The 120,221-nt window shown below is 47.8% G+C and overlaps 7 protein-coding genes across 32 annotated transcripts in view; 1 reads left to right on the plus strand and 6 right to left on the minus strand.

Moving 5' to 3' along the window:
* The window catches only part of TIMM17B (translocase of inner mitochondrial membrane 17B), a 4,154-nt gene extending 3,049 nt beyond the window's left edge, over positions 1-1,105 (minus strand). Inside the window, exons 1-2 of one of the 2 annotated variants that reach the window (XM_045471702.1) lie at positions 992-1,105; positions 29-128 (exon numbers count right to left, since the gene is read on the minus strand). In XM_045471702.1, the coding sequence (XP_045327658.1) occupies positions 29-125 (97 nt within the window). In that variant the 5' untranslated portion in view covers positions 126-128; positions 992-1,105. The remainder of the gene's footprint in view (positions 1-28; positions 129-991) is intronic. The other variant, XM_045471701.1, reaches the window with a different exon arrangement.
* Positions 1,106-1,201: 96 nt separating this feature from the next.
* On the plus strand, positions 1,202-5,241 carry PQBP1 (polyglutamine binding protein 1). 2 transcript variants are annotated; one of them, XM_045471698.1, is made up of 7 exons: positions 1,202-1,350; positions 1,789-1,873; positions 3,598-3,709; positions 3,972-4,084; positions 4,265-4,549; positions 4,779-4,842; positions 5,025-5,241. In XM_045471698.1, the coding sequence occupies exons 2-7, from the start codon at positions 1,807-1,809 to the stop codon at positions 5,179-5,181; spliced, it is 798 nt and encodes a 265-aa protein (XP_045327654.1). In that variant the 5' UTR covers positions 1,202-1,350; positions 1,789-1,806; the 3' UTR covers positions 5,182-5,241. The 2 variants fall into 2 exon arrangements, with proteins under 2 accessions (XP_045327654.1, XP_045327655.1); XM_045471699.1 differs by having other exon boundaries at positions 1,218-1,576.
* Positions 5,242-5,296: 55 nt separating this feature from the next.
* On the minus strand, positions 5,297-14,119 carry SLC35A2 (solute carrier family 35 member A2). Of its 2 annotated transcripts, none has more exons than XM_045471697.1 (5): positions 13,554-14,119; positions 11,824-12,006; positions 8,530-8,681; positions 6,927-7,079; positions 5,297-5,602 (listed from the first exon to the last, which is right to left on the minus strand). In XM_045471697.1, the coding sequence occupies exons 1-5, from the start codon at positions 13,642-13,644 to the stop codon at positions 5,507-5,509; spliced, it is 675 nt and encodes a 224-aa protein (XP_045327653.1). In that variant the 5' UTR covers positions 13,645-14,119; the 3' UTR covers positions 5,297-5,506. The 2 variants fall into 2 exon arrangements, with proteins under 2 accessions (XP_045327653.1, XP_045327652.1); XM_045471696.1 differs by having other exon boundaries at positions 6,927-7,669; positions 13,554-14,093.
* A 1,193-nt stretch (positions 14,120-15,312) lies between these two features.
* Positions 15,313-20,407, minus strand: PIM2 (Pim-2 proto-oncogene, serine/threonine kinase). Its single transcript, XM_045471700.1, has 6 exons — positions 20,138-20,407; positions 19,893-20,002; positions 19,119-19,169; positions 17,278-17,650; positions 16,606-16,782; positions 15,313-16,507 (listed from the first exon to the last, which is right to left on the minus strand). Exons 1-6 carry the CDS (start codon positions 20,196-20,198, stop codon positions 16,344-16,346), a joined length of 936 nt encoding a protein of 311 aa, XP_045327656.1. The 5' UTR covers positions 20,199-20,407; the 3' UTR covers positions 15,313-16,343.
* Positions 20,408-23,342: 2,935 nt separating this feature from the next.
* On the minus strand, positions 23,343-53,843 carry OTUD5 (OTU deubiquitinase 5). 17 transcript variants are annotated; one of them, XM_045471681.1, is made up of 10 exons: positions 50,141-53,843; positions 49,568-49,618; positions 39,390-39,483; positions 31,813-31,877; positions 31,569-31,725; positions 31,322-31,470; positions 26,558-26,761; positions 24,972-25,173; positions 24,769-24,882; positions 23,343-24,461 (listed from the first exon to the last, which is right to left on the minus strand). In XM_045471681.1, the coding sequence occupies exons 1-10, from the start codon at positions 50,732-50,734 to the stop codon at positions 24,340-24,342; spliced, it is 1,752 nt and encodes a 583-aa protein (XP_045327637.1). In that variant the 5' UTR covers positions 50,735-53,843; the 3' UTR covers positions 23,343-24,339. The 17 variants fall into 17 exon arrangements, with proteins under 17 accessions (XP_045327637.1, XP_045327636.1, XP_045327638.1 ...); XM_045471680.1 differs by having other exon boundaries at positions 23,343-24,464; XM_045471682.1 differs by having other exon boundaries at positions 23,343-24,464; positions 26,576-26,761; positions 31,554-31,725.
* A 768-nt stretch (positions 53,844-54,611) lies between these two features.
* On the minus strand, positions 54,612-63,137 carry KCND1 (potassium voltage-gated channel subfamily D member 1). 3 transcript variants are annotated; one of them, XM_045471623.1, is made up of 8 exons: positions 62,910-63,136; positions 60,349-62,731; positions 58,242-58,404; positions 58,056-58,139; positions 57,866-57,964; positions 57,344-57,594; positions 55,807-56,028; positions 54,612-55,481 (listed from the first exon to the last, which is right to left on the minus strand). In XM_045471623.1, the coding sequence occupies exons 2-8, from the start codon at positions 61,467-61,469 to the stop codon at positions 55,463-55,465; spliced, it is 1,959 nt and encodes a 652-aa protein (XP_045327579.1). In that variant the 5' UTR covers positions 61,470-62,731; positions 62,910-63,136; the 3' UTR covers positions 54,612-55,462. The 3 variants fall into 3 exon arrangements, with proteins under 3 accessions (XP_045327579.1, XP_045327578.1, XP_045327580.1); XM_045471622.1 differs by having other exon boundaries at positions 60,349-63,137; XM_045471624.1 differs by having other exon boundaries at positions 54,612-56,028; positions 60,349-63,137.
* Positions 63,138-64,930: 1,793 nt separating this feature from the next.
* GRIPAP1 (GRIP1 associated protein 1) lies at positions 64,931-87,056 on the minus strand. 5 transcript variants are annotated; one of them, XM_045470865.1, is made up of 26 exons: positions 86,946-87,056; positions 84,819-84,885; positions 84,616-84,677; positions 83,086-83,112; positions 82,190-82,297; positions 79,193-79,343; positions 78,033-78,217; positions 77,790-77,837; positions 77,070-77,101; positions 76,918-76,965; positions 76,686-76,785; positions 75,081-75,158; positions 74,786-74,878; positions 73,933-74,067; positions 73,033-73,128; positions 72,563-72,775; positions 72,333-72,446; positions 71,230-71,307; positions 71,030-71,125; positions 70,849-70,905; positions 70,664-70,763; positions 68,759-68,889; positions 67,273-67,395; positions 67,051-67,144; positions 66,154-66,308; positions 64,931-65,470 (listed from the first exon to the last, which is right to left on the minus strand). In XM_045470865.1, exons 1-26 carry the CDS (start codon positions 86,985-86,987, stop codon positions 65,378-65,380), a joined length of 2,526 nt encoding a protein of 841 aa, XP_045326821.1. In that variant the 5' UTR covers positions 86,988-87,056; the 3' UTR covers positions 64,931-65,377. The 5 variants fall into 5 exon arrangements, with proteins under 5 accessions (XP_045326821.1, XP_045326819.1, XP_045326822.1 ...); XM_045470863.1 differs by lacking the exon at positions 86,946-87,056 and adding an exon at positions 86,414-86,491; XM_045470866.1 differs by lacking the exon at positions 77,790-77,837.
* Between the last annotated feature and the right edge of the window lie 33,165 nt (positions 87,057-120,221).

The following is a 120,221-nucleotide window of genomic DNA, read 5'->3' on the forward strand; positions in this document are numbered from 1 at the left end:
GCACCACCCACGGAAGGCCACAACTCACGACAGGGGCGTTGCGGAAGCCCTTGATGGCCTGGAAAACTCCGCCGCCGATGACGCCCATAGTGAAGGCTCCACCGCAATCGTCCACAATTCGCCATGGGCTGCAAGCCAGAAGGGGAAGATGGGGTTAAGTGAGCCCCTCGACCCCCGCCAGGTCACATGGACTCTTTCCAACTGGGAGAAACCAAGTCACCCGAATGAGAAGCAGCACTTCAGATAATGAGATTATTTTCCCCCTCATTTATGCAAGAAATGGTGCAAAAGGGGAAAAGTATTAGTCTTTGCCCTGTCCGCACCTCCCCCTATAGCCAACTAAGGAATCTGCCAACTGCTTTACTACCATCAAAAGATTAAATGAACTCATACAAGCAGAGTGGGCGCGTGTAAATCAGCGTTACGTGTTAATTTGCTAATGTTATTAAAGCGGGAAATGGTCTCACCCCCGTCTCCGACAATGAGCACGTCCAACCAAACCCCGCCTCCTTCCCTCCTTTTTTTAACCGGCTGCAGCTGGTAAAAACCAAGAGCGGACCGTGGGGAGGATCCAGCTTGTCTACAATAGGCTCACCCAGGCCCCGCCCCCAACAACTCAAGAGACAGGAGAAAAGCCACGCGTGGCAACCCTGGGGATTTCCGCTCGACACCGCGCCACCCCTCGGCCGCAATGGACTCGGCCCGCGTGTCTCTTTTAGTTAACAAAGAGGCACTGGGGAGATACGGAGTCGAGGGAAACGTGGAGTGGTTGGTCCTGCACAGCATCTTCTCCAGGCACATGCCTGTGGCTCCTCTTAACGGAGCCCGCGTGGGAGGAACGAAACTGGGGGAGCGGAAGGATACCACAAATGTCTCAGAGTCTCCCGAGTCTGGGACGTGGCGCGGTGGGGCCAGCACCTCTCCCGCCCGCCTCCCCCAGCTGGCCGTGGCGCCGCGGCAACAGTCCCGAGGCCTGTGCCCATCGCCGTACCAAGGCTCCCGAGCGTACTCCTCCATGGCGCCGGCGTCCGGCCGCGCAGTCTGGCTAAAACCTGGCCCGGCCACGCCCCCACTGTAAACGCACACAGGCGCCCGAGCTTGCCACCTATTCCAAGACAGCGATTGGGTCGCTTTGCCGCTCGTCACGACAGGGTCGCACTGTCATTGGCCACCCAGGTTTGCGTCATCTGCACTGCAGCCCGAGCGTCGTCCAGTTACTTCAAGGCTCGGGGAGAGACGAGCTCGTTCTGTGCTTTGGGAGAAGGCAGTCGTATGGCCCTGGCGGTCTTAGTGGCGACAAGAGAGAGGCGGCCGGTCTGACAGCCTTCCGCTACTCGCGTGACTGTATTGGTAATGTCGGGGTGGGCGCATTTTTTGGAGCTGGAGGAAGTGCTGCGCTTTGCTCCCCCATCCCCAGCGCTTTGGTTCCTCCTACCCAGCAGTCTTTGGGGGAAGTTGGGTGAGCCCATTTCTAGGGCGCGGGTGAACCGAGCTTGGCCCCTTCGGCGGTGGGCGGAGCCTGGGCCCGGGAGAGCTATGCTGGGTCCTGGAACACCAAGCCTGGAGTGAAGGGTTGGTGAGTTTTGGTGGCATTGCCACCTATCTTCCATCTTTTAGCACGTAGATTCCGTCCACCCAGCTATTGGTGCAGGTGGGCGTGAGCACATGCCGGGAGGAGGCGCTTGGTTTTAGGATTTGGATTTGAATCCTCACTTGAGCTGTTTTTTGGGTTTTTTTGTTTTGTTTTGTTTTGTTTTGTTTTTTTGCCTGCATGTCCGTCCATCCTAGGTCCGTCTGCTATCCGCTATGCCGCTGCCTGTTGCACTGCAGACCCGACTGGCCAAGAGAGGCATCCTTAAACATCTGGAGCCTGGTGAGCGAACTAAGAGCAGATGGGCCTACCATGTGCCAGGCTTGACAGGCACTTTGTTGTTGATACTTCACTTGATACCTAGTATGGGCCTACCGCGAACCAATCAGTAGGGTGGCAGGCATTTCACTGATAACAATATGGGTTCCTGGTGTCCATTCCTATTTCATCCGTAATACTGGCACCTAATGGCACGTGCAGTCCATCAAAAAATCCGTGGAAGTGATTACAAAGTATGTAACGCTAAGGGCAGCTGACAAGGGTAATAGGATAATAAGATACTGATAACTTTGTTCTTTATCTTACTGGTCGATACCATTATCTCAGACCTATTGTGGCGCTAGTAGTGATCTATACCTTATTGGTCACCATATCAGTAGCTGACCTGTATTTGGGGCCTAAGTGTTTGGTATACACATTATGGTTAACAGTATAAAATAATGATAGGAACTATCATTTACACGCTTACTCTGCTGCTGCTAATGTTTACACCTCATTGTCAATAATAGTAAAAACTGACATTTGTTTTGGGCTGCAGTGTGCTAGGCACTGGAAAGTACATCTTATTTTCATCTTACTGATAAATGACATCTGTCACCAGCGAATGTGTGCCAGGCATAGATCTTGTAGTTAACAATACTGATAATGATCATTGATCATCTATTTTAAGCCTATTGAGTACCAAGTCTTGTGCTGATGGTATATATATCTTACTAATAATACTGATGCTTACAGCTGACATCTTTGGGCCTATTGTGTGACAGGCAGTATGCTGTTGCTGACATATACGTTTCATCGTTAGTTATATCCACAGCTGAAATGTGTGGTAGGCCTACTGAGGGTCACATACTGAGCTGACAACCTACACCTTTTTTTATTTTACTGATAGTGACAACTGTTGCAGGCCTACTGTGTGTCAGGCTTAGGAACTGAATGGATTCAGAGCAGTGTTTGGACAGATCCCTTGCTATCCAGACCTGCTACTCAGTATACACAGTCCGAGGGGTGCCTGGGTGGCTTTGTCGGTTGGGTGTCTGACTTCAGCTCAGGTCATGATCTCATGGCCTGTGAGTCGAAGCCCCGCGTCAGGCTCTGTGCTGACACCTCAGAACCTGGAGCCTGCTTCAGATTCTGTGTCTCCCTCTCTCTCTGCCCTTCCCCTGTTCATGCGTTCTCGCTCTTTCTCTCTCTCTCTCTCAAGAATAAACACTAAAAACATTTTTAAAAAAGGATTAAAAATACACACACACACACACACACACACACACACACACACACACACACAGGGTCTGAAACTCTGTATTTGCCAAGCTTGGGAGCTGAATAGATTTGGACTATTTTCAGCTAAACCCCTTACTTTGCAAGCTCATTTTACCCAAATAGATTTGGATAGCATGGTGTCACGTGCTTCCTGAACTCAGGAACTGGAGGATACATTTGTTTTGATGAATCCCTATCTAAACTCTGAAACCAGATAGGTTTGGGTGACAGTATCAAATTTCAAATCTTATCTGAAGCCAGAAACAAAGGATTTAGGTAAACTTTTTTGCAAATCTTCAGATTTGGAATGTGACATCTGCCACAGCAGGTGAGATGCGGAACACACACATGTGTGTGTGCACACACACACATGGTCCATGTGAATCTGAGTGTCTCACCAGGCTCTGACTGTAGGATGAGAATCCCTCTGGCCCTTACTGCTTTTCTCAACCTCGCTGTCCTGCCAGAACCAGAGGAAGAGATCATTGCTGAGGACTATGATGATGATCCTGTGGATTATGAGGCCACCCGCTTGGAGGGTCTGCCACCAAGCTGGTACAAGGTGTTTGACCCTTCCTGGTGAGCCTGGGGGACTTGTGGGGGGGGGGTGCTGACTTCTGACTTCACCCTTCCTGTGCTGTCCCTGGCCTTGGGGTAAATGGGGAACACAGGGAAGAGGTTTGGGGGTCCTCCCTCCGGGGTCCTGACATGGGGCAGGTCTAGGCAGAGATCGGGGGAAGACAAGAGTTGAGGCTACAAGGAGAGGACATCTGTGCTCACTCCTTCCCTCCCTCTTTCCCTCCCCTCCTTCTCTCCTTCCTTCCCTCCCACTGCCCTGTAGTGGGCTCCCTTACTACTGGAACGTGGACACAGACCTCGTGTCCTGGCTCTCCCCACATGACCCCAACTCGGTCGTTACCAAATCTGCCAAGAAGCTCAGGAGCACTAATGCAGGTGGGTTGATAGATCCAAGGGTGCCTCACATGCTTCTGCAGCTCTCACAGAGGGGTCAGGTAAATGATTGTGGATCAAGAAGGGGCAGGTGAGGCAGGCAGGCCCAACCCCCGGCAGGGGAGGTTGTTGAAGGCAGAGGCTGCTGGGTCCCGAGTCATTTCAAGGATTTTGTGTCCCCAGACACTGAGGAGAAGTTGGATCGGGGCCACGAAAAACCAGAGCGGGGCCACGAAAAACCAGAGCGGGGCCACGAAAAACCAGAGCGGGGCCATGAAAAACCAGAGCGGGGCCACGAGAAGTCTGACAGAGATCGAGAGCGTGGTTATGACAAGGTGGAAAGAGAGAGAGAGCGCGACAGGGATCGGGATCGTGACCGCGGTTATGACAAAGTAGACCGGGAAGAGAGCAAAGAACGGCGCCATCATCGCCGAGAGGAGCTGGCTCCCTACCCCAAGAGCAAGAAAGGTAAGCAGAGCAGCAGGACCAGGAGTCGGGGAAGGCAAGTGAGGCACCACAGGTGAGCCGCGTAAAGGAAGTCCTCACTTTGCTCATGCGACTGCCTGAACCTGGGTCCTGCGCCAAGGTGCTGCCATGGCAGCCATATGCTCCATTCCTTCCTGGGATGAGGGAGCTTGGTGATCAGGCGCTCCTTCTGCCTCCACTGAAGATCTCACTCTTTCACCTATTTCCACAGTGGCGAGCCGGAAGGATGAAGAGTTAGACCCCATGGACCCCAGCTCATACTCGGATGCACCTCGGTAAGTGACAACGCCTCATGAGCCCTTCCTTCTCTTTCCTCGTGACTTACTTGTGTCAATGACCATTCCTTTTCTCCTGTCTCCTTTCCCCATTTGTCAGTTGTTGGGAGTTGGGGAGAGTGCCTACCACAACCCACATTCCCAACCGCTGACCCATATTCCCTAACCCTTGTCACCCCCAGGGGCACGTGGTCAACAGGACTCCCCAAGCGGAATGAGGCCAAGACGGGTGCAGACACGACAGCAGCTGGGCCCCTCTTCCAGCAGCGCCCCTACCCATCACCAGGGGCTGTGCTCCGGGCCAATGCTGAGGCCTCCCGAACCAAGCAGCAGGACTGAGCCTCCCCGCCACCCTACCACCCCGGGGATTTTTAATAAAGGCTTTTCAATGGATTGTGACCATGAGACCTGAGTGCTTCCTTCCCATGCACTTTTGAGGCTTCCCAACCCAAACTGGCAAGATGCAAAACACATTTTATTTGTAAAAACTCACCTAAGAAAGTGCGGGAGTGGCAGGGATAGGGGGGTGGGGATGGGGCCGGAGGCAGGGGTGGGTTCCTTCTGTGCCCTCATTACCAGAGTTTGGCTGTGTTAGCCTTGCGTGGGGGTGGGGGGTGGGGCCATGGAGGGTTCAGTGTCTACCTCCCCCCACCGCTAATACTGATCAGAGTTTGGTCCTGGCTGGGCCAGGGCAAGAAGGGAGAACGAGGCCAGCGTCTTCAATCCCAGCAGCTACGAACCCTTCACCTTGGTGAGCAACCTGTGGTGGGAACGGGGAGGAAAGAAAAACACAGAGAGCTGGGGTGGGCTGGCAGGCGGGTGTCCTGAGCAAGCGAGGGTGACAGTTGTGAGGCTGGTAGTTCCTGGGGTTAGTAATAGAGCCCCCACAGAGTCCCCTGGGTCAGAAAGCTACACGTGGACTAAATAAATACAACATCTTTATTTGGCATTGGGTATCCTGACATTTGTTCATTACAGTTCCTTAGAAAACAACCAAAAAATCAGAACAAATTAATCAAAAATAAAGATCCAATGACCCTATTTACACATAGCAAAGACAGCCCAGGCATCTCCCACGCGTGCATGTGCGCACGCAAATGCACGCACACATGTGCACACACATCCTGGGAGACAGTTAAGGGGTTAATAAGCTTTGAGGAGTGCAGGGGCAGGTTCCACATTCCAGCCATTTTTAAGACACCCTTGGCCCTGTTACAAAGTAAGGGTGCCTCATACAGCCAGTGCGTATCAAGAGTGTGGTTGGCAGCTTTATTTTCCCTCTCAGAAAATAACCCTGCGTCCAGCAACTGACAGTGTCTTAGGTTCAGTGAGATTCAATCACCCCAGTGACCTCGCCTGCCTGCTTTTCCCACACCCTGGATCATTAATTACCCGATTACACCACAAATTCCCAAACCTCTAAAAAACCGATGGCCCCCTGCTGCACCCTCCCCTGGACCAGGCAAAAAATCTCAGCTCCTACCCCTTCCTCCCCGGGGTGCTCACAACAGGCCCATTTTTCAAGGGTTTCCTGTCAGGAAAGCTGCCCCAAGGCCACACACAAAAAAAGACTGAGCGGCTAACACCATCCATTGTGGTTGTGAGGGAGGCAAGAAGGCCTCAAGCCATGGGAAGCTGAGCCCCACAGATCAGCATCTGTCACTAAAGAGCTGTAGGATTTTTGTCCAATTTGTCCTTACAAAGGTGGAGGGATTGCTGGGAGGGACTCTCCCAGTCATGGAAGACAGGACACCTCTGGCTAAGGGCAGGCAGACAAAAAAAGGCCTTGAATGACAATACTGCCAACCTGGTCCCCAAGGGGTTAACTTGGGGCAGAGGAGGCAGCTCTTAAGAACCCCCTCCAGGGGAGGGGGAGGTCAGTCTACAAGGAAGGGTTCATGTGATACCCTGCCCAGTTCCACGCCCCTCCAGAAGTCTCCATGACCGGGGAGAAAAGACTCGTCCAACCCCAGAGGAGCCAGGCCCAGTGGCGACTCAGGTCCTGCAGATGCCCAACACCCTCCACCCAGTCCCCCTCCCTGTCTCCCCCCACCACCACCAGCCCTCACTTCACCAGCACTGACTTTGGCAGAAAGGGCTCCGTGCTGAGGTCTCCACGATGGGAAGACAGCTTCGGTGGCGGCGGCTGCCCTGGAGGCTGCTGGTGAGTGCAGGGCCCGGAGGTGGAAGTGGAGGCAGAGGTGGAAGCTATGGCTTTGGCTGCACCTCGGGGAAGGCTGTAGAGGTAGACGGCACCGATGACCAGCCCAGCGCCAAGGGCAAACAACGGGTCCACATGGAAGCCAAAAAGGCGGATGGAGGCAACAGTGGACAGCACGATGGACAGGGAGGTGGCAAAGCCCTTGAGGATGTTGTCGGCGTACTTGACGACAACAGCCACCAGCAGCCCGCCAAAGGCCTGGTTGAGCACCACGCCCCAGACAGCAGGTGTATACCCGAAAAAGAAGCCACGGCGGGCCACGGCAGTGCCCTCAGCCCACCAGAGCCCCACCAGGCCCAGGGCTGTGCCGAAGAGGCCCAGCTGCAGGTTGCGCAGCCACACCGAGCCTGAGCTGCCCTTGAGGATCTTCTCGAAGTAGACACCTGCGAATCCCGAGGACAGACACGAGGCCACCACAGCTGCTAGGCCCGCCCCAGGGTTCTGATCCAGCGGCCGAGGGCCCCCACCACCGGCTTGCTGTGCCTGGACGATGGCGACGCCAGTGAAGAGGAGCAGCAGGGAGGCCCACTGTAGCCGGGAAAGGCTGCGGTTCAGCATGAGCACGGAGAACAGTGCTGTGGTCAGGATCTTCAGCTGGTACGTCACCTGCGAGCGGTATGTGGAAGGCACTAAGGGGTGTTCCCAACCCCCGACACGTGTACAATGGAGGGACGGGGTGGGACAGACAACAATAAAAATATCCAGCCACTGGCCACTGACTGGCATGCAGCATGACATGCCTCCCAGAAAGTCCACAGCTGTGGAAGTCCCGGGCCACACCCAGGTCGACATCCCAACCCCATTTTCTGGCTGTGTGATGAGGAACAAAGCACTTGCCCTGTCTTGGCCCAGACATGATCTATAAAACACAGCTGTTGTATGTGAACCACTTCCCACGGTAGGTAAAGAATGGGCAACAGGCTCTTTGACGAGGGCGTTCGTGATAAATATGTGCTGAAACAAACAAATCCGCCACAATGACATCAGCAAACGTTTTGTGTGCCAGTGTGGGTCTAAGTACTTTGCATGAATCCATTCACTTAATGCTCATGTATGAAGTGGGCACTATCATAACGTCCAACAGAAAGAGGAGAAAACTAATTAAGGCACAGAGAGGTTAAGTGATTTGCCCAAGATCACACAGCTGGAAAGTAGCAGAGCTGGCATTTGAACCCAGGCAGCCTGGCCCCAGAATCCAGGCTCTTCAACCATTTTCCAAGGCCGAAAGCTCACCTATTGCCAACCAAGGGCACTTCCTGGGCATCATTTCTTTTAGCTGTCCCAGCCTCCTGGCGAGGCGGCATTCCCATTCTCAGTTCTCACAGATGAAGAAACCGAGGTTGAGGGAGAGCCAAGGCCATTTCAAAGGTGACACGGCTCCTGCTCTCTGCAGCCCTCCCTTGCCAGCAGCACACATCCCCCACCCTGGCCAGTTCCTCCGAGGCCATGCTGGGCATGGGGCTCACCTGGAAAGTGGCAGCTGGCAGGTTGGAGATGGCAACATACTGGAGGTTATTCTGCAAGGTGTAGATGAGAGACGGCACTGCGAGCTTGAGTGTGTCCACATACTGCACCAGGACAGCCTCATGGAGGAAGAGAGCCAGGTGCTTCACGTTACCTGGGTGGGGTGAAACACAGCCCCTTTTAGCACTGACTACACCAAAGAAGAAGATCCTCTGAGGGCCAGGACTGGGCCTGGGCCTGTGTCTCCCAGTCCCCTGCTCTGACTCCCTGAGGGCCATTATGAGGTCTGTGTTATCAGTTTCCTGACAGTACAACCATGTCCCTAGCGGGTGTCTCAGGTACCAGTTTGATGGACACAAAACAATCATCCTTAACACTGCGCCTGAGAATCAGAGACCGTATTCACTCAGCTTACAGCCTACCTCTGTGGCAGAGTCCCATTCAGGGCAATCACTCAGTAAATGTCTGTACAAGGAAATAATCAGCATGAACTAGCTTGTGAAGCAGAAACCTTAGAAGTATGAAAGCAAGACTGTTTGCCAGAGGGGAAGTTTTAGACTCGACTTTTACACTTATCCTAGCTCCTTACTGGCTGGCGAACTGCCTGAGGGCAGGGGCCACCTCCCAGTTAGACACTTCTCTCTGTCAGCCCCACACACAATTATGTGGTTGCCCTTGCCGCAGGGAAGAGTGGAAGCTTAACTATTAAGCAGAAAGTCTGTTTGGGATCTGCTCCCACCAATACATGAGAACACCTTCCTGTGTCATAAGGCCTTTGCAAAGCTCACCCCATTTTTTTCAGTTCATCTTTAAAAAAATAAAAGATTTTAGGGGTGCCTGGGTGGCTCAGTTGGGTGCCTTCAGCCGAAGGGTCCAACTTCGGCTCAAGTCATGTTCTCATGGCTCGTGGGTTCGAGCCCTGTGTCGGGCTCTGTGCTGACAGCTCAGAGCCTGGAGCCTGCTTCGGATTCTGTGTCTCCACCTGTCTCTGTCCCTCCCCCACTTGCAGTCTATCTCTCTCTCAAAAATAAACATTAAAAAAAATTTTTTTTAAATACCAGCCCTATGAGGGCAAGATGCAGACTGCATTACTAACGCATCCACCTCCACAGCTGGAGCAGGGCCTGCTGCAGTGAGCACTTGAACTGTCTCAGAGTCAATCAAAAACAGAGCAGATGGCCTGGCAGGGCATTATGTTAAGGGAAAGAAGTTAGACCAAGAAAGAGAAATACTGTATGATTTCATTTATTCGTGGAATGTAAAAAAAAAAACAAAAAAAAAAAAACAGACAACAAAAACAGCCTCAGGGAACTGGTGGTTGTCAGGGCAATGGCGGGGAGGATGGGCGGAATAGGTGAAGGGGATTAAGAGGCACAAACTCCCAGCTATAAAATAAATAAGTCACGGGATGAAAAGTACAGCATAAGGAATGTAGTCAATAATATTGTAACAACATTGTATGGTGACAGATGGTAACTACACTTACCACAGTGAACACCGTGTAATATACAGAATTGTTGAATCACTATGTTGTACACCTGAAACTAATAGAATATTACAGTTGCCCCTTGAGCAACCAATAGGAGGTTGGGGCACCAACCTCGCGCACAGTCAAAAATCCATGTATAGAGGGGCCTGGATGGCTGTCTGTTGGGCATACAACTTCGGCTCAGGTCATGATCTCACAGTTCCTGGGTTCGAGCTCTGTGTCTGCCTCTGTGCTGACAGCTCAGAGCCTGGGGCCTGCTTCAGATTCTGTCTCCCTTTCTCTCTGCCCCTCCCACTTGTGCTCTCTCTCTCTCTCTCAAAAAAAAAAAACATTAAATGTTTTTTTAAATCCACGTATAACTTTTGATTTCCCCCAAACTTAACTCCAATAGCCTACTGTTGACTGGAAGCCTTATCGATAACATAGTCAATTGATACGTATTTTGTATGTTAATATGTATTATATGCTGTATTCTTACAATAAAGTAAGCTAGAAAAAAATAATAAGGAAAATGCATTTTCAATACTGTAGTGTATTTCTAAGAAAAAAAACTTGGGGCACCTAGGTGGTTCAGTCGGTTAAGCATTTGACTTCGGCTCAGGTCAAGTTCTCATGGTTCCTGAGTCCCGCCCGCATTTAGCTCTGTGCTGACAGCACGGAGCCTGCTTGGGATTCTCTCTCCCTCCTTCCGCCCCTCCCCAACTCGTGTGCTCTGTTTCTCTCTCTCAAAATAAATAAATAAACTTAATTTTAAAAATATACTGAGGGCAGAGCTAGATCATACATCTATATCCTTTACACATGCAAGGCCTTTATAGAGAAATGATTGGTAACGTTATAAAGGAGGGCTTTAAATTAGTAGATAAATCCACCTTACAGGAAGTACAGAGGATAAAAGAACATGTTAAATGATACACAGGGAGGCAGCCAGCAAAATCCAGGCCACCCAAAATCTACAAGACATACAACCTGCTCTCTTCAACAAATTAACTGCATATCAAAAAGAGCTGGAGGGGAGCCCTGAGGTTGACAGACCCAGAAGCCATCAACCAACTACAAGATACTGACCATATATAAACCTGACTGAGACAAATTCTTAAGACCTGTTAGGATATTTGAGAAACCATTATAAATGTGAACACTTGACTGGATATGTGATTATTTTATTAACTTTAAAAATTATTAATTTTCTGGTGTATGATTTTTAGATATCACAGTAATTTTTTTAACGTACAAAAATATTTATTCAGGACTGTAAGAGGGGATTTACTGCAAAATAATACTTACTTCATGTGGGACATACTGTAGTATAATAAGGCAGGGGGTGGGTACGTGGGCAGACATGTAGACTGGCAGTGAGTGGATAATCACTGATGCTGTTTAATGGTAGAGTGGTCATGGGTTGATAATTGATGAATCTGGGTGATGGGTACATGGACATTTTATTACTACCTCGGATTTTGTGTATGTTTAACATTATCCATAATGCAAAGTAAAAGGGAAATAACTGAATCACTATGTAATGGTCACCTGATACCTTATGGGCACAGATGGTCTCACTCCTACAGTCCACACAGGCCAGCTCCCAGGGGATTAGGGATATAAAAGTGTGGGTGCAGCTACTCATACCTGGAGGGACAAGGCAGCTTAGCTACACATATATATTCTCCAGGCAATTTCACGGACACAGTGATACTCCCCCAGCAAACCCGAAACTCCCCCAGCAAACCCTCCATGTGGGGATGGGTACACACCCACACAGTCCCACCCGCCAACTCCAGTGCAGCACCCCCTTTCTGGTTCATACCCCTCTTTTGTGCGAAGAGCAGCAGCAGGCAGGTGAGACCTTTGAGCACTTCGGCCATGACCACAGCAGTGGTGGCAAAGAAGCGGTCCCCAGGCAGTGTGCGGGCATAACGGATGCTGAGGATGAGGGAGGCATTCTGGACCACCAGCACAGCTAGGGATATGTATTTGAGGCGCCGGTGAGCTGTGGGGAATGGAATGAGCAAAGGGGAAGAAGGGATCAGAAGCTGCAGGGGCACAGCCACACCACCATCTTCCCCCTCACTCCTTTCTCAACCAAGATCTTCCTAGCCACTTGCCACTTCCTCCCTCTGCCTCCTTCTCCTAACCCAATGAGGGTATGACTCCCATATACTTCTACTGCCTCAACAGGCAGGAAGGGCCACAAAGGGAGAAATGGGCCTCACCCTGTCCAGCGCATACTTGGAATCCTTGGTGACGTATCAGGAAATGGCTGGGGCAGGTTCTGGACACACTCTGGCCCCCTCTCCCCCTCTTCTGTGTAAGAAGCAACTCATGCCCAGACAGAATACCAACTACATTCTCAACATCTGAGTGCTGACCGTCTGCCTATCACTGGGCTAAAGGATTTTATATGCATTACCTCAACAGACCTCTATATTGCTCTGATCTCTGAATGAGCTACAAGGATTCCATTCTATGGATGAGCAAACCAAAGACTTATATGAAATGATGCTTCTATTTAATGAGACGCTGTCCTATGTAAAGAATGATACCTCAATACAGGGATCACTGTATAAGGCATGTCCACCCCCTAGTAACAGTCTTTCTCCCATCTAAAATATCATTTCATCCCCTTCAACTATGAATGGTCTCTCCAACTCCTACCTTATATGACCACCAGAGTCCACCTGACCCAGAATGGTTTCATAAACATAAGAAATAATTCCTCCACAGTCCCTAGGACTGAACCCCATATAATAAATGGTTATTGCACCAAGAATGGTCTGGTTCCCTCTAGACATAAGGAAATATTTTTCTATACTCCACATGGTCCAGTCATCCTCCAACCACCGCACCACCCCTACCTCCAGCCAAGGAATCATTCCTGTTCTACTCACACTCATAACGAACTCTCCCCGCTATAAAGAAGGGCCCTGCACCCTTAGAAAGTCTTTTCTCTGCCATATAAGGACCCTCCCACTCCAACCTGCAATGAATTCTACCTCCACTAGGAAGGCCCCCCCCCGCAATGGTCCTCTCCCCTTATGACAGACATACCAATCCTCAAAATGGACCCTCTTAAGTTGTGTAAGGAAGGACCCGCCCCACCCTAACTCACAATAGCCCCTATCCCTTTATAAGGAAGAAATCACCACTCTCAGAATAGCTTTTCTCTTCTATAAGGAAGAACTTCCCCACCCTCAGAATGCTCTCTCCCTTCTATAAGGACGGACCCCCCCCCCACACACACACACTCAGAATGGTCTTAATGATCTTAGCCTCCACCAAAGGGAATAACCCCCCAGACTCAGAATGATTTCTGCTCTCCATATGCGGAAGGAACCCTCCATCACCTTCAGAATGGTCTCTTCCCCGCCTTCCAACACACTCACGACAGTCCGTTCCGTCCTCCATCCCCCACCCCCCCAACACACATAGGTCGGTCCATATGGGATGCTCCCTCTAGCTTCAGTGAGGAACCTTCCTGACCCCCCAGCGGTCTTGACTCTCGCCCCGCCGCCCCTGCTCGGTCACAACCTGTCTCACCCGCACTCGCTGTCCCAGGCTCCAACGCCCCCGCGGAGACCGCCCCAGGTCCTGCCGCCGCGGTGGAACCGCCAGACCCAACCGCTGCCATGTTGGCATCTGCCTGGTCCGTCCCCTCGGCAACAGCAGGCCACTTCCGTGTCCCTCACTTCCGCTTCCGGGCCTCTTGGGTGGAGCTGGGACAAGCGAGGGGCTGGCCGGAGCCGGGGCTTTCCTCGTCCGCTCCCGAACAGTGAATCTAAGACCGCGGCCTTGGGATTTCCAGATTTAGTCGGGAACAGGCGGCCGGCTCAGCCTCTTGATGGCTCTACAGAGCCTCATTGGCTTATTCCCGTTACCAGACCCGCCCTCATCTTCATTGATCCTGCTTTCCAGATCACCCGCCCATCCTATGTCCTCGTCTCATTGGTTCAGCTGACCCTCTTCTATCTCGGCTCTTTATTGGCACCTTCTACAAGAGGATACCGCCCTTTCCGCATCAAAACTCCTGGGTCCTTTCTGGTTGGACTGAAGTTCCCCTTTCCCCCACCTCCAGCGAGGTCCCGCCTCCTGGAGAGCCCGCGGGCATCTGGGAGGAAAACGAGACTGAGGGGGCGGGGCGGGTGTGCGTCAAGTTTCATCAAGCAGATGAAAGCAGAGCGGTAGAGGCCACACAAGTGACAGGGCATAGGAGAATTGAGACTGGAGGATAAATGAGCCCCTATTGAGGGTGCGAAGGAGACCCGTAAGCCAGCAGGTGGGGCGGTGTTCAGGTTAGCTTTTGAAAGAGGGGGAGGGGGCGCACCTGGGTGGCTCAGTCAGTTAAACCAAGCGTCCCACTTCGGCTCAGGTCATGATCTCATGGCTCCTGAGTTCGGGCCCCGCGTCAGCTGGGAAGCCTAGAGCCTGCTTCAGATTCTGTGTCTCCCTCTCTCTCTCAAAAAAGAAAAAAAAAAAAAAAAAAGAGGGGCAAGAGAGGGTTCAGCTGAGGTCAGGACAAGTGAAACCAAGACAGAACAGGGCAGGTATGTCAAAAAGTGAGGACTGAGGGGCGCCTGGGTGCCTTAGTCAGTTAAGCGTTGGGCTTTGGCTCAGGTCACGATCTCCAGGTTCGTGAATTTGTGCCCCGCAACTGGCTCTGTGTTGACAGCCTGGAGCCTGCTTCAGATTCTGTGTCTCCCTCTCTCTGAACTCTACCCGTTTGCACACTCTGTCTCTCTCAAAAATAAACCAATTTAAAAAAATTAAAAAAATAGAAGTGAGGAATGAGAGAGGAGAGGGATGAACAAGTTAAGACTGCAAGGGAGACATGAGAATGTAGGGGCAAAACATGTGACTTACACCCTGAATGTTACAAGGAAACAAGGAAAGGCTGGGAAGGTTTTTGTCTGTGCCCAACCCTGGCCCCTCCCTCATCAGTGCCCTGAAAGGCATTTTCTCTTGTGGGAGGATTTTATCTCCTCCCCTGGGGGTGAGGAAAGCAGTTTTCTCTACCTGAGCAAGCCCATTTTTGATTTGGGAAGTGTCCCAAACATCTTCAGTGTCTATGGTATCTCTAATGGAGCCCTTCTGCACATCCTGGGAGCTATATAAGAGCTGAAAAGGGGGAAATCAAGTTTTTCTTTGTGGTCCTGCTTAAATGAACCCTAAAGGAGCTTTAGGATGGTACCACAAGGCTAAGAATCCCCAAGAGCTGAGGAGAGCTCCAGCCCACCTCCCTCTTGGCTCAGCATACAGATGCTCCATAATTGCCTCACTGTATCTACAAATGGCCAGTCGCTTCTGATTCTATAACATTTATTAAGTAGTGGGTTTCCTTGCTGCATCTACAGTGGCCAGTCGCTTCTGATTCTGTAACATTTATTAAATAGTGGGTTTCCACACATGGCTTTTTAAATAATCCAGGCAGGGGGAGAAGGAAGAGGAGGACACAGTTGGAGTTCCCCTCCCACCAATACATAAGTATTTACATTTCAGCAACTGGACAATCCTGGCTCAGAAGGAGGCAGCAAGAATCCGAAAAAGATGGAGAGGGGGGGGCCCCAGGAGAACAAACAAGACTTATTTCCCCCACCCCATCCCCCAAAAAACCATCCACCCCATCCTAGCGGACTCTGGTGGTGTCCATCTTCCATTCCTTCCCCAAATCATGGAAGAAGGGTTCTCCTCACCAGAATAAGAGCACTTGGGATAACAGAGTAGGGTCCCCTCACCAAAAAAAAAAAAATAATAATAATAATAAAATAAAATAATAATAAAAAAAATTTTTAAAAAGTCCTGGAATAACAATAGGGCATTACCTCCCCCAGAATTAACAACCCTGGGCTGAGGTAGGCAAGCAGCTTGACTGAATATAGACCCTGGGCTAGGGGAAAGGGTCCCTTTGCTAAAATAAGAGCTGCTGGGGCATTGGAAGGAAAGCACCCTTGCCCAAGTGAGAGCATTTAAACTAAGTGTGTGCGGTGGTAGCAGGAGGTGCCAGTGTAGGGGTTACAACTTATCAGAATAAGAGTCCTGGGGCTCAGAATGGAAGTAACTTCAAACCAAATAAACATCCTTAGCAAAATGAGAAATATGGAAGTCCCCCCCCTCCAGAATAAGAGACCGTAAGTTCTGGGAGGAAGGGTCCTTAGCAGGATTGGGATGGGGACTGGGCAGACTTGGCTTATGTCTTCTGATCCCTGATCCCCAATCTCTGACCCTAGTAACACTGGATTTTTACTGACCTGTATAACCAGGTCAACAGATGTCCATCTATCCCTGTGGCATGCCATGGGACGGGTATTTAAACTAGTGGGGGCCTGGCCAGGACTAGGGCAGCAGGGACCAGGCCAAAGGGGTGGGACCCCCCGTGGGGGCATTGAGGGATGCATCCTCAGCTGGTGTCTGCATCCAGGGGTCCAGCAGTATCTCCTCCAGTGAGGGTCGGGCAGAGGGTTTGGGGGCCAGGCACCGGCGGATTAGGGCACAGCAGTCTGCAGATCAGAAGTACACAGAAGATTAGCAGCCAGTTGGGGGCACTAGTCCCTGGGAAGGATGCAGTCCACTGGGATGGGACCAGTGAAGGCCTCACCTGGGGAGACATGGGCAGGGAAGTGGAGCTCAGCCTCCAGAATCTCCTGGTCCCTCTCAAAGGGAATGTCCCCACACACCATGTCATAGAGGAGGATGCCCAGTGACCAGACAGTGGCTGGGAGCGCGTGGTACTGGTGACGAGAGATCCACTCTGGGGGGCTGTACACCCTTGTTCCTGCACACAAGCCAGAGATTAGACCACTCTCTGATAATGCCCTTCCCCCATCTCACCCTCCCCAGGAAGTGTGGTCCCCTCACCAGAATTAAGAGAACTCAGTACACGAGCAGGGTTCCCTCACCAGAATAGGAGCTCTTTAAAAATAACAGCAGAGTCTCATCATTAGAAAAAGGTAATAGCAGAGTGCCCTCAACAGAACAAAAGCACTTAAAAGTAACAGTAGGATCCCTTTACCAGATAGAAAAGGAATATTCAGGATAACACAATCCCCTTACCAGAATAAGAACCCTGAACAAGGTCTAGGCATTGTCAGAAGATGGACTTTATCAGAGGACAAGGCTTGAGCATTCCCAGTATTAAAGATCAAGAACCTTACAAAGGTGCAATACAGATCAAGGATTACAGGACACCCCAGCACTAGGGGCCAATGATCAAGAGACCACAAAGATAAAAGGTAAAAAATCCCCCCACTGAGATTTAGGGAAGACTTACCATCAAAATCAGTATAGGGTTCATCATGAAGTAGGGCACCAGAACCAAAATCAATGAGTTTGGCACAGCCCCGGCGAAGGTCCATCAAGATGTTCTCATCCTTGATGTCACGATGGACAACTCCACGAGCATGGCAATGCCGAACAGCTGCCACTACCTGGGCAAAGAGGCAGCGGCTTCGGCCTTCACCTAATGGGCCCTGCTCTGTGATGTAGTCAAAGAGATCCTGGGCAGGCAAAGGTCGCTCGAGGACCAGCATGAAGCCTTCTGGTGTTTCAAACCAGTCAAGCAGGCGGATCACACCAGGGTGCCCACCACCTGCACCCACCTTCCATAGCAGTGCCACTTCCAGTGGGCATGTGACTGAGTCTGACTGTGAGGGGAAGAGGAGAAAAGAGAGAACACAGACGTCAGGGCAGCAGCTGTGAGGCGGACTTCTTGCCTGAACTTAATTCATAGCCCCTCAGCCTCCTGACTTTGTGGTCTTCAGCAACTCACTTCCCTCCCTGAGCCTCAGTTCCCTAGCCTTAAGGGCCACTGCAAAGGTGGTTTGAGCCAAAATCCTATGAACATCTGGCTCAGTAACTATTTGAATAAATGAAAGTGGTTCTTAAAAAAAAAAGCCTTCTGCAGAAGGAGCAACTGATGAACACTACTATGTAATAGGGTATCTTTTGTTCACTGGCATCTCAGAAAAGATTACAACAGTACCTTACATACAGTAGATGCTCAATAAATAGCTGTTAAATAGCTGAAAGTACTCTATAGCATAGAGTCTAACACAGAGTTAGCACTCAATAAATACTATTATTGTGTAATAGTTGTAATGTTTTGTTCACTGACATAGCTCAAACACTAGAACAGGGTCTGGTAACAGGGCAGGGCTTAATACATGTTTGTTAAACAGGTAAAAGCAATTAGTAGAAAGGACCTAGCACAAAATTAGCTCTCAATAAATGTAATATTTTGCCAAATGCCTAAAACTGTGCCTGGCACATAGTAGGTGCTCAATATACATTTGTTAAATAGCTGAAGCTGATTAAGTACAAAGGAACAAAGTAAGAACTCAACATCATGTGATGTTTTGTCACTGACACCAAACATCTATAGCTGTGTTGCAAGTACTCAGTGGGACTTGGAACACAGTAAGCTTTGATGATGAAGCAAAACCTGAGACATACAGTCAGTGCTCAATAAAAGGCATAAATGCTAGGCCATAAAAGCCGCCCCACGCTAGAAGCCCAACGCGGGCACAAGGGCTGCCAGAAGCAGCCTCCCAGCTTGAGGTGGGGCCCTCTCCCGGCCAGTCCACTGACTTGCACAGCCGCAGACAGGTTTTCTCACGGTGGTGAAAATTCCGCTACTGCGCAGGCGCACCTTCTCCCTCCGGGTCCCACAACCTGCGCGGGCGCACTCTCCCCTAGAGTCCGCCAGGGGGCGCTCGCACTCCTACAACTAGCCCAGACCCGCCCAGTTGTCCGTTAGCGTTCTAACGGCCGGAGCGAAGCAGCCACCGTCACCATGGCAACCAGTGACCTCTGCCCCTCTTTCCCCACCAGCATGCCCCGCGGGCAGCCCCCGAGGCAATGTTCGGAGGGAGAAGGAGAAAGGCGGTTTGGAGGGGAGAATCCAAGGCCATGGGGGTAGCTGGGGTGAGAACTGTTTGGAGGTGTGGATGTCACCACAGGGGAGTAAACACGGGCTGGTAAGAGTGTTCTCCTCACCATTACAGGGCCCAGGGAATCATACAAGCCCTAGAAAGGCAAGGGGGTGAGTCCCTCGCCAGGGCCCATCGTCAGAGATGGCGTCGCCAGGTCAGGCAGGACTCCAAAGATACTCACCAAGGGGGACCAGCCCAACACACGGTTCCGGGGGATCACTTTGATGGCCACCTGGAGAAGGGGGCTGAGGTGAGGGGACCAGCAGACGACCCCCAGACCCCTCCTAGTCTTGACCCTCACCCCAGTCTTTATGGTCCCAACCTCGCCACGCCACAACCCAAAATGAGCTGGAGCTTCTCCCCTGCTCTCCAAGTCCCCAGAACCAAGTTCACCTCTCCCATCATCCTTAGCCCTGGGTTCTCCCTTCTCAGGCTTCAGGCCCCTCGCTCCAGCTCCTCAGCTCTGAATTTCCTAATACCCCAAGCCCTCGATCTTTCCATCCAGCTCCAAGACACCCCAACTCTCTACCGGGGTCCTGGTCCTCAGGACTCCACGCTGGACATCTGCCCTCAAAATCCCCCAAATCTCAGCTCTGAGTCTCCACCTTCCCACACAGATACATATCCCCTGGATCCCAGGATCTAGAGTCCTCACGACCTCCCAGTCTTCAGTCTCACCCCCCTGGACTTCCAGAATCTCTGCCCTGAAACCCCCCTCCCCCCACATACCCACCTGGATCGCCACACACACAAACAAGCGCGCGCACGTGCGCGCGCTCGGGCACCCCCACCAACCTGGATCCTGGTCCTCATGACCCTACCACGCACACATTGTTGGCTCATCCCCTGGTCAGTCAGCATCCCAGCCCCGGGACTCCGGGGCCCCGGGACTCCCTCCCCCGCCGCGCACACACACGCACACCCCTGACCCTCCCAGAACCCTCGTAGTGGATACCTGGAGTCGGTCTGTGACGCGATGTCCTGCGAAGACGGTACCAAAGCCCCCCTTACCAAGGAGAGGGCCAAGTCGGTACTCGGCCTCGAACGCTTCCCGATCCTTGCCTCCTACGCAGGCGGGGGCGAGGAAGTCAGGGTGGCTGCGTGCTGAGCCCGGCTGCGACCCTCTCCTCCCCTCCTCCCGCGCCGCCCTCAATCTCTTCAGCCCGCCCGGCCTAGTCGCGGTAGGGGAGCCTCGCTCACCTGGCGGCGGCGTGGGGGTCACCGGGGCCACGGGGAGCCCTTGCAGAGGCTTAGTCAACATGGAGGAGGTGCTGCGCAGATTGAGCCCGCTGAGCCCGCAGGGCGTGGACGCCCGGGGCAGCGAGGCTGGTGAGCCAGGACTTGGGGGCGCCAGGGTGGAAGGCAGAGAAGCTGGTGGCCCAGAAGGGCCCTCAAACAGCGAAACGTTCGGATTCGACGCGCGCGCCAGCCCTAACGCTACTGAGCCGGGGCACGCGCCTCCGGAGAGAGTCGCCCCGGGCGACAGCCCCGCCCACTTGGCTTTGATCAATCCGAACGCGGCACCTGCTGTACCCCAGCCAATCGGAGCCAGTCCTTATTTGCATACCACCCTCAACGTTTCAAGTACCCCCTTATGCAAATACATGCCCGGATCTTCCGCGGGGGCCGGGCCCGCATGCAAATGTGGGGGGGCGCGCGCGAAGAGGAAACCGGTTCTGGGAATCCCTTTGCAGCGACCGCATTTGTTTTGGTTGTTGCGCGGGGTTGTTTTTATATATATGCGTATGTGTATGTGTATAGATATAAACTTAAAAAAATAACTGCACCGCCTCCTTTCCTAGGAAGTTGGTTTGCAGCCGCTGCTTCGAGATTAGCGCGGAGATAATGCCAGGCCCGGCTTCTAAGAATGCGAGCCTGTGGCTACCCTGGACCCGGTCTCCGAAGAGTGCTCAACACCCAGGACCAGAGCCCTCAAGGCGACCGGCGGCTTCTCCCCCCAAAACTGAAGCCAGGGATCCTGGAAGAATCCGCCCAGCTTCCAGGGAGGGGTAGCCCTCCTGACCACCACCGCGGGGGGCGCGCTGGTCAAAGACAGCGTTCCCAAGCCCTGAGGCGGAGGCCTATGGTGTGTTTTTAGAGCCCTTAACCCGGCCAGACCTGGCTAGGTCTGGCCACAAGCCCAGTCAGCACGTCTAGAATCTGGAATGGCAGGGGGAAGTGGATCTTGGGCGGGGGTGAGGAGCAAGCCAGAGTGATGGTGGCTTGGGGGTATGCTTCCAAATGGCAGAGACGGACGGGGAGAACTCAGACAGGTGGCAAAATATCCTCAGTCACAAATTTGTGAAAAATAAGTAGTGTCATGCCACAAGAAGATATGCACTCAAGGCACTCACAAAAGTACCATATGATATACACAAAACCCATACTGTCAGACACATTCATGTAAACTTACATGACACAGATGCAGACACGTACTGTCACAGAGACTGACATCCACTGTCAGGCAGGCATGCTGCCAGTTATGTCCCAGAATGACACCCAGAGAAACACTGTTACAGAAAGACAGGCACTCCAGAGAGACTCACATGGACCTACGTTGCCATGTGACAATGACACAAAAATGTCAGACTCACCACCACCAGAACTTGTCACGATACTGGCACCATCAGACACAATCACAGGAAGACTTGTACTGTCCCAGAAATGAGAGACCTCGTGGCTGTCACAGGAAGACACACAGATGCTCCAGAGACACACAAGTACTGCTCCAAAGGCAGACATAAATACTTATGCAACAGAGCCACATGGATAGGCAGTGTCACAAAAACAGATGTGGAGAGACCCAGTCAGACACACAACCAGCAAACATGCAGCATTGTCACTGAAATTGTCCAGAAATAGCTACCTGGAATCTGACAAAGGAATACAAACGGACATCCACCACATCAGAATGAAACCACAGATGCACTGTCACAGACAGACCCACGCAGACATGCACTTGTCTCAGAAACAGGCATAAACTGTCAGACAGAGTCCCACACTCAGTCACCATCTGACACACCTGGAAACAAGCCCTTGTCACACACACTGGAGACACTGTGAGAGGCATGTGAAGACTTGGACTCACCAAAGTCACACACAGACAACACTCAAAAAGCAAATACACACATGTACTCTCCCTTATTCATCCAGTATTTATTAGGGGTCTACCGTAAGCCTGCCAGGCCCTGGCAGGGGTGCAGATATTAAGAGATACACAGATTAAGTCAGGCATCACAGCCCTTGCACAGTTATTGGGGAAGGAGTAAAGACACATTTGTGGATAGAAGTGAGAATGTGGAGTCACACAGGGCTTCTCAGAAGGTGACCTTCTACCCATCTTGAAGGACAAGGTTGGGGGCTCAGGACAGGGGAAGGGCAAATTCCAGGCAGAGGCCAATGAAACTGGACAGAGCAGCAAGAGGTAGGCAGGGGCCAAATGGTGCAGAAACTTTAGTATTAGGATAATAAATACTATCTGCTAACATCTGAGCTCTCAGAACGTGCCAGGCACCATGCTATCATACATTATATTGACCACATGCATTCTCTCTCTGTGCTCACAACCAGAGAGTGTGAGGTAGTAGACATTAATCACTCCTGTTGGACACGTGGTAGGACCCTTGAAACTCACAGAGCCTGTGATTTGACCAAGGCCACACATCTAGAAAAAGCCAGGTAGGTTTCAAACCAACTCTCCAACATCTGCATGCATGACCAGTGAATTCCACAGACACCCCACAGGTGGCCACCTGGCCAGCCATGCCCTCACCGGCAGACCTGGACATGCACCCTTCCACATGGGCCCCATTAGTGAGGCACAGCAAACAAACAAACCAACCCCATTCTTGACAAAACATGGGGACCAGCCATCCTTCTCTGCCTTGACTTTACCCCAAGGAAAGGCAGACAGGGGTGTTAGAAGACTGGGGACATCAATAAGAAAGGACTTAACCATTCCTTAAACCCAGGAGGCCCACCAGTCAATTCGACTAAACTTACGTTGATAGGAGGCCTCTGTTGTGCCTTTCCAAAGCATTCCTCATCAAAGATCACAAGGAAAGAGCAAACGTATGCAGGCAAGGAGGCAGGCAGAGAAATTGAAGTTCAGTACCAGCCCTCAAGCTCATAATCCTCTGCTCCCATCATACCCCAGGACACAAGGTGGGCAGGCTACACGTGCCAGTATTGAGGCAGGGGCAGCAGGCAAAGATGGAACTTTCTTGTTAGGAACAGGTCCAGAAGTTGGTTTAGTGAGCAGTGAATCAAATATGAGCAAACCCCGGGCCCGGGGAAATACCGTACTGGAGAGCATGCAGCCCTCAGAGGTCAAGCCAAGGCCTATGCCATCACCGCCTCTGCCCAAAGCCCCACCCATCCCATGCCCCACACAGAACAGAGGCGCTCAGGGGAAACTGACATTTGGTTTTATTGTGCCAAGGACGTTACAGATGGTGGATCTTGTCAACACCTGCAGGGCACAGGTGCCTCATCTGTTGAGGCTGCTCCCACTCCCCACTCAAATCCTGGGCAGGCAGTGGCTGCCATGATCCTCAAAGGTGCCTTCCACCCCAAGATTCCAAAGAGACCAGTGGTGGTGGTGGTAGTGGTGGTGGTGTGGAAGCAATAGGAATGCAGCGAGGTCAGAGTCTGTGTCCAAAGCCCATATGACACCTGCCCCCCTGCCCCCCACCCTGCCCCGGCTTGCACTCTAGACACTGCCCACCTCCACAGAGCTGGAGGCTAGAGACAGCAACCACATCTTTGTGCTCCCTCTGTGGCCCATGGCCTGCCTGCTCCCAAACCAGAGATGCCGCCTTCACAGAGCCAATGCTGTTGTCTACATCATTTAGGATTGATTGATTTTGTAAGATAAAAGTACATTTTAATAAAGAAAAAATTCAACATTGAAGGCTCAGACATTCTTGGGGTACTGGGAAGGGGAATTCCCACTTCTTCCTTGCACCTTCCCAGCATCATTGTGGAGGTGGGGGTAACAAGTTTTTCTGAAGTTGGAAGAAACAGGGCAGGGAGTGAGGGGGGCAGGGAGACTTTCCTCTGTCTGAATGTTTCTCCTCGGGGACTGCCTGGCTGCCAGTTGGTTTGTCTCTGTGTGCCTCTCGCCTATGTTCGGCACCCTTGCCCAAGTCCCCTGTGGAGTGCAGGGATGGTGCTGTGCAGGGGGCAACAGGGCACGTCAGCTGGCGAAGAGACGGGTGATGGTGGTGGTGGCAGCGATGAAAGGGGGTGCAGTGGTGGGTCAGCCAGAGGGAAGTGGGGAAGAGGGAAACGAAAGGAGAGAGGGAAGAAGGCAAGAGGGAAGAAAGCCAAAGAAGGTGGGTCGGCACCGGAGGGCAGGAGTGGTGGGGGTTGGGAGATGGTCTCCAGTCTCTGGGTCTCCATCAACTCTTGTCTGGGGGTGGATCTCTGTGCACTTTGTTTTTCTTCATACTGTCTAGGTATTCCTGTTGGGACACTGCCAGCACCGATGCTAGGATCTCATCATCATCCCAGTCATTCAGACCTGCTGGGCCAAGAGGAAGGGGAAAAGGATGATGGAATACTTCCAGCCCTCCTTCTCTTCACCCTTTGCTGATCCCTGGCTCTAGAGAGATCCTATCCAGGCCCCTCTACATTTCTATGGAGAAGGCTCCTCCGGGCCTATGGAATCCCATTCAGATCCCCCCTGGACACATCCCTTGGGTTTGAAAAATTCCCTTTTCTTGGGTAGATGGCCAGAGGTCTGGAAGGCCCCCCTCATGGGGTCTGTTGGTTCTTCTCTCTCCCCAATTCCCAGCTGGCCTCTGGGCCCCTAGACAGAGGAGGCTTACCAAACGCAGAGGGGGACATCTGCTGAATGAGGGCCCGGCACTCCAGAGCAGGGTAGAGGGACACGAGGGGGGGAGTAGCCCGGTCAGCCCCTGCCGAGAACTGGCTGCTTGTACCTGGGGCAGAGGGATAGTCAGAGGCAGGGCCCAGGACCTAGGCAGCACCTCCTAACCCCGGCATGCTTCCCTGTCACCAACTCACTGACCTGGTGCACAGGGTGAAGGAGGTTTGGCAAGAGCTAAGACAGTGCCTGGGGAAGGGGGCTTGATGCCCAACTCGGTGTGCAGCTCAGGGTGCTCGGGTGAAGAGGCTGAACTCCGCTGCCGCGGGGACCTATTGGTCCACTCCTCTAGGCCACTGGAGGCTGCTGCTGTGGCAGAACTGCATGTGGCGCTGGCTTTCCGGGGCTGCAGTGGGAAGGAGGAGGAGGAGGGAAGGACCAACGCCAGTCATGACCCTCCTATGCCCCATCCCTAAGGGCTGGCTCCCTCCCGGAATCCTGGCTATGATACAGTTTCTACATAGGCCACCATCATTCCTGGGCACACAGCAGACCACAGGACAAAGGTAAGCTCCTTAATCTACCCTTACACCCTTACAGCCAATTTGACAGGGAACCTATACTTCCACCTTCAAAATCCATTCAGACTCCATCCCCTTTTCTCCTTCCTTCCTAGCCAGCTCCGCCATCAGTTACCACTGGGACTATTCTAGTAGCCTCTGCCTCACAGGCCCCTGCTTCTACCCCTGCCCCCTAGATTCCATGTTGCACTCAGCAATCAGGGGGATCCTGTCCCTCCTCTGCTCACAACCCTCCAAATGGCTTCTGCATCACTCACAGTAAAAGCCAAAGTCCTCACCACAGTCCACAAGCCCCTTCTCAATCTGGCCCCACCACCTCTGACTTCATTTACTACTACATTCTGCTCAGCCACACTGGCCTCCTGACCACACCCAAATCACACCAGGTGTGCCCTACCTCAGGGCCTTTGCTGGCCTTCTGCCTTGCCTGGCACATGCACTTAGCTAACTGCTTCACCTTCTGCAATCTTTTGCTCACATCTCACCTGCTCTCAGGCCTACCCTGACCACGTTATTTAATACTGTGACCTCTCAGCGCCCTTAGCCCTACTCATTCCCTTTACCCTGCTCTACATGTTTCATCTGTCCCACCTCTCAACTAGTGTACTCATTATATTTACTGTTTATTTTGTTCCACTCTGCAAAAATGTAAGCATCACAAGCACAGGAAAGACTCAACTCTTTCCAGCATCTACAGTCACTCTAAACTCCTTGTGATTCCTCAAATGCCTGCCTGCTCTGCCTCCTCTCTGCCCTAAACATTCAACCTTCCTGTGTGAAGACTGATCAGAGCCCCCACAACTACTGGTCTCCTAGACAGGGTCAAGGGCTTCACTGATGTATGTCTCCCTCAGTAGACGGGATCTCTGAGAGTGGAGCAGGCCAGACCTGATTTTACATCCTCAGCACAGAGCCTGACGCACAAGGTCCTTCAACAAAAGCCTGTCCCTCTGGAACTACCCATCAATCCCATGTGTCACCACCAGTGGCTGGCCTCCCTCACTCTTTCAGAGAGAGCTTGTTCTGCAAAGGTGTTGAGAGTTCTAAGGCACAATGCCAAGACTCAGGCCAAGATGAGGTACAGAATGGGCTGGGAGCTTCCTTTTCTCCCAGATGTCAAAACTGCTTAATTTTTTTCTGCCAGTATGGGGGCAGAGCATGGGAAGTAAGGGGTTCTTGGCCAGGCCAGTGACAGAGCCCAGGACACACCTGGCTGGGGCCGCGGACCTGGCGGGCCTGTTTCTCTTGATCCCGTAGCCACTGCAGGTAGGATTCCCGAGCCACCTGCTCCTCAATGGCCTCGTTTGTGGCCTCCCAGTCTGTGGCCCGCTTCTTGTCTTCCAGCATCTGCTGTTCAATCCATGACTCCTCTGATGTTTTTATGGCATTCTTCATCAGGGACTGCTCTGCAAACTGTAAGGCACGGAGGACAGGGATGTAGGGTGACACTCTGAACTCCAGCCAAGAGACAGAACTGGCTCAGGATTATGAGTCTGTAGCCTCAGAAGACAGGGGATAGGAAGGCAGGTACTCCTACTAAGCACCCCCCTGAGCAGGCTGTCTATTCATCAGGTATCGGGGGAAGGCAGGCTGGGGTAGTGGGATTTGTCACTCCAAACTCCTACACTCAGAAGCCCTGCTCCCAACCCCAAGACACTTTGACTGAAGTACTATGTCTGGGGCAGCCAGGTACTGGAATTTAAAGATGCCTTACCCAGAGATGACTCAGTTTCATAATGCTGAGGCCTTCCTCACCTATGCCCACATGGGACAAGGAGAAAAGATCACCTGACCTGAAAAGTTAGCTGTGTGTACACAGGGCGAAGGGAGTATTTGAACATTTAAGGGGACAAGAGGACAGTACTGTCATGGTATAGGGTATTATGAGTTGTGGGACACCGTAGGAAAGTGCTTTTCGTCAGGCTATGAGATATGAAATAATGAGAAAAATATCAGAGCATATTCCAGGCATTAAGTGTTATTACTGCTCAACAAAATTCTAACATTATTTTAATGCAGATATACACACTACACACCAATGTGTGTGTGCACTAAGTTATGATGTAAAGCGTAGTTTTTTACCCATGTGTAATAGTCCAAAAAGTATGTAAAATTGTTAGAACAAGTCAATTAAAAAGTGGGCAAAAAAAGTCTAAATACACAACCTCCTCAAAGAAGATATACAGATGGCAAATAAGCACATGAAAAGATGCTCAACACCATTTGTCATCAGGGAATTGCAAATTAAAACAATGAGGTACCTTATCTGTTGGAGGTATCAGTAAGAACTGCAGCTTCATACAGATACAGATGGTTACATAAAGAAATATTTCTAGATAAGAGTATACATAGAAATATTTCTAGATAAGTGTATACATATGGGTTAGTATACACAGACATATTTCCTTGCTCTGTCAGCTGAAGGAGCCTAGAAGCAAGGATACCCCAGTAACAAGGAGCATACTCAGCATCCAGATCTTGATTTTTCGTTTTTAAAAATTTTTTAATGTTGGGGCGCCTGGGTGGCGCAGTCGGTTAAGCGTCCGACTTCAGCCAGGTCACGATCTCGCGGTCCGTGAGTTCGAGCCCCGCGTCAGGCTCTGGGCTGACGGCTCAGAGCCTGGAGACTGTTTCCGATTCTGTGTCTCCCTCTCTCTCTGCCCCTCCCCCGTTCATGCTCTGTCTCTCTCTGTCCCAAAAATAAATAAACGTTGAAAAAAAAAATTTTTTTTTTAATTTTTTTAATGTTTATTTTTGAGAGAGTGAGCAAGCAGGGGAGGGGGGAGGGAGGGCGAAGAGGGAGGGGGAAGGGGGAGGGGGAAGGGGGAGGGGGAAGGGGGAGGGGGAGGGAGTCACACAATCTGAAGCAGGCTCCAGGCTCTGAACTGTTAGCACAGAGCCTGTCGTGGGGCTCGAACTCATGAACCACAAGATCATGACCTGAGCTGAAGTTGGATGCTTAACCGACTGAGCTACCCAGGCACCTGCAGATCTTGGTTTCTAATAACACACTCCAATAAAGGGAACCAGGGATCTTTGGAGAAATGGCTGGTTCTAGAATTGAGGCAAGAAATACACAAGATGAACCTGGAGCACCTCACAGTGCCAGAAGCTACAAAAGTGCTACAAAATGAAACAAAATAAACAAACAAAACCCCAAATTTAAAACAGCCCACCACCACAATGATAGGGGGATGTCGACGAGATGTAGGAACCAACTAAGAGAGCTCTTAATAGCCAAAACTGGAACAATGTAAGCATCAAAATCAATAAAAATAGTACTGGGTTACAATCCAGTATAAAAGAAATACCCTTGAGTCCACAGTGATATAAATCAATGGAGGACAAGAGACCAATCTCCCTTGCAGAATTCTACAGTTTATATAGATACTACGCCCTCAAGAAGATAGAGCATAACCTCCACTTCTCAAGTGTGGGCTGTACATAATGGTTTCCTTCCAAACAGGACATATGAAAAAGGGAATGGGGAAAGAGAGTAATTTTACAGTGGAGAAAATCTGACAAACACTACTTCCACTATCAATCAAGGTCAACATCAACAGTCATAAATCATGTTCACAGTATATACTACTGACATGATGTGATGAGAATGGCACTTTTACCACTGTGATCTTTCTCCCTAAAACCCATAGCCCCAGTCTAATCATGAGAAAAACATTAGACCAATTCCAAAAGAGAAACATCCTACGATATACATGACCAGTACTCTTCATAACTGTGAAGGTCATCAAAAACATGAAAACGTGAGAAACTGTCACAAAAAAGGGAACCTAAAGAGACATCATGATTTTAGTTAATAACAATGTATCAGTATTAGTACAAATATCATAACAAATGTCAATTCCAAAAGAGAAACATCCTACAATATAAGTGACCTGTACTCCTCAAAGCTGTCAAGGTCATCAAAAACATGAAAATTTGAGAAATTGTCACAAATAAGGGAACCTAAAAAGACATCATGATTTCAGTTAATAATAATGTACCAATACTGGTTCAAATATTATAACAAATGTATCATAGTCATCTAATGTTAATGATAGCAAAACTATTGGGCTTGGGCGGGAGAAGCGGAGAGAAGAATACATGGGAACTCTATACTATCTTCTTAATTTTTTGGTAGATCTAAAACTTCTAAACCATTAAGTCTAGGTGCGCCTGGGTGCCTCAGTTGGTTGGGCGTCTGACTCTTGATTCTGGCTCAGGTCATGATCTCCTGGTTCGTGGGATTGAGCCCAGCTTTGGGCTCTGTGCAGAGCCTGCTTGGGATTCTCTCACTCCCACTACCCCCTCCCCTTCTGGCATGCATGCATATGTGCTCTCTCTCTAAATTAAGTAAATAAACATTAAAAAAAAAAAAAAACTCAAGCCTACAAATAAAGAAAAAAAAAACTTAAGGCATTCACATTTTTTTAAAAAAAGGAAAAAGAGGGGTGCCTGGGTGGCTCCCCAATTGAGTGTCTGCAGCTCAGGTCATGATCTCAAGGTTCATGAATTCGAGCCCCACGTTGGGCTCTGTGCTCACAGCTCAGAGACTGGAGGATGCTTCGAATTCTGTGTCTCCCTCTCTCTCTGCCCCTCCCATGCTCGTGCTCTCTCTTTCAAAACATAAATAAACATTAAAAAAATAATTTTTAAGGGGCACCTGGGTAGCTCAGTCAGTTAAGCATCCAATTTCGGCTCAGGTCATCATCTCACGGTTTGTGAGTTCAAGCCCCATGTCAGGCTCTGTGCTGACGGCCTGGAGCCTGCTTTAGATTCTGTGTCTCCCTTTCTCTGCCTCTCTCCCTCAAAGGTAAATAAACATTAAAAAACAATTTTTATGTAATTTTTTAAAAATAATAAATAAGGAAAAAGAAAAATGAGTGATCAGACCACAGAAAGTCACGGATGAATCTTAAATTTAAATACGTAGTGTTATGTGTGAGAAGCCACTCTGAAATACTGTAGGATTCCAATTCCATGACATTCTAGAAAAGGCAAAACTAGATCTGTAAACAGATCAAAGACAAAAACAAGGAAACTCAGAGAAACTGTCAGAGCCAAGAGGAGCCAAGACAACTAAATGTAGTATGGTGTCCTGGACCAGATAAGATCATAAGGGAAAGACTGAGGTCATTTAAATAAAGTACAGTCTTTAGTTAATTATCAATATTGCCTTTTGATTGTGACAAATGTTCTATGCTGACATGCTAATCAGAGTGGGGAACATGGAAATTCTCTAATGTCAGTAATTCTGCCAATCTAAAACTATTCTAAAATTAAAAGTTTACTTAAAAAAACAAAACAAAAAAAACCCTCCATTGGAGGGTGTGTTGGTGTTAGGGTGTGCATTTCCTAAAATGAGGCAGGGGCACTTTCTGTTTATAGGAAGTGAAACCTGAATAGAAGATAGCAAAATCCCCAGAAGATGACTGTTTATGAGAGAGAATGAGAATGTCAGCGTGTGCTGGAAAACATACTGCCACCTTCTGAGCACCTACTAGGCACCAGGCTCAGTGTTAGGCACTTACTGTATAGGCTGAGCTACCAGCCCAGATTACTTGGGTAATCTACCCTAGGTCCTACAGCCAGTAAGTAGTACGGCCAGGCCCGCACTTTAAGTCTCTGAACACAGCTGTCTATAACTGCTGAGTTTCAGAAGAGGATCCATGTGGGTGCCAAGATACCCATACCAAGCGTTGGTTCACAGTTCTCAGATGTGCCTCCATATCACAAAATGTCAACCATCAACAGGCATGAAAGACGGGTAAGCCAGCTGGGACAGGCAAATGGAGACCACAGACTGAGCCCTGAGATCCCCTCGAGTTAACTCCCTATTTTTATAAAGGTGAGACCTCAGGGGCAACTCAGAGGGGACAGGACATTTTTGTGGACTAGGGCATAACTGAGACCCCAACAGAGGTTTTTGGCCTCTGTATCTAGCAGTCATCCTGAGCAGGGGGACCCACTTACCCCCGGTTTGAATGACGGCAGGCCTAGCCCCACACCAATGGTGGCCTTGTTGGGATTCACCACTGAATTGTAGTGGATATTCCGATGGTAGCTGACGCGGATGGGTTCATCCTCATTTTGATGGATCCCATGGAATGTGTTGATGGGTTCTGCAGAGAAAGAGAAGGAAGGAGCATCCACAATGGGCCAGGCAGGGCAGGCTCGGACCAGGTGCAGTCGGTCGCTCACCTACCCACCACAGAAGTACCTGTGCTGTACTGGTACACCTCCACGGGCCGGTTGTACATCTCTGCCATGGCCTGCATCTCAATGTGGTTGCCATGGCAGTTGTTTTTCCGCTTCCTGTTGATGTAGGTGGTGAAGTCCTCTGTGACATAGTTGGAGAAGTAGTCCGCATTCTTCATCTGCAGAACAGATTGGAGAGTCAAGGTCTGCAGGGGGAGGAGATGCACCCATACTGCCCCCACCCCAAGGCCTCCACAGGGTCTCACCAGGTAGTCCATGCAATGCTTTCGTACAACCTCATGCATGTCCTGGTCTCCATATACCTGGTCAGCTGTGGGGAGAGGAGAAAGGAGAGGTTGGGGTTAAGAGCTGCCACCAGAAGAGTTTGGAGTCATGGAACATCCTTGGCGGTGGAGGGCTGGGGGCCAGAAAAACTCCTTTTCCTACACTAAAGGCCTGGAGAGTGCTAGGCTTTGTGGGCTGGAATGGGGTCATGGAAAAAGAGGCAGGCAGGGACAGTCTTTAGGAACAAGAGTATAGGCGAGAGGAACACAACCACAGTCCTCTCAGGCAGATGAATTTGTCCAGGGCTTGCCAAGCCACTCAGACAAGTCAATAAACATTTTAAGTCCCCTAAGTGGTCTTGAGCACCAGCAATTCCACACTCCCCCTTCACTCTTCACACGAGGAAGCCAAGGTTCAGGGCGAGTTTGTGGCTTCATCAAGGTCACACAGCAAGTGAGTCTGACGGATTCAACTCTAGAATCCAGTTTTCCTGACTCCTGGGAGCCAGAATGGCCTCTGTAGGTTAAAAAAATGAAAAAAGAAGAGACAAGAAAAACAACTGGGCTCCAAGCCTAGTTCTGCCAGGTCCTAGTGAGCTAAGCAACTAGAAGAAAGCAACCCAAGTGTTCTGAGCCTCATGTGCCTCACACACAAAACAGGAACAAGTAGGATGATTCCCTAGCAGGCCTCTTGTGGGATCAATGAGATAAAGGGTATAAGGTGACTAGCACTGGGCTTGGGACAGACCAGCCACTCAGCAAATCAAGAGTTCCCTACCCATAGTGGGGCCTGAATGTGGGGTACTGTGAAGGTGAGAGAGGTGGGTAAAATCTTGCCCCTGCCTGCAAGAAGCACATAATCTAAGCAAGAGAAATAAGACACATATGAACATAACTTAAACTTAATTCAGGAAAGGCAGCCTATGGCCCAAATGGTCTAGGCATCATGGGGTTTTGGTCAAAATAAGAACCAGGCACCTCCTGCCTCACTCTGAGGATCTTCACACATGCCATTTCCTCTTTTCAGGGCATTCTTTCCATTCTCCTCGGCTGCCTACCTGTCAAATACCCATGTGTTCTTTATACAGTTCCCCATCTCTCCCACCCTCCAAAGCACTTCTATTACAAGATTTATCAAAGATGTATGCAGACTTCCTCTGCCTGAGCACTCTGACTTCCACTGAGGGCTGAGAGCAGTTCACATCCAAGTCCACCCCAGCTCAGAGGCCAATACAGTACAGGAAATCGGGAAGAGCTTGCTGACTGGATGGATAGGCTGGGGTGGGGGGAGGCCGGGAGTCTTGTCCCTGGGAAATTAAAGTGGGCTTGAACACGAGACCCACCTGGTGTCCACTGGCTAAGACAAAGAGGGAATTTCCCTTTGTCTCCCCAAAGGACCAGGACCACTGCTCTGATGGGACCACCTGGGGCACTGGGGCAGGGTCAAGTCCCTCAGGGGACACCGCAGAGTTCTTCCATGAGAGCCAGTCTGCCTTGGAAGAATCACCGGAAGAACGCCTTTGCCGCCCTCCCCCTTCTCTCCCTGGAGGATTCTGTGAGATAAGGAGAAAAATGCTACTTCTGAGATAGAAAACGGGGCCAATGCCTGTCTCATGTCCTCTTCAGAGGTGCAGAGGACTGAGGGGGAGGGGAGCTGTGAAGGCGGGAAGGGGTAGCCCCTTCACCGATGTAAACAAGGATGTGGGTTCTGCGGCCACACTCTTCCCCACCCCCCAGCAGCACTTCCAGCAAGTCACGTGCCCTGCGCACAGGCTGGGGGCCCCCTGCTGCTGCCTTTCTTAGAAGCCAGGACCACAGAGCCCTCTGTGGCTGCCGAGAGCTATTTATGTAGAATGAGCTTGGGGTGCTGAGGAGGCAGTGCTGCCAGCAGCTGCAGTAAACAGGAACTGAGATGGCGGCAAAGGGGTTAAATAGGGGCCGGGCTGCGAAGCTCAAGGAGGTGGCTGAGATGTTCCTAGGGAAGGATCAACAGGCATTTGCAGGCCTGGGAGATGGATCTACCTGAGCTAGATGCCAGATGCAAGAAAATGGAGGAAAGGGGAGACTGGGACAGGGAAGGGAACTGAGGGAACCTCATGAAGGTCCCCCTGCTCCATTCCCCTGCCACTGTCTCCTCTGCCTTAGCAGAAAGGCTCTGCTGCCTCCTAGCTGTGTGGCACTGGACAAGACCATCAAGCTCTCTGGGCCACAATGTCTTCTTCCGAAGTGGGGAGAGTAACTCCTCTTCCTTTCACAGGGAGCTGTCAAGACTAGGGGTAGGGTTTGCTGAACACCTAAGGTGTACTAGGTGTTCAAGAAATGGGGTTCCATTTATTACGAGTAGACGCTGACTCTTTCAGATGGCCAACCACTCACAAGTCAGTCAGAATGTCACCGGAACCACTTATTTAAGCCCTTCCTCATTTCTGTCACTTCCTCAGCCAGAGGAATGCCCCAAACTTAGGAGTCTAGGCTGTCCCTCCTCACACAGGCAGGACTGGGTCTCAACCTTTACTGAATTCAAAGGTCCACAGGTCTACCTTCTGTATCCATAGTTCAAATCTTTAGCAACCAAATTAACATCAAATCAATAATACAAGCTTCACAAACCAGGGCCCTTAAGTGTGGGCAAGGTATAACCTTACCTTCCTACCTACCTCCCTGTAAAATATCCCCTTCTCTCTTCAATTCTAAGATGCACTGGTAGGTGGTACCACACATGCATTTAAATCGCAGCTTTTGTTAGGGGTGGTAGTGGCACGGCACGACCCACCTACCTGATTATAAGATATACCCCAGTTTGGGGAATCATACACATGGAAGAAAATATGTTATCTGAACCAGCAAAACGGAACAATAATACCTCCCCAAAGAGGGAGAGGAGAAGGGTCTTTACAGTGATCTAAGGCAGGGAAAAGCATCCAGGGCAGGGCAGAAACACAGGCAGCCCTCACTGAGGCGGTGCTTGCCTGACTTTGCTAGCTCCACCTCTGTCCTCCAGAAAGCCCTCCTCCTCCGAGAGGGTAGCCATATGGGACCAGGGGCTAAGCTGGGCTGGATTTCCCTGTGGGGGCCAAGGTGGGGGAAAGGGCCAATGGACCTGCAGAGGTAGGGGAATTCAGAGAACTTGTTTTGATAGAAACTGAAACTCCTCTTCTTGCTGACGCTGCACTTGTGGGCAACGTGCACCTGCTCTCCCTTCCCAGAGTCCAGCTGAAGGGGGTCCCCACTACCTCACCTCTGTCCCCAACCCAAAGAGCGCTCAGAAATCCTCAGGACAGTACTACAATTGGTTCCACTAAGGTCTTTTCACATTCCAACTTCTTCCATCTTCACCCCAAAAAAGCCCTACTTTACACAGGAGGGATACTGAGGTACAAAAATACAGCACAGCTGGCCCAAGGCCACACATCTGGGAGGGTGAAGGTGAGGCCAAGCTCTCAGGAAATAACCAGTGACTTCAAACACTCATGCTCCAGGTGATGTTACCACCACTCCCAATCCACCTATCACCTTAGCCACCTGACTGCCTAGGCAAGGCCTGATTCTGTCTGCCTCAGTTTCTCCACCAGCACAAACAGGAATCAGCTGGAACCCAGGAAAGGCCTGGGAGTGAGCAGAGATTACAGAGAGGTCAGTATCCCACACCGGTCCTTTCTCTGAGCATGCTGAGACACCAGCACAAAAATGCATGTGCACACACACACACAGCCAGCAGATCCTGCCAAAGACATTCCCTGAGGCCAAATACCCATACCACCCTGACAACTACAGAGACCTATTGTATTCCACAAGTAGTTGCCCTTGCTGCTAACCAAGAAAGACTAAAGGTTGCACATGAGGCAAGGCTGTACAAACTGAGGACCCCCACCTCCTTCCTACCCTTTGCCAGGGGCTTAATGGGAGGGAGGAATAGCCAATAGCTCTAACAGACTTGCCTCAACCTCCTTCCCCTATTGCCTGAGGGAAGGTCCCCCAAACCTCTGTAATCCTTCCTCCTTAGTCTCCCTAAAATAAAGTCACTATTTGCCAAAGAGTTATGTGCAGAAGCAAGACAGGAGAGCCTGGATAATCTAAAGGAGTTTAATAAAGTACAGGGCTCTACCATTTGTTTTAGAGGCACCTGGGACCTGCCTCCCCACCAGGCTGCTGCCTGCCTGCCTGCTAGAAGAGCCACAGCAAGTTCTGCTGAGGACAGAAAAGGAAGCTTGGTGTCTGCAGGGAATCTAAAAACAAACCACACAAATGTGTGTACACACAGCAGCAGGGGGAGACAGGAACCTGATCTGTTCCCCACTTGCCTCCTGGCCCACTGTGAATGCCAGCCCCACCAAGAAGATGAGCCAGAAAAAAAGGCCTCACCTGCCTATCAAGCAGCTGTTGTGTGCACCTGGCCCATGGCCCCAAATGGCACACCCTCAGTGGGGGAGACATCCTCAATTAGGGGGAGACAAAACTCAGTCCTCTTAACAGCCTGTCTCTGAGATGCCTGCTCCTCTACTTAAGGATTCCCATGGCAAAGATGGGAAAACTGAAGGAGGCAGGGCAGAAAGAGCCCAGTGGAAACTGGTATCATGGTGGCCCATGGGAATTTTCTCCTCTGGCCTAGTTCAACCTCAAACACCATGTTCTGACACTGGCTATGTGACCTAGATAATAACGTCCTGGCTTTCTCATAAGGCCTCAGTTTTCCCATTAACAAAACAGTCAAAATTAATCAAAGATACATCCCTTCAATGCTGATGGTCCAGGCTAATGTTTCTGGGCCCCACCATTGCAACATGTACAACTCCAGCTGTTTCCTCATGGCCCATGCAGACAGATGTACGTGTGGCCTCCACTTTGCCCACAGAGGCCAGGGCCAGAGGTTTTTGCTGAGTCAAAGCCATGTGGGGAGAGGGAAGAAGGAGAGAGGCAGACTCATGTTTCCAGGAGGAGGTTATCTGAACATAGCAGGGGCAGGGTGGGCCACCAGACACCTCAGGAACTCAGACTTGTACTTCTACTCCACTCAAGCCTTCACTGATGCTCACAAGTCCCCAACAGGGGGTAGTGGGAGAGAGCAGTGAATACTGGTTTACAGTATGGACACCTGGACTGCAGAGGTAAAACAGAGGGTAGAGAAGCAAAGCTGAGAAGGCAGGGCTTTCCCAGGGTCATAGAAAGAATGTGTCCTTGGGATACCTCTGGGTCCCCATGCCAGCTCTACCACTAATGACCCTTTCCTGAGCCTCAACCTTCTCACCTGTCTCATGTGATAATGATCCCAATTTTGCAGGTGAATCTGAAGCACCAAGCTGAGTGCCAGCGAACAAAACAGTCAGGGTCAACAAACAACAGAGTGGTCTCTGTGTGTGCAATCTCCCTCCAACTCCAACCTTCAGTGATGTGCTCCTTCCACTATTCAATGCATAGCAGGAAGTCAGAAGCTATAGGCCTTCTCACCAGAGCTCAGGGCAACTACCACCTGTCCCTGTACAAGCCAGGCTGGAAGCAGAGGGGCAGCAGAAAGCTGGAGGACAAAGTCCCTTTCTCGGGCACATGTCCTGTGCACTCTGCTGCAGGGAAACTTCCAGATGAGGCCTGGAGACCCAGGGGCCATGTACTTCTAGAGAGAGGCCATGGGGCTTCTGAGGTTTTACAGAGAAAAGCCAAGGGCAGCTCAGTTGGGGGAAATGGGTAGCCATAGTGCTGATAGGGAAAGGCCTTCAACCTGCCACGGTCAGCTCTTCCTATAAGCTCAGGCCCTTTACTGGAAGGCCTGGGGTGGGGGCAGGGGGAATGTGGTGTGGTGTCAGAGGGTGTTTGGGGAGGTCAGCTAGATGGACATACGTGAAAATGTTGCTGTTGATATGGGTTACTACATAAACCAGGTCATTACTAGCCCCAAGATCTGCCTCAAAGACTGCCTGAGACCAAGTATACCCAGCTACATTCTCTTACATTCACTCCACTAGTAGCCCTGCTTATCCCACATCTCGCCTGAGGTTTCAGCACAGTGCCTAGCACCTAAAAGGCCCCCACCTATTCTTTCTTTGCCTTCCTTGGTCCAAGATGCCCCCAAACCCAGCACTTTCTCTAGGAAACATTCCAGGAGAACACAGACTTGAGCCACAGGGGGAGGAGGACTGGGATTTTCCCAGGCCAGCACAGACCACTGCCTGGACCTCTTCCCCTTGGTAGAACTGGCAGGCAAGCACTCACCCCATGTAAACTTCTTCCACCCATTCAACAAACATTTGTGGCTCTGAGACACCACCAAAAACAGCATTCAGGCTTTACCAATGCTACTGTTCCGAGGGCCTACTGTCAGGCACTAAAGGGATTTACTGAAGTAATCTCGTTTATCCGTTGTAACACTGGGTCTCTCAGCCTCCTGTTACAGCCTTGGAAGTAGGCTCAAGCAAAAAGAACTGGTTGCCCAAGTTCACACCAAGAATCAGTGGCACAGCCAAAAGTGGAGCCTGAGTCAGTCCAGCCCACCAGTACTCATGGGGGCTAGCCACAGAGAGGACAGCAGACCTTGTAGGGATTCAAGGAGTCCTTCAGAATCAGTACCATTTAACAGATGGGGAAATATAAGTTTTTGAATCAGGGCCAGAACTAGAAGATAGCGCTTCTGACTCCTAGCTGAAAGCTGCTATCAGAGAGCCCTTCTTCCTGGTAGATTATCAGACCCCCAATGGAAGGGTCAGATCACATTCCCCAATTTCTCCGGACACTAGCACAGGGCCTTACAACTGCCTATTGAGTCACAGGTTCAGAGCCAGAGGGAGCTCAAAGATACTGCTCAGACTGGACAGTTGATGGCATTAAGGAATTATGAATGTTGTTAGGTAGGATAATAACACTTTGGTTATGTTAGGAAAAAACAGAAAGAAAGAACCCTTATCTGCCAGAGAAACATACTTAAGTATTTAACATATGAAATGATCCAATGTTGGGGTTTTGCTTTAAAAATACTCTTGCTTCAGGACAGTGAAAAAAAAGTGGGCAAGATAGTGATAAAACAAGGCTGGCCATGTGTTGATGACTATTTTGAAGATGAATGATGGGTACATGAGAATTCACTATTCTACTTCTGTGTAAGTTTAAAAAAATTCCATGGTCCCAGGGTGATAGCAGTGTGCTGTGGTTAAGAGCATGGGCCTCAGACTAACCTGACCCAGAGACCCCTGACTCTACTATGTACTACCTGATCCTGGGCAGGTCACTCCCCTGCTCTAAGCTGCTTTTCTCATCTGACAAATGGAAACCACGACAGTCCCTACACTTACCTAGCCTGGGGGAGAATTAAAAAGGGTTTCCTTTAGTGGCTGACAGTGCAATCTGTCACCAAGCATTGTTATTTTATCACTATTACTGTTGTTATTACTTCCGTGCCACCACACTGCCTCATGACCAAAGGCTAGAGGCCAGATACTAATTTGAAGCTGGGGCCTGGAGTCCTGAAAAGACCAGTAAACTCTACCCTCAACCCTATCTTAGGGATTACTCCTAAAAATTAGAAGTAGCTTAGGGGCATTTCTAGGCCCTTGAAGGCTGAGGCAGAGACTCACCTACAGCCCGGAAGAGACAGGCGCCGTCCTCCTTCATCTGCTTGATGATGAAGCCCTTCTTGTCCCTCAGGGCCTTTTCAAACCAGTGCTCCTGCTGGAGGGAAGAGGTGGGGGTCAGCAACAGGAAAGACCTGTACCCCCTCCCCATGGCCCTGCCTTCCAATTCCCGAAGGGCCTAGCTAAATGGCAGGGTCAAACTCCCAGCCCTGTTTGACACTCTATGCATGCAAAGGAAGAGGAGACCCTTTCTTTTAGGGAACTGGTCATTGTGTAAGCAGAAGACTTGCTCCCAGAAGGGCCTCATCTGCTTTCTGACGGACCCCTGCTGACCATGTTGGGAATCCAATGCTTGGCCTTCCCATAGGCAGCTGGAGGCCCTGACCCAGCAAGTACCTGGAGGTAGGGGGCAGCAGAGAACCTGGCTTTACCTCAAGGAGTTTCACCTGGGGATCCTCTAGTCACTTAGGGTAGGGATGATATGGAGGAGGGAGTAAATGGCAAGAGCCTAGATCCCATTTTGCCTTTGTTAAGGCAAAATACATGCAAGGTATGATTTCACTTACAATTGAACAAGTTTCACATACATACATGTGACTATACATATAAGTATACAAACATGTAAAAGTTGGGAAGACCATCCAACAAAATACCCCTAAAAGTTGGCATTACAGGTGATTTTGACCGTCTTCAAGAAAAGTATGCAATCCCTTGTCCAAAATTCCAAAACTCAAAAAGCTTTGAAAACCAGAAGTCTTCCTCTAATTCATCTGCCATCATAACCTGACCTGAGCTGGCGAGAATGTATTTATCCCCCACTTGGAGGTGAATATTCAAACATTGCCATGCAGAAACATTCAGGTGTTCATGAGGTACTGCCACAGACTCCACCAGAGGTGTTACCAAACACACAGTATATACATCAGGTGATTTTTCTAAATTCTGAAATTTCTCTAAATTCCAAAGCACATCTGACCCCAAAGGTTCAGGTTTAGTGTGCCTAGACAAATGTGTGTTTTCAGACTTAAAAAATAATAATGGATGAGCACCTGGGTGGCTCAGTTGGTTAAACATCTGACTCTTGGTTTTGGCTCAGGTCATGATCTCAATTTGTGGGACCGAGCCCTGTGCTTACAGCATGGAGCCTGCTTGGGATTCTATCTCCCTCTCTCTCTGCCTCTCCCCTGTTCACTCTCTGTGTCTCAAGAAATAAATAAACTTAACCCTCTGTTTGTCCCTCTCCCTGTTTTTATATTATTTTTGCTTCCCTTCCCTTATATTCATCTGTTTTGCATCTTAAAGTCCTCATATGGGTAAGGGGCATTAAGGAATCTACTCCTGAAATCGTTGTTGCACTATATGCTAACTAACTTAGATGTAAGTTTAAAAAATAAATTAAATAAAAATTAAAAAAAAATAAACTTAAAAAACAAATCTCTCTCCCCTTCTGCCCCTCTCCCTTGCTCACATAAGCACACCCTCTCTAATAAAAAAGTAGATGAATAGGCAGAAAAGAGGGTATTTAGGGCAGTGAAACTACTCTGTATGGTACTTTATAAGTGGGTATGTGTCAGGGCACCTGGGTGGCTCAGTCAGTTAAGCATCTGACTTTGGCCCAGGTCATAATCTCAGGGTTCGTGAGTTCAAGGCCTGCAACAGGCTCCATGCCAACAGTGCGGAGCCTGCTTGGGATTATTTCTCTCTCCCTCTCTCTCTGCCCCTCCCTGGCTCATGCTTTCTCTCCCTCTCAAATAAAATATAACTTAAAAAAAAGTGGTTATGTATCATTATTCATTTGTCCAAATCCATAGAACGTACAACACCAAGGGTGAAACCTAATGTAAACTGTGGACTTTGGGTGTTTATGATGTGTCCTACATGGACACTGACTGTAACAAATGCACCACTCTGGTGGGGGATGTTAATAATGGGGGAGGCTATGCATGTGTGAGGGCAGGGGATATATGGGAACTGCCTGTTCAATATGAGAACTCTTTTGTTCAGTTTTTTTTTTAATTTTTTTTTCAATGTTTATTTATTTTGAGAGAGAGACAGAGAGACAGAGAATGAGCAGGGGAGAGGCAGAAAGGGAGACACAGAATCTGAAGCAGACTCCAGGCTCTGAGCTGTCAGCACAGAGCCCAACACGGGGCTCGAACTCACGAACCGTGAGATCATGACCTGAGCCGAAGTTAGACATTTAACCCCCTTTTGTTCAGTTTTTCTGTGAACCTGAAAGTGCTCTAAAATATTAAGTCTATTAAAAAAATAGGGGGGCCTGGTGGCTTAGTCGGTTAAGCGTCCGACTTTGGCTCAGGTCATGATCTCGCAGTCCATGAGTTCAAGCCCCACGTCAGGCTCTGTGCTGACAGCTCAGAGCCTGGAGCCTGCTTCAAATTCTGTGCCTCCCTTTCTCTCTCTGCCCCTCCCCCACTCATGCTTTGTCTCTCTTGCAAGAATAAACAAACATTAAAAAAAAATAAAAAATAATAATGTCCACGGGTCACTTAGAACATATTTTCCATTTCAAAACAAAACTAGAAGCAGCAGACCTTTCCCAGGCCTCTTACGCCCTCTGGTGGCCACCAGAAGAAACCAGTCTTACCTATCATCCAGGCTAGGGACCAGAAGTACCAAGCCTGCTCCTTTGGGACACCACCCTGACCAGGGATTTATAGTATATGGCTAATGATCACTAGACAGAGGGGATCACTACTCTACAGGACACTTTTCCCCAGCTCAAGTGAGCAAAATTCCCGGCAGAGTAGGAAGTACGAAGTCTGGAAGCCAAAAGCTCTGCATTCCAATCCCAGCTCTGCCACTCACTCACTGCATGATTTCAGGTAAGCTACCTGAACTCACCAAGCCTCAGTTTCCTACCAAACAGGGGATATGTGATCTACCTGATGGAGCTGTCAAGAAGCTCAGAGGAGCTTCAAGACCTGAAAAGGCTTTGTAAATAACCTAAGTCACCAGTCACAGAAGAGTGGACAGTGGCCCAGAGACGATGCACAACTGAGGCCCTCAGAGAGTACCAGGTGAGTGGCTGGACAGTAAGGGATGAAGATGGGGGTGACAAAGGAATGCCCAGCAGCCCCACCATTAGGGCCCACACCCCGGGAAGGTGCTACCGGCTTTCCAGAGATGACAAAGGTACCTGGAAGCCCTTAATGGGTTCCCATAGACAGCACAAAGACTCTTATTTGAGCACAACACTCCAACAACCAGGTGCCTGTCCACAACCAAGAGACTGTGGACTAGTACACTCCAGCCAGTTCCCCCAAGTCCATCCCTGTCCTGCAGGGACAGTCATATCCCAACACCATGGTGCCTGCTCTAGCCAGGGGTCACCAGCAGGGAAGCTACAACTATGACTAAAGGCGCAGACTGGACAGAAAGAAAAGTTATTAAAAAGAAGGGCACACAGCAACCTCCTGCCCTCAAGTGTGTGTGTGGGGAGGGAGTGGGGGGAGATGAGATCAAGGTGATCAAAGAGGATAAGAGGGGCCCCTACTTATTCATCCAACAAAAGTTTACCAGGCAGCTGCTAAGTCAGACCCTGTCTGTATTAAGGCTGGCAATGAGGACAGAGAAATGAATCAGACTTGGTCTCTACCTTCGATAAATTCACAAATTGCTAGGGGGTGGGGAAACAGGGAATGACCACACACAGTGTGAGCAGGGCAGTGAAAGAATTGAACACACAGTGCTATGAAACACAGAGGAAGGGACCTGGCCAGTCATTAAGGCTGGCACTTGAATAGAGGTGCCAGCTGACCAAAGGATCAAAACATAAAGACCTCCAGAAATGCTTGTTAACTGGATAAGAAATCACTTCTGGGGACACCTGGCTGGCTCTGTTGGAGAAGAATGTGACTCTTGGGTCTTGGGATTGTGAGTCTGAGCCCCATGTTGCGTGTTGAGATTACTTAAACTAATTTAAAAAAATCACTTCTGCCACAGAACACTAGGGATGCCAAAGGCCCAGCAATGACTCCAGCACAGCTCAAGTCCTGGGTAGGACTATGCAGGTAAGCAGGGCGGGGCCAGGAAGAAAGATGAACTCATATTAGCCAAATGCCTGCCCCTCACCAGGTGCCTGATGCAAAAGTTAACTTCACTTAATTGCTCTTATCACAGTTCAGCTGCCAGTGAGCATTAACCTTATTTGACAGAGGCAAAAGAGCTGGGGTTTGGGCACCAGCAAAGGCTAGTATAGAGGTAACAGGGGAGGCCTCATGAGCCACAGTGTAGAGACATACCTGGCAGCCTATCCTAGGAAAATCCTGGTTTGTCCCTAAAATTGAAGGAGGCCTGAATCTGGAGGCCAGACCACTACCTACCCATTGGCTTTAGCATCAGCAGCCTTAAGGGCTTAGGCTCTGGCTGAAACCGTGCCTTTCCCTTTGGGGAGAGAAAATAGGACATCATTGTCCTGGGCTCCAGAAAGAGATGAAGAGTCCCAGGAGCCTCTAGCATAGTCTCCTCCTTCCCACAGCTGGACAGGAGCCTCTGAGAAAGATGCCAACTTGGGAACTGTTTAGGAAAGTGGCCCAGGAAAAAAATGCTGGTGGGGGAGAGGGGCGGGGGCTAGTCCTGCCATTGGTAAGTTTAAGTTACAATGCTCTAGCCTGAGAAAGTCAAGTCCAGACCATGAATCTTACAAGGCCACTGCTGAGCCTGTCGGTGAGTCCCTCCCACATCTCTGAGCCTCCATAAGGGGACTGGACAAAGTTCTCTGACATCAGGGGATCCCAGGAGCAAGACTCTGCAACCTACTGGTCCAAAGGCCCAAAAGAAGTTAAAGCAGGGGCGCCTGGGTGGCTCTGTCAGTTAAGCATCTGACTTCGGCTCAGGTCATGATCTCACAGTTTCTGAGTTCGAGCCCCACATCGGACTCTGTGCTGACAGCTTAGAGCCTGGAGCCTGCTTCAAATTCTATGGCTCCCTCTCTCTCTGCTCCTCCCCCTCTCATGCTCTCTCTCTCCTTCAAAAATAAATAAAAACATTAAAAAAAAATTAAAAAAAAAAAGTTGAAGCAGACTGTGGGACCCAAGTAATTTAGGTTCCAATCCAGCTCCACCAATTACTAGCCATGTGATGAACCACTCTAAAAACTCCACAGTATTCCAATCTGTGAAATAGGATAACAAGCTTCCCAATAATAGGGTTACTGGGAAGACTCCAATATTACATGACTTTACCCAGCAGAATAACATTTAATGGGTTTCCTTCTTCCCCTGGAATACCCCTATAGTAACCTGAATGATGACCACCCACAGATATCAGAGGCCCTAAACCTGAAACCTGTAAATGGTACTTTGTAAGGAAAAAGGGTCTTTGGGGTGTGATTAAGTTAAGGGTCTTGAGATGGGGAGATTACCTTGGGAGTATTCAGGTAGGACCTAAATGCAATCACAAGTGTGAGAAAGACCTGACACAGAAGAGGAGACCACACATAAACAGAGAGGACAGTATGAAATCAGGCAGAGGCTGGAGTGATGTGATCACAAACCAAAGAACACCGGCAGCCACCAGAAGCTGGAAGAATACTGGATTCTCCTTAGAGCCTCTGCAGCAAGTGTGGTCCTGCCAACACTTAGATTTTGGCCCAGTGAAACTGGTTTTGGACTTCTGGCTTCCAGAACTGTGAGAGAATACATTTCTGTTGTTCTAAACCACTCAGTTTGTGGTAATTTGTCACAACAGCCACAGGAAACTAATACAACCCATTTGTAGCACTCCCTAGTGTGAGCCATGAGGCTATATGGCATGGTTCCCGTCCTGCAGGATCTACCTCTCTAGCATTCCCCCAGGGAGAGGATTAGAATGAAGGCAGCAGGGGCTTGGAACTCCCCCTCCCAGTCTGGGAAGCTACTGACCCTGCCTATCAATGAATGAGCTGCCACTAACGACAGAGGGGGCAGGGGAAGATGGCAGCAGCAGTGGCAGCTCTTGGGCAGATGTCTTCCCAGAGCCCGTGGCCAAGAGGTGTTTAGTATTCTGGCCTTCACAGCTCTGTCCCAGCAAGTCTGATGCCAAGACCACCCCTCTCTCCCCCAAATCACCCAGGAACACTGGCTCAACTCCATGGGCAAAACACAGGCAACCCATCCAATGAAAAACAGAGGCGCACTGCTCTCTAAGGAGCAACACAAGCTCTCCAGGGTGAAGGAATGGGAAAGGAGCAAGGCCCCAAACCTACTGCTGGGCCACTGAGGGGGCAAGGGGAGAGGGGCTGGGTTAAAAAAATGAAGATTCTATCATTCTTCAACAAAAAGAAATGAAGTATTGCTGCATACTACAACACGGATGAGCCTTGAAAAGAATATGCTAAGAGAAAAAACCCAGATACAAAGAATTTCACATTGTAGGATTCCATTTGTAGGAACTGTTCAGAATAGAAGAATCAATCAAAACGAAAAGTAGATTAGTAGTTGCTGGGGCTGGGAGGCGATGAGGGATTGGGAGATGGGGATGGTGCAAAGTTTCATTTGCAAGTGATGAAAATGTTCTAAAATTGATCGATCGTGGTGATGGGTGCACAACTCTGAATACACTAAAAGCTACTGAATTGTACACTTTAAATTGGTGAATTCTATGCTGTGTGAATTATCTCCATAAAGCCGTTAAAATTAAACAAACCCAAGGGCTGACAACAATGGCAGAGGAGAAGGAAGCCAAACATTGTATGAGACTTCGTAACACACCCCCATAAGCCAACGGGCCTTACCCAAAACTTTCAAAATGGGGAGGGGGAGTGGGGAGCAGGGAATTAAGAGATTACAACCAGCTTCTCAGAAATGAGTCCAACCTCCCTCCTCATTATTACCCATTTCAAGGCTGGAGAAACTGAGGCCCAGGAAAGGGAACCGCCTGAAGATACAGAACTCAAACCCAGAAAGCCCAGGCAGGGACCACTTCCTGCTATAAGATTCTGTCTCCCCGCCAAAGGAATCCACTGGTTCCTGGATGCCAAAGGGTCTTTGCTAACAAAGCTCGATTGTTAACAAAGCCTCCCAAGGAGAACCTAGATTGTCCTGGGGAAACTGCAAGAGAAGAAATCAGCCAAGCTGTGAGGTGGACAGGCACTCCTACACTCAATAACCCCAGGCATGGGTGGACTCTTGGGGGTGGGGGGAAGGAAGCTGAGAGTTTGCCTGAAGCCATAAAACAGCCAAGTAGGAGACCCTAGGGTTTGAACTCAGGCCTGCCCAGCTCCAAAGCCCCCAATTTTTCCACACACAAACCTACCTCTACACCATCCAATAGGCCCCTTGACGGGCAACCCCCAAGCCTATTCACCATAACACAGCTGGACATAAAACATCACTGCCTGCCAACCCCAAACCTCACACTGAACAGACACTTGTCCTGCCCACCAAGCTTGGGCAAGGGAAAGAGGAAGAGGAACCCAGTTTTTCCTCAAAAGACACTCACCATTCTCTGTCACCTCTAGGTCCCGAGGGCTTCGGTATGAGTTCCCTAAAATCCCAAAGCTAAACGACCCTTCACCAGCTCCTTACCTGACCCATGAAGAAACTGAGACCCAGAGAACACAGACCTAACTATTCTGGTTCATCCAGCAAAGCTCCAGCAGAGTCAGAGTAGGAACCCAGGTACTCTGGCTACAGTGCCAGGTCCAGTACCTCTGACCACCTCCGCATTGCACACCCCATTCTTAAAATGCTCTGAGGGGTCCTCAAGCTCTTTTCACAGTGTAGACTCGGTAAGGCAGCCATGCCTGGCAAAGAAACCCCCAACATCACCACCTCCCTAGCACCAGGACCCCAGGGTGCCAAAAGGGCTCCTAAAATCAGCGGAGGTAGTCACAGCATCCAAACAGACAGGAAGTCTGAGTAGTCGGAACAAGGATCCACCATCTGGGTTTCCTCTCACCAACTTCTCTCTTTTCCACGGGATCTAATGGGCCTCAAAGGCTATAAATGCCCCCAGGTGATAGTTCAGGACAAAGACTGGAACCGCAGGAAGAATCTCCGCTCTTCTCATCCCCAGAAAGCCCCAAGTTGGACCAGGTGAGGCAGGGAGAAGCATCTTATTCTCCTTTTGTCCCAAGAAGTGTGAAGACAGGAAAAGCCTTCCCCCTGTCATTGGGAAGGCATCATGCAACCACAGAGTTTTACTTCCACGCATATTCTTATGGGAACAAGTATGGGGGAGGGACTCCCAGCCTAGAAGATGCAAAGGGGGTGTAAGGAGATGTCTTTCTAGTCACCATGTCAGCACGCAACTTTCTTCCTTTATGTCCCTGGGACCAGGGATGTAGCATTCTCTAGTTCTGTGGAGGAAAGGCAGCCTACTACAATCAGGGAGAGAAACAATTCCTGGCCCTGACCCTGTAGACTCAGACAATTTATTCTACCTGTAGTAGTAAAGGGTAGAAAGGTATCAAGGACAGGGGGCTCAAGACAAGGCCCTGGCCCCTGTGAAGTGCAGAAAGATTTATCTGAATCAAGGGGAATAGGAATATGGGTAGAGAATTTCCCTGGAGTGGGAATGTCTCCAGGAAGAAAAAAGCTTGTTGAAAGCAATTCAGAAAGCTCAGGATATTTCCAATCCTGGAAACGAGAAGCAAACAGAGCTGGGTCAGGGAGAGACTCAGAGTTATCTCCTAGTTCTTGAGGGGAGGCCTCAGCCCCAAGTCCCCAGTACCTGGCAACCTTCTCATAGAAAGTAGGAAGATCTTCTTGGCCTGTGAGAGTTCAGGTAAGGGGTTCTTAGGACTATATAGCACCCAGGTCCTTCTGTTCAATGGCAGAGGCCTCAGGCCACACTGGAGAGGACCTCATGTCCCTCTCCCTGGTAAGAAAGGATTGCCTGGTTGTGGGGAGGGGGAGAGCGCCTCATACCCAAGGGGGACTCAGGTCTCTCCTTAAGATAAATGATCTCTTGTCCCTAAGGAGAATCTTAGGCCCCTAGGAAGAGGCTCAGCCTCTTCCTCAGAATCCTGTCCTATCCATGTCCCCAAGGGGAGTAGAAAGTTCTTGGAATTTAGTTCATAAATGGCCTGAAGCCCAAGTCCCCAAAGCAAGAAAATCCCTCAAAGGCCCCCTTAACGGGTATACCTATGCTATCTAAAGTGAGGTGACAATTGGTACTTTCAGGACAGACTCAGGTCTCAGGTCCTAAGGTGGGTAAGGTGTCTCACGCACCTGAAAGAAAGTTTAAACTGTTAGAGGGCTCAATTCCGAGTCCTAAGGTAGAAGGAGTCCTCCTGTTCCTGAAGAGATCCTTAAATTCCTTGAAGAGAGAAGCCCAGACCACATTTCTAGAGACACACCAGTCACTGGGGTATTCATGGGTCTCTTGTCCTTGAGGACAAGCTCAAGTGTCCTTGACTCAATGAGTCTCAGGCCCTTGATCCATGGGAAGACCTCAGGTCCATCTCTAGGACTCCATGCTGCTCATGTCCCCTGAAGACTGGTATCAGGCTACAGTTCCCAAAGCAGGGATCTTACATCCCTTACAAACAGCTCAGGCCCTTGGAGCAGGGGGTGCTCAGATCCATGTTTCAGGGGGAGAAGGGGCGTTTTTGGACCCAAAGTATGTTTCAGTCTTTCATAATTAGGGTAGAAGAACCTCATATCCCTGTATTTGTGTGTGTGTGTGGGGGGGGGGTGTCTCAGACCCCCAAGAATACTCAGACACCAATCCCTGAGGAGAAAGGACTTCTGTGGATGGGGGGTAATCCATCTCCTGAAGAGGTTTCAGACCCAGTCTCTGTAAGCCCCAGTTCATAAGCAGGAGGATCTTAGGCTCAAGTACCCAAAACAGTGAGGCTTATTTTCTTGAAGAAAGGCTCAGGCTGGGGAGGTGGGGGAAGAGAAGAACTGAAGGTCTATCACTTAAAAAAAGCTTAAGCTCCTAGAGAGAAATTCAGACTCTTGTCCCCAAAGAGGTCTCAGACCACTGAAAGGAAGCACAGACTCTTGTCACCTGGAAAAGGGATCAATCTCATGTACCTTAGTAGTTTCTGGTCCATGAGTGTTAGTTTTGGCGCTTGTCCCCAAGGGGAAGGGAATCTTATCTCCATGAAAGTCGTTTTATTTCCCTGAAGAAAAGCTAGAAGATCCCCTTCTCTAAAGGGAATGTATCTGGGTGTGTCAGATACTTGATTCTAGGAGACGGAATCTTAGGCCTTTGAAAAAAAGGCTTAGAACCTTTAAGGAAGTCGCTGGAATCCATTGGAATGGCCCTGTGTTTTGTTCCCCCTGAAAAGTAAAGGGAGGGGTTGTCCTGTATGTACTGTCTCAAACTCCCGAAAATGATTTAGATATCTTGGGGACACTCAAAAATGTATAAGGTTTCCATCCTATTTGTGTTCCCCTGAGGAGAAATCTCAGACCCTATTCCAAGAGGAAAGAAAATCTCAAGACACAGAACACAAACCAAGGTCCCCTGGAGTCATGAGACTCCCCTCTCAGGTGGCATTCCTACCTACTGGCCCTACACGAGGACGTCTCAGGGCCCAGAATAATGGCTATGGGTCCCAGAAGAGACCACGGACTTCATCGTTAAGTCCGCCATCTTATCTGGGGCTTCTAACCCTCAAGTCCTTGGTGGGGGGCAGGGAAGAGGGTGTCCTAGGCCCCTACCACCAGAGAAGAATGAATGCCAGGCCCCGGGAGAAGACGTAGGTCCCTTGGGGGGACCTCAAACAGCCTTCCTTGGGTCCCTATCCAGTCTGGGGATCCCACCCACCACATCCACTCACCTATCACCCCCAGCCATACCTGCTCAACGGTTGCGGGGTCCATAGCCTCGATGCGAGCTGCAGCCGCTTCGTATTCGTCCTCACTGTTGTAACCCGCGCCGACCTCCTCACGCTCCGGACTGCCCCCGCCAACCGCTCCGACCCCGGGGGCTTGACGTCGCCGCTTGCTGTGGCCCGGCCCGGAGCAGCAACCTCCCACGCCTACGGTTCCGCCCACGCCCACCACCACGCCCGCCGCGCCCACACCCGCCGCCGCTGAGCCCAGCGCGTCGCCGGGACCGCCGCCGGGACCGACAGGGCCCCCGCAAGGAGGAGGAGAGGCCTGCTGTGGTCGCGGACCCGCCACGGCGCCAGGCGGCACGGCCAGCGCCCAGCGGTGAAGCGCTCCCGGCGGCCCCGGTAGCGGGCCCTGAGGCGGTGGTGAGGCCCGGGAACGGGGCCCCACGACTCCCGAGTCACGGTCGCGGTCGCCACCGCCCACACCCGTGCCGCCGCCGCCCACGCCCACACCCCCGCCGCGACGCGGCGCCGGGGGCAGCGGCCCGGGCGGCGGCGGTTCGTTGGCGGGGTCGGCGTCGGGAGGCGGCGGCTTCTTTTTGGGGAGAATAGTCATGGCGGCACCGCCAAGTACCCCCCAGCAAACCCGGCGCGAGGCACGCTGGGATAGAACCCGGATGAGGGGGCTACTGTGGTGCGCGAAGCACGACGGGATCGGCGGGACCCGGATAAAGAGATTGAGGCACCGGTTCGAGAACCGTCGGTGGCGCGCAGGTCACGGGGCAGGAGAACCCGGATGTGAAGTCCTAGATGATGGCACCGCGGCGAGTTTGTCGTAGACTTTTCTCCAAGTCCAACAAGTTTACTGCTATGCTCGCTCGTTCCGGCCTGCCGCTTCAAAGGAAACAGAACCAAAACAAGCACCTCTTCGCCCCGCCCCCTCGCAGGTTCTTGAACTACCGGGTGGGGCCCCGGGGCGCTGCGCACGCGCGCCAGGGCACAGTCCCGCCTCTCGTTCGGAAGTACGTGGGCAAAATCTTCGCCGCCGCCAAAACAATTGCAGACACCAACCAATCGAGGCAGTTGCGTGGGTCTACGATGATGCCCACGGGCCAATCAGAAGCTAGCGATCGCCCTCCCGTGCCCTCCGTCTCAGATTTCAGTCAAAGTCTGCACTCTCGTTCCTTGCCTTTCTTCTCTCGACCGTCCTGTCGCGCTCTTCTCTCCCTGAGGCTCTGACTCACAGGCGGGGGTACTATGACAGCACAGTGCGGCCGGCCCCAGGCGCGACAATTTGAAAACGACTCCCTGCCAGGCTTCCAACCTGGCCGCAGTCAGCCGGACTGACTGGAAAATATCAACACTCCCAGAGCATAGCAATCCCCTGAAGCGTCAGTTCCGGTCCCACCCACCTGCAAATCCCTGTCCTGCCGAGAGGCGGGCTCCGCTTCACCCTGGCAACAGGCCGAGTTCTGCGGTAATTGGTTAAGAGAAGCCGTCACTAACGTCGGATTGGCCAACACCGGGACAGACCTGCATCGTGGGGACCTTGGGTATTTGGGAGGCAAACACGCCCTCTTTGGCACCACTGCGCTCCCGCCCTCGAGTTGACCTCCCCGCCTCGGTGGCTAGTGCGCAAACGCGGCACAACCTTCCCACCGTACACCGCTCCCCCCCAAAACTGAGTTTACCTGGATTGAGCAAAAGTTTAGGAACCAGCACTGTCCACCAGCCAGTGTCCCGCAATGGGATTGGTAAAATTCCTGGTAAAGAGCGGCTGGAGATCTACAGGCTAATCGTAGCTCTGCTCCTCCTGTCTGAGTGATCCCTGACAAGTCATTTAACATCCACCCCATCCGCAATTCAAAACATTATTTATTTTTTTAGTAGTCTCTGTACCCAAGGTGGAGCTCAAACTCACAACCCTCGAGATCGAGTCGCATGCTTTTCCCACTGAGCCAGCCAGGGCCCCCATCTGCAATTTCTACTTCTCTGTAACATGGCAATGATAATTCCAATTTAAGGATCAAAGATTAATGCTTGTAAAGGGCCTAGTGCTGTGCTTGGCACAGAGTTAAGTGCTCAATAAATTAGTCTGAATGGCAGTGCAACGAAAATGATCCCAGGCTTTGGAGTCAGGAAGACATCAGTTCCAGCCCTCCATGGACTGTTACCAACTGTATGACTTTGAACAAGTCACTGTCTCAAATTTGAGATTACCCATGCAAAACGGGAATGATAATGCCTTCCCAGACTACCTCAGGGAGCAGTTATGGGGTTCAGATAAGCTTATGAGCCGAGAAGTTGTTGCGAGAGGTGATGGCTTGCTGCCAGTCTCAGGAGTCAAGCTGTACATGTTGACTGAAAGAGAGATGATCAGAAATCTCTTCTGAGTGCCACCTAACCTTCTTCCTTCAGATGCCGACCCTGGTTCAGTTCTTCCTTCAGGAATAATATTCAGGAATACTCCTGAAGAAATGACTACAAAAAGAGTGTTGTGTTTTCTGCTCTGGAGACTTAATGGGAGAGGACTCACGTTTACTAGGCTTATTGTGTTCAGGGCACTGTGCCAAATGCCTGTGCATGTTATCACATTGAATCTTCTCCTGAACCTCTCACGTGACCTATATATCCCGTTTCCTACTGGATATTTGTCTAGCACTACACACCTAAACATGAACTTAGGATAATCATTGTAGCTAATCTTCACCAAGTACTTACTATGTGCCTGGCACTGTGTGTGAACAACTTTGATGTTCCTTTTGACAGGGAATGGTGCCCCCATTCAGCCTTTGCCCAAGCCAGAACTTTTGAGTCAACCCTGCCTGCTCCCTTTTCCTCAACTCCCACATGCCTGTCAATCCCAAGTCTTGCCAACTCTACCTCTCAAATCTCTTGACTCTCCAACTGTTACCACCACTACGTGGTCCAAGGCACCATCACCTACCAATACTGCAAAAGCCTCCTCACCGCTCTTCCTCCCACCAGGACTGTTTCTTTAGAATCCACTCTCCACAGCCAGAACCATCCTTCTGAAATGCAAACCTCATGACAACTTTCCTATTTAAAAACCTGCAGAGGTCTCCATTATCCTTAGGATGAAGTCCACAATCTGTATCATAACTTCAAAGGCTTTTTGTGAGCTGGAGTGATCTCTTGCTCTCATCACAACCTCACACTCTCCTCCCCAGCTGTACTGAACTCATTTAAGTTCCCCAAGGGCCTTGGGCTTGCTCTCTAACCTCTAGGTCATTGTACATACTGTACAATGCCTGAAACGTTTTTATCCTTTTGCCTGGCCAACTCCACCTCATTCTTTGGGTGTTGGCCGGCTTAGGTCCTCCTGCCATCTGCATGCTTCTGCAATCCCATCGATTTTAGTCCTACAACACTACATTGTAATTGCTTAACTATCTGCCTTCCATGCTCACCTCGGGAAATCAGAGACAATGTCTTCTTTACCCATCTTTGTATCACTAGGGCTAGCATGTGATATGCAGTTAATATTTAGTGGGGGCACCTGGGTGGCTCAGTCCGTTAAGCATCCGACTTTGGCTCAGATCATGATCTCGCGGTTCACGAGTTCGAGCCTCACGTTGGGCTCTGTGCTGACAGCTCAGAGCCTGGAGCCTGCTTTGGATTCTATATCTCCCTCTCTCTCTGCCCTTCCCCCACTGGTACTCTGTCTGTCTCCCTCTCAAAAATAAATAAAACATGAAAAAAATTTTAAATATTTGGTGAATTACTGTATTATGTTATTATACATGTATTATATTTGGTAATTATTATTTCATAGATTAGCAACCTGAGGCAAGAGAAGTTTTAAGTTTTAAGGATTGGAACCCAGGTTAAACCAAATGCGAGGTCTGTCTTAGTGCTCCACAGAGCTCAGTCACACACTAGTCTAGTGTACCCAGTAGCCCAGAATGTAGGGGATGTCCACAAGGAAGGGAAACTTACCAAACTGAGAAATACTTTTTACTTCTTTTTCTTTTTCACTCTTGAGTTCTTTTTCCTTTTATTAAGTAGGCTCTAGGCCCAATGTGGGGCTCGAACCCACGACCCCAAGATAAAGAGACTCATGTTCTACTGGCCGAGCCAGCCAGGTGCTCCCAAGAGATGCTTTCAATTAGGGTTCAATTCAGAGCCGTTTGCTGTTGGGAAGTCTGGGTTTAAGTCTCCTCTAACCTAGCATGTGCTGCTCTGGGTCTCAGTTTCCCCATCTGTGAGTGAGAAAGCTGGAGCAGATGATGTCCTAAGGGCATGTCTCAAGACATCCTGGCCTGCCTTGCTGGATGTAGATTCAACTCTTCAAGCCACTGTCTTTAATTTCTCCTAGATCCCCGTTTTCCACAACGTGTCACCAACCACTGACCTCCCATACCTGTGCCTACACCAGTCCTTCTAGTTGAAAGGAATTGAAACCAGAGTACTTTCAACCCCCCAGCCCAACCCAGCCTCCGAACCCACAGAGCCAGGAGGTGCTCATCCTCGTCTCTCCTCTCAGGTTTTATTGACTGATGGAAACTACATCTTTGTCAGCCACCAGCTCCACAGGGACAGTGCTGGGGACAGGGAACCTGAGATGATGCCAGATTTCAGCCCAAGAGCAGACACAGAGTTCCGGAAGGTGACCCAAGAGGGAAAAGAGAGAGGAATATGTGAAAAGGCGTTGTGGGGGAGGAGGAGGAGGAAATCAAGAAGTTCCTCCTGCCTCCTACAACTCCCAGAGTTCAGGAACAACCCAGGCCTCAGCCCCTGACACTTCTGGACTTCTGCCCAAGAACATGGAATCAGCCTATGATCTCCAAACACAGCCCAGCTCTCACTGGCTGCTAGGCTCTTATCTCAGCCAGTCCAGGCTCCAGCCCAACCCAGGAAAGAAACAAACTAGAGAAGAGAGGAGGAGTACTTAGAGGTGGCCCCTCTGATTAGGGCAGATGTAAACGCTGCAGCAAACTGGGCAGAGGCTTTGCATAATGTCACGGCAGCAACTGCTATTGCTAGAGATTGCTGGGGGCCCAGCGGAGGACGGGGTTGCAGGGACCCATTTCCAGCAGCCAGGAAAGGGGAATGGCATTTGTGCTGTGTGTATTGGGAGAGGCAGCCTGACCCCTGAGCCAAGGCGAGGGCAGGGGTGGCAGGTCACTGCTGAGGCCACAGCCCATGAAGCCTGTGGTTGAATTCCGAGCTTCAGAATCGGGGAGTTGTTGGGCTTGGTGGAGGGTGGGGACCTCCCCTAGAGGCCAGAACAGAGGTGAAGGTTCTCTTCTCTGAACCCCCAAACCTCCACAGCCCAGCCAGAGAGAAGAGGGGGTCTCATCTCTTCTCGTCAGGCCAGAGCTCAGAAGTCAGGTGGGAGCCTGGGACACAAGAAGAGGAGCATGCAGGAGGCCAGCTAGGAGACAGAGGCCAGTCCCAGTGTGCTGGGGCAAGGAGGCCGGGGGCCTGAGGAAGCCCAGCACCTCAGTGCCCACTGGAACAGCTGTCTGGGGTGGGGAAAGTTGCCCCCTTCCCTGGCCACTTCCCCACCAGATGAGCCATTCCATGAAACTCCATTGCATAGTTCTCAGTGGGGGGCAGAAGGGGTCCCCAGGCATGCCCCTCGCCACCTCCCCAAAATATGGCTTTGGAAAGGAGTCCCCAAGAATCGAGAGGGCCCTCTGGATGGGTGGGCCCACTGCTCACAGGGAAGAGATCTTGACAGTCTCCGGGAGGAGGCAAGGGGTACCCAGGCTGGAGTTCCTGAGGGTGCTGCTGGCCCCACCGCCATCACCAGGGGAGGAAGGCTGGCTCTCATCTGGGGTGTTGGCAGGAGGAGTAGGGATACTGATAATGGCAGCCACGAAGTCCCGGCTGTCGCAGTTCAGGTCAAGGCAGTCATGGGGCTTGGCATTGAGGCTTGAGCGGCTGTGGATAAGGGTGGGGAGACAGAAGGCTCTTAAAAGGTCATCTTAATACTTGCCACAGTGATCATGACATTTAATGAGCACTGACTGGGGGCGCCTGGGTGGCGCAGTCGGTTAAGCGTCCGACTTCAGCCAGGTCACGATCTTGCGGTCCGTGAGTTCGAGCCCCGTGTTGGGCTCTGGGCTGATGGCTCAGAGCCTGGAGCCTGTTTCCGATTCTGTGTCTCCCTCTCTCTCTGCACCTCCCCCGTTCATGCTCTGTCTCTCTCTGTCCCAAAAATAAATAAACGTTGAAAAAAAAATTAATGAGCACTGACTGAAAAGCTAGCACTGTGCTAAATGCTTCATCTGCATCCTCAATTATGGTGGTGCCCAGTGAGGGCTCTGGGGTCAGATGGTCCTGGGTTCAAATCCTGGTCTCATTTTAGCATCTCTAAACCTCTCTTCTCTTTCTTTCATGTGTAGCATGGGAATAACAGCATTTTCTACCTCATAAGGTCATTGTGGAGATTACATGAGATGGTAAGTGATACAAAGTGCTCAGAGCAGTGCCCGGAACAGAATGAGCACACATTCAAAAATGTTCTCCGTTTCAGTTACTCCTTATGATGCCAAAATTCTCACAACAATCCATAGTCAGATCTACACAACCCTGTCCCTGTTCCTTTCTGGTTTTACTTCCTACCACTCTCCCCCTCACTCACTCCACTCCACTCACAGTAGCTTCCTGGCTACATCTCTCACATGCAGACCCTTTTCAGCCTCAGGGCCTTTGCACAGGCTATTTGCTCTGTCTAGACAGCTCTTCCTCTAGACATCCACATGGCTCCCTCCCTCACCTCCTTCAGGTGTTACCTCAGCAAAGCCTTCCCCGACCACGCTATTTAAACTGCATCACACCCTCTTCTGTGTTCTCTGTCCCCAATCCCCGATTTATTTTTCTTCTTGGCACTTAACATACTATATCATCTCTGTGTTTCTTTGTTTATTAATTGTCTCATCCCACTAAAACATAAATTCCAGAAGGTCAAGGATTTCTATCTGTTCTCTTCACTGCCTAAAGTGGACTCAACTCCTAAACTCCTGAAGTAAACTCCAAAGTTCCTAAAATTATGCCTGGCATGTAATAGGTGCTCAATAAATGTTTGTTGAAAGAACCAATGAAGAACAAGTTCCAGACAAGATAATCCCAAGCTCCCAGCATACAGGAGTTTGGGTTCGAGCTTGGCTTGCTAGGCCCCAAGTCATGAAACCTCAGAGGCCCTGGTGCAAGGTCTGAGCTTCCCCAAGGGTAGCCAACAGGTGGGGGCGCTTACCTCTGAGGGGCAGGACTCCTCCGCAGCCCTGCCAGTGTGTCCAGCTCCTGCATGCTGCCACGACTGACTGAGGCAGTGGAGTTGGCAAGGCGAATGGCACGGCGCTTGGCCCTGCGGGGGCAGCAGGAGGACAGCAGGCTGCCAGGTCCCGCAGGCTGGGAGGACACAGAGGTGCTGCGGCTGGTGCGGCCCCCCAGTGAGTCGGCACCCATGGCCTCGCTGAAGGTCAGCTCATCTGTGAACTCATGGCACTGTCGGCAGAAGGAAGGCACAGTCACAAGGCACCACACAGAACTGACCCCACCCCTAGGCCTCTGCTTAGGCCATTCCTTTCTTTCCAGAAGTCACTCTTGATTCCCTTCCCTTGCCCATCCTTCAAGGCTCAGCTGTACCAGGCCCTCTTCCAGGAAGCCCTGTGTGATTTCCACAATTAGTAGTGAGCCTCCCATCCCAGGGTGGGAACTAGCTTGCCCACAGAGGAAATCCCCTCATTCCACCATGCCACCTCTCATTAGGTCTCACCGTTGTCTTCTCCAGACAGTGCAGGAGGTGGTGATGTTGTTGCTCAAAAGCAGAACGGTTCCTGATACACAGCGCCTGTTCGTCCACACTGCTACTGTCCTGGAGTGGACAGAGCAGGGGGATGAGGTCAGGACCCTCTCCTCCTCCCATCACTGCTCACCCCCCAACCCCAATTCAGGCCCCTCCCCACCTCAAGGCCCCCGTTCTGCTTGTACTGCAGGAAGGCATTGGTGGTACCACTCTTTGCCAACCGGATCCTTGCCAAGCGCACCTTCTACAGAGAGAGGAGGAGATAGAGGGTCAGGTGGGTAAACACAAGAGTAGACTGGCTTTGGGTATGGGGAACAGGAGGTACTCAGATGGAAGGGGCAGTTACCTGCTGTGCTCGGCGCTTGTCAGCACGCTGGTTCTGGTGGTAGATGCGGCTAAAGTTGGACACGATGACTGGCACAGGCAGTGCAATGACCAGGACACCACTGAGGGAGCAGATGGATCCGAAAATCTTGCCAGCAATGGTGCTGGGCACCATGTCTCCATAGCTGGGGCCGGGGGAGGTAAGCCAAGGTCAAGAAAAGTGTTCAAGCACCCCTCAGTCTCCCCCTCTGTTCCATCCAGCCTGACGCACTTTGCAACCCTAGCCAGGCACTGAAACTCTCTGAGCCTCAGTTTCTCACTCTGCAAAATGTGGGGAAAGACCTCTGTGGCCGCCAGTGGGGGGTGGGGGTCAAATGAGAAACTGGCCCTCGGGCCCCTACCATCTGCTGCCCCCATCTGAGCTGCACACCGAACATCTGAGTCAGCTGGAAATCTATTAATACCAAGCGGAGGGGAGAAGGAGGAAGTGACAGGCAGTAAATATAGTTTCCTGGGGAGAGAGTCCCAGCACCACTAGCCAGCTGAGGGGCTCTGAGTCCCGGGAGAAGTGCGCTGTTGTATTTGCTTACATCTGTCTTACCTTCTGTAGGTAGGACCCCTTATCTTCCAGAAAAAAAAGTCTTGAAACTGTCCTCATATGAAAAAATAGGGGAGGGGGGAGCCTTGAAACTCCATCCTTCTTGTCTCCATGCCACCTCCTCTCCCATGGAGCTGGAGCAGTGCCAGTCTAACCAACTTGTTTCACAGGGTGGGGGTGGGGGGACCAAATCCCAGGGAGGTTCTGTAACTGACTGGCTCAAGATCACACAGCACACTTTTGTTCTGATCACGGGACCAATTAGATCCCCTCCCCTCTGCAGTCCCAGCCTCTAGGCCTTAGCTCAGTCCATGTCCCTCTTCCCCCCAAGGATGGCTGTTGCTTATTTCTTTGTTTTGACTCATTTAAAAGTCTCTCCAACTTGGCCATTTCTGGTCTGTGATGTGTCATCTCAGACTGTGTCCTCAACTATGAGATGCAGGCAGCTGTCCACCCTCCCGGGGTTGTTGTGAGGACTCGGTAGGGTAAAAGGCACCCAAATACCCAGTTCCAACCCGCTCTCAGGACTCAGCATTTGTTTGTCGATCCAATTGTGAACCTCCAACCAGAATTACTTTCTACTCCATACAAACCTCAAATCAATTTTTCTGTACCTCTGTTAAAGCACTGATCAAGCCCAATCCATCCATTCAATAGATATTGAACAGCAACTGTATACCTAATCCCAGTGATGGAAATTTAGAGGAACATGGTACCTGCCCTAGACAATGTCTTTAAGAAGAACACGAGTTTGGTGATTCCGTGTGATACTTTTATCCCAACTGTTTCCTCTCAGGGATTGGCACTTAAAAAATAATGTCGAAAATACATTGTCCTGGAGAACATCAAAGAATCACAAAGCCACAGGGGTAGTACCCCCATACAGCAGATGATTCTAGAGGTTTGGGAGACATGGGTCCTCAAGATGGGAAAAGGGGGTGATAGAAAGCCAGTACCTATGTATCCTACACCAGAAACTTTCAGAGAACTTTCACAACTGTGATGTCACTGAATCCCCTCTAGATGAAGGGATAATCATGTCTCATTTGACACAGGAGATAACAGGCCCAGAGAAAACAAGGTCAACAGAAAAAGTGCTGCTAAAACAATCCTTGAACCCAAGTCTCCTGACCTGGAAAGTGAAGGCATTGTCAGAGCTGTGAGGGGTTTGGAGATTAGTCCAGCTCCCTTCGTTTTGACAGATGAGCAAACTGAAGTGCACATTGAGAAAAAGAAATCATTTATCTAATCTTCCCAATCTTTTTTTTTTTTTTTGAGAATGAGAGAGAGAGAGAGAGAGAGAGAGAGTTTATGTGCATGAGCACACAAGTGGGGGAGGGGCAGAAAGGGAGAGAGAGAATCCCTGTGAGGAGCTCCATGTGGGGCTCAAACCCATGAACCATGGGATCATGACCTGAGCTGAAGTCGGACGCTTAACCGACTGAGCCACCCAGGCAGCCCTCTAACCCTAACCTTCAGAAAGGGTGAGTGTAATTGATCGGGCAGCTCCCAACACAGGGTCTGCACTCACCCAAGCGTAGTCATGGTGACAATGGTATACCAGAAGGCCGCAGGGATGCTAGTAAAGTTGGTCTTGTTTGTGCCCTTCTCGGCATAAAACATGACAGTGGCGAAGATGATGATGGCCATGGTAAGGGAAAAGAGGAGAAAGCCCAGCTCAGAGGCACAGCTCTTGAGTGTGTAGCCCAGAATCCTCAAGCCCTGTGAGTGCCTGGAGAACTTGAAGATGCGGAATACCCGGAACACACGCAGGGTGACAAAGGCGCCTGAGACATCCTCGTTCTTGGGCACGAAAAGCCCAATGTAGTAGGGCAAGATGGCCACGACGTCGATAAGGCTCATTACGCTCCGCAGGAAGCGGCAACGGCTAGGGGCGGCGAATAGCCGCAGGAGGTATTCACCCGTGAATATGAGCACACAGGCCGTGTCCATACAGAAAAAGGCCAGTGGGAAGCGGTCGCCACAGGGCTGCTCCCTCGGGGGCCGCCGCGCGGGGCCGCGGCACGGGATGGTCTCGACCACATTGGCGATGACCGACACGGCAATGAAAAAGCCGGTCACATAGTAGAAAACGAGGGCCGCCGTGCTCGTGTGGGGGTTCTCGAAGGCCCGCCAGAGCCGCTGCCGCAAGGAGCTGCCGGCAGGCAGGGCTGGGCCATCCCCGGCCTGCTCAGCTTCCTCGTCCTCCGCCAGGCGCTCGGCATTCTCCTTCTTGCGGTCCCGGTACTCTTCGAGGCAGCAGTCGCCCACGAGCTCAGGCACCAGACCATAGAAAGCCAGCTCTTCGTCGAAGGCCTGGATGCACTCCTGCCGCGGGCAGTGCAGCCGACCCGTGCGGTAGAAGTTCAGAACATGCCGGAACATGTCGGGGTCGCGATCGAAGAAGTACTCGCCGGAATCAGCATCATAGAAGAATTCCTTTTCTGAACTGCCCAGGAGGGTGTCAGGGTAACGGTCCAGAGTGTTCTTCCAGGTCTCAAAGCGCCGTCCGCTCACGTTCACCACCAGAACCTCATCCCCTCGAGATGCCTTCACCCCGGGCGCAGGGGGCAGGGGCTGCTGGGCCAGGGGCAGCCAGCCCACCGCGGCCGCCCTCGCAAACGGCAGCCACGTGGCCACGCCTGCCGCCATCCTGCCGCGCCCCAGGCCCACGGAGACTGGGGGGGGTGGCCTTTAGGAGAGTGTGGCTGTCTCCAGGATGGTGGGAACTTGGGGAGGCCCTGGGCCACTCGCACAAGCAAACTGGGGGTGTCTACAGAGGCCAAGAGGAACCAGGAGGAGGAACTAGAGAGATGGGCAGGGGCTTGGGGAGCATTTAGAGGGTCTGGGAAGGACCTGGGGGATGTCTTGAGGGAACTACGGAGAAGGGGCTAGGGGGACATGGAGAGTAGCAGAAAAGGGGAGCCTAGAGGGACCAACGAGGATCTCAGGGAGTGTTTAGAAACGCTGAGATGGTTCTAGAGGGGTCGGCAGGTGCCTGTGAGATGTCTGGGGTGTCTAGGAGGGGCAAGAAACGCTGGGGACCTGTCCACACTCTCAAGAGTTCTGAGGGAAAATGAGGCTGGGACCCCTTAGTGGGCTTGGAGAGGGGATTGGTGCATCCAGAAGGCTAGAAATGGGACCAGAGGTGTTTGAAAGAGGCCAAGAGTGGCTGGAGTAGGGTTCTGGAGGGACTGAGAAAAGTGAGGTGGGTTGTCCACACCCTCAAGACTTCTGGGGAAAAGATTAGGGGATTGGAGCTCCCTCGTGGATCTAGGAAAGGGGTTGGTGAATGTAAGAGGTGGCTATAGAACCAGGAGGTTGTAAAGAGGCTGAGAGGTGTCTTGGGAGTGCCTAGAGCTGCCAAGAATAGCCTGGGGGGGGGTGTCTATACTCTACAGGAGTTCTGGGGAAGGAAGGGGAGGTGGGGCCCCCTAGAGGGGCTAGGGAAGGCAATGGGGTATCTAAAGGGGTAGATATGGGGCTAGGTTATCTTTCAGAGACTGAGAGGTGTCTGGGATAGAGGGGTATGGAGGGTGCTGAGAAAGTCTGGTCTACCCTCTCCAGAGTTCCAGGGGGAGGAAAGGGGCCCGAGGAAGCCCCCTGGTGCTCAGTTGGAAGTTGGGAACAGCCCCAGCGCACCCAGATGTTAAAAGACTAAGAGGAGAGGGGTCCCCCCAAAATGGGTTGGAGAGTGGGATGAGGTGTTGAAAGGGTGTTGGGTGTGTCTCCAGGGAGGGGGGCTGGTGGGCCTTGCAGGAGGTGGATGGGGGAGGCCAGGATAAAGCTGTGTCCCACCGTTGGGGGCTGGTCTGGGGAAACCACACCCCGATGGGCTGTCGGTGTGTGCCGGACAGCGGCAGTAGCAGCAGCGGCAGCAGGAGGAGGAAGAGGAGAAGCAGCCACAGCCAGGCCTAGGAGAGGAGAAGGCAGCACAGGCAGGGGGAGGGGGCTGGGTCCCTGGAAGGACAAGGTCCAGCAGAACCCCTGGGGACTACCCCAGGATGGGTTAGGGTGTGGGGGCTGGACCAGGGAAGGACAAGGACAGCGCTGCTGGTGGCTCCCTCCCCCTCCCCAAAGGGCCGTCCTCACCTGTGTCCCCGCTGCAGCAGCGGCCACAGCGGTGGGGCTGGGGGTACCAAACACCGGAGCTCCTACCCCCCTCTGCAGAGCTGCCCGAGTTCTCCTCCTCCTCTGGCTCTCTCCCCGCCCCTCTGAGCTTGCCGGGAGATGGAGAGAGAGACAGGGAGGGGCCTCGTGGCTCCCAGAGCCCCCTCCCCTAGGACAGCCTGAGAGGGACCCTGGGGAGACTCCGCCTCCTACAAAGCTGGTTGGGCCTCAGTCGCGTCATCTGGAAAATGGGGGTGGCAGGGAGCTTTGCCAGTTCTCCCCACCTCCTTCCTGGACTCCCCCCTCTTCCTGCCCAGCTCCTACCCCCTCTGCCCCCAGGGGCCCCCACCCCCACCCGTCTGAATCAGCAGCACTTAGCAGATCCGATCGATGGGGAGGCGTCTGTTAATGGCCCCAGAGCGGAGTGCCATGGGGAATGATGCAGCGCTGTGTCCCCTCCCTGCCCCCATGCTGTAGAAGGGCTGGATGGAGGGACCGGTGGGGGGCATTTCTCTAGATGGCAAGGCCCCCAAAGCTGCTCCCTGGGGTGGGGTGCGTGGGTTAGAGCCCAGCTCTGACCAAAGCTGTTGCTGTGGGATTGGAGCACCATCCTGTTTTCAGATGTGAAGTGGTGGGTAAGGGGAGTGCAGATGGGACAAGCCAGGTCCCACCCCCATACCAGCTTCTCTCTCAGGCGGGCCCCATACTGAGGGGCAGTCTCCCTCATCCGTCCATGTCCAGGAGCCTTCTGAATTCATGCCTTCTCCCCAGAGGACTCTGCTCCTGGATGGCATAGAACACTGGGTACCAAGCGTACCAGGCATGGATGGGTTCAAACTCCAGCTTTGCTACTGACTTATGTCCTTGAGCAAGTGACTTGCAATGTATCTTCAGTTGTCAGATGTCACGTTACCTATATAGTGTCGTTGGGCACATTAGGAGTGACGTGAAAGGGGATGGCACAGGGCAGGGCACACAGGGGAGGCCTCCGTTTTAGTAATTAAAGGTGTGGTGGGAGAACCTGGGTGGCTCAGTCAGTAGAGCATCTGACTCTTGGTTTTGGCTCAGGTCATAATCTCAGGGTTTGTGGGATCGAGCCCTGACAGGGCTCCACGCTGGCGGTGCAGAGCCTGCTTGGGATTCTCTCGCTCCCTCTCTGCCCCTCCCCCGCTCAGGCACTTGTGTGTGCTCTCTCTAAATATAAATAAACATTAAAAAAAATAAAGGTGTGGTGCAGGGGGGCAATAAGTCCAGGCCAATTTTCCACTTTTCAATCAATCTAACCCATGCACATAATCCTCAGTTTGCCCACTCATCACTCCCGATCTGTCCATTTCTCCATCCCTGCACCCACTCACCACACACCTATCCATTCATTCTCCCACCCACACAACCAAATGCTCTACCTATCCCTCCACCCACCCACTTGCTCACCCATTTGTATATTCACCCTATCCACCCATTTGCCAACCTATCCTTATGTACCCCCCGGACCCATCTACTTGTCTATCCATAGCCCTGCCCGTCATTTATTTACCTACTCTTTACTCTTCCTCATCCATCCATCAATCCATTCCCCTAGCCATCCATCTGTCCACTTACATCCCTGACCTATCCATCTATCCATTTATTCATGCAATCACCCATCCATCCATCTGTCCATTTATTTCTCAACCTATCACTGATCCATGCAACCTTCCACTTATTTATCCATCAGTCCATCTAACCACTTATCTATCCTCTCATCTGCCCACTCATCCACACCCACACCCCATACATATCCACCCACATACATATCTGCCCATGTTTCTGCTCCATTCAGTTTGAGGGGCGGGCCCACAGTGACTGGAGACAGCTGGGTGAAGGTAGGGGAAGGGGGATAAAATTGTAGCCAGAGACCACCCTCCTCATGCCACCAGAGACCTCCCTTCCCATTCCAATGGTGTGACCTCCCCATCACCAGCACATCCCTCCTGGTTGGAAAGAATGAGAGTAGACAGTCAGTGGGTGGGCCCATCTGGCCAGATGGTATTTTGGCTGCAGCCTTTACACACACACACACGTTGCTAGAACGCTGAACATGGACCGTGCCCCACCCAACATCCCCAATCCCAAATGCAGAGTAGCCAGGCTTCCAGACATAAATTAAAAAATAAAATAAAATAAAAAAGAGTTGGTCTCTGGGGAGGGAGAGCTCATGCAGAGATGAAGGCAAAGGCCCCTGGGAGCCAGGGCCAAGAAGGAGGAGAAATCCCTGACCCTCTCCTCAGGATCCCCACTCCCCAGGGGCTTCTGCCCTAAAACAGGGTCATTAACACCAGCCTCCAACCCCTTTAATGTCCAGTCTCCCAACCTATTTGATTTTGGCGGTCCCATTTTCCCACCGCAGCCCAAGGGAATGGTTTCCTGGTGGGTGGGGAGGGGAAGGAGTAGGTGCAGCTCGCAGGTCTTTAGCTGGCTTCTCGAGGTTCTACGTCTGGGTCAGGGGACCCCACGCACTCCTTGCTGAGCCGCACAATTTCCTGGGAGAGAACTTCGATGTCCTAAGAAACAAACGAGCCATCAGGGGCCAGAGGAAGCAGCAGGGGAAGCTCCCTCACCAAACTTGGGGTGTCATCCATCTCACCTCATTAATCAATGCCCAGCTATGTCTAGCCTGGCACAGGAAGGTATTTTGAGAGGCTCACAGAACCCCAGCAGTGGGCTGGGCTTGGAAAAGATAAGTGTCGGGGGGCGGGGAGGGGGAGCCTCCCAGGGATATGGATATAGGCATGGATCACCAGCTGTGCATGGTGAGGGCTGGAGGATACAACCCTCACCTCACGACCATCTTTTCCACTAAATGGTGAGCTCACTTCTCAGAGGCAGGGGCTGGGTCTGCATAATTTCTGACTCCCCCAGAAAAGGGGGAATATCTGGGGGGCAGGACGAGCAAGTAGACGTGTGGGTGGATGCATGGGGGATCCATGGTAGGCAAACAGGTGGGCAACAACAGGTAGGCAGGCAGGTTGCTGGGCAGGTGGGTAAAAGGTAAGACAAGGGGCTACTGATGAGTAGGTAAGAGGGAGAGAGGGGTATGTCAGGAAATGGGTGGAAAGACATGGGGCAGATGATTAGATGGGTAGGGGGCAGATGACCTGGGGGCTGTGTGGTGGGGGGATCAGGTGGGTGTGGAGGGAGGAGGTGGCTAGATGGACGGATGGGTAGGCTGGTAGGCCACACTCGCCTTGTGCAAGTGCATATTCTTGGTGAGCTGCTCTTCCAGCATGTTCTGTAGCTTCTTGTTCATCTCCCGAAGGTTCTCGTCGCCTGGCTTCACTAGGTCTCTCAAAACGCTGCCCAGCCCGCTGCGGTCTGTGTGGCCTGCTGCCACAGACACATCTGCAAGGGGCCAGGCTGAGAACACCCCTTCGGCAGAGCCGGAGGAGAGATGACAGAGATGGGGCAGAAGAGAAGGAAACAGAGAGTGGGGGCGAAAAGTGGGGGGAGAAGCCACGTGATGCAGGGGGCAGAGGCCTTGTCATGTGAAACCTGGCTGTCACTTACTACCTGTGCAGCCCTGAGAAATGGGGCTAATAAACAATTCGTGGAGCTGGAAAAGTGGCTGCACGCAAAGCGCAGAGCACACGGTCAGCTCTCAGCACGTATCAGTCCACGTTATTCTGATCAATACGGGGAAAACAGGGATTGGAGAAGGTGTGAAAGAAAGGAGCAAAAGAAACGAAGATGGGAGAGGGGGGCAAAAGAGGAGAGAAAGTGGGAGAGGGGAGAAGAACAGATAAGGAGCCCCAAAGGGGTATACGTGCAGAGGATGAAAACGTCCAGAGGAGGCATAGGACAGACAGGTAGCAGGAGCAGTGAGACAAGATGAGGAGGCAGGGCAGATAGAAGGGGTGGGGGGAAGAGAGGACAGAGAGACACACTGCGGAAAGGAGAGACCCTGGCAGAAGGGAAGAGCCGAGGTGAAAGACAGACACAGTGACGGGCCTGGCCTGCTCTCCCCTCTGGCAGCTGTGGTCCTTGTCAGTAACTCTGATGAGTTGCAAGATGAGAGGAAACAGTGGGGCAGGAGGGGGCAGGTCAGAGGCTGGATGGTGGGTGAGGCTAGGGATGGAGCACTGACCGATCCGGCTGTCCATGACGTAGGTCTCAATGATGGCACTCTTCCGGCAAAGGTCCTCTGCCATGGAGGCGCTGCTCACCTCCAGGTGCTTCACCTGCAGGGTGGCCCAGCATGTTCATGCACAATAAGGGGCCCAGCCAGGCAGTCCCCCCACACACACACACAACGCCCCAGCCTCCTCTCCAAGGGAGTGCCAAGTGGGGACAGGCAGGCAGGCAGCACCTTCTCCTCCAGCATCCATTTCTCCTGCTGTGTCTCTGCCAGGCGCTGAAAGAGCTCGGCCACTTCCTCGTCTGACAGCTCTGCTGGCCGCGGAGGCTGGGCCTGAGGGCTGCTGGATAAGGACTGCAGGGAAGAGGAGGGGAGAGGCCAGCCCTGTCTCAGCGCTGCCACCTGCCCCAGATAGGATCAGGGGCTGGGAGGGAGCCAGGGGGGATGAGGATGGGCTCTGTGACGGGGGCTATAGACAAGTCTCAGCACCTGCGAAGGCTCTCTTTGCCTAAAGAGGGACATAGGAGCCACCAAGTCATTTCCTTCCTGAGAAGATGAACAAAGGGCCTATAACAAATGAGATCTCATTTCCAGTTGACAGGAAAACTAGGGGACAGAGGAACAAGAAATATGACACCACTAGGAAGCCAGCAGGAAAACCAAAAAGGTGGGATGCTTTCTGCAGGTTAACTGGGTGGTTTCCTCTGTGGGTTGGTGCCATGAAAAAAAAAAAGGGACCACACTAGACTCAAGACACTTAACGGACATAAAGCAGCCAGATGTGACATGAGCCCTGAAACTGAATGCCAGTTTTCGCAAAACCAGCAATCAAGGACATTTTGGGGCCAACCAGAGAGATGTGATTAAGGCCAAAGTACCAGATGAGATGAAAATTTACAAAACTGGGAGGGTAAAGATCAGCTGAACAAAAATGGGTTACTTATGATCTCATTTAGGTTCAAGAAAGACCAAGATTCAAGGGACCTAGGTGGCTCAGTCAGTTAAGCATCTGACTTCAGCTCAGGTCATGATCTCGCAGTTTGTGGGTTTGAGCCCCACATCAGTCTCTGTGCTGACAGCTCAGAGCCTGGAACTTACTTCAGATTCTGTGTCTCCCTCTCTCTCCACCCCTCCTGGGCTCACTTTCTGTCTCTCTCTCAAAAAAAAAAAACCAAACATTAAAAAAAAAAAAAAGAGCAAGATCTAGAAGGGTGTGAACCAAGGCTTTATAGTGGTGATCTCTGGATCTCTGGATGGTGAAGATGTGGTTTCTTTGGATTTAAAAGTCTTTGCTTGTAGGTGTTTTTCAAATCTTTCTATACAGCACACATACTACTTACAGATTGATAACAAATCATTTCCAAAGAAAAGTGGCCAGCCCAGGAAGCTGACATTATAGACGACAGTCACAAGTGATAATTATGAGTTGGAAAAAAGGACCTCCCATAGAGATGATGCACCTTCTATGAGCTACATATTTTATGACACCAGGAAATGTGGAATTAGTTCACAGATGAGGGAACAGAGGGTCAGAGAGAATAACTTGCCCATCCCTGATTTGGCAATCTGAATCCAAGTTGGCAAGCATGGACAACAGTTGACAGGAAAATGTGTGTGCTGGGCCCAGAGCAGTAGATGGCTGCAGGGGAGGAGAAAAGGTGGACCCCCAGAATCTGGGTAGGAGAGGCTGGGCTGTCGGCTCTTCCTAGCCCCTTACCCTGGCAGGAACAGTCGAGCTTTCCTTCTCTCGCAAGATCTCCCGGTAGCTGAAGGAGGAGACACTACTGCTGTCTCCAGTCTGGGTCCGGCTTGGTGAGTTCATCTCTGACAGAACCAGCTCCTCGAGGCCTGGGCAGAGAGAGAAGAGAAACCTGAGCCCCAATCCCCCAGGGTCCCAGGGCAGCGACTGGCAGGAAGAGGCAGAAATAGATTTGATGGAGATGGAAGGAGGCGATGTGACACTCGGGCACGGGCAAGGTGGAAGCAGACAGTACGACAGGGAGAGGCAGAAACAGAGAAAGTGGCTGCCTCTCCAGGCAAACACACACGCCAGAAGAGAAAGAAACAAAGGTGAAGCAGCTGGGAGAAAGTTGGCAATGTGGACCCGTACGGGCATAAAGGGCCATATGCACTCACTCAGACGTGGGTTATGCAGAAAGGAAGACCGACAGTTGGAGAGAGCACAGGGGCACACCCACACGCAGAGGGGAAATCCAAGAGAGACAGTAAGCCACAGCAGATGAGAGGCAAATAGAGACATGGGTCAGACCAGAGACCAGAGGGGAAAAAAAAAAGAGACGGACATGTAGCCATGAACCTAAATCCGGATTTCATCTAATGGACAAGGACGATGTATGGCAAGCCACTGGAATCTGCTTGTTGATTCATACACTGATCGGTTAGCAAAACAGAAACAAAACTCCTTTATAAAGAGAGGTCACTTCAGGAGACCCAGTGTCTCTGAGAGACACAGATAGGGTGAGCGATACATCCATTTTTGCCATGTCACTTAAAACAGGGCCACCGAGCTCGGGCCTTTACTCTTGCAGCTGCTTCTGGGTATCAGGGAAGGGGGCTGTCATCCCACCCCGAGGGTCTCCAGCAGGAGCCGATGGCTGCAGGGGGACAGGGGAGCAATTTTCTCTGAGCCTGTGATGTGGGAGATGCACCAGAGCTATCATCACTGTGTCTTATCTATTTATTTAAATGTATTTATAGGCCATTTCCTTCTTAAAAAATAAAGTCCAAAGCAACTCAAGGGTTTTTGTTGTATCTTCTGCCCTAAGCGGCAGAAATAACATGGATTTTAGCTGCATGGTGATAATGCTGCACTGCTGTGTGTCTCTCTAGCTCAACCGGGAGCTCCCTGAGGACAGAGTTTCGGGGGGTTTCCTATCAAAGACCCTGGATGTGAGCACGGGGGCTCAGTCCCTATTCATAGAATGAGAGAATGGCTACAAGAAATTTAGAGACACCAGGTGAGGTGTGGGAATATGTATGAGTTGGGGGGATCCAGAGACAGAGACAAAGACAGAGAAGAGAGAGAGAGAGGGGGAAGATAGAGACAGAGAAGGAAAAAGCAGCAAGGGGAAAAGAGAGCAGAGAGAAAGAAAGCAGGGAGAGAGAGAAAAGGAGAGACAGAGAGATGGCACAAGGCGGCACAGAGAGACCAAAACAGAGGAGAGACACAGAAAGAGGTAATGCAGAGGGGCGCCTAGGGGGGCTCAGTCAAGTTAAGCATTCGACTCTCGGTTTTGGCTCAGGTCGTGATGTCATGGTTTTGTGAGTTCCAGCCCCACATCAGGCTCTGCGCTGATGGTGTGGAGCCTGCTTGGGATTCTCTCCCTCTCCCTCTCCCTCTGCCCCTCCCCAGCTCACGCTGTCTCTGTCTCTCTCAAAATAAATAAACACACATAAAAAATTTTTTTAAAAATGAAAAAGAAAGAGGTAATGCAGAGAGCAGGAGAAACAGAGGAGAGCCAGACAGACGCACCAAGTTCAAGAGGGACAGAAAGCGCAGGACAGCCCAGTGGAACGAGGTACAGGAAATATCTCTGGCCTTTGGGCCCCAGCCTGGCCTCCTCCCCTGCACCCCAGCCCCCCCTGCCATTTGGTCCCTCACCAGAGCGGCTCTTGCTGTTGGTAAGGATGTCCTGCAGTCGCTCCTGCAGCTTATCAGCCCGTTTCCGCTCCAGGTGCAGCTGGCGCTTGAGGTCCTTGAGCTGTGGGGAACAGGGGGAAAGGGGAGGGCTGAGGCCCAGTGGACCCAGAGGTGGGGGGCCGTGCTTGGACACCTCCCCATCATACCGCAGCACTGCCCTTCTTCTCCAGGATTCGCTGCCCATCCACTGTGTCCTTCACTTCCTGTGGGATAGAGAAGGTGTGGCTGGTGGCTGCCACAATGGCCATGTGCAGTGCGTTCCCTCCCCGCCCCGTTACTATGTGCTGAGGCCCAGGCTGTATCTGGACTGGCGGAGGGACAAGTGACCTGTTTCAGGTTGCTGATGGTCTTCAGGTGGCAGTCCCGCTCCTCCTGGGCCTGCTGGAGCTGATCCCGCACACCCTGTAGCTCCTCTTCCTTGCTCTGCAAACCAGAGGGCAGCTCAGGCCTCTACTTGGGCAACTTCTGTCCTCCCTCTAGGGCCTGGCCCTCCCGGGAGAGAAGGATGCCATCATGCAGGGGGGCACCTTCAGCTCATCAGCGTGCTGCTCCCGACATCGCTTGAGGGCTTCCTCCTGCTCTTGCTGCTGCTGCTGCAGAGATTCCTATGAGACAAGTGGTGGGTCTGGCCATGGCCTCCCAGAGGACGTCACGCCCAGTGAGGGATGTGATGGCGGCAGGGGCCTGCGGGCATGTAGGAGACACTCCTGCAGGGAACACTGTGTGGCCTTAGGCAGTACACAGAAGTGTCACATCCAGGGCTGTGCTGTTTGCATCACAGACTGACATCTGCATTTTATTCTATTTAACAAAATATAACACAGCACTTACTGCATGCCAGGAATGTTGTAGGGATTTGACATATATTGACTCATTTTATACAATCCTCCCATAATACCTAGATGACAGATATTATTATTATCCCTTTTTTACAGGTGAAGAGAACAGGCCACAGGTCAGGTAACTTGCCCACAATTAGCAAGGGGCCCAGTCAGGATGGAAACTCATGCAAATGACTACTTCCAGTGTCTGTGCTCTTCACTACTACGTGACACTTCCTCTGAGGTATTATTATGAGTCTTCAAAAAAAATGGCAGTAAAAATCCTTGTTTGAACAAAATCAGTATATTATTACAGGGGCGCCTGGGTGGCTATCGGTTAAGCATCTGGCTTTGGCTCAGGTCACGGTCTCACGGCTCTTGAGTTCAAGCCCCGCATTGGGTGAGCTCAAGCCCCTGCTTCAAGATTCTCTCTTTTCCTCTCTCTCTGCCCCTCGCTCACTCATGTTCTCTCCCTCTCTCAAAAATAAAAAAAAAATAATTTAAAAAATAAAATAAAAATAAAAGAATAAACAGATGTTATAAACACAAACAGTATATTACAATAATTTCCTGACAGAAACAGGTTCAGAAGGAAGAGATGCCTTTTCAAATTTGCATATCTGACATCCTGCCTTACTGATGGCCATCCCCTGACTCCCCTCTGGATGGCTGCCGTAGAGCTGGTGGGGCTGCAGGGATGTCCAAGTCCAGAGTATCTCAGGAAATTCCAGGGCCTGACTGCTCCCAGTCCCCTGGTTTGGCATGGATGTGCCCCAGTAGCCTCTGTGCCTCATCAGGCACCAACTCACCTCGGCCTCCTTCAAGCGCCGTTCAAACCAGCCTTTGGCTCCATCCATGGAGTGTACCTGAGCTTGAAGTTCTTCCACCGTTTGCTGGAGATTCTCCAGCTCCCGTGTTCGGGCCTGGGAGAGGGGAGACCGTCATGGATGGGGTAGGCGGAGGAGCCCCACCTGCCCACGGGCGATGCTGTGCTCTCCCACTTTTAGAGACAGAAGGATATCGCCATCCACCCACCCACCTTCTCCTCACGGATCTGCCCACGGAGATCCTCCTCCTGCCGCTTCTTGTCTTCGTGCAGCTCTCGGAGCTCCCGCTCGTAGCGGGCACGCACCCCCAGCACTTCCTTCTCATGCCGCAGTCGGACCGCTCCCAGCTCTTCCTTGTGCTGGGACTTCTCCTGCAGGGTCTCCATTGCCAGCTCATCCAGCATGGCCTTCCGCTTTTCGGCACTCTGGGGGGCAGGAGCATGCCAGTCAATCTCCTCTCTCAACATCAGACACGGCCTACCACCTTCTCCCCAAGGAACAAGCCCAATTCTGCCTCCTCCCCGTTCCCACAGAACCAGCGAAGTCACTCGTCTATCCTCACGGAACTGGTCACTTTCCATCCTTTCCTGTTGCCATGCGTTTGCCCACATCACCTGCTCCCTCTCTACAGACCAGGGCCAATCCCTCCCCTTGCAGCCTCTGGGCTTCCAGAGCTGCCCACCTTCCGAGCCTCCTGTAGTTCCTGGGTCAATTGCTCCTTCTCCTGCCCGATTTCTTGAAGTTGTTCCAGGAGCCGACTATTGGCACGTAATGACTCCTAATGAGGGGACAAAGGAGATGAGTTTCATAAAAAGCCTCCGGGAGGTGATGGTCACCCAGGACGCTTCTGGTAGACCGGTCTCCCCTAACCCTGGTAAAGTTGGTGCTATTCTCTACATTTCTAGATGAGAACCATGGCAGAGACTGGCAGCAGCTCCCCAGTGTTCTATGTGTCCTCCCCTCTGTCCCTAGCAATAGATTTCGTAGTTGGACACATGGTTGTCGAACTGATTTTTCCCTGCCTCCCTCGCAGTTAGGTGTGGCCCTATGATTAATTTCTGTATGAAGAAGTAGTGAGTGTAACTCAGGTTATACTCATAAAGGAAAGGGGCATGCTGGGCCCTTCCCTTTTTCCTCCTTCCTTCCAGACAGAATACAAACATGATGGTAGGGGAGCCTGAGCAAGCATCTTGGCTGCCAAGATAGAAGTCTTATGTTGGAGGTGGCAGAACTGCAATGTGGAAGGCATCTGGGTCACTGGTAATTGCAAAGCCATTGTTCCATCCCTAGACAGCCCACCTGGATTCTTACATGAGAGAGAACGAAGCTTCTATCTTATTTAATCCACTGTGGTTCTGGTTTCTACTATAGACTCAAAATGGCTATCCTGTCTAAGTGAAGAGGTTCAGTCTCAGCGAAGGAAGACAACCTGGTCTAGGACACAAGGTGCTAATAAGTCAGGAAACCAGACTGGAACCTGGGTCCTCCTGACTCCATAGTCTTCTCCCTGCACCTCATGTAGGACTCCACGGAACCAGCGCTAGGGAACCAGGAGAAGACAGGTCATAGCCAGAGATGTCACCTGCAGCTGTGAGTTGAGGTCATCTTTCTGCCCCATGAGGTCTTCAAACTCAGTCTGCCGCTGCCGCAATTCAGCTGCCAGCCCAGTATTCTCTTCTCGGAGCATATTGAGTTCTTGGGTCTTTGCTGTTTGGATCTGAAATAAACGGAGGTGATGGAAATTGGAGGGAAAAGGGCCCCAGGGGCCAGCCATAGGGTGTGAGCTTCCCAGTTCTGGGCAGACAAGGAGAGAGATGGAAAGAGAGCCAGGAGAGTAAGAGAATTTCAAAGGAAAAACGAATGAGATAAAGAGATCAACAGGGGAATGGATGAATGTAGTATGGTCATACAGTGGAATAGTAAACAGAGATAAAAGAACAGACCAATGCTACGTATGGATGAGCCTCACAGGAAAGAAGCCAGGCACAAAAATGGGTGTCTGATTCCACTACATGAAGCTAATGAACAAGTAAAACTAATCTATGTCACTAGAGGTCGGAGGAGTGGTTATTTCTGGGGAAGTACTGATTGGGAAGGGGTAAAAGGGACTTTCCAAGGTGCTGAAAATGCTCTACATCTTGATCTGGGTGGTGGCCCCATGGAGACAGACAGACAGACATGATTCACTGAGTGTACACCACGATTGGTACGCTTCTTGTACTTCACTGGAGAGAAACTAGAAAATGCAAGAGAAGCAGGGATGGATGGCCAGAGAGAAGGGTGGAAGCCATCAGAGAGGAGAGGCTGAGAATCAAACAGAAACAGAGGCAGGACAACAGCAGGAGGTCCAGACTGCTCTGCCCTGATGTGAATCAGAAGCAGAAGGAGACGGGAAACTGGGGAGGGATGAGCGAGGGCTCCCGGGTATCCTGTACCTGCTCCAGGGCTGCCAGGCTAGTCCTCAAGGCATTGTTCTCAGCCAAAAGTCCTTCCACTTGTTCCTGTGCGTCTGCACTCTGGATGGACACCTGGCCCCACCCCCACAATAGGTGAGAGTGGGTCCAGAACAGGGGGACAGGACCTACCCACAGCCAAGAAAGAAAACACACGGGTGCGCACCCACGGCTAGGGGAGACAGGACCCCTGGGGCCTTGCCTGCCTGTACGATACCTGCTGAGGCTGCCCTCTACTCATCCCCTTACCTCCCAGTAGCTTCCCATTACCATGTACCTGATCTTGTAGGGCTCGCAGAGCTGCTGCATGCTCCAGGCGCTCCCCTTGCCGTTGATCTCTTAGTTCCGCCAAGCTCTGTAGGGACCAGATCAGGGGAGCCCATTCTAGACCTCAGTCTCCCTTTTGGGGTACATATAACCATACAGGATCCCTCTCTGACCCCCCAGCAGAATGTTCCCAGCACTTGAGGGCCTTGGACTACCCAGCCATCAGACTCAGACTCACCCAAATTCTAGGTCATTACCCCCAGGGGCCTCAGACCCCATATGCTAACTCCAAGAATCTCAGAAAACATCTAGGTTTTTAGGGATTTCAAACTCACTCCACTCCCATCCAAAAGAGGTCTCACACTCACCCAGATGCTAGCTTGGAGGCCCCAGGATTCTCAGACACACTTAGCCCTCAGGGACTACAGTGTCACTCAGACTCCTGACCCCAATTCCCATGGGTTTCAGGCACACTCAGTCTATGTTGCTAGCTCCCGAGAGTCTTAGGGTCCACCCAAACTCATAGCTCCAAACCTTAGAGGTCTCAAACCCCTACAGTCTCCTAGATTCCAGCTCCTGGTGATATCTGACTGACTACCCCCCCTCCACCTGCCACTCCTGTCCCCAGTCTCTGGGGATCTTCAGACCTAAGTAACTGAAGACCCAGCTTTACCCAGACTTCTGTCGCCAACCTTAGACCCCCAAACCACCATATCCCTAATCCAAGGGATCTCAGACTCACCTGCTCTAGGGGGAAGCCTGGAGGCTTTAAAGTCCCCTAGCCTCTAACTCTCAGACTTTTGCTCCAGTCTCTGGATGTCTTCAACTAACCAGTTTTTTGTTTTGTTTTGTTTTGCTTTGCTTTGTTTTTATTCACAGCCTCCAGAGGTCTCAGGACCACTTAGCCTAAGTAATCCAACTTACTAATTGTCTCAGCTCCCCAAACCAGCCCCCATACCCTGAGGGCCTCAAACACACTCAGCCTCCAGGCGCACCTGTCTTAAACCCTTGAAAGTCTTGTATCTAGAGGGTGCCCCTGGGTGGCTCAGTTGGTTAAGTGACTGACTCTTGATTTTGGCTTAGATCATCATCTCACAGTTCATGAGTTTGAGCCCCACATCGGGCTCTGTGTACTGACAATGTGGAGCCTGCTTGGGATGCCCTCACCCCCCTCTGCCCCTCCCCCCAAAAAAATAAATTAACTAATTAAAAAAAAAAGCAAGTCTTATATCTATGCAGTCCCCAAAGGTCTCAAAATCACCAAACCTCCAGGGAGTTCAGGCTCACTCCAGCTCTCGCTCCCAGCCCCCAGTGACTCTAGACTCCTATCTCTAAACTCCCAGAGTTTGAGATTCATCCAACCTTGTGGCACACAGCTCCCAAGTCCTCAGCCCCCTGAGATCTTTGATTCATGCATACTCAGGCCAATTCCTAGGACTCTCGGGGCTCCCTAATTCCTACTTTCTTAGCTCCAAGGGGGTCCAGTACCCATCCAGTCCCTATATTTCCAACATAAGAACTATTAGCCTCCCCAGCCAGTCTCTGTAGACCTCAGGGTTCCCTGGACTCCCGGCCCTGGTCTCTATCCCAGCAATCCCAGAATCCAGCCCCTCACCTGATTGGCAGCCTCAAGTTCCTGCTGCAGCTTCTGAGTGCGAGCCAACTGAGCTTTGAGATCCGCTTCTTTCCGCTGCTGTAACTCCTCAATCTTATTCCTGGGGGCGATGGGGGGGGCACGTTGACCATGGCCCGAGGACCCGTCTCCCACCTCTGCCCTTGTGGTCTTCAGGCAATTCTGCTGGGTACTATCCCTATTGTCCACCAATACACCCACCCCTGGTAGTTACCGGCTATCATTGAATAGTGTCTCCTTTTCTGTCTGCAGACGGCAAAAACTGGGCACAGAAAGACAGACATAGATGAGTCAGTTCCACAAGTCAGTCCCCTCTCCAGTCCCTCAAAATTCATTTCCCCACCTTGGGAAAAAAAAGAAATTTACCTTTCTTGCTTCTTTTTCAGTTTCTCAGAGAGCTGGGGTGGGGTGAGGGAGGGGGGTGCAGACAAATGATTGCATATTAATAAAGACAAAAAAATAAATTTAATATTTATAGACACTTCTTACTAAGTCCTTTTTGGGAGCTGGAATTTACTTATGTTATCTCATGGGATCCTCAGAGCGGTCCTGAGAAGTGAGTACTACTGGTTTTACAAATGGGGAAACTGAGTCTCAGAAGAGTTAAGTAATTTGGTTGCCCAGGTGGTCAGGAGTAACAACATGACCTCAACCCAGCTCCCTCAGGCTCCAAAGGCCAGCATTTATGCCCCCAACATATTGCTTGACAGCCACATCATAGAATGGCTAGGGGAGGAGGCCTGGAAGGCAAGATCATGATTGCCTGCCTCATCGCTGGGTCTCCAGCTCCTAAGATAAGAGCCAGCAGTCTACACAATGGATGGATGGATGGATGGATGGATGAACAAGCAGAACTGAGAGGACACATAAGAGAAAGATGTGGCCTGCCAGCCACAAGACAGAGGAAGCACATTAGCCTATTCCATATTGAACGCAACTCTGAGACATAAATGTGAGTCTCTCATTTCACAGATGGTGACATTGAGGCTTTGAGGGGGGCACTCCGCTCCTCCTGCCCTGCCAGGGGAAGCATGGCAGGTGGGGAGTGGGGTGGAACAAAGTCCAGGGAAAACTCAGCAGCCCCACCTTAGCAAGTTCCTCCTGCAGTCTGGATGTTTCAGCCTGCTTCGAGCTCTGCAGGGAAGGATGAGGGAGGGAGCTATCTTCAGCAAAGGGGGAGGTGAGGCCTGTGCCTTCCCCTACCCTCCTGCCTTCCTAATCCATTAGCCCACAAGATGGAGATGTCACAGACATTTCCGTGGGACCACAGACTGAGCTAGGGCACCTGCCTGCCTCCTGACACTCCAGCCCCAACAGACCCAGATTCACCTCCAAGCCTTGCAGTTGCTCCCAGAGCAATCTCTTTTCTTCCTTCTCCATTTCCCATTTCAGCTCCACTTCTGCCAATGGCATGGGGGCTGGGACAGTAGGGGCTGGGCCCCCTGGGGCGTCCCCTTGGCCCTCACTGGCAGCTTGGGATCTCCTGGCCTCTTTCCCATAGCGCTCTTGCAGGGCTGGTGGGTAGAACAGAAATATATGATGGATGAGGTGGTCTCCAAAGACCCTTGCCATGCCTCAAATAGATGGGAGAATTGGCCTTGGATCCCTCAGGTAGAAGAGACCCTGCCCAAAATGACCAAAAGCTTACAAAACAAAAGCTCAGCCCCATCCACACCTCTCACAAATATTTTTTTCAAGTTTATTTATTATCTTGAGAGAGAGAGAATCCCAAGCAGGCTCCGTGCTGTCAGCGCAGAGCCCCACTCAGGGCTGGAACTCACAAACCATGAGATCATGACCTGAGCAGGAACCAAGAGTCAGACACTTAGCCAACTGAGCCACCTGGGCACCTCCCTTCACAAATCTTTTAAGCCCTACCATCCACTGAAATCCTGTCTACAATCAGACCAGCCCAAGCCGGTTTCCCTGAGCCCCACCCCTCCATCCCCCAGGCCCCACCATCCTCTACCCACTACTTACAGCTGAATCCTCCTATAACCTCATCTTCAACCAAATTCTACAAAGTCTCCCTCCGGATCACCAAACTACCACCCACCACGCCACAAGCCCCAAACATCCCCACATTGGGACCCACACTCTACCAGCCTTTATCCCAGACCCCACTGACAATCTGGGCTCAGAATCTCCCCTAAGCTCCTTCGTTCACTTTCTCCGTTTAGCAAACAGCTCCTTTCTGATGTTCAATCTGCTAACCTAACGTTTGCTAGGTACCAGGCACTGAACTAAACTAAGAAAGCTACCACCTCTTAGCTCAGCTCTACTGCAATCTTCCGGGGAGTGTACATCCCTACAAGCTCTCTGTAGATGAGGAAGCTTTGACTCAGAGAGGTGAAATGGCTTGTCCAAAGTTATACACTGGTTCATAGCAGGGCCAAGCCTAATTCTGAAGCCTTTCCCCTGCCCCCAGGGAGAAGACATCCTACTCAGTCCCCAAGGTCTCTGCATCTCCAAGGAGGGCCTCCTTGTACCTGCCACATTTTTCTGCAAGGCTGTGTTCTCGGCCTGCAGCCTCAGCAGCTCACCATCCACAAGACTCCCAGCTTGGGCAGTGCCTGCCCTGGCAGCTCCATCCTTCAGTTGCTGGTTCTCCCGCTCCAGCTGCTCCATCTGGCTGCAGAGCTGAACAGGGGAGGAGGGAGGGAGCAGAAAAGCAGAGAATCAAAACAACATTTGCTGAAATATACATGGTGCTTGGCTGATGTACTTCATAGTTCACTGAATTCTCATAATGTCTCTGTGATGTAGGTGCTGTCATTCCTCATTATCCACCCCCCCCCCACTTCACAGATAAGGATGCTGAGCCACAAATGTTAAATGACCTCAAATTCCACATCTGGTAAGTGGCAGAGTCACAGAGGATTGAGGATACCAAGAACACTTTTCTGCTTGCCCAATCCCAACCTCATAGTCATAATCCAAGACCTCAGGCTCCTCTGGAAGTTGCTGGTCCCAGATGTCAACATCACAAATAGCCCTGCTGCCATACCTCTTCTGTGAAGGGTCTGTGTCTGGGAGCCTAGGAACCACAGCTTTCAGGGCATTTCCAAAGCCAGTGCTACCCACAGCCACCTCCCCTCCCCCCGCCTTCCACCATCATCAGCGCTCGGCCTTGGAGCGAGGTACAATGCAAATAAAACTAGGCCAGCCCCTTGCTCGACTCCTGGCCAAAACACAGTTTGCAGAGCATTCCTGATAAGTGACGCTAAAACCCCATTTCCAGATGAGAATACTGAGACCTACAGAGAATTTTTATTTTTTTCCCTGGAATTACCCAGGCACTATTCTACCCAGAACACTATTCCTTTCATCCAGTTCTTCACATGACTGGCTCCTTTGCATCCTACAGTGCTCTGTTCAGATGTATTCCTTGAAGTAGTAATCCCCCAACACAGAAATCCCAATACTCTCTGTCATAGCACTCTGTTAATTTCTTTTTTTACTTAGTACTAATCACAATTAAATTTACCTAGTACGCTAATTTCCTAAAGCTCTGCACATTTTTGGATTATAAATTGTGATCGACAATTAAACTTTATTTTGTAACATAGGGTCACAAGCACAGATTCTGAAACCAGACTGCTTGGATGTGAACTTCTACTCTGCTATTTATTATCTATGTGACCTTGAGACAAATTACTTTACTTCTCTGGGGCTCAGTTTTCCTCATGTGCTTAGTAGGGATACTACTAATATCTCATTGGCCTGTTGTAAGAATAAATGAGTGAATAATGTAAAACACATCAAACAGGACCTGGCACACAGTAAACACTATGTAACTGTCAGCTATCTGTACTATTATTATTTTTTAATATCTTATCTTTCTCCCCACCCCATAAGCAGAATATAAGCTACCTAAGAGTGGGGGCTGTTCTGTGCTGCTCACAACTATGTCCAGAACACAGAGCATGAAGGAGGTGCTCAATAACTATTTGTTGAAGGAAAAATTGAGCTGAAATATCTTGGCAAATAAATGGTAGAGGTAGGCCTTGAATCCAGGTCTCTCTGTTAGCACTTCCAGTTCCCAGGAGGAGGAGGAGGGGGAGTGTGAAGGAGGTTCTATACCTGGTCCAGTGCCTAGCCCAGGACAGGTGCTGGAAAACACAAGCTGTATTTATGGAGGAATCCCTGTCCCTGCCTCATCCTAAAAGAACCATGATACCATTGAGGCTGGAGGCAGGACGCAGTGAGAAGTGAGGCGATGAGGTCAGCTATTACATGAGCACCAGGGGGTCTGAACAGTCAGGGTCAGGGACCCACTCGAAGTTGTTGCTTAAAGGAGTGATGTGGTAAGGCCTGCAGGTCAGGACAACCTCTAGGGCACAGACTGGCAGGACAAACTAGAAGTAAGGAGACCAGCAAGAAGGCTGTGGAAATAGAGCAGGTAAGAGGCAGTAAGGGCTGAGGCAGAGCAGGGCCACAGGATGGATTCAAAACTTTTAAATAGTCAAAAAATATTTTAGAGGGAAAATGAATCAGTAATAATAAAAAGATAGTAGCTAACACCTACATAGCTGATACTATGTGCAAATCTCCGTTATAAGTGGTGTACAGACATTAAGCCATTCAATCTTCACAAAATCCCTGCAAAGCAGGTACTGTCATTATCATTTCCAACTTAAACATCTGGGAACCAAGGAACAGGCAGGTCAAGTGACTTGCTCAAGATTACAGTTAGTAAAAGGCAGAGCCAAGAGTTTAATCTAGGCCTTATGGTTCTTAACTTAGACTTGTTAAATCACCTCTCCCGATATTGTAACTGTTTAAAGGTTGTTTTCGTATTTTCTTATTTAAGGTCTTAAGCACTACATTCTCACATGCAGTCCTGGAAATACCACTTTTGCTGCCGTGATAATTTTTTCCTCAAAACACACTAAAACTTTAGAGACTTATTGATCATGGATACAGAAGATAGATAAAGAAACAAAAGATAATATCTCTAACTCCCTAGTAGATTCAGAAACAGCCAGGACACTAAAACCAGTGAGGAAATAGAATGATCCAATCCAGCACGAATTATCTAGAAGAACTAGAACTCCAGGCTCATGTCAGATGAAGGGAAGGAAGAGTAAAGGGAAGCAGCTAGAACATCTTTCCATCTCATGCTAAGCATAAGAACTTTACCTAAGACCCTCCAGACCCTCCAATGCCCTGGAGCTTCATAGCATCAGCTGTCAAATATACACAAGGGAACTTGAAGCTCAAAGAAAAGGAGTGCCTTGGTCTGGAACCAGCTGTCCTCAGGGCTCGCAGCCTTCTAAGCAGCCTTCTAATCGCAGCACAGTCGGCAGCCCCATTTGTCAAATCACTGCCCCCCAGCACATAGCAAGGATGTTTCAGCACCATGGACAGTGATCCAGGGCCAGCCTCTGTCCAACCACTTTCAGCTGCCCTCAGACTTTAGCCCAGGTGGCCCCTCCCCTCGGATCCCCTCTTGGATCCCCCTCGGCAATCCCAGGCACCAGCACCTTGCTGAACTCCGCCATAAGTGTGCTGTTCTGCAAGCGGAAATCCTCTTCTTGGCTATGCAGCTTTGCCTGCAGCATCTCATTTTCGCTTAGCAACCCTTCGACTTCCTGCAATGGCAGACAAGGGCAGGGTCTCCAACAAGGGCAGAAAGGATGGAGAGGTAGGACAACGAAACAGGGAGAAAATGATGGGGGGGGGGAACATAGGGTACAGAGAATGGGATGGGTGAAATCAGGAGATAAAAGGAAGGAAAGAGACAGACATGGAAGGGTAGAGAGAAGGGAAGATGGACATGGCAGGGGAGAGAGTGGGAAGAAAGAGAGGGGTAGACAGAAATAGGTGAGAGGAGGTAGAGAGAGATGAGGGAAGGGGGATATATAGGGATGGAGAGGGAGAGAAAAAAAGAAAAGGCAGAAAGAAAGATAGGAACAGAGAGATCAGAGGAGGGAGAACAGAACAGAGGCAAGAGAGAGGGGGTCAGGGAAAGAAATGAGTCAAGAAGAGATAGAGGAACAGGGGGAGAGAGAAACAAGGAGTCAGAGGGAGAGATAAAGAAAGGGAGAGAAGAGAAATGACGGCAGACAGGAACAGGCAGGGGAGAAAAAGAGAAGGTTGGATGGGGAGAGAAGCAAGAGTCAGAGAGGAACAGGAAAAGGGGCATAGAGAGACTCAGAGAGAAGGATGGGGAGAAAGGGAGAAGGAAAGACACAGAAAGCAGCACAGAGCGAGACAAACACAGGAAAATAAAGACAGACATAGAAACAGGTGACAGTGAGGTAGTCACAGATGTGAGTGCACACACAGAGAAAGAAAGGCCAGTACTAGGAGATCCCAGCATACAGAAATATCGTCCCTCAGTCTCCCAGACACATTCACCCACCATGGGTCCCCTTACCTGAGCTTTCTTGCTCTTGCTCAGTGCCTAAGGGTGAGGGGGTGGGAAGAGAGATAAGGTGAACAGAGATGGACTCCCTCACTAGGGTATGGAAACATTGTGGCAAGTGTCAAGGGGGTGGGTAATGATGACAGGTTCAAGGGATGGGAGTGTCTTTAACCACAGAACTTGAATGAAATCTGTAGTCCACAGGAATGATGAAGTGAGTGAGTGAACGACATCCTGTTTACATGTTTTCTTCTAAGCTCTGGAGACTGTTCATGAGTTTTAGTATTTAACCCTTCATGGGCTGGGTCTCTGGGCTCAGAAATTATGGCTTCATTTCTACATCAGTCCAAACACATCTATGTGGATCCCTCCCATGCACCATGAAAACTGCTGCTCCCTTGTTGGGTAGCAGAGGGCACTGCCAGGTTGGGCAATCAGCACCCTACCAAAGAGAAGCTCACCTTCAGGACTACCAGACTTTCCGCATTCTGTATTCCTTCATCTAACAAATATTTATAGAGCACATAACATTGATTTATGCATGGGGACAGGAAGAAAGAGATAAAGGAGGGCCTTGAATGCCTTGAGGGGCCATAATAGGTTACATGCAATTCATCTTCAGATGATCTGAGAGGTAGGTTTAGTCTCAATTTACCAACAGGGCCAGGGATGGGAAGTGGGGGCACAAGGCAGGAGTGTGAGTGGAGGATACAAGGCAGATTCAAGGGGGAAACCTGGATGGCTCAGTCAGTTAAGTGTCTGACTCTTGATTTCAGCTCTGGTCATGATCCCAGGTTCATGGGATCAAGTCCCATATCGGGCTCTGTGCTGAGCATGGAACCTGCTTAATATTCTCTCTCTCTCCCTCTGCCCCTCTACCCTGCTTGTACACTCTTTCTCCCTCTCTCTCTCTCTCTCTCTCTCAAAAAAAAAATTTTTTAAAAATACAATTTAAAAAGGCAGATTCAAAACAGATTCACCCATGGATGTGACTATTTTTTAAAAGATTTTTAAAAATGTATTTATTTTGAAAGAGAGAAAGAGAGAGGGAGTGTGAGCAGGGGAGGGGCAGAGAGAGAATACCAAGGGCAGAGCCTCACAAACCATGAGATCATGACCTGAGCCAAAATCAAGAGTCCAACGCTTAATCGACTGAGCCACTTAGGCGGCCCAAGAATTTTTTTGTTTTTAAGTAATCTTTACACCCAACGTGGGGCTTGAACTCACAACCCTGAGATTAAGAGTCGCATCCTCCACTGACTGAGCCAGCCAGATGCCCCTGGATGTGACTATTTAGTTAGAAGGTAGTGAATGAGAATAAGTAATTGAAATTGAAAATGAATTAAGAGTAAACTAAAAATCAATAATTAAGCAGGATTCGATAAAATTAGCAAACTAAAGAGACTTCTGTGAGAGTTTTTTTGAATGACTGATGACAGCATGTAACATTAGGTCTGGTTCCCTGTAGGTGCTCACTGGCTAGGTAAATGAGTCAGAGGGCTACAGGGAAGAATGGGTGGGTGATTGGGTGGAGGGAAGTACCTTCTGAGCTTTGTTGAATTCCTTATCCAGGTAGGCGACCTTCTGTCGAAGACTGGTGAGTTCTAGTGTGGGGAAAGCAGGGAATCTCAGCCTCAGTCAGTGGTAGGAAGCTGAAAGGTCTTCCTGCCAGGCCTCTGAGGTTTTTTCCCTTGGCCTCTTATCTCCAAAAGCCACCCCCATCTAATGAGACCCTCTTGGCTCACCAACACCATTCTTGCGTAGTTCATCTGAAAGCTGGTAGTTATTTGTCCGGAGTTCCAGGAGCTGAGCCTTGGGGGAGGCAGGGAAGGGAAATGACTTGGTCAGGAATGTGTCCCTACTCTCACAGGGAGGGCACCAATCCCCTGAGCCCCACGGATCCTGCTGCCTTCCACATGCCTCTTTAGCCACTCCTTAAGACCTATGTACCCTGCATCCTAAATGAGCCTCCAGCCCCTCAGCCCATGTCCTACCTTCTCTAGCTCTACTTATAACCACAGCCAGCCTCACTCTTCTTTCTGTCCTCTTCCAATTCACTCAGCACTCAGGCCATGACAGAGCACTGCTCCAGCAGGTTCTTGCTGATATGCATGTTCCATGGTTCTCCACGCCCACAGGATAAAGTTCTTCCTCCTCATCCTCACTGGCCTCATCAGACACTAAACATTGTTCTATCTTTCTGTCATAGAAGAGTATCGTCTATACTCTTGGCCAGACTTGGAGGCCCCTGAGTATAGGGGACAAGGGCCTGCATTCCTCCTTTTTCAAGGGAAGAGGGCCCAGTATACTCCTGTCCAACTTACACTAAGTTGGGGGCTGCCTGGATCCTCCTTACCCCCAAGACTCTCAAAACACATCCAAACCACTTTCAAGAATTAAGGGAGAGTGAGGTATGGGCCACTCCAAATAGCATACCCTTCCTAACAGCCCTGTAAGGCACTGAGGCCAGTTCTTCCCAGACCTACTGTCCCTTACCCCACCAAGTTCTTTCCCTCCTCCCATGGCACCAGCCTCCACCCCCTGGTGGTCGGCTTAAGGTCAGAGGGCTTGGCCCTGTTCCTCTACCAGTGATCTACCTGTCTTGACCCAATTTGTACACCCTTGTAACACATGGAGAAGCCCTATCTATCAGAACCAAATGGTTTTTCCTTCACTCATGGCCCAGTGAAATCAATCTTCCTCACCCAAGGGCCCCCCACATCCCTCAAGAACTCCCCAGTCATGATCCAATGTGATGGTCCTACATCCTTCAGGGTCTCTCCTCCACAAAGCCTTGGGTGGGCCAGTTGAGTGAGTACTCTTACTTGGAATCTCCCCACACAAGTTACAAGTTTTAACTTCCCCTTTCATGGTCCAGTGATCTTACCCTCTCACTCTAAGCCTCCACCACACAGGGACAACTGGTTTCTCTCATTCAAGGATCAAAGGACTACCTATACTCACTTGGAGTTCTTCCTCTCCATCCACAGAATCCCACTCAGGGCTTCCCCCTTTCAGAGTCTCCTCCCACACAAAATCCAATGGTCTTCCCCGGTAAGGAACTCTCTCAACAAGGGCCTACTCTGGCCTTTCATCCGATCTCAGAGTCGTCCCAGAAAGAATCAAGTGGTCAGGATACCCAATTAGGGTACCTCCCTAAAGCCCAGTGATTTCCCCTCCATGTGGTCCGAGGTAACACTCTTTAACCTCTTTTGGTCTTCTCTCCAACAGGAGTTAACGGTATTACCCAGTCAGGGTCCTCTTCACCCCAGACCTAATGGGATCACCTGTAATCACCCAATGGTACCACCACCTCTTAGGATCCAGTACCAGCACTCACGCAGGATCTCCACCTCTCAGGAACAATGACAGCATGTGGGTTCTTTCCCCAATTCCTCGGCATAGTGGTATCTCCCACAAACATTTCCACCTTCCACCGGGTAATGGTATTGCCCATTCAAGGGCTCCCCCCACCATGACGCAAATGGCCCAACGTCTGCTTCCTTCCTCTCCAGACAAAATGGTTTCGCCCTCTCAGGATTTCCTTCCCTCAAAACCCAATGTTATCATCACCGACCCATGGTGTCCCCCGCACGGGCCCAAAAGTCAAGTCCCCTCCAGGTCTGAGTAAGGTATCACCCACTCTAGGACTCTCTCCTCCGCCCACAAAGCTAATAGAATCCAACCCCTCAGAGCCCAATAGTATCTCGGAATCCAACAGTCTCACCACTCAGAGCCTCAGTTTCCCTTCTCCAGACCAACCCCTTAGAGTATCCATCCCAATCAACCCCTTCTCAGAGCCGGTGGCCCGACCTCTCTCTACCCCGCCCCCCGTCGGTTAACGCGGTGGTCTTTTCCCCGGTGAGCGGCACCTGCATCCGCTGAAACTCCTCCTCAGACAGAGCTTGCGCCATGTTCCTCCCCCCACCCCCCAACAGCCTTCTGCGCAGACGCAGTTCGTCCCTCCTGTCAGTATTCTGGCCGGATCAAACCACCGGCCAGGAATGGAGGGGGAGGAGTCTACCCCGGAAGTTCAGTATTTTAGAGACAGATAGAAGAGAATGAAACTGACAGGTCAAGTGAATTGCAATTTAATGTTTTACCACAAACTAGGTCATCTGATCTGGCTTTTGAGCTCTCACAAAGTACCCATTGTGATGCGACCCTGTGGTATCCCCGTGTCATGGTTGGACTCGTCGCTAGGGAAATGTTTGCCGACAGAAAATCACCCTTCCGTCGTACTCCTTTAATGAGAATGGTTGACTTTATGATGTTAGAAATGAAAGCGGAAGCTTTGCGCTGGTCTTGTTCCCGCCCTCCTCCGTGTGACCCCGGAGGGGAATCCCGCCTCCTGTGAAGCCCTTGGCTTTTTTTTTTTTTTTTTTTGGTAAGATTTGACGCTAATTTTCTTGATATGATGCTGTAAATCATGTTAGGTAAAGGACCTAGGCACAAATAAATTTAAAATACCTGAGAGGAAAGAATGGCAGTGAATCAAACGAAAAACTTCGTTTAAAAAACAAAACAAAACAAAACAAAAACAGGATGGCGAAACACCAGGAACATCCAAATAAGTAGTAAAATGCTCTATAATCCTCTCTTGTGCTTTCTGGCCCCCTCTGCAACGCCCGCCACCCAAGCAGTAGTTTTTATCTGGGAAAGAAAAACATTAGAAAGCCTGTTTAGAAACATATAAATACTAGCATGCTATTTTTTTAAATATTTCTTTGGGGGGGGGTGGTAACTTAACTTTGATATTTTAAATGTACACAGAAACAAGAATGGTACAAGGAAATTCTATGTAGCCTTTACCCAAATTCATAAATTGTTTACGTTTTTTGTTAAAAAAATTTTTTTTCAACTTTTATTTACTTTTTTTGGGACAGAGAGAGACAGAGCATGAACGGGGGGAGGGGCAGAGAGAGAGGAAGACACAGAATCAGAAACAGGCTCCAGGCTCTGAGCCATCAGCCCAGAGCCTGACACGGGGCTCAAACTCACGGACCGCGAGAGATCGTGACCTGGCTGAAGTCGGACGCCTAACCGACTGCGCCACCCAGGCGCCCCATAAATTGTTTACGTTTTAGCACCTTTTCTTTATCATTCTTTCTATATAAAATTTCTGAACCATTGGCTTGTGTATTTATTGAGGATTTTCTAACACCAACTCCTTTGGTATTTATTAGTTGCTGTTCTACTGTAAGGAAGAGCTTTCTCTTCCATTTATGTATGTATAGCTGTACAGACTTATTTTATTCAATGAATTATAATCACTATCATTATTTTCTTTGCCGCTCAAACTGTTCCGGAATTGGCCAGTGGGAGTTCCTTCAAGTTGAATTCTGTGTCCCTTTGGCATGCTGCCATCACAGTTTTTTTTTCCTTTCTTTTTTTTTTTTTTTTTTTTTTTTTTGTAGCACTTTCTTGTTGGCACTACAAGATGCTACAGACTCACCTTATTCTTTTTCAGCTCCAGTTGACAAAGTGTTCATTGCTACTAGGGTCTAATTGTTTCCAGGCCCTCTTAGTGTACACAGTTAGGAAATATATGTATGTATTCTAATCCAGCTAGTCATACATATCTATTTATATATTTTGCTATAGGTATCTATATATTGAAAACATAAGTTCATTACTAATACCTTACATTTCAGCCCAACAACACAAGGTTCATTTTAGTTTTCTCACTTTCCATATTTGTAAATCCCTTCTCCAACAGAAAGAAACCTGGCTCTCATTATCCACAATAAATTTACTTATTTGTGTAATCATACACATTAAATAACCAAAATTGCTAAACCATAAGACTACTTCAAAAAACAAACCTACCAACTAGAGGTCAATAGTTGTATTACAGTCTTTTGTCTTTAGGGTCATGACAGTCTATAGTCAAAATACTGGGTTTTACAATCTTCAATATTTGACACAGTTCCTTTTGTCTTTAGTATGATAGTAGTCAAAATACTGTGTTCAAAAACTACTTGAATTAGTTCTCCTCCTCCTCAAACCCCTTCAATTAGGCTGTGTTATTCATTTGAAATGCAGTCAGATTCCTTTGTTTCTGTTTGAATTACATTTTGCCCCTCCCACCCTTGCTAAGGTAACCACTCTACTTTCTGGTTTATCCCTTCTGTGTTTCTTTTCACTCAGATAAACAGGTATATGTATATTATCTTATTTATCCTACATGAAGTATAGCATGCTTTGCATTTTTCATTTGATAATATCTCCTTTCTCACAGCCACACAGTGCCCCATTATGTAGACACAATTTAACCACTCTCCTATGTTTTCCCATGTAGGTTGTTTCCAATATTAATTATAAACAATGCCAAAAAGAATACCCTTGTACATATATGTATTTTTGTATTATCTGAGGTATATCTTTAGGGTAAATACATAGGACTAGGACTGCTGCATCAAAAAGTGCATATATAGTTTTGTTAGGTATGTACAAATTTCCTACCAAAAGGGCTGTTCCAATTTTATTTCCACTAGCACTGTATTTGACAGCCTGTTTCCCCACAGCCTTTCCAACAGACTATGTTGTATTTAAAACTTTTCCCTGATCTGAGAGACAAGAGATGGTAGCTCATTGAAGCGTTTGTGGGTTTTTCTGCCCTCATTTCATAGGGATAAATAATTTTCCTGCTGTGGGAAAATGTTTTCAGCCAAGGCTCCTCTTTCCCTTTTGTAATTTCATGAACCTTATTGAGATGCTCTCCCTCTCTCTCCCACCCCCCAAAAGATAAACCGAGGCTTATTAAAAATTTTAAGAGTTTATTTAAGCAAAAATCTATTTGAATTAGGCAGTGTGGTAGGGTCCCCTCCCTAAGGAAAAAAAAAAAAAAACCTCAAGGCAACCTGGCTATACACATACGCGACAACAGCCCTCAAGACCTTGTAACATGAGACCACTTAATCAGACTACATGTTTATGTGTTACCATATATGGGAAACAAAAAAGTAAAAATATATTTTAAAAAACTACGCCATGTGGCATTCCATGCTCAGTTCTTGGGGTAAAAACCCAACTGAGCCATGCTGGCACAAATAAAGTTGTTCCTAAAAACAAAACAAAAAACAAAAACAAAAACAAAAAAACCACATCGGCGTCGTGACTCTATGCGAGAATCCTGCTACAGCAGCATCTAATCTAGTAGATGGAAAGGAGCCCTGAGAAGCTGTACAAAAATAAAAGATTTTTATGGCCGGAAGGGAGCGGGAATAAGGAAATTTTCTAAGCAAAAAACCCAGATTGGTTATTGCAAGGTTACTTTCCTTTAGGGATGGCAGGAGTCTGTCAGGCAGACTACCAAACTAGTGCTGATCAGGTGATTCCTGATTGACTGTGTACGATTCCATTTCTGGGAGAGCCAAAACTGTAATTAAGTCTTGGTTTGGTGAAGTGGGGCTTAGCATAAGCAACTCCATTTTGGGCCGGTTGTCTTGTTTGTTTATCTTAACAATACATATACTTATCTTAAGGCTACAGTTCAGTGAGCTTTGACAATGTATACAACCTTGTAACCACTACCACAATCAATATATAAAACATTTTCATTGCCCCACAAAAGTTTCCTTTGTGCCCCATCCTGACCCCCCCCCCACATCAGACAACCACTGATGTGCTTTCTGTCACTGTAGATTGTATTTGTCTTTTTTAGAGTTTCACACAAATAGAATCAGTTTGCACTCTTCTGTGTCTTGCTTCTTTCCGTCAGCATCGTGCTTTTGAGATTCATCCAACTTGTTGTGTATATCAGAATTTCCCCCCTTCTTATTGATGAATAGAATTCTGTGGTATAGATATTTCACCATCCATTTATCCATTCTCGTTGTTGTTGTTTTTTCTTTTTTTAAGGAGGCTCCATGCCCAGAGTGGAGCCCAACACAGGGCTTGAACTCACGACCCTGAGATCAAGACCTGGGCTGAGATCGAGAGTCAGACGCTTAACCGACCGAACCACCCAGGTGCCCCTCTCTCAGTGTAGTTTTCATTTCTGTTTCTCTAATTATGAGAGAGATTACACTTTTCATATGCTTAAGGGCCATTTTAATATCCCCCTTTAATGTGTGAATTATCTGTTCACATATCTTGCCCATTTTTCTGTTGGCTCTTTTGACCTTTTTCCCTTAAATTCTTTTAAATGTTTATTTAATTTTGAGAGAGAGAGAGAGTGAGCAGGGGAGGGACACAGAGAGAGACACACACACAGAATCCAAAGCAGGCTCCAGGTCCTGAGCTATCAGCACAGAGCCCAACAGGGGGCTCAAACCCACAAACCATGAGATCATGACCAGAGCCGAATTTGGATGCTCAACCAACTGAGCCACCCAGGCACCCAATTTTTCCCTTAAATTTTTTTTTTTTGCCATTAGAAAACAAAATAAAATCTTTTTTAATCTTGTTTTATTTTTTTTTTAATTTACATCCAAATTAGTTAGCATATAGTGCAATAATGATTTCAGGAGTAGATTCCTTAGTGCCCCTTACCCATTTAGCCCATCCCCCCTCCCACACCCCCTTCAGTAACCCTCAGTTTGTTCTCCATATTTATGAGTCTCTTCTGTTTTGTCCCCCTCCCTGTTTTTATATTATTTTTGTTTCCCTTCCCTTATGTTCATCTGTTTTGTCTCTTAAAGTCCTCATATGAGTGAAGTCATGATTTTTGTCTTTCTCTGACTTACTAATTTCACTTAGCATCATACCCTCTGGTTCCATCCACATAGTTGCAAATGACAAGATTTCATTCTTTTTGATTGCTGAGTAATACTCCTGAGTAATACTATGGAGTAATTGCTCCTGAGTAATTACTCCTGAGTAATACTATGTGTGTGTGTGTGTGTGTATACCACATCTTTATCCATTCATCCATCGATGGACATTTGGGCTCTTTCCATACTTTGGCTATTGTTGATAGTGCTGCTATAAACATGGGGGTGCATGTGTCCCTTCAAAACAGCACACCTGTATCCCTTGGATAAATGCCTAGTAGTACAATTGCTGGGTCGTAGAGTAGTTCTATTTTTAATTTTTTAGGAACCTCCATAGTGTTTTCCAGAGTGGCTGCACCAGCTTACATTCCCATCCCTTAATTTTTAAGAGTTCTTTATATATTGAGGATATGAACACTTTACTGCAATAGATGTTACATGTATTTTCTCCCAGATTGTCAGTTGTCTTTTGGTCATGTTTATGATAATAGTATCTTGGAAATAGAGGTATGTATATACTAATCCATGTATACACACCTATCTATATTTCTGTATCTATCAATCTGTATGTATTTTAAGGAAAACATGAATTCATACTGATATTCCAGTACAACATGGTTCATTCTATCTCTTCTTGCTTATCTGTGTCCTCCCACTCCAACTATGAGAAACCTGGCTCCAACCATCCACCACCCATTTACTTAATTCAATTGCAGTACACATGTATAGTGATATCAGAATTGTTAACTTGTAGCCCTATGGGAAATAAATTTGCCAACATTGAGTTAAATGCTTTTCTATGGTCCCTTTTATGTTTAGCATTGGAGTTTCCAGTCAAAATGCCACTTTCTGGGGCACCTGGGTGTTTTAGTCGGTTGAACATCTGACACTTATGAGCTCAGGTCATAGTCTCATAGTTGTGAGATCGAGCCCCATGTCCGGCTCTGCACTGACAACATGGAGCCTGCTTGGGATTCTCTCTCTCCCTCTCTCTCTACTCTCCCTCCCTCAAAATAATTAAATCAACATTAAAAAAAAATACCATTTCAAAGGTTACCTAGTTCAGCATGTCTTCTTCCTCCCCCTTCAGTGAGGTCATGTTATTTATTTGTCATACAGTTAGATTATGTTGTCATAGTCTGCATTCCATCCTGGGATTACCTGATCTCCTGGTTGGCTTTTTAAAATTTTCATACATTAAAATTTATTTTTTGTGTTGTAATGATCTATAGGTTTTGACAAACACATTTTTTAAATGTTTGTTTATTTATTTTGAGAGAGAGAGAGAGAGTGTGTGTGGGGAGGGGCAGAGAGAGAGGGAGACAGAGAATCCCAAGCAGGCCTGACAAGGGACTCGATCTCATGAACCGTGAGATCATGACCTGAGTTGAAATCAAGAGTTGGACGCTTAACCGACTGAGCCACCCAGGTGCCCCCGACAAACACATTTTAAAGTTTTCCTCACATAGATTTTTTTTTCACATTTCTTCTTAGGTTCCTTCTTAAGGTATACTATCTTCTTTGTTGCTATTTTAAGTGGAGTTTTCACATTATAATCCTCTAACTGGTTATTATTTGTATATATAAAAGCAATTGATGACTTTTTAAAAATATTTTATTTTTGAGTAATCTCTACACCCAATGTGGGGCTCAAACTCACAACTCTAAGATCAAGAGTCACGTGCTCTACAGACTGAGCCAGCCAGGCACCCCATGAAGGCCATTGACTCCTTTATGTTAATTTCACATCCTTCCACTTTGCTGAATACTTGTATTGTTGGAGTTAGTTTTATCATTGATTCTCTAGAGTTTGCCAGGTACAAAATCATATCGTCTGAAAATAAAGGTATCTTTATTTCTTCTTTTCCAATTCATGTACCTCTAATTGATTTCTCTTATCTAATTACCACTTTCTACAACAGGAACCAGGGCTTCTTGTTGAAATGGTTGATTCCAGGGCTGAGACAGGACAGTACAAGATGAACCTGGGGCATCTTGTTTTACCCGCCATTAAATGAATTTGAACTTAAAAAGAATCTCTGGGGATGGCTGGCTGGCTCAGTCTGTAGAGCTTGCGACTCTTGATCTCAGGGTTGTGAGTTTGAGCCTCATGTTTGGCGTAGAGATTACTTAAAATTAAATTTTTTAACGTTTATTTATTTTTGAGAGAGAGAGAGAACGGGGGAGGGGCAGAAAGAGGGGGAGACACAGATGTCGAAGCAGCCTCCAGGCTCTGAGCTGTCAGCAGAGTCCAACTCGAGGCTCTAACTCCTGAACTGCGAGATCATGACCTGAGCCACCCAGGCGCCCCGAGATTACTTAAAATTAAATCTTTGGGGTGCCTGGGCGACTCAGTCTGTTAAGTGTCTGACTTTGGCTCAGGTCATGATCTCATGGTTTGTGGGTTTGAGGCCTGCTTCAGGCTCTACACTGACAGTGCAGAGCCTGCTTGGGATTCTCTCTCTCTGCCTCTCTCTCTTCCCCTATCCCATTTGTGCCTTTTCTCTCTCTCAAAATAAATTAAAAAAAAAAAAAAAAAGTCCTTGGGGTGCCCGAGTGACTCAGTCGTTTAAGCGTCTGACTTTGGCTCAGGTCGCCATCTCAAGGTTTGTGGGTTTGAGCCCCGCGTTGGCTCTGTACTGACAGCTCATACTCGTGAACCTCGAGATCATGACCTGAGCTGAAGTCAGACGCTTAAACGACTGAGCCACCCTGTCGCTCCCATCCTCACAAATTACTTCTATCTATCTATCTATCTATCTATCTATCTACCTACTATTTTTAATGTTTATTTAATTTTGAGAGAGACAGACAGATAATGAGCAGGGGAGGTTCAGAGAGAGAGAGAGGGAGACACAGAATCCGAAACAGGCTCCAGGCTCTGAGCTGTCAGCACAGAGCCCCACGCGGGGCTCGAACTCATGGACCATGAGATCATGACCTGAGCTGAAGTCGGACGCTTAACCGACTGAGCCCCCCAGGCGCCCCCTCCCCCCCCCCCCCCCCCCCCCCCCCCCCCCGCCACCGCACACACACAAATTACTTCTTAATTATAATGAAGAAAGGGGTAACTTTACAGTGGAGAAACCTGGTGGACACCACCTTAACCAAGTGGATGACATTAACATCAAAGAGATGGGGACAAACTGGTATTTCCTGCCCCCTGATGTGATGTACTGAGAAAGACACTTCACTTCTGTGGTGTTTCTGCCAAAAATTCAAATCTGAATCTGATCATGAGAAAATACCAAGCAAACCCCAATTGAGGGACATTCTACTAAATAACAGTTTGCACTCTTCAAAAACATCAAGGTCATAAAAAAAAAGAAAAACTGAGGAAATGATCCACATTTAAAAAGATTAAAGGAACATGACAACTGTATGCAATCGTGATTCTGGATTGAATCCCTGTACCAGAAAAAAGGTTTTTATTTTACTATAAAGGATATCAGTGGGACAATGGGCAAACTTTGAATAATGTCTGTAAAATAGATAACAGGATTATATCAGTATTGACTTCCTGATTTCGATAATGATACTGTGGTTATATAGGGGAATAGCTTTCTCTTAGAGATCTTTGTAAAGGAAAGAGGCCTGAGATTGGCTATCCTCACAAGGACTTGATTGCAAGGTTAGCCCCTGACTAGCATCTGGAAACTTGGCTGATAAACTGTTCCCTACAGTGATATAAAACTTTTTCTAAATGATAAGAATGGTTCACTGTGCCAAACCATTTGTACAAACAATTTATGCTGAGCACCTGCATTCCTTTAGGAAGTCTAGAATTTTGCTCCATGCCAGGTAGAGGGTGACTTGTAGCCATCCCCCAGTGAAAACCTTAGGCACTGAGTCTCTAATGAGCTTCCCTGGAAGACAACATGTCACATGTGTTTTCACAATTCATTGCTGGAGAGGTTACATGCATCCTGTGTGACTCCGCTGGGAGAGGACTCTTAGAGGCTTGTGCCTGGTTTCCTCTGGACTTCAGTCCATGTCCCTTTTCCCTTTGCTCCGGGGAGGTGAGGCAGCCTAAGGAGGTCTGTGCAAGGATTTCTCCAGATTCCACCTGTGTCTTTTGTTCTTAGTGATCCTATCATGGACTTATCCTTTAACTGTAATAAATCTTAGCTAGGAGTACCACTATATGCTAAATCTTGTAAGTCCTTCTACTGAATCACCAAACTGGGGGATGGTCTTGGGGACCCCTCACACACACACACACACACACACACACGCACACACAAAGAAGGAATGATAAACGGAAGTGGCAAAAATGTTAACATAGGAACATCCCAATTAAAGGGTATACAACTTCTCTGTAAATCTGAAATTATTTCAAAATAAATTTTTTAATGGAAAACGAAACCAAATCTGTATCCTAAGTGGATACATTGCATACTGCTAAAGGTGTATCTACTTCCAGGCCCTCTTCAAGAACATACGTGGGAAATATACATACACAGTTCTCTTTCTCTGACTATCTTATCTAAAATCTTGAGATCATCTTGTTACCTCCAATTCCAAATCAATACTTCAGGGTACATTCTTGTCTCCTCTATCCATCTTTATTTATTTATTTATGTTTTAACTTTTTAAAATGTTTATTTATTTTTGAGAGGGAGAGAGAGAGAGTACGAGCAGGGGAGGGGCAGAGAGTGAGGAAGACACAGAATTTGAAGCAGGCTCCAGGCTCTGAACTGTCAGCCCAGAGCCCGACGCGGGGCTCTAACTCATGAACCATGAGATCATGACCTGAGCCGAAGTCAGATGTTTAACCGACTGAGCCACCCAGACACTCCCCCCCATCCATATTTATACCTTCCTTCTTATAGCTATAACTCTGTTTGCAAGTAACCTAGCTCCTATTATTCCTGATATATTTTACTTGTTTAAAGGTAAAATTTCCATACAGAAAGATTTACAAATCAAAATTTATAGCATCTCAGGGCACCAGGGTGGCTCAGTCGGTCGAGCGTCTGACTTTGGCTCAGGACATGGTCTCTTGGTTTGTGAGTTCGAGCCCTGCGTCGGGCTCTGTGCTGACAGCTCAGAAGCTGGAGCCTGCTTCGGATTCTGTGTCTCATTCTCTTTCTGCCCCTCCCCCACTTGTGCTCTGTCTCTCAAAATTTATAGCATCCTGGCAAATGATGAATATATTCAAGTAGCCCATACTCTTATCAAGTTATTGATAGAAGGGATTGACTGGAAAGAGGGAGGAGGGAAAGTTCTGGACTATTTACCAGAACTTTCCCTCCTCCCTCTTTCCAGTCAATCCCTTCCCCCATGGGGCAATTATTGTTCTGAGTTGGGTTTTTTTTTTTGGGGGGGGGGCATGTGGATATTCTATTGTTCCATCATTTGTTGAAAATATTGCCCATTCTGCACTGCCTTTGCACCTTTTTCAAAAGTCAATTGACCATATATGTGTGGGTCTATTTCTGGAGTTTCTATTCTCTTTCATTGATATATGTTGCTGTCTTGACACCAGTACCACAATGTCTTGATTAATATAGCTTTGCAATAAATCTTGAAGTCAGGAAGTCCTACAAATTTGTTCTTGCTTTTCTAAGTTGTTGTGGTTTTTTTCTAGAAATAGCTACCATTTTGTTTGTTTGTTTTGAGAGTGAGAGAGCACAAGTGAGTGAGAGGCAGAGAGAGAGGGAGAGAGAGTGCCAAACCTAAAGCAGGGCTCCAGATCACCCAATGCTAGCTCACTGGCCAGACCGTGACATCATGACCTGAGTCAAAATCAGATGCTTAATTGACTGAGTCACCCAGGAGCCACATGAATGACATTTTAAAATTTCAATTCCCTAAGGGTCATTGCTGGTATATAGAAATACAGTTAAGTGTAGTATATTGATCTTGTATCCTACAATCTTGCTAAAATCACTTATTAGTTCTAGTGGTTTTTTGTAGATTCCACATGATTTTTTACATAGATGAATACATACATACATACATATTATCTCCAAATAAAGACAGCTTTGTTCTTCCTTTCCAATCTGTATACGTTTTCTTTCTTTCTTGCCTTATTGCATTGGCTAGAACCTCCAGTACCATGTTGAACTGAAGTGATGAGAGTGGAGATCCTCACTTTGTTCCTGATCTTAGGGGGAAAGACATTCAGTCTTACACTGTTTAGTTTGATGTTACTAACCATTTGCAACGACATGGATGGAACTAGAGAGTATGATGCTAGGTGAACTAAGTTAGCCAGAGAAAGACAAATACCATATGATTTCATTTCTATGTGGAATTTAAGAAACAAAACAAATGAGCAAATGGGGAAAAAGGGAGAGGGAGAGGCAAACCAAGAAACAAACTGATGATTGCTGGAAGTGAGGTGGGTGGAAGATGAGTGAAATAGGTGATGGAGATTGAGGAGTGCATTTGAAGTGATGACCACTAGATGATGTATAGAAGTGTTGAATCACTATATTGTACTACACCTGAAAGTAATAAGACACTGTGTTAACTAAATGGAATAAAAATTAAAACTTAAAAAAAATTGAGGTGAGACAGCTGGGTGGCTCACTTGTTGGGCGTCTGACTTTGGCTTAAGTCATGATCTTGCGGTTTGTGTGTTTGAGCCCCATGTCGGGCTCTGTGCTGACAGCTCAGAGCCTGGAGCCTACTTTGGATTCCGTGTCTCCCTCTCCCTCTGCCCCACCCCTGCTCATGCTCTGTCTGTCTGTCTCTCTCTCAAATAAATAAATAAATATCAAATTTTTTTTTAAAGTTTGAGGTTACTATAGATTTTTTGTAAATGCTCTATATCATGTTGAGGAGATATTGTTTTTAATTTCTAGTTTTCTGAGAGTTTTTTTTTTTAAGTCAGGAATGGATGGTGGAGTTTGTCAAATGCTTTTTCTGCATTTGTCAGATAATCATATGGTTTTGCTTGCATTCTTAGAGTAAATTCAACTTTGTGCCGATGTATTCACTTTTGTATATATTGCTGGATTTGATTTACTAAAATATTGCTAAAAACTTTTGCATCTCTGTGAAGGATAGCTGTGTATACAGTTGACTCCTTTTTTTTTTTTTAACTTTTTACTTATTTTTTTAAGTAAGCTCTATGCTCAACATGGGGCTTGAACTCACGACCCTGAGATCAAGAGTCACAGTCTCCACCCACTGAGCCAACCAGGCGTCCCTACAATTGACAACATGGGGGCTGGGGCACTGACCCCCTGCACAGTTGAAGTCCACATATAAATTTTGACTCCTCAGTGCTGATGCATAGAGGCGCTTGTACCCAATGTTATAGCAGCACTTTCAACAATAGCCAAATTATGGAAAGAGCCTAAATGTCCATCAACTGACGAATAGATAAAGAAGATGTGGTTTATATATACAATGGACTACTACTTGGCGATGAGGAAGAATGAAATCTGGCCATTTGTAGCAATGTGGATGGAACTGGAGAGTGTTATGCGAAGTGAAATAAGTCAGGCAGAGAAAGACAGATACCATATGTTTTCACTCATATGTGGATCCTGAGAAACTCAACAGAAGACCACGGGGGAGGAGAAGGGGGAAAAAGTTACAGAGAGGGAAGGAGGCAAAGCATAACAGACTCTTAAATACTGAAAACAAACTGAGGGTTGATGGGGGGGTGGAAGGGAGAGGAAAGTGGGTGATGGGCATTGAGGAGGGCACCTGTTGGGATGAGCACTGGGTGTTGTATGGAAACCAATTTGACAATAAATTTCATATAAAACAAAGAAAGAAAGAATTAAGGAAAGAAAGAAAGAAAGAAAGAAAGAAAGAAAGAAAGAAAGAAAGAAAGAGAGAGAAAGAAAGAAAGACTAGAAGGCAATGTGAAAAATATGAAACTTGTGTTCGGGGAGTAGGATTAAGATGTTTATTTTTCTACTTTAAAAGTTATTTTAGGGGCGCCTGGGTGGCTCAGTCGGTTAAGCCTCCGACTTCAGCTCAGGTCACGATCTCACGGTCCGTGAGTTCGAGCCCTGCGTCCGGCTCTGGGCTGATGGCTCAGAGCCTGGAGCCTGCTTCCGATTCTGTGTCTCCCTCTCTCTCTGCCCCTCCCCCGTTCACGCTCTGTCTCTTCTGTCTCAAAAATAAATAAACGTTAAAAAAATTTTTTAAAGTTATTTTAATGGTATTATATCAATTTTTATAAAGCCAAAAAAAGAAAATTAAATAAATTTTGACTCCTCAAAACCTTAACTGCTAATAGTCTATTGTTGACCACGAGCCTTACTGATAATATAAACAATTGATTAACACATATTATGTATGTTATATTTATTACATATCATATCCTTATAATAAAGTAAGGTAGAGAAAATAAGGTGTTATTAGGAAATTCATAAGGAAGATAAAATACATATACAGTACTGTACTATATTTATCTTAAAAAATCCACGTATAGGGGCTTAGTTTGTTGAGCCTCTGACTCTTGATATCAGCTCAGGTCATGCTCTCACTCCTGAGATGGAGCCCCAAGTCAGGCTCTGAGCTGAGCTTGGGATTCTCTCTCTCCCTATCTCTGCCCCTTTCCTCATTTGCACTCTCTCTCTCTCTCTCTCTGAAAATAAAGAACAATCTTAAAAAAAAAAATCCACAGCGCTGGGTCAGGCTCTATGCTGACAGCTCAGAGCCTGGAGCCTGCTTCTGATTCTGTGTCTCCCTTTCTACCCCTCCCCCACTCATGCTCTGTCTCTCTCTCTCATAAATATACATTTTTTAAAAATTAAAAAAAAATCCACATACAGGGGCGCCTGGGTGGCTCAGTTGATTAAGTGTCTGACTCTTGGTTTCAGCTCAGGTTATGATCTCGCAGTTCATGAGTTTGAGCCCCCAGTTGGGCTCTTTGCTGCCAACTCAGAGCCTGCTTGGGATTCTCTCTCCCTTTCTCTCTGCTCCTCCCAGGCTTGCTTGCTCTCTCTCTCTCTCGCAAAAAAAAAAAAAAAAAAAAAAAAAATCCACATATAAATGGACCCACGCAATTCAAACCCATGCTGTTCAAGGGTCCACTGTAGGTTTCTTATAATAACATTCTCTGGTCTAGTATCAGAGTAATGCTAGTCTCATAGAATGAGATGGGGAGTATTCCTTCCTCTTAAATCATCTGGAAGAATTTGTGTAGAATTGACATTATTGCTTCCTTAACTATTTGGCAGAATTACCCAAAAAAACCATCTGGGCCTAGAATTTCCTGTGTGGGAAGATGTCTTATTACAAATTCAATTTTTTTTAAATTTTTTTAATGTTTATTTATTTTTGAAAGAGACAGAGACAGAGTGTGAGCAGGGGAGGGGCAGAGAGCAAGGGAGACACAGAATCTGAAACAGGCTCCAGGATCTGAGCTGTCAGCACAGAGCCCGATGTGGGGCTCAAACCCACAAGCCATGAGATCATTACCTGAGTTGAGTCAGATGCTTAACTGACTGAGCCATCCAGGTGCCCCACAAATTCAATTTCTTTACTAGATACAGGGCTATTCAAGTTATCTATTTCTTCCTGAGTGAGCCTTGGTATTTTATGTCTTTCAAGGAACTTGTTGCAAGTTATTGCGACAAAGATGTTCATAATATTCCCCTATTATTCTTTTTTTAAATTGTGATAAAATATGCATAACATAAAACTTACCATTGTAACTATTTTTAAGTGTACAATTCAGTAGCACTAAATAAATGTATAATGTTGTGTAATTATCACCACTGTGTATTTCCAGAACTTTTTCGTCATTCCAAACAGAAACTCTGTACCCGTTAAGCAATAACTCCCCATTCTCCCCAACCCCCACCCCCTGGTAACCTCTATTCTACTTTCTGTCTCTGAGAATTTGCCTACCCTAGATACCTCATAAAAGTGGGATTATACAATACATATAATCTTTTTGTGTCTGGCTTATTTTACTTAGCATAGTGTCCTCAAGATTCATCCATGTTGTAGCATGTGTCAGAACTTTATTTCTTTTTATGGACAAAAACTATTCCACTATATGTATCTACCACATTTTGCTTATCTATGCATCTGTTTTTGGACACTTGGGTTATTTCCACCTTTTGGCTGTTGTGAATAATGCTGCTAAGAATGTTGGTGTACAAGCAACCCTTATTATCCCTTTAATATCTGTAGAAACTGTGGGGATGTTATCTCTCTCATTTTTTTAATACTTTTTAAAAATTTACAACCAAGTTACTTAGCATATACTAAAACAATTATTTCAGGAGTAGATTCCTTGATGCCCCTTACCCATTTAGCCTACCCACCTCCCACAACCTCTCCATCAACCCTCTGTTTGTTCTCTATATTTAAGAGTCTCTTATGTTTTGTCTCCTTCCCTGTTTTTATATCACTTTTCCTTCCCTTCCTTTATGTTCATCTGTTTTGTCTCTTAAAGACCTCATATGAGTGAAGTCATATGATTTTTGTTTCTCTGACTGACTAATTTCACTCAGCATAATACCCTCCAGTTCCATCCACATAGTTGCAAATGGCAAGATTTCATTCTTTTTGATTGCCGAGTAATACTCCGTTGTGTATATATACCACATCTTCTTTATCCATTCATCCATCAATGGACATTTGGGCTCTTTCCATACTTTGGTTTTGTTGATAGCGCTGCTATTAACATGGGGGTGCATGTGTCCCTTCGAAACAGCACACCTGTATCCCGTGGATAAATGCCTAGTAGTGCAATTGGTGGGTCGTAGGGTAGTTCTATTTTTAGTTTTTTGAGGAACCTCCAAACTGTTTTCCAGAGTGGCTGCACCAGTTTGCATTCCCAACCTCTCTAATTCTTGATATTGGTCACTTGTGTCTTCTTTTCCTGATCAGTCTAGCTAGAAGTTTATCACCTTTACCAATATTCTCAGTAAATTGGTTTCATTGATTTCCTTTGTTGTTTTTCTGTCTTCCATATCACTGATTTCCACTCTCACCCTTATTATTTTGTTTCTTTTGCTTATTTTTCTAGTTCCTTAAGGTGGAAGTAGGGTAGTTGATTTTAAACTTTCTTAGAATTGCTTTTGCTGAATCCCATTAGTTCCGATATATTGTTTTCATTTATTCAGTTCATTTTACAATTTCCCACTATAATTCACTTTATAATTTGCCTGTTGATTTCCTCTTTGACCCATAGGTTATGAAAAGATGAATTAAAAGATGAATTTAGTTTCCAAGTATTTGGGGGACTTTCCAGATCTACTTCTGTTACTGGTTTCCAATTTAAATCAATTTTGGTTAAAGAACATAGTATGACCTGAATCCTTTAAAATTTCTTCAAACTTGTTTTATGGTCCAGAAAATGGTCTGCCTTTGAAAATATTTTATATGCAGCTGAAGGAAATGTGTATTCTGCATTTGCTGGGTAAAATCTTCCATAAATGTCAGTCAGGTCAAGTTGATTGATAGTTCTGGTATATTCTACATCCTTACTGATTTTCTATTTACTTGATTTTCTGTCTGATTATTCTATTAATTGTTGAGAGTGGAGGGCTGAAATCTGATTTTATTCATGGATTTGTCTATTTCTCATTGCAATCCAACCAACTTTTGTTTCATTTATTTTGAAACTCTGTTATTATCCACATGGTTGGGTTTAAATCCGCTATTTGTTTTCTATTAGTCCTATTTGTTCTTTGCTTCCTCTCTCTTTCTCTCTTGACTTCTTCTGGATTTACTATTTTTTTAAATTTATTTGTTTAAGTAATCTCTACACCCAATGTGGGGCTCAAACTCACAACCCTGAAGTCAATATTTGCGTGGTCTTCTGACTGAGACAGCCAGGCATCCCTTACTGAGTATTTTTTTATGATACTCTCTTATCTCGTTTGTTGATTCATTACAACTCTTTGTTTTATTTTAGTAGTTGCTTTAGCATTTATTTTTAACTTCTTATTAATCTTTATTATATAATGTTTACCATCCAATGATAGTGTACTACTTCATGTATAGTATAAGAAACTTAAAACCATATATTACCATTTCTCCCTTCCCAACATTTGTGCTATTGGTCACCATATATTTTATTTCTATGAATTATTTCATGTGTTTCTCCCAATACCATGTTCTTCCCCTGCCTCTCCCTTTTGCCTTAAACAAGTATGTTGCTGGGGCGCTTGGGTGGTTCAGTTGGTTAAGCGTCTGATTTCGGCTCAGGTCATGATCTCACGATTGGTGAAATGGAGCCCCACATCTCTCTGCGCTGATAGTGAGTAGCCTGCTTGGGATTCTTTCTCTCCCTCTCTCTCTCTGCCCATCTTCCACTCATGTTCTCTCTAAATAAATAAATAAACACTAAACAGTTTTGTTGCCTTTTATAAGTATTTAAATTATACGAAAAAAAGCCTCTCTTTTACTCATGTAGTTATCAATTCTGGTCCTCCTCATTCCTTTGTGTAGATGTAGATTTCCACATGGTATCATTTTCTTTCTGTCTGCAGGTCTTCTGGTGATGAATTCCTTCAGATTTTCCTTTTTTTCCCTTCCATATTTAGGTAGCTCTTATTTTGAACTCTTTATCATCAGAATTATATGCTAACCCCTTTTCAAGTTTTGTTTTAATATTTTTTTAGCCTATCTATTTATTTATTTTTAAGTAATCTCTACCCCCAATGTGGAACTAGAACTCACGACCCCAAGATCAAGAGTCACATGCTCTTCTGATGAGGTTAGCCAGGTGCCCCTCTTTGTTTTAATTTTTAAATGTTAGTCTTTTTTAACTGCTTTATTGAGATGTAAGTCACATCCCATACAATTCCCTTATTTAAAGTGTATGATTCAATGATTTTTTTAGGATATTCACAGAGTTGTGCAATCATCAACACAAGTTCAGAACATTTTCATCATCTCAAAAAGAAACTCTTTACCCATTAGCAACTGTTCCCCATTCCCCTCCAACTCTAGGAAACCACTAATCTACTTTCCATTTCTATAGATTTGCTATGTCAGATAGATGGAATCACACAACATGTGGTCTTTTGTGACTGGCTTCATTCACTAGATATAATGTTTCAAGGTTTATCTGTTATAGCATGTACCAGGACTTCATTCCTTTTTATTGCTGAATAATATTCCCTTGTATGGGTATACCACATTTTGTTTATTCATTCATCAGTTGATTGCCATTTGGATTATTTTCACTTTTTGCCTATTATAAATAATCATTTAAAATTATTTATTTGTTTATTTTGAGAGAGAGAACATGAGGGAGGGTCAGAGAGAGAGAATCTCAATCAGGTTCCACTGTCAGCACAGAACCTGACTTGGGGCTTGAACTCACAAACCATTAGATCATGACCTGAGCTGAAACCAGGAATGAGATATTCAACCAACCGAGCCACCCAGCACCGCACTCCCCTCCCCCATCCAGTGTACTTTTAAAATCGTACGTTGTTTTCAGTTCTAGAAATTGAATTTGGGTCTTTTATATATTTTCCACATTTTGTTTATTTATTTTAAGATTTTATTTTTAAGTAATCTCTACACTCAACGTGGGGCTTGAACTCACAACCCTGAGATCAAGAGTTGCTTGCTTTACTGGCTGAGCTAGCACCTGGCTAGCTCATTTCTCCACATTTCTACTTAACATGTCTAATCTTTCCTTTAGCTTCTAGAACATATGAAATACAGTTACAATAACTCTTTTAAGTCCTTGTCTACTAATTCTGTCGTCTGTATCACTTCTGGGTCTGTTTCTACTGAGTTTTCTCTTCATTATGAATTGTATATTCCTTTTTTTTTTTTTTTTTGCATACCTGGTGATTTTGTATTCAATGCCAGATGTTGTGACTTTTATCTTGTTGAGTACTGGATATTTTTGTATTCCTCTAACTATTCTTGAGTTTTACTTGGGGATGTGATCAAGTTACTTGGAAACATTTTGTTACTTTTAAGTATAGCTTTTAAGCTTTGTTAGACCAGGGCAGTGTTGAGACTTGGGTTAATTGCCGCCACTACCAAGGCGAGACCCTTCTTAGTATTCTACCCAATAATCCATTAATTATCAGGTTTTCCTTTCTGGCTTTTGGGAAAAGGTATTATTTCCTGCTCTGTGTGAATTCCAGCTATTGTTCTTTTTAATCTTTTCGTGTATTTTTCCCTGGCCTTGTGTAGTTTCCTCACAAGCCTGTGCTGATTAACACTCGACTGAATACCACTGGAAACCCCTGGTTGTCTCTGGAATTGCCTCTCGGTGAATCCCTCTCACACTTTGATACTCTGACCTGCTAAATGCCTTGGCTTCCACCAGACTCTCAGATTTCTCCTCAAAACAGGCAGACATCTAGGTGTTTTTTTTTTTTTTTTTTTTTTTTTTTTAAGAAATGTTTTCTTATCAAGTAAACTTTAGGGGCTCATGGGTGGTTCAGTCGATTGAGCATCTGACTCTTGATTTCGGCTCAGGTCATGATCCCAAGGTCATGGGATCGAGCCCCACATCGGGCTCTGTGCTGAGCACAGAGCCTGCTTAAAGATCTTTCTCTCTCCCTCTGGCCCTCTCCCCAGCTTGTGCTCTCTCTCTCTCTCTCAGAAAACAAAAGTGTGTGTGTGTGTGTGTGTGTACACACACACATGTATAATATTTGACAAAATAAGTGAACTCTACCTCTACCCAATTGTGGGGATCAAATTCACAACCCTGAGATCAAGAGCTGCATGCTCTACCAACTGAGTCAGCCAGGTGTCCCTAGACTTCCAGGTTTTGCCTTAGTTGGTCCCTCTGTCTCAGGCAGTAAGCTGAACAATCAATTACAAGGCTCACCTTGTTTATTCTCCATCTCTCAGGGATCACTTTTCTTCATGGCCTGATGTCCCATATCTCAAGATTTGTTCGTTGTTTCATATATTTTCTCTAGATTGTTGTTTTAGGCAGGAAGGTCACTTGGTCCACATTAGTCTATCTTGGTTGAAAGTGGAAATCTTCTTACTGTTTTGCTAATGTTGTAATCTTCTCTACTACTAAATCAGGGATGTTAAAATCTCCAATCATGATTGTAGATTTGTGTATTTCACTCTTTATGTTTGTGTTGTGCAATGTATTTTGAGATTCTGCTAGTAGATGTCTTACATATTTATGATGTTACGTCTTCCTGATGAATTCACACGTCTGTCATTATGAAATGTCTCCATCTCTGGTAATACTCATAGTCTTACAATGTATTTTGTTGGTTATTAATACAGGAATTTCAGCTTTCTCAAGTTTAATGTTTCTGTGGTATATAGTTTTCTATGTGTTAAATTTCAAACTACCTGTGTCTTTTCATGTAATGGGTTTCTCCCATAGACAGCATATAGTTGGGTGTAGTGCTGCGCCAAGCCATATTGGTGCCTGAGGCAGAAGGAAATCTGTGTGCTCCTATACATTTTTGATGTAATTTTTTCAGGTTAATTTGTTTTTCAGAGAGAGAGAGATCGCAAGTGGGGGAGAGGCAGAGAGAGAGACACAGAATCCAAAGCAAGCTCCAGGCTCTGAGCTGTCAGTGCAGAGCCCTATGCGGGGCTTGAACCCATGAACCGGGAGATCATGACTTGAGTCGAAGTCGGTCATTTAACTGACCGAGCCACCCAGGCGCCCCTTTAATGTCAGTTTTTAAAACTTTAAAAATGTTCATTTATTTATTTTGTGCCCACAAGAGAGATGTCAGCGCACAGCCTGACCCGAGTCTCAATCTCACAAACCGTGAAATCATGACCTGAGCTGAAACCAGGAGTCAGACACATAACTGACTGAGCCACCCAGGGGCCCCATAATGTAATTTTTAGTGGTTAAATTTGCTCTAGAATATTAAAGTTGTGAGGAAAAAATCTGGCAAATGGAGAAGTAGATGTATTAAAGTGCACGTTATTTTAAGTTTGAATATTTTACTTGTACCAAAAATAGAATTATTATAATTTTGCTTTCTTTGCTTTAATAGAAGCAAGCTCGCCAGTAATATTTTTAAAATGTACTTCTTTGCTTATCTTGTTTTCAGTTGAGAGAACTGCAGTGTTTGACAATTTCTCTTGACCAAATAACAATCTGAAATAATTTTTATCAACTTCAGCTTCCAGAAACTTATTTTGTAGGACACCACTGTGACCGCTATTGTTAATTTTTTTTTTTTTAGTTTTTTTTTTTTTTCAACGTTTATTATTTATTTTTGGGACAGAGAGAGACAGAGCATGAACGGGGGAGGGGCAGAGAGAGAGGGAGACACAGAATCGGAAACAGGCTCCAGGCTCTGAGCCATCAGCCCAGAGCCCGACGCGGGGCTCGAACTCACTGGACCGCGAGATCGTGACCTGGCTGAAGTCAGACGCTTAACCGACTGCGCCACCCAGGCGCCCCTGTGACCGCTATTGTTAAAATATTCTCAAGCCCTTGCATGAAATCCCTAAAGACCCTGAATAAACAAAGCAATCTTGAGAAAGAAAAACAAAGCCATAGGTATCATAATCCCAGATTACTAAAAAGCTGTAGTAATCAAAACAGTAAAAATAGACACATAGATCAATAGGACAGAATAGAGAGCCCAGAAAGAAACCCACGCTTATATGGCCAATTAATCTATGACAAAAGAGGCAAGAATATACAATGGGGACAGGGCGCCTGGGTGACTCAGTTGGCTGAGCATACAACTTCATCTCAGGTCATGATCTCAAGGTTTGTGGGTTTAAGCCCCACGTTAGGCTCTGTGCTGACAGCTCGGAGCCTGGAGCTTGTTTTGAATTCTGTGTCTCCCTCCCTCTCTTCCCCTCCCCAGCTCACATTCTGTCTCTCTCTCTCAAAAATAAATAAACATTAAAAAATATTTAGAAAATAGAATATACAAAATGGTAAAAGACAGTCTCTTTAAGAAATGGTGTTGGGGTGCTTGACTGGCTCACTCAGTAGAGCATGCGACTCTTGATCTTAGGGTTGGAAGTTCGAGTCCCATGTTGTGTGTAGAAATTACTTAAAAATGAAATCTTTAAAAAAAAAAAAAAGGAAAAAAAATGGTGTTGGGAAACCCGGACAGCTACATGCAAAAGAATTAAACTGGACTTTCTTACACCATAGAAAAAAATAATCTCAAAATAGATTAAAGACCTAAATGTGAGACCTGAAATGACAAAAATTCTATCAGAAAACATAGGCAGTAATTTCTTTGACAGTAGCCATAGAAATATTTTTCTAGATATGTCTCTTTTGGCAAGGGAAACAAAAGCAAAATTAAACTATTGGGACCACACCAAAATAAAAAGCTTTTGAACAGCAAAGGAAACCATTAACAAAACAAAAAGGCAGCCAACTGAATGAGAGATGTTTGTAAATGATATATACAATAAGGGGCTAATATTCAAAATATATAAAGAACTTCTACAACTCAACACCTAAAAAGCAAATAATCCAATTAAAAATGGGCAGAGGAGGGGCGCCTGGGTGGCTCAGTCGGTTTAGCGTCCGACTTCAGCTCAGGTCATGATCTCGAGGTCCGTGAGTTCAAGCCCCGCGTCGGGCTCTGTGCTGACAGCTCAGAGCCTGGAGCCTGTTTCAGATTCTGTGTCTCCCTATTTCTCTGACCCTCCCTTGTTCATGCTCTCTCTCTCTCTGTGTCTCAAAAATAAATAAACGTTAAAAAAAAAATAAAAAAAAATGGGCAGAGGACTTGAATAGACATTTTTCCAATGAAGACACACAGATGGCCAACAGAAACATGAAAACATACTCAACATCACGAATCATCAGGAAAATACAAGTAAAAACCACAATAAGATATCACTTCACACCGATCAGAACAGCTAGAACCAAAAAATAAGAACTAACAAGCAAGAATGTGGAGAATTGTGCACTGTTAGTGGCATGTAAACCGTGGAAAACAGTACGGAAGTTCCTCAAAAAATTAAAAATAGAATTACCATATGATTCATTAATTCCACTACTGTGTATTTACCCAAAGAAAATGAAAACACTAATTTGAAAAGATATATGCACCCCTATGTTTATTTCAGCATTATTTACAATAGCCAAGATATGGAAGCAACCCAAGTGTCCATCGATAGATGAATGGATAAAGAAGTGGAATATGGGGTACCTGGCTGGGTCAGCTGATAGAGCATGTGACTCTTGATATCAGGGTTGTGAGTTTGACCCCTACATTGGGCATAGAGATTACTTAATTAAAAAAAATGTTTTTAGGGGCGCCTGGGTGGCTCAGTCGGTTAAGCATCCAACTTCAGCTCAGGTCACCATCTCGCGGTCCGTGAGTTCGAGCCCCGTGTCGGGTTCTGGGCTGCCGGCTCAGAGCCTGGAGCCTGCTTCCGATTCTGTGTCTCCCTCTGTCTCTGCCCCTCCCCCGTTCATGCTCTGTCTCTCTCTGTCTCAAAAATAAATAAACGTTAAAAAAAATTTTTTTTTAAATAAAAAAAAATGTTTTTAAACTTTTTAAACTTTATTTATTTATTTTGAGAGTGGGGTACAGGCAGAGGGAGAGAGAGAATCCTAAGCAGGCTCTGTGCTGTCAGCGCTGAATCAGATGCAGGGTTCAATCTCACGAACTGTGAGATCATGACCCAAGCCGAAATCAAGAGTCAGACGCTTAACTGAGACACCCAGATGCCTTCAATTAAAAAAAAAAAATTAATGTTTATTTATTGTTGAGAAAATGAGAGAGAGAGAGAGAGAGAGAGAGAGAAAGAGAGAATCTGAAGCAGATTCCAGGCTCTGAGCTGTCAGCACAGAGTCTGACGTAGGGCTTGAACCCATAAACCATAAGATCATGACCTGAGCCAAAGTCAGGTGCATAACCCACTGAGCCACCCAGGTGCCCTCCACATTTTTAAAAATAAAAATAAAAAGTAAAAAAGAAGAGGTGTTAGAAAAAAAAGAAGAGGGGTTATAATGGAATATTACTCAGCCATAAAAAATATTTAGATCTTGCCATTTGCAACAACATGGGTAGACCTAGAGGGTATGGTGATAAGTGAAATAAGTCAGTCAGAGAAAGACAACTACCATATGCTCACTCATATGTGGAATTTAGAAAAACAAAGCAAACAAACAAACAAAGACAAAAAAAATCCCCCAGACTCTTAAATAAAGAGAAAAAAATTGGCGGTTGCTGGAGGAGAGGTGGGTGTGGGCATGGGTGAAATAGATAAAGGTGATTAAGTGTACAACTATCATCAGGAGCACCAAGTAATGTATAGAAGTATAGAATCATTATATTGTACACCTGAAACTAATAATATAACACTGTATGTTAATTATACTTCAATAAAAAAATAATTGATCATTAGACCTTGGGCACCTGAGTGGCTCAGTTGGTTAAGGGTCCAACTGTGGATTTCAGCTCATGTCATGATCTCACAGTTCATGAGATCGAGCCCCCTGTGCTGATAGCACAGAGCCTGCTTGGGATTCTCTCTCTCCCTCTCTCTCTGCCCCTCCCTCAGTCATGCTCTCTCTCTTTCTTTCAGAATAAAATAAATAAACTTAAAAAAAACCATTTGTCCTGAAAAAAAATTCTCAAAGCCATTTCCAAATTTGGATAAGGTTGCACTAAGCAAAATTGGTAAATCAGTTCTAGAAGATCCAAATGTAATGCTGAATTATATTGCAAATTATTGATGTTGAACACTGCTTCAAACTATTTTGGATAAATTTCTGCAGGACGTAGATCAAAATATTTAAGAGCTGGGACGCCTGGGTGGCTCGGTCGATTGAGCATCTGATTTTGGCTTAGGTCATGATCTCGCGGTTCGTGAGTTCAAGCCCCGCATCAGCCTCTGTGCTGACAGCTCAGGGCCTGGAGCCTGCTTCAGCTTCTGTGTCTCCCTCCCTCTCTGCCCCTCTCCTGCTCACGCTCTGTCTCTGTCTCTCTCAAAACTAAATAAACATTAAAAAAATATTTAAGATATAAGTCAATGGCTGCCTTTTGTAAATCAGATGTGTTTGTAGAAAATAACTTATCTCTGGATAAAATAAAAAATCTGAAAGACACTAAATTTTTCCAGTCACCATTTTAAATGTGAAATTAGAGTATCTATGATCTTTTTAATTTCTGTTTGATATGCACTCTTTCCATAATAAGTGATATTCTCAAACAGTGATTCATACATTTGCAATTTCTTTTTTTTTACATTTGCAATTTCTGTACTATCCTTTTGTGTTTATTTTGAAATTTGACAAGTATATCCATATCTTTTTTGATGTTTATTTATTTTGAAAGAGAGAGAGTGAGTGAGTGAGAGAAAGAGAGAGAAAGCATGTGGGAGGGGAAGAGAGAGAGAGGGAGAGAGAGAATCTCAAGCAGGCTCCATGATGTCCTCGCAGAGCCTGACCCAGGGCTTGATCCCACAAACCGTGACATCATGATCTGAGCCAAAATCAAGAGTTGGGTGCTCAACAGACTGAGCCACCCAGGCACCCCCCATATTTTTTAAAAAAAGATTTTTAAAGTCATCTCTACACCCAACATGTGGCTCAAACTCATGATCCCAAGATCAAGAGTTGCATGGTCTTCCAACTGAATCAGCCAGGCGCCCCAAGTATATTCATACCTTGTACTAATGATGTACATTCAGCAAAATCTCTTTCAAAGTTACGTCCTCTTATTTGTTGTAAGCAGAGGAATGAGCCATCTGTTAAGATTGCAGTTTTTTCCATAGTCATGTTTTTGGTTTTTTTTTTTTATTGCAGAGTTTTACTAACTTTTACCACTTGGCTCAAAATATCGCCCCACACAGATAAGTCCCAGACATATTTGTCATGTTTTCACCAAGATGCTTTTCATTTCAGAACAATGTATTTTATCATTTCTTAGTATGTACTTTAATATATAATACACGCTTTTTTTTTTAATGTTTACTTATTTTTGAGACAGAGACAGAGCATGAAGGGGGGGCGGGCAGAGAGAGGGAGACACAGAATCTGAAATAGGCTCCAGGCTCTGAGCTGTCAGCACAGAGCCGGACGCGGGGCTTGAACTCACGGACCGCGAGATCATGACCTGAGCCGAAGTCGGCCGCTTAACCGACTGAGCCACCCAGGCGCCCCACACGCTTTTGATTTGTGAGCAAAATGCCTTGATTATATTTGATCTTGGTGCCCATCAAAGGTTTTAATGTTTTTAAGGCAGACATAAGAATATCCCATCTGTGGGTGCCTGGCTGGCTCAGTTGGAAGAGTATGATTCTTCATCTCAGGGTTGTGAGTTTGAGCCCCAAGTTGGGTGTAGAGATTACTTAAATAAATATTAAAAAAAAAAAAAAAGAATATCCCATATGGTAGTTCAATTCACAAATCATTTCACAATATATACATACATGAAATAATCATGTTGTATGCCTTAAAGATACCCAGTGTTATATGTTAATTACACATAAATAAAGCTGGAAAAAATTAAAATTAAAAAGTCATTTTCAGTAGCTGAGATATTAGGTCTTATAGCAAAAGCTATAACTACTTTCTGTAATTTTGATTCATTTCTTAACATATTTTTCTTTTTCTGAACATTGCACCACTTGGCTTTTTAGATGCCATATTTGTCTTTGAAAATTCTTGGTATTAATTTAAAATATATTCGGGGCACTTGGGTGGCTCAGTTGGTTTAATGTCTGACTTTGGCTCAGGTCATGATCATGTGGTTTGTGAGTTCGAGCCCTGCGTCTGGCTCTGTGCTGACAGCTCAGAGCCTGGAGCCTGCTTTGGAATCTGTGACTCCCTCTTTTCTTCCCCTCTTCTGCTCACGCTATGTCTCTCTCTGTTTCTCAGAAAATAAATGTTAAAATAATTTTAAGATAATTTAAAATATATTCTTACTAACACAATATTTACAGTAAATATATGTAATATTTCCTTAATATATATCTTAAGATCCTATAAATTATAATATTTAATATAAGATTGGTATGCATAAAAATTTATACCCAAAAACACAAAAATCAACCATTACAAACAGCAGAAAACCATGTACCAGATTTTCAGACAAATTTGGTGAGAAACAAATATTGAAAAGTAATTTTTTATAAAAGAATTTAATAAGAGCAAAGCAAACTATCTGTGTTTTTTTAATGTTTATTTTTCAGAGAGAGAGAGAGTGAATGGGGGGTGCAAAGAAGGGGGACATAGGATCTCAAGTGGGCTCTGTGCTCACAGCAGAGAGCCCAGTGCGGGGCTTGAACTCACCACCCTGAGATCAAGAGTCGGATGGGATGGATGCTCCACTGACTGAGCCAGCCAGGCGCTCCCACCACATGTTATAATATTATTGATTATATTTCCCATGCTATACTTTTTATCCCTGTGACTTATTTTATAACTAGAAATTTCTACCTCTTAATACCCTTCAGCTATTTTGTCTATTTCTCCCAACCCTTCCCCTCTAGCAACCACCAGTTTTTCAGAGATTTTTTTTTGTATGTCATTAAGCCTGACCCCACCCATGTTACATGATTCCCGGGGTAGTGCAAAGTGCAGGGTGGAATCCTGTCCTTTTTTAAAAGTTTATTTATTTATTTATTTATTTTCGGAGAGGAGGGGGAAGGGCAAAGAGAGAGAGAATCCCAAACAAATTCCACACTGCCAGAATGGAGCCTGATGTGGGGGTCATGAACTCACGAACCATGAGATCATGACCCGAGCCAAAATGAAGAGTTGGACGCTTAACCAACTGAGCCACCCAGGTGCCCCTGGAATCCTGTCTTGATGTAAAATTTTGATGTTGTGTGCATCATGGATTTCTTTGAAATAGTTTTAACTTTTTAAAAATATAATTTGTTGTCAAATTGGTTTCCATACGTCACCCAGTGCTCATCCCAACAGGTGCCCTCCTCAATGCCCATCACCCACTTTCCCCTCTCCCCCACCCGCATCAACCCTCAGTTTGTTTTCAGTATTTGAGTCTCTTATGGTTTGCCTCCCTCCCTCTCTGTAACTTTTCCCCCCTTCCCCTCCCCCATGGTCTTCTGTTAAGTTTCTCAAGATCCACCTATGAGTGAAAACATATGGTATTTGTCTTTCTCTGCCTGACTTATTTCACTTAGCATAATACCCTCCAGTTCCATCCATGTTGCTGCAAATGGCCAGATTTCATTTCTTCTCATTGCCAAGTAGTATTCCATTGTATATATAAACCACATCTTCTTTATCCATTCATCAGTTGATGGACATTTAGGCTGTTTCCATAATTTGGCTATTGTTGAGAGTGCTGCTATAAACATTGGGGTACAAGTGCCCCTATGCATCAGCACTCCTATATCCCTAGGGTAAATTCTTAGCAGTGCTATTGCTGGGTCATAGGGTAGTTCTATTTTTACTTTTTTGAGGAACCTCCACACTGTTTTCCAGAGCAGCTGCACCAGTTTGCATTCCCACCAGCAGTGCAAGAGGGTTCCCATTTCTCCACATGCTCGCCAGCATCTATAGTCTCCTGATTTGTTCATTTTAGCCACTCTGACCAGCATGAGGTGGTATCTCAGTGTGGTTTTGATTTGTATTTCCCTGATCATTAGTGACGTTGAGCATCTTTTCATGTGCCTGTTGGCCATCTGGATGTCTTCTTTGGAAAAGTGTTTATTCATGTTTTCTGCCCATTTCTTCACTGTATTATTTGGTTTTTGGGTGTGGAGTTTGGTGAGTTCTTTATAGATTTTAGATACTAGCCCTTTATCCGATATGTCATTTGCAAATATCTTTTCCCATTCCATTGGTTGCCTTTTAGTTTTGTTGATTGTTTCCTTTGCAGTGCAGAAGCTTTTTATCTTGATGAGGTCCCAATAGTTCATTTTTGCTTTTAATTCCCTTGCCTTTGGATATGTGTCGAGTAAGAAATTGCTGCGGCTGAGGTCAAAGAGGTTTTTTCCTGCTTTCTCCTCTAGAGTTTTGATGGTTTCCTGTCTCACATTCAGGTCCTTCATCTATTTTGAGTTTATTTTTGTGAATGGTGTAAGAAAGTGGTCTAGTTTCATTCTTCTGCATGTTGCTGTCCAGTTCTCCCAGCACCATTTGCTAAAGAGACTCTATTTCTTCCATTGGATGCTCTTTCCTGCTTTGTCAAAGATTAGTTTGCCATACATTCGTGCGTGCAATTCTGGGTTCTCTATTCTATTCCATTGGTCTCTGTGTTTTTGTGCCAATACCATACTGTCTTGATGATTACAGCTTTGTAGTAGAGGTTTTATTTTTTCTCAATATTGCAGTAAAATGTTATCTCTATGTTAACTGTACTGGAATTAAAATAAAAAAAAAACAATGTTTTTTTTTTATCTTGATTGCTGAGTTTTTTGACATCCCTTTAAATTTTGCACCCAAGGCAAGTGCCTCACTTGCCTTATCTTAATCCTAGCTCCGGTTGGGTCTGTCTGTTTTGTTTTTTTTTTTTTCTTTCTGGTCTTAAAATCCTTGCCTTTAACGTGGGTTTTTAGTCATTTACACTCTATGGAGTTATTGATATGGTCAGATTAATTTCTATGATATGTTTTCTATTTGTTCCTTCTGGGTTTTGATCCTCCGTTCCTCCTTTCCCACCTTCTTTTGAGTTAAAATATATTTTAATATTCAATTGTTATTTTATTTTTTTAAATTTAGAAAGAGAGAGGGTGTGAGCAGGGGAAAGGGGCAGAGGGAGAGAGGGAGAATCTCAAGCAGGCTCCATTCTCAGCGTGGAGCCTGACACAGGGCTCCATCCCATGGCCCTGGCATCATGACCTGAGCTGAAATCAAGAGTTGAATGCTCAACCAACTGAGCCACCCAGGCGCCCCTCAATTGTTATTCTTCTATTGGCTTGTCACCTGTGCATGTTTTCATTATTTTCTTTAGAGGTGACCTTGGTGATTACAAAATGCATCCTTATGATGCAAATGAAATTTAACATTGTACCATTTCACATGAGATGCAAAACCCCTGCAATAGTATAGTTTCTTTTCCCAAGCCTTGTCCTTTGTCATTGTTATGTATATTATATCTTCTTGCAGTATAAATTCCACAATTCAGCTTGATCCTCCTTTTCTTTTTTTTTTAAAGTAAACTCTATGCTAGATGTGGGGCTTGAACTTAGGACCCTGAGACCAAGAGTTGCATGCTCTACTGACTGAGCCAGTTGGGCACTCCAGTTTGATCCTCTTGAGACAGGTTTTAAGGATATTTTAGAGAGGATCTACAGTAACCCTTACTCTTGCTAGGTCTGGCTGAAGTGGCTTACTGTTAAGGCATGGTCCTTCTGGAGTGTTTGTTTCTTGTTTGAGGTATTGGATGAGGACTCTCCACTCAGGCTGGTCAAAAGACCTGTGTCTCCCAGAACTGTGCAAGCATCCATTCAGCTCATGGAATCCCAGGACTGATCTCTGCTTGGCCTCCCAGTGTCTCACTATAAGCCTGCACAGCCTAGTATTTGGCCGCAAACCTACAGCAATGCCTCTGGTGATTTTTGGGAAGTTGGCCTCTAAAAACCTTTCTCTCCAGTAGAGTGAAATCCCAGCATTCCCGCAATCTGGTCTGTCCCAGCCCCCCCATCTCAGCTATATTGCTGTCCTCTCCCTACACTCTATGTCCCTACAGGCAGGTCCTGAAAATGACCCAGGTGGAAAGAAGATACAGTCCAGGCTCACTGCAAGCTTTGCTTCTCCTGGCCATCACATTCCATCCAGTGGAGCAGAGGACACCAGAGAGCCTTGATAAACATATCTGTAGAATGATACCAGCTTTGGTCTCAGGGACCCCCCCAAATAAAAAGCCAGCATTGACAGATGGAGACGAAAATAACTGTTTGCTTAAATATACAACCAGTCTTTCCTTGTCTTATTGATCTTGACACTTGAATATGGGTAAAATATTTTGCAGGATGTCCCCTGATTTGGTTTTCTCTGCTCTTTTCTCGTGATTACACAGGGGTTATGGTGTTTTGAGGAAGAATACAAAGAAAGTGAAATGCCCTTCTCACTGCATCACATCAGGGGGTACATGACAGCAATGTGTCATATAACCGGTGATGTTAACTCATCTCTTGGTTAAGGCGGTGTCTGCCAGGTTTCTCCATGGCGAAGTTACTATTTTTCACTTTCTGTACTCTTGTCATTAGGAGCAAGTGACTGAGTCCAGCTTGTATTCAAGAGGAAGGGAATTAAGCTCCAAGTCCTGGCAGTGGGGAATCAAATATTGAATATTTTGGAGGTGATACTTTAAGGCTGTGCAACTATGGTGTTCACCTTAAAGTTTTAAAATTTTTATTCAACAAAAAATTTTTGTAATGTTTTTATTTATTCTTGAGAGAGAGAGAGAGAGCGCGAGAGAGCACGAGTGGGGGGAGGGGCAGAGAGAAAGGGAGAAACAGAATCTGAGGCAGGCTCCAGGCTCTGAGCTGTCAACACAGAGCCCGATGCAGGGCTCGAACTCACGAACCGCAAGATCATGACCTGAGCTGAAGTCGGACGCTTAACCAACTGAGCCACCCAGTCGCCCCATAATTAAAAAATTTGATTATACTTGACACATTTATTTTTCTTCACCTTAAAGTTTTGCCCACTAATTTTAGCATTTAGTGGATTAGGTCTGCAGCAATTAAGACTGATATTTTAATGGTAATTTTATATTTCCCTTATTCCTTCTCTATTTATTAGAATTATTTTTTAAATGTGTATTTATTTTGAGAGACACCGACGGGGGGCGGGGTGCAGAGAGAGAGAGAGAGAGAGAAATAATCCCAAGCATGCTCCACATTGTCAGCACAGAACCCAACACGGGGCTTGATCCCATGAACTATGAGATCATGACCTGAGCTGAAATCAAGAGTCGGTTGGCTTACAAAGCATAAGAGACTCTTAAAAACTGAGAACTGAGGGTTGATGGGGGGTGGGAGGGAGGGGAGGGTGGGTGATGGGTATTGAGGAGGGCACCTTTTGGGATGAGCACTGGGTGTTGTATGGAAACCAATTTGACAATAAATTTCATACATTGAAAAAAAAAAGAGTCGGTTGGCTTAACCGATTGTGCCACCCAAGCACCCCTGTTATTCAGAATTCTTATGCATGGAAGAGTTGTCCAGTTTCCAGCATTTACTTATTCAGTCATACCACTTATTTATATAACTACAGAATTATTGATATTTAATTTGGGAGCACTATAAACTAACACTATCATTATTTTTTTGTTGCTCAAGTTGTTCCAGATTTGGCCATTGTGAGCTTTCAGGTTGGCTATTATATCCTTAAGACATGTTCCCATTTTTGGGAGGGGGGGGTACTTCCTTACTTTCTGGGACTATATGAAGTTCCAGAATCATCTTTTATTTTCCCCATTCTGGCCTTTAAAACCAGCCATTTCTCCAATGATCCTGGTTCCTTTTACTAGAGAATGGCATTTAGAAACCAAGATCTGGGTGCTAGAGATGCTCATTAGTAGTGTCTAGGCCTTCTCAGTGGACAGACTGAGAAACTGTCAGAGGAAACCAAGACATGATGGCTAAAGGCAACATGGTATCTGTGACAGGGAGCTGGGGAGATGGCTCCTCAGGGGTCCCTGCCTATGGATATTCCTGGTCTTTTGTACTCCCTTCCCCTTGAGTAACTTGATCCTAACCAACAAAATGCCTCACCTTTGAGATGTCACTTCCCGTGATTAAATGACAAGACACAGTAACTTCCATTTTGCTAGTTGGCTCTCTTGCTGGCTTTGACAAAGCAAACTACTATGTTGTGAGCTGCCTCATGGAAGGAAAGGAACACAAGGCATGCTGACCGCCAGCAAGGAACTGAGGCCCTCGGTTCAACAGGCTACACAGAGAACCTGATCCTGCCCAACACCCTCCTCGCTTGTATCCATGCGGGAGCCACTGGAGTAGAGGACCCAGCTAACAACCTGGATTCATGACCCGTAAAAACTGGGAGAAAAAGAATGTGCATTGTTTTTAAGCCACCGAGATCGTGGTAACTGGCTACACAGGAAGAGATAACAAATGGAGTTTCCTTACTTGGATCCTAGAACAGAAAAAAAAAAATCACGGTAAAAAGTCAAATCCAAATAAAGTCTGTGGAGTTCCCGGTACTGCGCCGTTATTTTCTTAAAATTGATAAACATGCCATGGTTATGTAAGATATTTACATTAGGGAGAGCTGGGTGATGGGTATGGGAACATTAATGTCTGCAACTCTTCTGTAAATCTGAAATGATATCAGAACACAAACTTTGAAAAAAAAAACACATCTGGGTGTTACAGCTCATGTTTACAAAATTCAAAAGAGAACATGGTAGATTCAAGGAGAAAAAAGTAAAGAAAAGGTATCTGAGAGCCTCCAGTCTGGAAGAAGAGACTCAGCAACCAGGCCTCAAGGGTCAGTGTGATAGGATATAAATGAGTAGCCAGTGTGGTGGTTATAATCTGCTAGGGGAGACACAGGGCAGGCCTGATGCCTGCCCTGGGAAATCAGAGTTTGGTGGCAGAATGCCAAAACTAATATTTTCCTCAGCCTTCAAGAAGATACTTGTGTTTGTTTACCTC

Source organism: Leopardus geoffroyi, chromosome X (assembly GCF_018350155.1).
Source record: "Leopardus geoffroyi isolate Oge1 chromosome X, O.geoffroyi_Oge1_pat1.0, whole genome shotgun sequence".
NCBI classification, from domain to species: Eukaryota; Metazoa; Chordata; class Mammalia; order Carnivora; family Felidae; genus Leopardus; species Leopardus geoffroyi.

Excerpts from the sequence above, each read along its gene's own strand:
- PQBP1 (XM_045471698.1), top strand. The coding sequence starts at position 1,807 with ATGCCGCTGCCTGTTGCACTGCAGACCCGACTGGCCAAGAGAGGCATC. Across the intron at positions 3,710-3,971 it reads AAGGTGTTTGACCCTTCCTG|TGGGCTCCCTTACTACTGGA; the intron begins GTGAGCCTGGGG and ends ACTGCCCTGTAG. Across the intron at positions 4,085-4,264 it reads GCTCAGGAGCACTAATGCAG|ACACTGAGGAGAAGTTGGAT; the intron begins GTGGGTTGATAG and ends TTGTGTCCCCAG.
- SLC35A2 (XM_045471696.1), bottom strand. The coding sequence starts at position 13,644 with ATGGCAGCGGTTGGGTCTGGCGGTTCCACCGCGGCGGCAGGACCTGGG. Across the intron at positions 8,682-11,823 it reads GCTCTTCGCACAAAAGAGGG|GTAACGTGAAGCACCTGGCT; the intron begins GTATGAACCAGA and ends CACCCCACCCAG. Across the intron at positions 5,603-6,926 it reads ACGGAGCCCTTTCTGCCAAA|GTTGCTCACCAAGGTGAAGG; the intron begins GTCAGTGCTGGT and ends TTCCCACCACAG.
- PIM2 (XM_045471700.1), bottom strand. The coding sequence starts at position 20,198 with ATGTTGACTAAGCCTCTGCAAGGGCTCCCCGTGGCCCCGGTGACCCCC. Across the intron at positions 19,170-19,892 it reads GCGTCACAGACCGACTCCAG|GTGGCCATCAAAGTGATCCC; the intron begins GTATCCACTACG and ends CCCCTTCTCCAG. Across the intron at positions 17,651-19,118 it reads TGTTGGGCTGGTCCCCCTTG|TCAGACTCAGTCACATGCCC; the intron begins GTGAGTATCTTT and ends TTCCCCTCACAG.
- OTUD5 (XM_045471677.1), bottom strand. The coding sequence starts at position 50,734 with ATGACTATTCTCCCCAAAAAGAAGCCGCCGCCTCCCGACGCCGACCCC. Across the intron at positions 39,484-49,567 it reads TTCCAGCGACTTCCTTAAAG|CAGGAGCACTGGTTTGAAAA; the intron begins GTTCTAAGCCTT and ends TCTTCCCTCCAG. Across the intron at positions 31,726-31,812 it reads AGCATTGCATGGACTACCTG|ATGAAGAATGCGGACTACTT; the intron begins GTGAGACCCTGT and ends TCTGTTCTGCAG.
- KCND1 (XM_045471622.1), bottom strand. The coding sequence starts at position 61,469 with ATGGCGGCAGGCGTGGCCACGTGGCTGCCGTTTGCGAGGGCGGCCGCG. Across the intron at positions 58,405-60,348 it reads GTCACCATGACTACGCTTGG|CTATGGAGACATGGTGCCCA; the intron begins GTGAGTGCAGAC and ends CCCCGGCCCCAG. Across the intron at positions 58,140-58,241 it reads ACAAGCGCCGAGCACAGCAG|AAGGTGCGCTTGGCAAGGAT; the intron begins GTAACTGCCCCT and ends CTCTCTCTGTAG.
- GRIPAP1 (XM_045470863.1), bottom strand. The coding sequence starts at position 86,476 with ATGCCGAGGAATTGGGGAAAGAACCCACATGCTGTCATTGTTCCTGAG. Across the intron at positions 82,298-83,085 it reads GCAAGAGCAAGAAAGCTCAG|GAAGTCGAAGGGTTGCTAAG; the intron begins GTAAGGGGACCC and ends CTGCCATTGCAG. Across the intron at positions 78,218-79,192 it reads CTTGCAGAAAAATGTGGCAG|CCCTGCAAGAGCGCTATGGG; the intron begins GTACAAGGAGGC and ends TCTACCCACCAG.